The sequence below is a fragment of the Triturus cristatus genome, chromosome 7 (assembly GCF_964204655.1).
Source record: "Triturus cristatus chromosome 7, aTriCri1.1, whole genome shotgun sequence".
In the NCBI taxonomy this organism is placed as follows: domain Eukaryota; kingdom Metazoa; phylum Chordata; class Amphibia; order Caudata; family Salamandridae; genus Triturus; species Triturus cristatus.
This window is the reverse complement of record NC_140590.1, coordinates 252,613,062-252,757,240: the sequence shown is the minus strand read 5'-3', so window position 1 is coordinate 252,757,240 and position 144,179 is coordinate 252,613,062.

Sequence of the window (144,179 nt, the reverse complement as noted above, 5' to 3'; positions counted from 1 at the left end):
GTTTTAATAACTTTGGTAGGCGGAATTATTTTTGGTATTCAGTTGATCTTTACACCTGTTACATCTACAGTATCGCCCCATGTTCCTGTTTCTCCGACTGTTGTTTCTCTTCATTCTTTCCATCCTTTTCCTGCCCACGAGCAAGCTCGACGCTCTGAGTTTATAAATAACACTTTCATTCAGCTCTTGCACCAACATCAACTAGTAGTTAACACAACAAACTGCTGGGTGTGTGGTTTGATACCACATACCATGGACAAGGGCATCCCTTATCTGGTTCTGCCCTTTAGTTATAATGGATCATTCTGGGCATTTCAGACCATGTTCGCTTATGCCCTAGAGACCTATCCTCCACGACCTCCGCGTTCCACTCGGTATAACTCTGCTAATAGAGCCTTGGTAAAAGGAATCACGGACATGGTTAGAGATGTCAATAACACTCCGTTCATCCCCAAGGATGAATTGCGAGTTTACATGGGTTGGAATGTTACGGAATATGGCATTACTCTGGGTGAGAACAAACGTAAAAGCTCGACTCCGATCTGGGTCGTACCCCACCAAGGTCAGGTCTGTTTGCAAGGAAATGGGAGGAATCCGAAAGCTCGACTAGGAAAGAGTGACTGTATCGAAACATATGTTTTCCCGTCACAGTCTTCCCCTGCATTCTTAGCTGCTAAGGGTACCTATTTTGTTTGCCAAGACAGAGCTTACACATGGCTGCCTGCTGACTTCTCAGGCTCATGTTATATCGCTCAACTGCTACCTCCGACATATACTGCTGCACCGGACTATCACAAAACCAGAGTTGTGAGAGGTGTTTTCAGTAAAGAGGATACTGCTGGCCAAGCAGCAGGAGACTTCTTCAAAGGTTTCCTTCCGTTTTGGGGGCCTATGGTTAACAGTAGAAACTTACGTCAACTAACACGGGTAGTTGAATCCACTATCACTGAAACTGCGGGTGCCCTTAGTAACCTGACAGCTGAGCTTCAAGCGGATCGTCTCATGACGTTACAGAACCGTATGGTTCTTGATGTGTTACTTGCAGATCGAGGTGGAGTATGTAAAATGATCCAATCGAGTTTTTATCCCAGAAAATGCGCCAACGGTATACAAGGCCATCTCTAAGTTACACAAAATCTCTGACTCTATTCATGTAGAGAAAGGTGACTGGTCATTAATGGGATGGTTCTGGAGCCTGTTGTCTGCGTGGGGATGGAAGGTTCTGATAGTCACTGGTGTTGCGTTGGTATTTTTATTTTCGTGCTGTCTCATTGTCCAGTGTGGTCCTGCCTTATGTAATCTCTGCATTTCAACATGCGTAAGAAGACCACCTGTTTTTAGAGATACGCCACGGGATAGAGTAATGCTTCAGCAACATATCAGTGACCTGATGAACATAGAAAAGGACTCTGACATAGAGTAAGTTATTGCCTATGTAAGGGCAAAAGGACGGTCTGAGGTTCTGTAGCGATCCGAACCCGTGTATTCGGTATCGTAGTACTGACACGATTTTGGTACCAATGAACCGCAAATGATCCATTACATACATGACAGTGTTTTCGCTACGCAACTAGCATGAATTCACTGAGAAATAGGGCATTCTGTTGTAAAGTCATGGCATCCATTTTAGTTACGGCATCCATTTTGTTTCTTGCCCTCACATAGTCAATGAACGGGCAATGACCCCGACAGAGTCACCTTGTTAAGGACACGTAAGCTCAAGCCCCAAGAAAGGCTGACGCTGCATGACTAGGCAGAATCAAGCTGCCTCCCTTGCCTGAGGCCAGTCCTGCTATACTGGTTCTCGTGTCCATTGTCCTGACTGAAAGGCCGAAGACGGTAGCCATGCCCGTTTATGATCCATAAACACCTCTTATCCTACTTTTCAATCCTTGGCACCTGGCTCTGCTCCTCTCCTTCTGGGCTTTTACAATGGGGAGGTTACGATTTTTATGATGGGGAGGATCGGGTAAAGAATGGAAAACTGACGAGGGGACCTGATCGAATACCGAAAACCTACGACTAATTATTGTTTGATGTTTATTTACTGTTTATTTGGGATACCGGGTTGGGCATGAGAAATATTCGTGTAATGTTGCCTAAAGACATTTTCCGTGTATTTAAGGAACAACCCACTTAATGCAATTCGAACAGTCTCGTAGATTCTGCCTCTGTGTGGTTCCTATGACTTCTGTGTCCCTGCAGTAAATAAACCTTGGTCTTTGACGCCACCATCGAGAAGCCCGTGTCTCTGTTTATTTGTGCACCGAGACAGGAGGATCTCAGGGGTCTTTGGGTGTTGTTTCCCTGACACCTCTGGACTCTTAAAAGTCCAGAACCTCAGTGGGCAGAAGGAAGAGGCAGTGGTAGTACAACCATACATGCCAACAGACCCGATTCAGCCAGGAAATGTCCAATGTTTTTAAGCTCAAATGGGCTTTATTTGATCTGTCTCCTGTCTACAATCTCCTCTTTTTCAATGTAACTCAAAGAGGAAAATCAATACCCCAGTTTTTTTTCAAAATCTCCCTCTTACCAAGTTCAAAATGTTCGCAAGTATGGCACATTGGATCATGGAAGGCAGGAGGAATTGGGGTAGGGACATGGACTTCGATAACAGAGGACAGGAGGGACATGGAGAGGTGCACCAAACTGACCCTGCGGGGCAGGCATCAGGGTTTGTAGCAGCACAATATACCACACAGGGAGTGTGGGACGGGAGTGCAGCACAGCAATCCATAGAAAGCAATAGGGAGGGGACAGGACCATGCACATGGACAACAGAGAACAGAAGGGAAAGAGGCAATGGTAGCTAGCGGACCATAATGGACAGACAGGAGAGAAAGCTGTAGCATAACAGACCATAAAGGGCAGAAGGGACGGATCAGGGGCATTACAATGGAACAGACAAGCCAGGAGGGAGGGAATAGGGGTCTGCACATGGAAACAAAGGGCGGGGGCCAGGGGGCAGGGCAGAAGCAGCAAGATGACTATGGAGGTCAGGCAGGATGGGCACTAGAAGCAAGACACACAATGGAGAGCAACAGTGAGACTATGATGGCATACACACAGACCATGGAGGGAAGATGGGAGGGGGTCAGGGGCAGCTGGCTGACCACACACGGAAGGTGGGATGGGACGTGGCAGCACAGAAGACCATGCATGGCAAGCGGGAGGGTTAGTGGCAGCCCAATGGCTATGATGGGCAAGAAGGAGGGTGCAGGGGCATGCACAAAGGACCATGGAGGATAGAAGGGAGGGTCAGGACCTGGGCACAGACAAGAGAGTTCAGGGGAAGGGGCCTCACAACAGACTGCGCGGGGCAGGCAGGAGGAGCAGTTGCAGCACAACAGACCAGGGAGGGTAGAAGGGTGTGGCAGTAAAATTGACCATGGAGGACAGGAGGAAGGGGATAAGGGCATGGCATGTGGACAGGCAAGGTGGAGGTGGCAGGGACAGGTTACAGTCATCTGACAATGCTAGGCAGGTGGAAGGGGAGTGGCAGCTCAACAGAACACTCAGACTAGATAGGATTGGCAGAACCATGGAACATGGTGGGCAAAAAGGATGGAGCAGGGGCATGCACAAAGACATCGTAGGGCAGGGGGAAGGAGAATAGGGGCAGCAAGCTAAGCACAGAGGCTAAGCGGAGGTCAATGATTGGGCATCGAACTGGGCAATGGAGGGCAGGAGGAGTGGACTGGTACATCATGCTAAATGGAGGGCAGTGGCAGCACATCTGACCATGCATGGCAGGACGGAGGAGGCTAGTCCATGGATTCAGACAACAGAGGATAGGGAGGAGGGGGATGGGGCAGCAAGCTAACTGTTCAAAGAAGGTGGGTATTACAAACTTTATTGTTTTTAAAATGTGTGTCTGTGCGAACTACTTAAAATATGAACAAGTATGCAGCATAATCTCACTTTTATTCAGGAAGAAGAGGACGTTTGTGACTGTGACTCCGGGCTCACTTGGCAGAAACATCCATTGACCCTCCACCCCCATCGCAAAATGTAATGCCTGTGAAAAGGGTAGGTGAACGCAGTGTTATATAGAGCATAGTCCTGAGAGCACGATTGAAAATGAAAACTAGATATAGTGTAGGGTATTAACCATGCACCAAAAAGTTTGATATAAGATGAACCGGGCGTGAAATATAATATGCAATACATTGTGCGCAATGACAGATTCATTGGAGAGTGCGAGATAGCACAGGCACTAGCGCGTGCTATGCAATATGTGCCTTGGAGTGTAACATGCACAGGGCAGTGTTGTGTAACCTAACTAGTCTCTAAAGTTGAAATATAAAATATGTGCTGGGGAGTGTAACGTTGCATAAGCACTGTGACAAAGATATGGATCCCAGATTTGAATATGTATGGCATAGCACTGTGCGTTATAACATAGGCATCGAGGAAGGCACGTTAAATGGGGCAATATAACCCGTGCGAAGGCAAGTGTGGCATGACATATTCACGGGATGGTGTTACAGTGCACATGGGCTAGAGAGTGTCAAAGCATACGCAATAGCTGGTGGAATACAACACAGAGGTGTGTGGCACTCGGCGGGCACTGGTGGGTGTAACACAGCATTGGGCTCAGCCAGGAGCGTGCTGTAACTCCCAAGTGAGGTTCATCTCCTTTCCAGAGAGTAAAATAAAAAGTATTACACATCCAGCAGTGGATGTGTGTTTTATTAACCATGAGGGGGGTTTCTTGCATAGTTTTGGTCGAATTTTTGTCGAATCCCCTTTGAATGGCTTGGTGTGCGTGTGTATTAAATGTGCCCGTCAATAGCTACCCATGTTTGTATAAATAAACGACAAGGGTGTCTACTTGGAGAGTACCCACCGGCGGGGGCGCCGGGATTAGGCACGGTAGGACTTCAGACACGTCAGAGCTTCACTAGCGGTGTAAATACATTCCACGTGGATTCATTGTATGCATGGTCGCCTTTTAATGAATATCACACAAATCATCATGGTGATAGGTACGTACGGTTTGTCCAGCATGTCCTAGGTGTTTCTATAAATATAATTTTTTTAAAAATAATAAAAAACAATGGGGTCCCCGGGGCCATAAGTGGCCTGAGGAGGGGTGCAACGCAGCCCCCCTCCTAAAGAATGTTTTTTTAAAAAGGCCATGCCCCGAGGGTTGGGGTCTCTGGGGCCGATGAAGGCCTTGGGAGGTGGGCCACGCGGCCCTCTTCCAAAATTCTTAAAAAAATAAAATAAATAAAAGACCGGCATCGCGCCGGAGGCCACGCCCCCTCCTTCCAGCACTCTGCAAACGCACCCCTTGGCGAGTTGTAAGTTGGGAAATTAATTCCCCTTCAATACTGAGAGTCCCTGAGGGCCAACTAGCCCAACAGGTATCTCCAGTATGTGCCAGGGAGCTGTGTTGCAGACAGGTGTTCTGAGGCCACGCCCCTTTTTACACCACTCTGCAACACAGCTCTGTGGCACTTACTGGAAGTACCTAGTGGGCTAGTTTGACCCTAGGGACCCCTAGGATTCAAGAGGACTTAATCTCTCAACTTAGAATGGCCACAGGGCGCGTTTACACAGTGGGGAAGGGAGGGGACGGGGCCTGAGGTGACGTGTGCAAACACGCCCTGTGGCGCGTTTTAAGTTGGGGAAATAATTCCCTTTCAATCATGAGGGACCCTGGTGGCCAACTAGCCCACTAGGTGCTTCCAGTAAGCACCACTGCGCTGCGTTGCAGAGAGGTGGTGCAGGCCGTGTCCCTTTTTACACCTCTCTGCAATGGCGCTTACTGGACGTACCTAGTGGGCTATTTTGCCCCTTGGGACCCTCAGGATTCAAGGGGACTTAAGCGCCCAACTTAAAACGGCCACAGGGCGTGTTTACACAGTGGGGAAGGGAGGGGACGGGGCCTGAGGTGACGTGTGCAACCACGCCCTATGGCACGTTTTAAGTTGGGGATATAATTCCCCTTCAATCCTGAGGGCCCCTGGGGGCTAACTAGCCCACCAGGTGCTTCCAGTAAGCGCCACTGAGCTGCATTGCAGAGAGGTGGTCCAGGCCGTGCCACTTTTTACACCTCTCTGCAATGCAGCTCTGTGGCGCTTACTGGAGGTACCTAGTGGGCTAGTTAGACCCTAGGGACCCTCAGGATTCAAATGAACTTAATCTCCAAACTAAAAACGGCCACAGGGCGTGTTTACACAGTGGTGAAGGGAGGGGACGGGGCCTGAGTTAACGTGTGCAAACACGCCCTTTGGCATGGCGTTTTAAGTTGGGGAAATAATTCACCTTCAATCCTGAGGGACCCTGGGGGCGAACTAGCCCACCAGCTGCTTCCAGTAAGCGCCACTGCGCTGCGTTGCAGAGAGGTGGTCTAGGCCTTGCCCCTTTTTACATATCTCTGCAACGCAGCTCTGTGGTGCTTACTGGAGGTACCTAGTGGTCTAGTTGGACCCTAGCGACCCTGAGGATTCAAGGGGACTTAATCTCTCAACTTAAAATGGCCACAGGGCATGTTTACACAGTGGGGAAGGGAGGGGACGGGGCCTGAGGTGACGTGTGCAAACACACCCAGTGGCGCGTTTTAAGAGGTAGTTTTAATCCCCCTGCCCTATTATATACTAGGGGCTTACAGAGGAGCTCATGCTAATCACAGGGGGACCCCAACGCATAGGTGCCGATCACGATCCGGTAAAAAATTTCCCCGTGCGACTCGTATCCGGTCTTTTTACCGTACGAATCGTACAAGTGCCGTACGAACTGGCAATCACGATTCGCATGGTAAAAAGTCCATACGAACCGCATTGGGAATCATTCCCCACACGGCCTCGGGTCGGAAAATGTGTCCGACACGTCCTCGGACGATTTACCGTACAAACGTGAAAAGTCAAGTCCGACCGAGGAATCACGATCCATCCCGTGCGTCCGAGGGTACAACCGTATGGAAAAAACACCGTCCGCACCGAACTCCTATAGCAACCATGGAGACATGTGCCCGCATACGCGCCCAACACTCCCCCCAGCCCCCGTACGTCTGACACGTACCCCCGTGTATGTACACCCCCACCCGTCTAGGTACACCCCAGTACGTTCGAGTCGTACCCCCACCCCTGTACGTGTCGTACCACCGTGTACCTACACCCCAGTACGTTCGAGTCCTACCCCCACCCCTGTACGTGTCGTACCCCCGTGTACCTACACCCCAGTACGTTCGAGTCGTACCCCCACCCCTATACGTGTCGTACCACCGTGTACCCACACCCCAGTACGTTCGAGTCGTACCCCCACCCCTGTACGTGTCGTACCACCGTCTAAGTACACCCCAGTACGTTCGAGTCGTACCCCCACCCCTGTACGTGTCGTACCACCGTGTACCCACACCCCAGTACGTTCGAGTCGTACCCCCACCCCTGTACGTGTCGTACCACCGTGTACCTACACCCCAGTACGTTCGAGTCCTACCCCCACCCCTGTACGTGTCGTACCCCCGTGTACCTACACCCCAGTACGTTCGATTCGTACCCCCACCCCTGTACGTGTCGTACCACCGTCTAAGTACACCCCAGTACGTTCGAGTCGTACCCCCACCCCTGTACGTGTCGTACCACCGTGTACCCACACCCCAGTACGTTCGAGTCCTACCCCCACCCCTGTACGTGTCGTACCCCCGTGTACCTACACCCCAGTACGTTCGAGTCGTACCCCCACCCCTGTACGTGTCGTACCACCGTGTACCCACACCCCAGTACGTTCGAGTCGTACCCCCACCCCTGTACGTGTCGTACCACCGTGTACCTACACCCCAGTACGTTCGAGTCCTACCCCCACCCCTGTACGTGTCGTACCCCTGTGTACCTACACCCCAGTACGTTTGATTCGTACCCCCACCCCAGTACGTGTCGTACCACCGTCTAAGTACATCCCAGTACGTTCGAGTCGTACCCCCACCCCTGTACGTGTCGTACCACCGTGTACCCACACCCCAGTACGTTCGAGTCGTACCCCCACCCCTGTACGTGTCGTACCACCGTCTAAGTACACCCCAGTACGTTCGAGTCGTACCCCCACCCCTGTACGTGTCGTACCACCGTCTAAGTACACCCCAGTACGTTCGAGTCGTACCCCCACCCCTGTACGTGTCGTACCACCGTGTACCCACACCCCAGTACGTTCGAGTCGTACCCCCACCCCTGTACGTGTCGTACCCCCGTGTACCTACACCCCAGTACGTTCGAGTCCTACCCCCACCCCTGTACGTGTCGTACCCCCGTGTACCTACACCCAGTACGTTCGATTCGTACCCCCACCCCTGTACATGTCGTACCACCGTCTAAGTACACCCCAGTACGTTCGAGTCGTACCCCCACCCCTGTACGTGTCGTACCACAGTGTACCCACACCCCAGTACGTTCGAGTCGTACCCCCACCCCTGTACGTGTCGTACCCCCGTGTACCTACACCCCAGTACGTTCGAGTCCTACCCCCACCCCTGTACGTGTCTTACCCCTGTGTACCTACACCCCAGTACGTTTGATTCATACCCCCACCCCTGTACGTGTCGTACCCCCGTGTACCTACACCCCAGTACGTTCGAGTCGTACCCCCACCCCTGTACGTGTCGTACCACCGTGTACCCACACCCCAGTACGTTCGAGTCGTACCCCCACCCCTGTACGTGTCGTACCCCCGTGTACCTACACCCCAGTATGTTCGAGTCCTACCCCCACCCCTGTACGTGTCGTACCCCCGTGTACCTACACCCCAGTACGTTCGATTCGTACCCCCACCCCTGTACGTGTCGTACCACCGTCTAAGTACACTCCAGTACGTTCGAGTCGTACCCCCACCCCTGTACGTGTCGTACCACCGTGTACCCACACCCCAGTACGTTCGAGTCGTACCCCCACCCCTGTACGTGTCGTACCCCCGTGTACCTACACCCCAGTGCGTTCGAGTCGTACCCCCACCCCTGTACGTGTCGTACCACCGTGTACCCACACCCCAGTACGTTCGAGTCGTACCCCCACCCCTGTACGAGCCGTACCACCGTCTATGTACACCCCAGTACGTTTGAGTCGTACCCCCACCCCTGTACGTGTCACACCCCCGTGTACCTACACCCCAGTACGTTCGAGTCCTACCCCCACCCCTGTACGTGTCGTACCCCCGTGTACCTACACCCCAGTACTTTCGAGTCATACCCCCACCCCTGTACGTGTCGTACCATCGTGTACCTACACCCCAGTACGTTCCGGTCCTACCCCCAACACAACCTCCTAAGTACGGAGCGCACCCCAGGCCCCAACATCACACCCGCATGTACGAGTCGTACCAACCCACACACAAGGACAGCACCGTACAACCAAATGGCCCATGTACACACCATACACACGCTCAAAACGCACGTACGCAACCAGGCCAAAACTAAACAACACAAGAATACACCATACGAATGGCACAAAGCCACTAAACATGGCCAACAAACACTACAAAAACACCTTCACTGACCTGCAACTGCCAAAGACAAACAGAGGCCCAAAACACCACCACTACTTATAACACACCCACCCAAACTTCAAACACTGCCACACCCACCCATGGACCAATAAAAAGGGCCCACACACACAAACCATGAGCCTTTGCAACAGACTCACTGCTGCCAGACACCACAGAACCATACTACAAGCTACACCACACCTTACACTTGCACACCTTCACACAACCACCTTCACAAACACCCCCTCATCACATTCACACACACACACCCACGCCCATCCACACCCCCCCAACATCCACACCCCCCCCACCATCCCCACCCACACCCCTCACCATGCCCACTACCAAGAATCCAAAGTTCAGTAACCGAGAGTTGGAGGTCCTTGTTGATCAAATCCTCAGAGTCGAGCCACAGATCTTTGGAACATTGGTCAGAAACACCAGCCTGGCAGCAAAAACAGCCATGTGGCAGACCATCGTCGATGCTGTGAATGCTGTTGCGGACACCAGAAGGACCAGGCAGGAATGCCAGAACAGGTGGTACGATCTGCGGAGGAGGGTCCGAGCCAAGAGGCAGGAGGAACACGACCAGGCCAACGCCACCGGAGGAGGGCCCTCTCGCAGACCCGTACACTACCATCCCTGGGAGGAGAGGGTGATGGCCATACTGCCGGTGGAGGCAGTCGAAGGATTAGAAGGACTCCGAGACCCGGGTGAGTACACAAACAACGCACCTCACATGGGGGGAACGGCATCCACAACCAAAATCACTAACAGGCACGCAACCTCCACAAGCCATCGCATGACTCAACCACACTCCATGAGCACGCACATGCCACTGCTGCCACCATGCCCCATGCACCCAGCTGGACAATGTCAAGTCACAGGCCACAGAAGACAACAACACATGACACGGTAACCCGGATGGCGGGAGGCTGGGCACCAAAAATCACATAGTGCGACTCCGAAGCAGACAACAATGCACTATGCCCATATGGCCTAGGTCACAGCCAGACAAACAGTGTGTCCCAACACAGGAATGACTTGCCAGCAAATGGCGGACGCCTTGCATCAACACATGGGGGTGAAGGCACTGTTTTGCACATGACAGCAGCTAATGAACAGCCAACATTGTGAAAGAGTGGCAGCACACACCACCACAGCAGCAGCGCACAGACACACATCACACCCAATGGGTGCCTGGAGATCAGAAACAAACTCACATCAACAAGCCAAGGGCCACTCAAAGATCTGCTAACAGTGTGTGCCCAGGAAGCTGGGCTGAGGTGACAGAGGGTGACACACAGAGGGAGGGAGAGGGGGACAGAGAGGGAGGGAGAGGGGGACAGAGAGGGAGGGAGACACAGGGAGACGGACAGAGGGAGGAGGCTGACACACAGAGGGAGGGAGAGGGGGACAGAGAGGGAGGGAGAGGGGGACAGAGAGGGAGGGAGACACAGGGAGACGGACAGAGGGAGGAGGCTGACACACAGAGGGAGGGAGAGGGGGACACAGAGGGAGGGAGAGGGGGACAGAGAGGGAGGGAGACACAGGGAGACGGACAGAGGGAGGAGGCTGACACACAGAGGGAGGGAGAGGGGGACACAGAGGGAGGGAGAGGGGGACAGAGAGGGAGGGAGACACAGGGAGACGGACAGAGGGAGGAGGCTGACACACAGAGGGAGGGAGAGGGGGACACAGAGGGAGGGAGAGGGGGACAGAGAGGGAGGGAGAGGGGGACAGAGAGGGAGCGAGACACAGGGAGAGCAAATCAGCCGTGTGGCGTGTGCGAATGTCTGCTCGTCAGCAGGTAGACTGCGTGCATGTAGACAAGGGTGGCCAGTCCCAGAACCCCCCCTCTTCACCATGGGAAAACACAGGGCCATGTCACAACCTGTTCACGAGCACAACGACAGCTACCTGGATCATATAAGTGTGTGGATCCACTCCATGTGCACATGTACAGTGCTACACGGAAGGCGCCAATGCATGGCTCGCCACACCTGCCCACTCCACTGCTGCCTGCAGTCACACTTGACGCAGCAAGTAAGACTGTGCCACACATAGTTAAAGGGGCCAAAGTGGTGCCCAAGGGACACACCCATGCACAAGTGCACTCTGAGTGGAATGCAAGACAGATCCTAATTCCAAGAGGAAATGTGCCAACTTTGAAACTGATGAAACATGGATGTTGCATGGACCAAAATTAACATTGTCTCTCTCACTCACAGGTCAACGTCGTGGTGCACCCCCCAACACAGGGGGGGAAGACTCACAGGACCTGGATCTGCAGGAGCCCGATCCCACCGGCAGCGACCACTCTCACCACTCTGTGGACGACCCCGACCGACCTGGCCCCTCTGGTGTCCAACCACCTGCAGCACCTGCGTCAGGTACAACTGTGCCAACCACCACCCGCACTCCTGCCACATCCCAGGAGACACCCAGGATCCCTGCCCCAACACCACAATGCAGCCAGGCTGGCCAGGAGGGACACGGTGTCCTGGGCACCCAGGAGGAGGCAGGCGACAACGCCAATGCCACCCCTCAGGGCTCCCGGAGACCCGATGTGCCCACAAGGGCAGGCCAGGCGCAAGTGGGCAGGGGTGGTGGGAGTGGAGGACGGCGGAGGCGCGAGCCTGACCAGTTGGCTGAGGATCCGGTATTTTCCCATGTCCGTAACATCCTGGACTCATACCGGCAGGACACCACGGGCATGGCCCAGGTTGTGTCCACCCTCAATGAGATCAAGGGGAGCCTCGATGAGATAAAGACCCAGCAGGCCCAGCAACATGCGGAGCTACATGCCTGTCTACTGGTACACCAACGGAGGATGGAGGACAGACAGGCTGAGCAAGTGACGGCATTCCAGGGGATTCACGCTACACTCCGTCGGATGGCCGACAACATGGCCGACCCTCCCTGTGCCAGAAGGCGGAGAACATCACCACCCACAGGGAGGGATCAGGAGGAGGAGGAGGAAACATCCGTCAGAGCATCCCAGATGTCGTCACAGCCTGCTGCTGAGGTTCCCCGCAGGAGGGCGGGTCATCCACGGAAAGGACCGTGAGGGTCGGCGCTACATCACCATCTCCCAGGACACCTGGCCTGGCACCTGGCCCACTGGAGCAACAGCATCACAGCATCAAGAGACATTCTCTGCCACATGGCCCTGCTGGTCACTGGCTGACCAATGTTGACAAAGACTGTGGCATGGACTCTGAGGATTCCCAATGGCAAGGACACCAACTCCCCTACTGAACTTTGGATTCCAAAATCCCGGAAAGACCCTCACTTTGTCCCCCCCCCCCCAATAATAAATCACACTATGAAGAGTAGATGCCTGCTGGTAGCATTATTATCTAACATGTGTCTTGTAAAGTCAAAACATGCCTGAGTCATCTTTTGTCTTCAACCACCCACACCCTGGGGCCTGAGTCTGGCACAGGACACATGGGTCACAGTGTATTAGGCAAGACAGACATGGAGCACCATACACACCCGTGATGGGCCCAACCAGCTGAGGGGGTTACCGAACAACCGTGCTGACACACACATTGAGTACAGCAATAGTCATGCGCAGAGGTCAGGGATCCAGTCCAGTGTCCTGGGGGGCACCCAGGTATGTGTAGACAGGTGGCAGAACCATGTCCTGCAAGCTTGAGTCCGGTGGATGCAGAGAATGGGGGCCTGGCCAACGTTGGATGCATGGGGATGGCACATGTCACAATACCCACACAGTCATGGACATCATGCCCAATACACAGTCTCAGCCCACACACACAGCTTGCATCTTGCCACTCGACACATTGACACATAGCCACAATCAGGGAATACCATTCCAGACAAGCAGGATGCACCGTGGCAACACACCAGCATTGACTGAGAAGAGGCACCTTGGAGGCATAGGGACACCTTTATTAGTCATGTATTCGGGATTGCTGAGGCAACTCGAAGTACACATGAACACATCATGTGGAGTAACATGTGGGTCCAACACTGGCACCCCCCTTCAGCAGCACACATGCGTGTTCGCCATGGAACTGGCACACAAGCGTCGGCTAACAGCTAAATACCCACAGCTGCACACGGAGAGCCTGCCATACACCATAGATCCGCTGATGTCGAAGTCCCACACCATGTCAAGCCAAAGCTAACCGTATGTGTCCGAGGGCAGTGTCACACACATTGATGCCATCATCACAATCCCCTATCCCATCACTGATGACTGTCAACCAGGCAGACCATCTATTCAGGGGTACACAGCTGCATGTCGTGTCCCATGGGGATGCGACATGGCTGCAGAGGAACCAAACATCGACAGGGGCAGTGTGCATACATCGTGAACAACTGCCACACCCAATACACCCCTGATGCATCCCTTACCCTATGGAGACTTCCAAACGTGTCCGTGCCTGTAACGCTGAGTCAGCCCACGATGACGTGTCCCTGAGGAATAGCAGTGCCACAACAATGCAAGCAGCAGACGGCATGCGCAAGTACCTGGGGAAGAGAGACACACAAGAAGTCAGCCACAAAAAGCACAGCCACTTGCATGTGCATTTACTCGACACATGTATGGATGACAACATGCTAGGTCACAATTATGACTGGGGAATTACAACCATCACTGGCACCATCACTCCAGTGACACACCCACACACACCTCTGACTCACGTGCCATACATGCAGGTGGAGACACACATCACAACGCATGCCACACGGGGCCAAATGCGTGCACACTCAGACACTGGTACTCACCACTAAGCAAAGAAGTCGCGTATGAGTCGAGTCCGGATGTCCTCTTGCGGCTCCACATCCTCCACATCACTAGCCCCATTGCCAAGCCCTTCGTCCTCCACGGGTGGATGCTCCTCGTCATGTTGATCCAGGATAAGTGGCACAGCTCTTTCAACTGCCATGTTGTGCAGCATGCAGCAGACCATGAAGATCTTGCAGACCTTCGCCGGGGCATATGGGAGTGCGCCGCCGGTCTTGTGGAGGCACCTGAATCGGCTCTTCAGCATGCCAAACGTCCTCTCTATCACTCGCCTTGTCCGGCCATGGGCGGTGTTATAGCGGAGCTGGGCCGGCGTGATGGGGTTGCGGAGAGGTGTGAGCAGCCAAGGCATGTTGGGATAGCCAGCGTCCCCTACATGGGAAGCACATGCTCATCGTTAGAAGTGGTGAAGCAGTCGTGCTGGTAGGCTATACAGAATACAGGACAGACAGACTGTACCCACCAACAACACATGCCCGTTCGTTGCGCAACTGCATCATCATATCAGGCATCCCGCTACGTCTCATGATGTAGGCATCGTGTGCTGATCCTGGAAAACGAGCACAGACATGTGAAATCACCATGTTGGACTGACACACCACAAGGGCATTGATGGAGTGGTAGTGCTTCCGATTGCGGTACGCCACCTCCCGTGCGTGTGGTGGTACCAAAGCTACATGTGTACCATCTATGGACCCAATGACATGGGGCATCCCTCCCAGGGCATAGAATCCACGCTTGACCTCAGTCCTCTGTTCAGGGGTTGGGAACTTGATGAAGTCATCCAGGTGAATCAACATGGCCTCTAAGAAATCATGCAGCACACCGCTGAACGTGCTCTGGGACATGCCACCAACATGAGCTATGGTATTTTGAAAGGTACCCGTGGCAAGAAAATGTAGGGCAGCCATTACCTTCAGCTGGGGTGTCAGTGCCGTGGGATACCTGTGCTGCGGTTGCAGGTGTGGTGGCAGTCTCGCCGTCAACTCCAGAATCAACGGTTGGGTGAAGCGGTAGAGCCGGATGCTGTCATTCTCCTGCATGGCAGCCAAGTCTGGAATTCTTCGGGCAAGAGGCGGCGCTCTGCAGTAATTTTGAAGTGACAAGGAAGAGTGAGTGCACTACGACAACAACTCATGTGTACTGAGCACATGTTAATCTGTCAATACACACATGCTACATAGGGAGTCAGGTATGTGCTACATGGCCAGGACACGTATGGATGCAAGGTGACACTCCTTCCAAGACCCAGCTACACACGGAGATTGAGAACCTCCCCATGCCACGCCATGGGAATAGCTGTGTCCCAGTGCAAGTGAACAGCCAGACGCAACACAGGAGTGACATACGCCCACACATAGGCAGCAGTAGGATGCCGATTGCAGAGACTGGTAGCGGAACACTGGAGCCACAGGTCACATGACATTACACTAGGACAGCCCACACACCTTGCCATGAAGGTGCACGTCATGACTCACCACACATACCTTGTGAGGATGCTGACATGTCCTTGTCACGCTACTCCGTGTCCCATGCATACATGTGCACCTCACATCCGATAGCACATGTGGCATGGTGTGTGGAACAGTGTGCAATGACAAACTACACACAGACACATGTTGGTTGCTGCAACGGCTGCAGCTTTTGAGGGTGCTCCAACATCAACCTGATGGGAAGCCCCCACACATACATGCCATAGTCACATTGTGCACCGTGGGTAGTGACAAGTCAGGTGTCATAACCCCTGTACCGGGCATCAGGGGACACTTCCGTGTGTTGTTGTCTGTGCCATGCCAGTGACGCTCACCCCAAGTGCGCAGTACGACATGCACACATGTCAAAGGAGTCAAGGGCATGCCTGGCACACATCGCACCATCACACAGTACATCTGTACACATCTCATCATACATCTGGTGCCTTCTCGACTCAGGAGTAATGTTCCACATCACAGGCCGTCACACCTGTGCCCCACACATGTAGTGATGCACAGACGATGCCTCGATGTCAATTAATGGACAAGTATGTCCATCCATGTACAAGTATGTCCGCCCTATCCCTACCTGTGTGCCGCCTGTGACCACTGTGATGTGTGAAAACCGCTGTACTGCTGCCAAGAGGGCCTGTGTACGTTCCCATATCACTATGGGAGTGCTGCCGTATGTGTACCCATCGTGATGGCGAGCGTACAGGCATGTGTACGGCCCGTACCACTACGAGTACGCATACGCGAGGCCACCCATAGTGGTACGGGCCGTACACACGCCTGTACGCTCCCTATCAGTATGGGTGGCCTCGCGTATGCGTACTCGTAGTGGTACGGGCCGTACACACGCCTGTACGCTCCCTATCACTATGGGTGGCCTCGCGTATGCGTAGTCGTAGTGGTACGAGCCGTACACACGCCTGTACGCTCCCTATCACTATGGGTGGCCTCGCGTATGCGTACTCGTAGTGGTACGGGCCGTACACACGCCTGTACGCTCCCTATCACTATGGGTGTCCTCGCGTATGCGTACTCGTAGTGGTACGGGCCGTACACATGCCTGTACGCTCACTATCACAACGTGTACGCATACGCGAGGACACCCATAGTGATAGTGAGCGTACAGGCGTGTGTACGGCCCGTACCACTACGAGTACGCATACGCGAGGACACCCATAGTGATAGGGAGCGTACAGGCGTGTGTACGGCTCGTACCACTACGACTACGCATACGCGAGGACACCCATAGTGATAGGGAGCGTACAGGCGTGTGTACGGCCTGTACCACTACGAGTACGCATACGCGAGGACACCCATAGTGATAGGGAGCGTACAGGCGTGTGTACGGCCCGTACCACTACGAGTACGCATACGCGAGGCCACCCATAGTGATAGGGAGCGTACAGGCGTGTGTACGGCCCGTACCACTATGGGTGGCCTCGCGTATGCGTACTCGTAGTGGTACGGGCCGTACACATGCCTGTACGCTCCCTATCACTATGGGTGGCCTCGCGTATGCGTACTCGTAGTGGTACGGGCCGTACACACGCCTGTACGCTCCCTATCACTATGGGTGTCCTCGCGTATGCGTACACGTTGTGATAGTGAGTGTACAGGCATGTGTACGGCCCGTACCACTACGACTACGCATACCCAAGAACACCCATAGTGGTATGGGCCGTACACACGCCTGTACGCTCCCTATCACAACGTGTACGCATACGCGAGGACACCGATAGTGATAGTGAACGTAGGCACGCGTGTACGGCCCGTTGCAAGGCATTTGGGGTGCCCTAGGGCCCCGGAACGCACCGTACCTGTGTGTGTGAAGCTCCAAATTACATAGGGGACACATGAGGGACAAGTATTAAGGCCTACATGCATGCTGGTTGTCATGGAGACCAAGTTCAAAATTTGAATTTGTTCTGGAAGGTGCACAGCAGAAGTCAGTTGGAATTAATCTACTTTGTTGCAATGTGTTTGTGGGGCTGACATCATGCAGGAGAATGAAACCGATAGAGAACCTACAGACTGCTAGGTTTGAAGGGATTGGAGGACACATAGGATGCAAATGTGAGTGACCAATCACTCTGTACTCCTGTGCATGAGACAGGGCAGAAAGGCAGATATAAGGCAGCCAGGTCCCATGAGGGAGAACTTGCCTGCACATCTTTGAATTCGTCGACCCAGCTGCTGCTACTGATTCCCTGGAACCATGTCAAGGGCTGTGGAGAGGACACAGCCATTCACCCTGGAGGAGAACCTGGCATTGCTGGATGTGATCCTCCCACAGTACCCCCTTCTGTATGGGCGACCAGGGTACCAGGTGAGTGCATAGGCCACTGGCACAGACTGTCCCTTTGTTGTGACTGTGACTTCTGGCATTGTGTCCTGGTGTGACACACATGCTATGTACTGTAGGGGGGGTCCCAGGGGGGGGATGCCTGATGTCTCCCAGCCAGAGCATGCTGTGGTGCATGTCTGCTCTCCTCACTTGCATTGTGTTTACTGTGACATTCACTGCATGTGGCATTACACATTGTGCCTGTCTAATCCGCCAGGGTATGGAGCTACTACAGTCCTCCTGTGATTCTGTGGTTACCCCAGTGTGACAGGTGACTGTACCTACAGATGTGTGTTTGTCCACTGTACCTATGCTGAGAGTGTCCACATGATGTGTTCGTCCCCTGGACATCTGTGTGTGTAAGTCCAATGTCATTTGTGTGGGTGCATATGTGTAGTGGACCACCCCAGATGCATGAGGCCTGGATATGCCCTGCACATCTCATGTGAGCAGGGAGCAGTGCTGTGTGTCTGACGTGCAGAGCCAGCCCCACACCTGTGAGCCCCCCCGATCTAGTGGCACATGTGCAGTGAGGTTTGTATCTGCATTTGGCAATGGCAGGTGAATGTCCTGTGTCTGTGTACTCTGCTGAGGTGGCGTCAGTGGCCTGTGGCATGTGACTGCTTTGAGGTGCTGGCCAGACACAGGAGGTGTGTGTGCAGAGTCCTCCCAGCAGTGCCCTGAGACAGGAGGGGTGGGTGCAGAGTCCTCCCAGCAGTGCCCTGAGACAGGAGGGGTGGGTGCCTAACACTCCCAGCAGTGCCCTGAGACAGGAGGGGTGGGTGCAGAGTCCTCCCAGCAGTGCCCAGACACAGGAGGGGTGGGTGCCTAACACTACCAGCAGTGCCCTGAGACAGGAGGGGTGGGTGCAGAGTCCTCCCAGCAGTGCCCTGAGACAGGAGGGGTGGGTGCAGAGTCCTCCCAGCAGTGCCCTGAGGCAGGAGGTGTGTGTGCAGAGTCCTCCCAGCAGTGCCCAGACACAGGAGGGGTGGGTGCCTAACACTCCCAGCAGTGCCCTGAGACAGGAGGGGTGGGTGCAGAGTCCTCCCAGCAGTGCCCTGAGACAGGAGGGGTGGGTGCAGAGTCCTCCCAGCAGTGCCCTGAGACAGGAGGGGTGGGTGCCTAACACTCCCAGCAGTGCCCTGAGACAGGAGGGGTGGGTGTGATGCACAGTGTGAGCCTTGATCATTGATTGTGACATTGCCATCATTCCACCTGTGTACCTACAATGGCACGTACTGCTTCTTCCCTCCCCAGAGGATCATGTCCCCATGACAAAGGTGCAATGCGTTGGCTGCATGGCATGCCTTGTTGTAACCAGCTAATTTTTCCTCATATGTCTCTCTGTGACATGTGGCTGGTGTATTGATGTGGTGTCACTTGTTCTTCCTCACAGGTAGGCGCCACTGCCAAGGAGCAGATCTGGCTGACCGCCGTCAGTGCCGTGAGGGGTGTGGATGGTCGGAGGCGGAGCCTGTCCCAGGTGAGGAAACGCTGGCAGGATATCCGGTGCTGGACGCGGAGGATCGCACGGGTCCTGCTGGGGGACTCACCTGTGGGCCACAAGAACCGCGGGCGCCGCCGTCTGAGCCACCTCCACAGGCATGTGCTGCCGGTGGTCTTTCCAGACTTGGAGAGGCGCTTACAGGAGATGCAGCAGCCGGAAGGGGGTAGGTACATGTGTGTTTGTTGTGTGTCACCGGCATTTGTAAGGGCACAGTAGCATGAATTCACTGCCAGGGTTTAAAGGTGCTGTGCAGATCCAGTTTGCCCCAGTATAGCGCAGCGCTCCTGCCACCCTTCCCCTCCATGCAATGTGTTCCCTGGTCTGTGTGTGGTCACTCCTTCACAAGGTAATGTAGGCTGGCGCTTTGTCCACGAGAACTATGCCTGTAGCATCATGTGTGGGGGTGGTGTGTAACAGGTTTTGGGACCTTGCCTGTGCCCTGTCCAGTTCACTGCATGTGGGTTCCATGTCAGTTGGCACTGATGCTGAGTCCAGACATGGGAGTTAGTCTCTCAAGTGTCATGCCTTACAGCGCGCATGTCCTATGTAGTGGCTTGTGACATGATGTGCATGAGTGTGCGATACGCATAGTGCAGGGATGGTGGCGTGTGTTGCAGTCATTACCATTCAGGAGCATGGAGTTGTGTGGCCACTACTGTCCCCTGGGGCACCTTTTCCTCGGTGTTGTATGTGTCATCCAAAAACGTGGACACTCTCAGTGTCTACAGCGTAGGTTGTGCTCTGTGCCATTGTCCCCTGGCACCATGTATATAGACGTGAAATTTAGTACAGGTGTCCACTGTGCAGCCTGACCTGAATGTCCTTCTTCATACTCACAGTTGCCAGTGCCTGTGTGTCTTGTTATACTCATCTGAGGATGGGCACTGGTACCTCATTATTTGTACAGGCGCACCTTGGGTGTTTGGCGTCCAATCTTGCATTTTGCCTGCCCCTGTGTTTATCACCCAGACTATGAGATGTTGGTGCCACCTGTGTCTTAACAATTTGCCTCGTGTAGGGGGTGGTTGGGGCGGGCAAAGCCTATATGTCAAATCCTGATTTCTACTTGCTGGGTATGGGCAGTGTGTGATGTTTGTCTGAACATACACTCAAGGTGCAGTGACCCAGTCATGTTGGGCATGTTTTCAGCATTACCTATGCAGCATGTGTCTCAAGTTCATGGATATGGTCCCAGGTCATCCCTATTTTCGCCAACGCTGTGTGGTGCAGATGCAGTGCTGGATTGTCCCCAGGGCCTGGGTGCTATGTCAGACTCCGTTTCCTGTCATTTGCTATTGTCTCATGCTCTCCATGGTATTTCAGTGGCATGGTGGCTCAACCAACTGTGTGTGTAATGCCCTACATCGGTACCTTGTTTAGTAGATGTTAGGGATCTTCCTTTTCAGGCTATGCAATGTAACCTATGTAGATTGGACTCATGTGACAGATGTGTACAGGTGTCTGATTAATTTCTGTCTCTCCACCCTGCCCACAGCATCGTCGCGGGACACAGAGGGAGACATGGACACAGACCAGGCAGAGGGACCGAGCACCAGTGCCAGCCGTGACATCGTGGCTGGCACATCGAGTGGGACAGAGGCGGAGGAGAGTGTGGCCGAGGACCTGTCGACTGGCACGTCAGTATACGAAGCTGACAGGTCCGAGGAGGATGTCACCGAGTGGGCGGAGGCTGCACCAGCAGCTGACAGCGGAACAACACCTTGCACCGCCCCCTCCGTTCCCATCAGCCGCCTCCCACTTGCTCGTGTCCCTTCCCAGCGTGCCCGGTCACCGCATGTCTCCTTCCTGCCTGTGGTAAATAATTTAATTACCGGGACTTAATTTGATACAGAAACATAATAAAATAGCTCAGTAAATAAGAGGCAGAATCCGTGGTATTAGAGGTTCGGAGTGGGCTTTATTCCAATGAACGATTATAATCGGTTGCTCCAAGTTCCGTCACCACGAAGGTTCAGGAAGTGAAGTACATACTTTATTGACACGAAGTGATTTTTATAGAACATACATTAAAATGAAACGAATGCAGTAGGCGTAACAATTGATAAGGAAAATGACGATTCATATGCGTAACCGAAAATGGGTGTAATAAGGAGTAAAAAGGAACATGATTGGTTATGATGTCATATATAGGTGGATTTATAAGATAATACTTGGCATAGATGCGCGCGCAGCAGCATGACGTGTGATTGACGTGCAACTAGGGGGTGAAGGGGACTTGACGTTTAGCTCTACATGTGGAGACGAAAAGTCTGGGGGGTCAAGTCAACCTAATCCCAAATCATATCTAACATCCTATGTTTATCCACAAAAGAAGGACTCTCGGACAGAATCTATTCTATACTGACTGTGCGTGCGTGTACAAGCGTCTAAGTGTCTACACTAAATGCGAAGGGGTAGGAATATTCCATGGTAACAGGACTATGAATTACTTGCATAAAGACAGAGAAGCCGAGCCATTGCTCGGTAGCTGGAAGGAATGTTTACTTAAACTACTAGACAGGAATGCATCGGCTGAGGGGCGAAGCAGATAACTCGAAGGTGAAATACAGTTCTTGGCAGAGAATAGGCTGATGTCAGGCTTCGTGAGCCGCGCAGAGAATGAGACAAAGTTCATGGTCACGGTTGCAGGCTCAGACTGGAGCTTTCAGAGGCAGAAGGCAAGAAGAGTTCGATGACAGAATCAGGGCCTACTTGCCTGGACTGTAAAATGTCATAAGTGAACCATATAAAGCCGGTGGCCTTTCATACTTAAGAATGGAATATCCGGCCTATTCATGGCGGATCTGACAGAGGACATGTTGATGGTGGACGCACATGTGTTTGCGTCTTCATAACTGGAACTGGAGGGAACATACATGTACTTGTAACATGCACATGGAACCGTTGGGGTCCAAGATAGGGGACATAACTGACCAGAAAAATCCATATTTCCACATTCCCTCCTTGTCCCCTACTTGCCCGTTAAGAGATATCAATCTTCATCAATCCATTGATCTGTTCATATAACATCATTTGTTCTTCTTTCTTCTTCCGTGACGAATGAATTCTTGGTGGTGGAATACATGATGTGGCACACAGACCACAGATCGCTGGACACATTGTAGACATAGACAGCAACTGAATAGTATGAGAAGGCCAATACCTAGGAAAGATAGGACCTTCCATCCAAAGGTAGATAATATACTCCAAAACCAACCGGACCAAGTCCAGGTGCCTGGGTTCTGGTGTATCTGGCTTACAATCTTATGAAGGCGAGTTATGGCCTTATATACAGATGGCGAATTTTCTGGTATGAAAATGCAACAGCTTGATCCGATGACCCTACAAGCTCCGCCCCTATCAGCCAGGATGACGTCAAGGACAAGACGATTTTGAAGCACAACAATCCGCATAGCAGACTGCTCTTCTGTTAAATTGCCTAAAGCGGAAATAGTTTCATTTACTACTGCTTCAAGGGTTCTAGTTAATCTACGTATCAGCTTACTATTAGTAACAGTACCTATATAGGGAAAGAGACCTTTATTGAAATCTGTGTATTTTTCCCATGCTGTTTCAGTGTAATCGACTATTGGGAGATCTCTCCTTACTCTACTATTTACTAAATGAATATTTCTGTGATAATCAGGAGGAGCTAAAAAAACAGGTGGCAAAAGAAATGCAATGTAGCAGGTACCATCCCAATCTAGGGGTAGACGCATATATGCAGTCTGACCACATATAAAGTAGGAGTGGCGATAAGCTCTAAATGAGGATTTGCCTTGATCACTGAATTCTACTATAGTAGTGCATTTACTATGGCCCATATGTATGGAACCAACCTTTCTTACACACAATTCACCTCTTGCTGGGAATACTGACATTGTTGGTAAAACTAGTTCAACTTCGGATTCGACATTTAGAATCATGAGATTAGGTGTAAAATTACCTAATCCATATACTTCATTTTCTAGATCAGTTCCTGTTCCTTTGGGGCGACCCTCCTTGTCAGGGTAACAGACCTTGAATAAAACTAGGTTCAGATTTCCCCATACCCAATGGTCTTGATAAACTGCTGTGTCTGAGTCTATGGAATTGATTAAGCTGAACCATGCTCCACAGGAGCCATTATGTGTAAACGGATGTGGAAAGAAAGGCAGGACTCCTTCATAATTCTGATAGGGAGGGAGCCGGCCACACACCCAACAATTAGTAGCATTACTAGTCTGGTGGGAATGATGTAACATACTAATGAAAGTGTTATTGCGCAGCGCAAGTCTATAAGACAATTCATGCGGGGGTAAGTCACTAAAAGAATGTTCAGCAGTAACATTGTAAACATTTCTGGCAATAGGGTAATATATGTGCAACAATATACTTGCAGTAATTATTAAAAGACTTAAGAAAAACAAGATTAATAATGTCACTATGCAATGGCTACGCAGTGATTTACAATACGCCTGTCGTTTCATCACTTTTCGTGGTTTTCCATGATTCAGGTCTGGAGGATACATGTCGGAGACAGATTCAACCGCTTCACCTAGGAGAGGACTTAAACAATCAAATCGTCCGACGGTCTAGGCCTTAGTTTTAGTTTATAGAGTTCCTTGCTGTTGGTCTCAGCCAAAGGTAGTTTTGAGTCAATGGGTGAAGACACACGAGGTGGGCTATTTACATCTGCAGGAAGTCCATGAAATTTCTTGATATGACTCGAATGAATCCATCCTTTTCTGCCTTCAATCTTCACGGCTGTTCTTGTGGTCAGCAGGACCAACTTGGGTGACTTCCACCTGGGCTCCAGTTGTGTCTTTCGGTCGAAATTCCTCACAAGGACGAGGTCCCCCGGAATTACGTCAAGGGGTTTCACCTCAGTGTTGTCGGGAAAGGCTGCAGCTACCTGTGAACGACAAGATTGTAGTGCAGACATCAAGGAAGCCAAGTAATCTGTCAGCATATTACAGTCAATATCAGTTATTTTGCGTGGTATAGGCGTCCCCCACATATTTGGTGGTCTGCCGAAGATCACCTCATACGGGGATAGCCCTGTTCGAGAGTGTGCTACCATTCTCGTGAAAAAGAGTGCAACTGGTAGTGCTACTACCCAGTCGACACCTTTCTCCCTGCATATTTTGGACAATCTAATTTTCAGGGTCTGATTATGTCTTTCTACGAGACCTGCTGCCTCAGGGTGTCGGACACAGTGGAATTTCCACTGATAACCTAACAAAAGTGAAACATGTTTCATTAATTCGGATGAGAACGGCTGGCCGTTATCTGAGTGAACAACACGTGGTAAACCGTATCGTGGGAAGAATTCTCGAACCAACTGTTTGGCAGTAGTCGGGGCAGTGTAATCTGAAACCGGGTATGCCTCCGTCCAACGGGAAAGGGCACAAACAACTACGAGAACGTATTTGAATCCTCGACATCGTTCCATCTGGATATAATCCATCTGGAGGACTTCAAAAGGGTGATCAGGAGGATGAAATCCACCCTGTTCTACGGGAACGCTTTTTCCTGGGTTGAACTGGCAACAGATCATACAGGTACGGACCTTTTGTTTGGCTGCTGCTCGTAAATGTTTATTGAACCAAATGTGTTGAATGCTATCTAGCATAGCTTTTTCTCCTAGATGTGCTGGACTATGTATAGTGTTAATTATAACTTGGACCATTGAATCAGGAAGGAACCACACAGACTTTTCCTTCATAATCCATCCTTGATCCGTTTGGATCCCTCCTAATTCGGTCCATTTCTTTATTTCATCTGGTGTAGCATGTGTCTGGATGTCAATTACGTCAAAAGTAGGATCTTTAACTGTCATACAATGTGTCGGCATCGGGACTATTGTCTTTGTCATGTCGGAGGTTTGAGCTTGAGCAGTCTGTTTAGCTGTTCTATCGGCTAGATCATTGCCTTGAGAAATGACATCAGTAATCTTCGTATGAGCCTTACATTTCATAATTGATATTGCAGTGGGTAGATGTATTGCATCTAATAAGGCATGAATGAGGGGTCCGTGCTGAATGTGGGCACCGTGGGAAGTTAAATAACCTCTCTCTCGCCACAGCACGCCGAAGTCATGTACAACTCCGAATGCATAACGTGAATCAGTGTATATGTTGACTTTTTTATTTGTGGCTTGAATACAGGCTTGTGTCAGAGCGACGAGCTCTGCTGCTTGAGCGGACAAAGTATTTATATGATTTGTTTCAATGACCTCAGTATCTGTTGTGACTGCGTAAGCAGCCACTAACTCTCCTGTATTTGTTCTCATACATGAACCATCTACATACAATGTCAGGTCTGGATCTGACAACGGGACATCGGTTAAATCTTGTCTGGGTTTCGTCGTTATAGTAATAACTTCAATACAGTCATGGGCTAGTGGGTCTGTTCCGATTACTGGCAAAAGTGTGGCAGGATTCAATGTGTTACAGCGTCTGATTTCTATATGTGGCTGGAACAATGTAAGTTCGTACCCTGTAAGTCGCGCTATAGTCAAGTGTTGTGTTTGCGTTCTATTTACAAGAACCTCTACCGCATGTGGTACTTGAACTGTCAATGGATGTCCTAACACTATGGCATCGCTTTGTCGTATTGCTAAAGCTGTCGCTGCCACTGATTTCAGGCACGCAGGAAGAGCCTGAGCTACTGGATCTAATGTACTAGAAAAATAAGCACATGGTTTGTGTGCTCCTGCTTGTTCCTGTGTGAGTACTGACAAGGCAGTACCTTCGCGTTCTGTAACAAAAAGTGTAAACTGTTTTCTGTAACATGGCGTTGCTAAAACAGGTGCTTGACATAAAGCTTTCTTTAGGCTTTCAAAAGCTTGTGAATGTTCCTGAGTCCAAGGGAGAACAGTCGATGCGGCTGCCTCCTGTGTTGTCAACTGAATGAGCGATTTTGCTAGAAATGCATATTGAGGGATCCACTGTCTACAGTATGAAGTGAGGCCTATGAAAGCCCGTACTTCCTTTTGTGTCTTGGGTATTGGCATGTTAGCTATTAACTGAATGCGGTCGGGTGTAAGCTGCCTTCCCTCCTTGGACAGCGAGTGTCCAAGATAAACAACTCGCTGGACACAGAATTGCAGCTTAGAAGGGGACACCTTGTGTCCCTTTTCAGCTAGAAATTGTAAAACTGTCAGTGATGCTTTCTCACATTCGGGTTCGCTTCTAGCGGTGATCAACAGATCATCGACATATTGAAGCAAGGCAGTGTTAACTGGCATGTGGATGCTGTCGAGTTCTCGTTTCAGTGCTTGGCTATAGATGCTGGGGCTTTCTGTAAATCCTTGAGGTGCGCGTGAGAATTTAAAGCTACGCCCATTTAAACTAAATCCGAACAAATATTGGCTTTCCGGATCTATTGGGACGCTGAAAAAGGCATTCTTGAGATCAATTACAGTAAAGAATGTTGCTTCGGAATCAATAGCTGTCAATAATGACGAGATATCAGGGACCACAGGGAATTGTGGCACAATACACTTGTTTAATTCGCGCAGATCAATAACCAATCGATATACTGGCAGGGCCTTTGTATCTGTTCGTTTAAGAATCGGAATTATTGGTGAATTACATACATTGGAGTCTGTTTCCACAACCACTCCTTGGGCAATGAGCTCGTCAATGATTTGCAGCAAAGCCACTACAGCATCTGGTGGTAACTTGTATTGTCGCATTCGTGGTAGTACCACTCCTGCCTTTAATGTGACTCGATATGGTGTAATATTCATGCAACCAACATCAGTAGGGCCTTGTGCCCATAGATGTGTAGGTAAAGTCTGCAGTCGGGGATCCATGTCTCTAGATACATAGTGACCTTTAAAATCACGTAAAAACAATCTTACTCCTTCCGGAGAACAACATATTATGGCTCCTAGAGCTTTCAGTGTTTTTATTCCTAACAGATTTTCTGGACATGATTTAGTAAGCAATAAATCGGTAGTTCGGGTCAAAGGTCCTATCGTAAGTGGAAGAGGTTGTGACACTTCATTAACAATAGGTTTTCCTGAAAAACCAAGGGAGATATTCTGAGAGCCTGAGAGGGGTGCCCCTGGAACTTCACTACGTTTTATGGTCGTTCGACTTGCCCCTGTATCGAGTAAAAATTTTCTGTCTTGGCCTAACAATTCACTATGTACATAAGGTCCTTCTTGATCTACAGGGATCTCGATAAGGGGTAAATCAACTTCCCTCTCTAGGCTGGTTCATGCGTATCGTTGATAATCAGGATAGTCGTACTGTGCGGTCTGGTACAGTTGTCGTGTCGTGGTTTGTGTGGCAGCAACGGGCAGCGCTGGTGCAGCTGGCACAAACTGTACAGACTGTGGTGGAGCTGGCATGGACTGTGCGTGCTGCAAGGCTCCTTGTTCATTCTGATCCTGTCTAGGTGGCCGTGGTCTTTCTTTTGTATTACCTATGGCGATATTATGTTTCAAAACTGGACAATCGTGTACGTAATGACCTGGCTTTTTACAATAATTGCATGTCCCTTTTACAGGTCCTGCTGAATCACCGGAATGTGTCATACCCTTTTTATGTCCTTCAGCTGGAACTGTCTGAGAAACTAGCATTTTCATTTTTGTGTCTTTCATGCGTCTGTGTTCATGTTCTTGTTCCTCTCTAATTCTATTGTGATGGTACTGTAACATTTGTAACATTTGTGATGGAGTGTTACCTTGCCAGGTACTCTCGAATTTTAATACTCTATTCTTTACTTGGGGCAGGGCATTTTCTACTAATTTTGTTACAAACAGATGTGGGTATGATTCGCTACTCGCTTTTATGCCACTATTTATACCAAAACATTTTTCAAATCGGGCATAGTAATCACTAGTGTCTTCATCTTGCTTCTGTTTACAGGCTGAAATTGTACCCCAATCTTCCTTTTTCGTAGTTAATAAACGTGGCAGTACCTGTACTAATAAACCTGGTAGTGCTTTAGTTTTATCCCCAAGTCCTGCTCCTGCAGTTCGGGCCTTTTCTTCTGCTTCTAATACTGACCATTCTATCTTTTGGTCTCCTACCTCCCACTCTTTTTCCCTGAGTTTCTCATAAATGCCAGCAGGCATTAATACCTTTAATATTGTCATAATGTCGGGATAGGTATACTCTCCCATGAGTAACATGTCTTTAATTTCTCGGTGAAAACCCGCTGGATCTTTGTCATGACTGGGTACCACTTTCTTCATTTCTAACAATTCTATTTTTGATATGGGCGTGTATACAAATACGCGTTTAAACTCATTGTCCTCGCCCTTTATTGGGTGTACTTCTCGTAGAGGATTCTGTCTGTCCATGTAATACGTGGTTCTTTCCTTAATGGGTAGTGAAACATGTTCTGAACATACAAAAAGAATGTATTGCTTTCTTGATTCTAGTATTTCTTTAATTAATTTAGTACCTGAACCTCTCCATCTATTCATGAGTAATTCAGTCAATATATCAGGTAAGGGACCAGGGTCCGAATGCTGACTCTGATATAGTATAAGGAGTTGTTGAATCATATAAATCCCAGCTAAACGCTGTTCATCTGGGGTGAGATTCAAAAATGTGCGTGCTACTGTATCATCACTATATTTTCAGGGACTGTCAACCCAATGGACAGCTGACCTGGCTAATTCTTGTTCATCCATAGAATCGAGAAAATGATAACCCCTTCGTTCTCGAAGTAATTTGTCAGCTGCTTGGAACGAATGCTCGTTAGACCTTATATGGACTATGGGTGTTGGGAAACTCCTGTTATTGTCTGGACATATCGGACGTATCGGGTCAATAAGACATCTATTACTATTACAAGATCTTCCTCTACCTACATAGGCTATAGTGTCTGACTGTCCTGTGGGCAGTCCTGATCCTTCTTCCTCGCTTTGTTCGAACTGGTCTACCGCTAATCTTTCTTCGTGTAGGCGTTCTATTTCTTTTCGGATCTTTCGGCACATGGCTATTATACAATTCTGCTTATCATGTCTTCCTTCTGATATATTCTGACTCCATCTGGTAAGAATTTGCATTGCTTCCGGGTCTACCCCTGGTCGGTCTTGATTTCTGATCACACAATTTATGAGGAAACGTAACAGTTCCCCCTGTATCTCCACTTTCTGATATTCCATAGCTCTGTTAATACATTCAGAATCTCGCCCTGTTTGAACAAAATGATATATATTATCTAGATGCGCAGTCATTCCTGGTAACTTCCCTAGATACACCGCGGCTCGTCTGATACGTAATGATGCCAGGGTCATTTCGTCCTCTTTGCCGGGCACAGGGTCATATCTACAATCTACAAGAAGTTCCTTAAGCGTACGGGCATTTATGAGTTTGGGGGTACGTGAATGTGCTGACTCTTGAAACGTAAGTTTATTTATTCTGGGTGGCGTAGAAAAAATGTTGCTAGCACCTCCCGCAGCCCCATCTGGGGTGTCGGGTGTGAAAGGATTCGTTGAACGTGACACAGCAACTATAGGTGTGGACACAGCTATAGAAGCAGCTGTGGGAACAGATGTAGAAACAGATGTGCTTGCCGGAACTTGTGACACGATCTGTTGCTGTAGGGATACGGGTACTGGATCTTGGCGTTGAACCTCCCTGGTATGCGGTCTATGTGGGGCGGAATTAGCATATTCGGGAGCTGCGTCGTCTAAATATGAGGAGAGAAAGACATCTTCTGCGGTTCTAGGATGCCCCTTAGGATGTACCTTTATTGGGAATAATGGGGGCGGCAAGTCTTTCGGTATTTCTGGAGTAGCTTTAGGTAATCCTTCGGCTAGAAGGGGATACATACCATTCATAAGGGCATTTCTTTGTCTGTCTACTTGTTCTGATTTCACTCGGATACCTTCCTTAATTAGTAGATTTTCTCGAACTTTATTTGAACTCTCTTTATTCTTCTCTTCCTGTCGGAGTGCTTTTTCTGTACGTCTATGAGATTCTTTACGCCATAACTCAACGGCATCTTTCTGTGACTGTCTGACTTTCCTTTTCCATAACTCTTCCTCGACTTTCATGATGCACTCTGCATCCCAGGTCCCCGCTGCGGGCCACCTCTGACTTTCTGGTAATTCCTTGGTGTAGTCTACCCATAAATCAAGAAATAATATAGCGTCTAAGCCATGTTTATGATACATGAAGTACCCTGGAGTGTCCCTAGGAGGAATAGGAACGGCTTCTTCGAGTACCCCTTTTCTTGTTGTGATCTGTCTTAATTTTGAAAAGAGCGGCATATTTGAGAACTAACCTGATACTTGATTTAAAACAAAACTTAATACAGTAACCACGATAATGAACAGTCATTCATACCACAATATGCAGAACGTACTGAAAACATTTAACATTTAACATTTACCTGAACAATCAATAATGATGATGATCTAAGGAAAACTTAAATCACTAAACATAATACTCGACATTAACTGAATTATATACTTGATATACTGCTAAACAGTACAGATACACTGCTGAAACAGTGCAGACCGGATTTGTGTACCCAAACCCGTCTTGACCGGCACAAACTATGTGCACGTCAGAAAGCCTCCCCAGTAATGGTACTCACCGGGTAGCTCGGAAACGGAAGGCCTCGGAAACTGGACTGAACTTGAACCGGACTGGACTCGACTCAAACACTGCGGAGACTGGACTCGACTTGGGACTTCGGAAACTGGTGGGCCTCTGTATACCTCGGATCTTGCTCTCTCAGCTAGGCTCTGGTCGGGATACTTCGCACTTCTCACCGCCTCGTCTGGGTGTTGATCGCAGCCTCAGTCGCCCCCGCTTGACCGGAGGGAGATACAGGAAATCCTGCTGGTACGCGTTATTGTCCGTCCAGCTGTGGCAGGAGACCGGGCCTGCAACGCACCACCGGCGCGTGAGATGAGAAAGTGTCCCTGTTCGGGCGCCATTCATGTGGTAAATAATTTAATTACCGGGACTTAATTTGATACAGAAACATAATAAAATAGCTCAGTAAATAAGAGGCAGAATCCGTGGTATTAGAGGTTCGGAGTGGGCTTTATTCCAATGAACGATTATAATCGGTTGCTCCAAGTTCCGTCACCACGAAGGTTCAGGAAGTGAAGTACATACTTTATTGACACGAAGTGATTTTTATAGAACATACATTAAAATGAAACGAATGCAGTAGGCGTAACAATTGATAAGGAAAATGACGATTCATATGCGTAACCGAAAATGGGTGTAATAAGGAGTAAAAAGGAACATGATTGGTTATGATGTCATATATAGGTGGATTTATAAGATAATACTTGGCATAGATGCGCGCGCAGCAGCATGACGTGTGATTGACGTGCAACTAGGGGGTGAAGGGGACTTGACGTTTAGCTCTACATGTGGAGACGAAAAGTCTGGGGGGTCAAGTCAACCTAATCCCAAATCATATCTAACATCCTATGTTTATCCACAAAAGAAGGACTCTCGGACAGAATCTATTCTATACTGACTGTGCGTGCGTGTACAAGCGTCTAAGTGTCTACACTAAATGCGAAGGGGTAGGAATATTCCATGGTAACAGGACTATGAATTACTTGCATAAAGACAGAGAAGCCGAGCCATTGCTCGGTAGCTGGAAGGAATGTTTACTTAAACTACTAGACAGGAATGCATCGGCTGAGGGGCGAAGCAGATAACTCGAAGGTGAAATACAGTTCTTGGCAGAGAATAGGCTGATGTCAGGCTTCGTGAGCCGCGCAGAGAATGAGACAAAGTTCATGGTCACGGTTGCAGGCTCAGACTGGAGCTTTCAGAGGCAGAAGGCAAGAAGAGTTCGATGACAGAATCAGGGCCTACTTGCCTGGACTGTAAAATGTCATAAGTGAACCATATAAAGCCGGTGGCCTTTCATACTTAAGAATGGAATATCCGGCCTATTCATGGCGGATCTGACAGAGGACATGTTGATGGTGGACGCACATGTGTTTGCGTCTTCATAACTGGAACTGGAGGGAACATACATGTACTTGTAACATGCACATGGAACCGTTGGGGTCCAAGATAGGGGACATAACTGACCAGAAAAATCCATATTTCCACATTCCCTCCTTGTCCCCTACTTGCCCGTTAAGAGATATCAATCTTCATCAATCCATTGATCTGTTCATATAACATCATTTGTTCTTCTTTCTTCTTCCGTGACGAATGAATTCTTGGTGGTGGAATACATGATGTGGCACACAGACCACAGATCGCTGGACACATTGTAGACATAGACAGCAACTGAATAGTATGAGAAGGCCAATACCTAGGAAAGATAGGACCTTCCATCCAAAGGTAGATAATATACTCCAAAACCAACCGGACCAAGTCCAGGTGCCTGGGTTCTGGTGTATCTGGCTTACAATCTTATGAAGGCGAGTTATGGCCTTATATACAGATGGCGAATTTTCTGGTATGAAAATGCAACAGCTTGATCCGATGACCCTACAAGCTCCGCCCCTATCAGCCAGGATGACGTCAAGGACAAGACGATTTTGAAGCACAACAATCCGCATAGCAGACTGCTCTTCTGTTAAATTGCCTAAAGCGGAAATAGTTTCATTTACTACTGCTTCAAGGGTTCTAGTTAATCTACGTATCAGCTTACTATTAGTAACAGTACCTATATAGGGAAAGAGACCTTTATTGAAATCTGTGTATTTTTCCCATGCTGTTTCAGTGTAATCGACTATTGGGAGATCTCTCCTTACTCTACTATTTACTAAATGAATATTTCTGTGATAATCAGGAGGAGCTAAAAAAACAGGTGGCAAAAGAAATGCAATGTAGCAGGTACCATCCCAATCTAGGGGTAGACGCATATATGCAGTCTGACCACATATAAAGTAGGAGTGGCGATAAGCTCTAAATGAGGATTTGCCTTGATCACTGAATTCTACTATAGTAGTGCATTTACTATGGCCCATATGTATGGAACCAACCTTTCTTACACACAATTCACCTCTTGCTGGGAATACTGACATTGTTGGTAAAACTAGTTCAACTTCGGATTCGACATTTAGAATCATGAGATTAGGTGTAAAATTACCTAATCCATATACTTCATTTTCTAGATCAGTTCCTGTTCCTTTGGGGCGACCCTCCTTGTCAGGGTAACAGACCTTGAATAAAACTAGGTTCAGATTTCCCCATACCCAATGGTCTTGATAAACTGCTGTGTCTGAGTCTATGGAATTGATTAAGCTGAACCATGCTCCACAGGAGCCATTATGTGTAAACGGATGTGGAAAGAAAGGCAGGACTCCTTCATAATTCTGATAGGGAGGGAGCCGGCCACACACCCAACAATTAGTAGCATTACTAGTCTGGTGGGAATGATGTAACATACTAATGAAAGTGTTATTGCGCAGCGCAAGTCTATAAGACAATTCATGCGGGGGTAAGTCACTAAAAGAATGTTCAGCAGTAACATTGTAAACATTTCTGGCAATAGGGTAATATATGTGCAACAATATACTTGCAGTAATTATTAAAAGACTTAAGAAAAACAAGATTAATAATGTCACTATGCAATGGCTACGCAGTGATTTACAATACGCCTGTCGTTTCATCACTTTTCGTGGTTTTCCATGATTCAGGTCTGGAGGATACATGTCGGAGACAGATTCAACCGCTTCACCTAGGAGAGGACTTAAACAATCAAATCGTCCGACGGTCTAGGCCTTAGTTTTAGTTTATAGAGTTCCTTGCTGTTGGTCTCAGCCAAAGGTAGTTTTGAGTCAATGGGTGAAGACACACGAGGTGGGCTATTTACATCTGCAGGAAGTCCATGAAATTTCTTGATATGACTCGAATGAATCCATCCTTTTCTGCCTTCAATCTTCACGGCTGTTCTTGTGGTCAGCAGGACCAACTTGGGTGACTTCCACCTGGGCTCCAGTTGTGTCTTTCGGTCGAAATTCCTCACAAGGACGAGGTCCCCCGGAATTACGTCAAGGGGTTTCACCTCAGTGTTGTCGGGAAAGGCTGCAGCTACCTGTGAACGACAAGATTGTAGTGCAGACATCAAGGAAGCCAAGTAATCTGTCAGCATATTACAGTCAATATCAGTTATTTTGCGTGGTATAGGCGTCCCCCACATATTTGGTGGTCTGCCGAAGATCACCTCATACGGGGATAGCCCTGTTCGAGAGTGTGCTACCATTCTCGTGAAAAAGAGTGCAACTGGTAGTGCTACTACCCAGTCGACACCTTTCTCCCTGCATATTTTGGACAATCTAATTTTCAGGGTCTGATTATGTCTTTCTACGAGACCTGCTGCCTCAGGGTGTCGGACACAGTGGAATTTCCACTGATAACCTAACAAAAGTGAAACATGTTTCATTAATTCGGATGAGAACGGCTGGCCGTTATCTGAGTGAACAACACGTGGTAAACCGTATCGTGGGAAGAATTCTCGAACCAACTGTTTGGCAGTAGTCGGGGCAGTGTAATCTGAAACCGGGTATGCCTCCGTCCAACGGGAAAGGGCACAAACAACTACGAGAACGTATTTGAATCCTCGACATCGTTCCATCTGGATATAATCCATCTGGAGGACTTCAAAAGGGTGATCAGGAGGATGAAATCCACCCTGTTCTACGGGAACGCTTTTTCCTGGGTTGAACTGGCAACAGATCATACAGGTACGGACCTTTTGTTTGGCTGCTGCTCGTAAATGTTTATTGAACCAAATGTGTTGAATGCTATCTAGCATAGCTTTTTCTCCTAGATGTGCTGGACTATGTATAGTGTTAATTATAACTTGGACCATTGAATCAGGAAGGAACCACACAGACTTTTCCTTCATAATCCATCCTTGATCCGTTTGGATCCCTCCTAATTCGGTCCATTTCTTTATTTCATCTGGTGTAGCATGTGTCTGGATGTCAATTACGTCAAAAGTAGGATCTTTAACTGTCATACAATGTGTCGGCATCGGGACTATTGTCTTTGTCATGTCGGAGGTTTGAGCTTGAGCAGTCTGTTTAGCTGTTCTATCGGCTAGATCATTGCCTTGAGAAATGACATCAGTAATCTTCGTATGAGCCTTACATTTCATAATTGATATTGCAGTGGGTAGATGTATTGCATCTAATAAGGCATGAATGAGGGGTCCGTGCTGAATGTGGGCACCGTGGGAAGTTAAATAACCTCTCTCTCGCCACAGCACGCCGAAGTCATGTACAACTCCGAATGCATAACGTGAATCAGTGTATATGTTGACTTTTTTATTTGTGGCTTGAATACAGGCTTGTGTCAGAGCGACGAGCTCTGCTGCTTGAGCGGACAAAGTATTTATATGATTTGTTTCAATGACCTCAGTATCTGTTGTGACTGCGTAAGCAGCCACTAACTCTCCTGTATTTGTTCTCATACATGAACCATCTACATACAATGTCAGGTCTGGATCTGACAACGGGACATCGGTTAAATCTTGTCTGGGTTTCGTCGTTATAGTAATAACTTCAATACAGTCATGGGCTAGTGGGTCTGTTCCGATTACTGGCAAAAGTGTGGCAGGATTCAATGTGTTACAGCGTCTGATTTCTATATGTGGCTGGAACAATGTAAGTTCGTACCCTGTAAGTCGCGCTATAGTCAAGTGTTGTGTTTGCGTTCTATTTACAAGAACCTCTACCGCATGTGGTACTTGAACTGTCAATGGATGTCCTAACACTATGGCATCGCTTTGTCGTATTGCTAAAGCTGTCGCTGCCACTGATTTCAGGCACGCAGGAAGAGCCTGAGCTACTGGATCTAATGTACTAGAAAAATAAGCACATGGTTTGTGTGCTCCTGCTTGTTCCTGTGTGAGTACTGACAAGGCAGTACCTTCGCGTTCTGTAACAAAAAGTGTAAACTGTTTTCTGTAACATGGCGTTGCTAAAACAGGTGCTTGACATAAAGCTTTCTTTAGGCTTTCAAAAGCTTGTGTATGTTCCTGAGTCCAAGGGAGAACAGTCGATGCGGCTGCCTCCTGTGTTGTCAACTGAATGAGCGATTTTGCTAGAAATGCATATTGAGGGATCCACTGTCTACAGTATGAAGTGAGGCCTATGAAAGCCCGTACTTCCTTTTGTGTCTTGGGTATTGGCATGTTAGCTATTAACTGAATGCGGTCGGGTGTAAGCTGCCTTCCCTCCTTGGACAGCGAGTGTCCAAGATAAACAACTCGCTGGACACAGAATTGCAGCTTAGAAGGGGACACCTTGTGTCCCTTTTCAGCTAGAAATTGTAAAACTGTCAGTGATGCTTTCTCACATTCGGGTTCGCTTCTAGCGGTGATCAACAGATCATCGACATATTGAAGCAAGGCAGTGTTAACTGGCATGTGGATGCTGTCGAGTTCTCGTTTCAGTGCTTGGCTATAGATGCTGGGGCTTTCTGTAAATCCTTGAGGTGCGCGTGAGAATTTAAAGCTACGCCCATTTAAACTAAATCCGAACAAATATTGGCTTTCCGGATCTATTGGGACGCTGAAAAAGGCATTCTTGAGATCAATTACAGTAAAGAATGTTGCTTCGGAATCAATAGCTGTCAATAATGACGAGATATCAGGGACCACAGGGAATTGTGGCACAATACACTTGTTTAATTCGCGCAGATCAATAACCAATCGATATACTGGCAGGGCCTTTGTATCTGTTCGTTTAAGAATCGGAATTATTGGTGAATTACATACATTGGAGTCTGTTTCCACAACCACTCCTTGGGCAATGAGCTCGTCAATGATTTGCAGCAAAGCCACTACAGCATCTGGTGGTAACTTGTATTGTCGCATTCGTGGTAGTACCACTCCTGCCTTTAATGTGACTCGATATGGTGTAATATTCATGCAACCAACATCAGTAGGGCCTTGTGCCCATAGATGTGTAGGTAAAGTCTGCAGTCGGGGATCCATGTCTCTAGATACATAGTGACCTTTAAAATCACGTAAAAACAATCTTACTCCTTTCGGAGAACAACATATTATGGCTCCTAGAGCTTTCAGTGTTTTTATTCCTAACAGATTTTCTGGACATGATTTAGTAAGCAATAAATCGGTAGTTCGGGTCAAAGGTCCTATCGTAAGTGGAAGAGGTTGTGACACTTCATTAACAATAGGTTTTCCTGAAAAACCAAGGGAGATATTCTGAGAGCCTGAGAGGGGTGCCCCTGGAACTTCACTACGTTTTATGGTCGTTCGACTTGCCCCTGTATCGAGTAAAAATTTTCTGTCTTGGCCTAACAATTCACTATGTACATAAGGTCCTTCTTGATCTACAGGGATCTCGATAAGGGGTAAATCAACTTCCCTCTCTAGGCTGGTTCATGCGTATCGTTGATAATCAGGATAGTCGTACTGTGCGGTCTGGTACAGTTGTCGTGTCGTGGTTTGTGTGGCAGCAACGGGCAGCGCTGGTGCAGCTGGCACAAACTGTACAGACTGTGGTGGAGCTGGCATGGACTGTGCGTGCTGCAAGGCTCCTTGTTCATTCTCATCCTGTCTAGGTGGCCGTGGTCTTTCTTTTGTATTACCTATGGCGATATTATGTTTCAAAACTGGACAATCGTGTACGTAATGACCTGGCTTTTTACAATAATTGCATGTCCCTTTTACAGGTCCTGCTGAATCACCGGAATGTGTCATACCCTTTTTATGTCCTTCAGCTGGAACTGTCTGAGAAACTAGCATTTTCATTTTTGTGTCTTTCATGCGTCTGTGTTCATGTTCTTGTTCCTCTCTAATTCTATTGTGATGGTACTGTAACATTTGTAACATTTGTGATGGAGTGTTACCTTGCCAGGTACTCTCGAATTTTAATACTCTATTCTTTACTTGGGGCAGGGCATTTTCTACTAATTTTGTTACAAACAGATGTGGGTATGATTCGCTACTCGCTTTTATGCCACTATTTATACCAAAACATTTTTCAAATCGGGCATAGTAATCACTAGTGTCTTCATCTTGCTTCTGTTTACAGGCTGAAATTGTACCCCAATCTTCCTTTTTCGTAGTTAATAAACGTGGCAGTACCTGTACTAATAAACCTGGTAGTGCTTTAGTTTTATCCCCAAGTCCTGCTCCTGCAGTTCGGGCCTTTTCTTCTGCTTCTAATACTGACCATTCTATCTTTTGGTCTCCTACCTCCCACTCTTTTTCCCTGAGTTTCTCATAAATGCCAGCAGGCATTAATACCTTTAATATTGTCATAATGTCGGGATAGGTATACTCTCCCATGAGTAACATGTCTTTAATTTCTCGGTGAAAACCCGCTGGATCTTTGTCATGACTGGGTACCACTTTCTTCATTTCTAACAATTCTATTTTTGATATGGGCGTGTATACAAATACGCGTTTAAACTCATTGTCCTCGCCCTTTATTGGGTGTACTTCTCGTAGAGGATTCTGTCTGTCCATGTAATACGTGGTTCTTTCCTTAATGGGTAGTGAAACATGTTCTGAACATACAAAAAGAATGTATTGCTTTCTTGATTCTAGTATTTCTTTAATTAATTTAGTACCTGAACCTCTCCATCTATTCATGAGTAATTCAGTCAATATATCAGGTAAGGGACCAGGGTCCGAATGCTGACTCTGATATAGTATAAGGAGTTGTTGAATCATATAAATCCCAGCTAAACGCTGTTCATCTGGGGTGAGATTCAAAAATGTGCGTGCTACTGTATCATCACTATATTTTCAGGGACTGTCAACCCAATGGACAGCTGACCTGGCTAATTCTTGTTCATCCATAGAATCGAGAAAATGATAACCCCTTCGTTCTCGAAGTAATTTGTCAGCTGCTTGGAACGAATGCTCGTTAGACCTTATATGGACTATGGGTGTTGGGAAACTCCTGTTATTGTCTGGACATATCGGACGTATCGGGTCAATAAGACATCTATTACTATTACAAGATCTTCCTCTACCTACATAGGCTATAGTGTCTGACTGTCCTGTGGGCAGTCCTGATCCTTCTTCCTCGCTTTGTTCGAACTGGTCTACCGCTAATCTTTCTTCGTGTAGGCGTTCTATTTCTTTTCGGATCTTTCGGCACATGGCTATTATACAATTCTGCTTATCATGTCTTCCTTCTGATATATTCTGACTCCATCTGGTAAGAATTTGCATTGCTTCCGGGTCTACCCCTGGTCGGTCTTGATTTCTGATCACACAATTTATGAGGAAACGTAACAGTTCCCCCTGTATCTCCACTTTCTGATATTCCATAGCTCTGTTAATACATTCAGAATCTCGCCCTGTTTGAACAAAATGATATATATTATCTAGATGCGCAGTCATTCCTGGTAACTTCCCTAGATACACCGCGGCTCGTCTGATACGTAATGATGCCAGGGTCATTTCGTCCTCTTTGCCGGGCACAGGGTCATATCTACAATCTACAAGAAGTTCCTTAAGCGTACGGGCATTTATGAGTTTGGGGGTACGTGAATGTGCTGACTCTTGAAACGTAAGTTTATTTATTCTGGGTGGCGTAGAAAAAATGTTGCTAGCACCTCCCGCAGCCCCATCTGGGGTGTCGGGTGTGAAAGGATTCGTTGAACGTGACACAGCAACTATAGGTGTGGACACAGCTATAGAAGCAGCTGTGGGAACAGATGTAGAAACAGATGTGCTTGCCGGAACTTGTGACACGATCTGTTGCTGTAGGGATACGGGTACTGGATCTTGGCGTTGAACCTCCCTGGTATGCGGTCTATGTGGGGCGGAATTAGCATATTCGGGAGCTGCGTCGTCTAAATATGAGGAGAGAAAGACATCTTCTGCGGTTCTAGGATGCCCCTTAGGATGTACCTTTATTGGGAATAATGGGGGCGGCAAGTCTTTCGGTATTTCTGGAGTAGCTTTAGGTAATCCTTCGGCTAGAAGGGGATACATACCATTCATAAGGGCATTTCTTTGTCTGTCTACTTGTTCTGATTTCACTCGTATACCTTCCTTAATTAGTAGATTTTCTCGAACTTTATTTGAACTCTCTTTATTCTTCTCTTCCTGTCGGAGTGCTTTTTCTGTACGTCTATGAGATTCTTTACGCCATAACTCAACGGCATCTTTCTGTGACTGTCTGACTTTCCTTTTCCATAACTCTTCCTCGACTTTCATGATGCACTCTGCATCCCAGGTCCCCGCTGCGGGCCACCTCTGACTTTCTGGTAATTCCTTGGTGTAGTCTACCCATAAATCAAGAAATAATATAGCGTCTAAGCCATGTTTATGATACATGAAGTACCCTGGAGTGTCCCTAGGAGGAATAGGAACGGCTTCTTCGAGTACCCCTTTTCTTGTTGTGATCTGTCTTAATTTTGAAAAGAGCGGCATATTTGAGAACTAACCTGATACTTGATTTAAAACAAAACTTAATACAGTAACCACGATAATGAACAGTCATTCATACCACAATATGCAGAACGTACTGAAAACATTTAACATTTAACATTTACCTGAACAATCAATAATGATGATGATCTAAGGAAAACTTAAATCACTAAACATAATACTCGACATTAACTGAATTATATACTTGATATACTGCTAAACAGTACAGATACACTGCTGAAACAGTGCAGACCGGATTTGTGTACCCAAACCCGTCTTGACCGGCACAAACTATGTGCACGTCAGAAAGCCTCCCCAGTAATGGTACTCACCGGGTAGCTCGGAAACGGAAGGCCTTGGAAACTGGACTGAACTTGAACCGGACTGGACTCGACTCAAACACTGCGGAGACTGGACTCGACTTGGGACTTCGGAAACTGGTGGGCCTCTGTATACCTCGGATCTTGCTCTCTCAGCTAGGCTCTGGTCGGGATACTTCGCACTTCTCACCGCCTCGTCTGGGTGTTGATCGCAGCCTCAGTCGCCCCCGCTTGACCGGAGGGAGATACAGGAAATCCTGCTGGTACGCGTTATTGTCCGTCCAGCTGTGGCAGGAGACCGGGCCTGCAACGCACCACCGGCGCGTGAGATGAGAAAGTGTCCCTGTTCGGGCGCCATTCATGTGGTAAATAATTTAATTACCGGGACTTAATTTGATACAGAAACATAATAAAATAGCTCAGTAAATAAGAGGCAGAATCCGTGGTATTAGAGGTTCGGAGTGGGCTTTATTCCAATGAACGATTATAATCGGTTGCTCCAAGTTCCGTCACCACGAAGGTTCAGGAAGTGAAGTACATACTTTATTGACACGAAGTGATTTTTATAGAACATACATTAAAATGAAACGAATGCAGTAGGCGTAACAATTGATAAGGAAAATGACGATTCATATGCGTAACCGAAAATGGGTGTAATAAGGAGTAAAAAGGAACATGATTGGTTATGATGTCATATATAGGTGGATTTATAAGATAATACTTGGCATAGATGCGCGCGCAGCAGCATGACGTGTGATTGACGTGCAACTAGGGGGTGAAGGGGACTTGACGTTTAGCTCTACATGTGGAGACGAAAAGTCTGGGGGGTCAAGTCAACCTAATCCCAAATCATATCTAACATCCTATGTTTATCCACAAAAGAAGGACTCTCGGACAGAATCTATTCTATACTGACTGTGCGTGCGTGTACAAGCGTCTAAGTGTCTACACTAAATGCGAAGGGGTAGGAATATTCCATGGTAACAGGACTATGAATTACTTGCATAAAGACAGAGAAGCCGAGCCATTGCTCGGTAGCTGGAAGGAATGTTTACTTCAACTACTAGACAGGAATGCATCGGCTGAGGGGCGAAGCAGATAACTCGAAGGTGAAATACAGTTCTTGGCAGAGAATAGGCTGATGTCAGGCTTCGTGAGCCGCGCAGAGAATGAGACAAAGTTCATGGTCACGGTTGCAGGCTCAGACTGGAGCTTTCAGAGGCAGAAGGCAAGAAGAGTTCGATGACAGAATCAGGGCCTACTTGCCTGGACTGTAAAATGTCATAAGTGAACCATATAAAGCCGGTGGCCTTTCATACTTAAGAATGGAATATCCGGCCTATTCATGGCGGATCTGACAGAGGACATGTTGATGGTGGACGCACATGTGTTTGCGTCTTCATAACTGGAACTGGAGGGAACATACATGTACTTGTAACATGCACATGGAACCGTTGGGGTCCAAGATAGGGGACATAACTGACCAGAAAAATCCATATTTCCACATGCCAGGCACCGCACCCCCTGCCCCTGTCTCCACTGCTGCCGCCTATGCCGAGTCTGTGGACATCCAGCGGCAGCTGCAGGTTGGTCAGGCTGCGATCCTTAATGTCCTCCATGCCCACGGCCAGACCCTCAACAACATTGAGGCATACTTGGAGGGCATTCATTCATCGCAGGCTGACCAACGCAGCTTGCTGAGGTCGATAGACTCGACACTGACTGCAGCAGTGGGTCTCCTGCAGCGCGACCTCCCACCACCTACCCCTGCCCCATCCACACTTCCCACTCCCATGCCTGTCCCACGTACACCCAGACGTCGGCATGCACCCACATCAACAGACACAGGCACCACACCAGCAGGGAAGGTCCACCGCACTCCTCCTGACACGCACACACAGGGTGAGGTAGGCACACCCACTGGGTCGGGGGCCAAACGTGTGACACGCAGCCAGAGTGGGAGTCCGCATTCCACACAATCCACTCCCTCCAAATCCCCTCCCCTCAGCTCTCCAGGCCACCTCTCCCCCAAAGACTCCTTCATGGCCGCTCTGTCCCTGAGCCCCACAGTGACACCACCCCGCAAGCGGTCAAGGAGGTCCCCGGTCAGGGTGCTTGATTCCCCCCCCCTGTCTACACCCTCCCACAGTGGCGCTGCGACCCATCCCTCTGACTCCCCCCCTCCTTGGGGCCTGTGGATCCTTCGGGTGCAGGGGAATCCCTGGCGAACCTTGCAAAGGTGTGTAGTGCCATCCTGGCCTCCGCCTTTGGCCCTGCCCCACCCCCTGTGGTGGAGTCCTCCATCCCTGCACCCACAACGCCTCCCCTTTGCCCTGATGTCCCTGCGGTGCCTGGTGCTTCCCCCCCCCCCCCTGATGGCCTCACCCCTGTGGAAGACGACGGCATGTAACTGTGCAGGCAAGCTAGGGGACACGCATCCCACTGTGTCCCCCATCCAGCTGAGACTTATTGACTGCCCTATGGGCTTTGTGAATATCTAACTGCCTGCGATCCACGGACACTGTGATCATGCTGAATAAAGCTTTACTTTGTTTTTCATTCTGACACTACTGCTATGCTGGTATTGGTGTTGGTGGGGCTGCTACATGGTTTTGGGTGGTGTTTATGTGTTGGGTGTGTGGGAAATGTAGTAGTGGGCTGCTCATTGGGGGGACCCTGGGATCTGTGTGCCATCACAAGGTGTTAGCTAACTTTCTTTGTTCATGTAAGCAGTTACTGCATGGTGCAATTGTCCCAGGGTGTATTCCTCCCTCCGTGTACCCTGATATCATCCCTGCAGGGTGTTCCCATTATTTAGCGCAGATCTGTGTCTACATGAGCTGTGTGTGTCTTGGAGCCCTTCTACTTTGGCCATGCATGCAGGGCCATGTCTCCACCTGCAACATTCGTGGCATCCTTGGTGATCACTGTACATGTGTTGGAGTCTGTTGACATGAGTTCATGGGGACATGTTCCCTTGTAGGCAGTATGCATGTGTGTACTTCCAGCCTCACACACATGTGTTACACCCCTCCTGTCTCAGGGCACTGCTGGGAGGACTCTGCACCCACACCTCCTGTGTCAGGGCACTGCTGGGAGGACTCTGCACCCACCCCTCCTGTCTCAGGGCACTGCTGGGAGGACTCTGCACACACCCCTCCTGACTCTGGTCACTGCTGGGAGTGTTAGGCACCCACCCCTCCTGTCTCAGGGCACTGCTGGGAGGACTCTGCACCCACCCCTCCTGTCTCAGGGCACTGCTGGGAGGACTCTGCACACACCCCTCCTGACTCTGGGCACTGCTGGGAGTGTTAGGCACCCACCCCTCCTGTCTCAGGGCACTGCTGGGAGTGTTAGGCACCCACCCCTCCTGTGTCTGGGCACTGCTGGGAGGACTCTGCACACACACCTCCTATTTCTGGATATGTACGCTTGGAACATACACGGTGGGGGTACGCTCCATGCATTCGAGGTGAGGGTACGAGTCGTACTTACACTGGTGGGGTGGGGGTACGCTCCATGCATAAGGGGTGAGGGTACGAGTCGTACTTACACTGGTGGGGTGGGGGTGGGCTCCATGCCTACGGGGGTGGGGGTACGTGTCGTACTTACACTGGTGGGGTTGGGGGTACGGTCCGTACGTCCGCGGGTGAGGGTACGAGTCGTACTTACACTGGTGGGGTGGGGGTACGCTCCATGCATACGGGGTGAGGGTACGAGTCGTACTTACACTGGTGGGGTGGGGGTACGCTCCATGCATACGGGGGGTGAGGGTACGAGTCGTACTTACACTGGTGGGGTGGGGGTACGCTCCATGCATACGGGGTGAGGGTACGAGTCGTACTTACACTGGTGGGGTGGGGGTGGGCTCCATGCCTACGGGGGTGGGGGTACGTGTCGTACTTACACTGGTGGGGGTGGGGGTACGGTCCGTCCGTCCGCGGGTGAGGGTACGAGTCGTACTTACACTGTTGGGGTGGGGGTACGCTCCGTGCATACGGGGTGAGGGTACGAGTCGTACTTACACTGGTGGGGTGGGGGTACGCTCCATGCATACGGGGTGAGGGTATGAGTCGTACTTACACTGGTGGGGTGGGGGTAGGCTCCATGCATACGGGGGTGAGGGTACGAGTCGTACTTACACTGGTGGGGTGGGGGTATGGTCCGTACGTCCGCGGGTGAGGGTACGAGTCGTACTTACACTGTTGGGGTGGGTGTACGCTCCATACGTACGCGGGTGGGGGTAGGGTCCATACATATCCGTCCCCACGCTATGTGATGCTTGTGCGGGCCGTACCCAGGCCTTTGCCACGTGGGTACGATCCGTCCCGCCATTGTTGGGGTGACGTGGGTGTGGGCGTGGTACGTCTCGTACCCACGCTCTTCAGGCGTGGGTACGGGGCGTACCGGTCGGTTCGCGTGGTGACGGACTTCCGTTGTGGCGGTCGCTGGCTTAGCTGGACACGCCCCCACCCCCTCGTAGTGACCAGGGCATGGGTGTCAGGTATGTCCTGGGCATGTGTGGTGTGTGACTTTGGTGGGGGTTTTGTGGCCTGCCCTGGTCCTGCCACCCCCACCCCACCCCACTTTCCCCCCTCCCTTAGTTATTCTGACCTTCTGCGGCGTCTGCGTCGTAACCTGTAGAGGAGGTGGACTGCTATGAGGGCCGGGATGACACGTAGGTTCGGGTCCATGTCTGTCCGTCGCGTACGGGTCCTCCTTGTTTGCGTCGTCCTGTGTGTCCGTCGCGTACTGGTCCTCCTTGATCGCGTCGTCCTGTGTGTCCGTCGCGTACTGGTACTCCTTGATCGCGTCGTCCTGTCGCGTACTGGTCCTCCTTGTTCGCGTCGTCCTGTCTGTCCATCGCGTACTGGTGGTCCTTGTTCGCGTCGTCCTGATTTCCCGGCAGTTTTTGGCAGCCGGAAAATATTCACCGTGCGGGATGACGTCGGTGCGAATCGTGATTCCTGGTTCGTGAATGGCAGGCTGCGAGCGTCCCGACGTCAGGTCGGCGCTTTCCCGGATCGCATTGGTAGGTTTATTTTGTTCGGTTGGGCTTTTTTACGAATCTTACGGAAATGGTGTTCCGTGCGAATCGTAATTCCTTGTTTGTAAATTTTGACGACCGGGTACGCGTCGGACGGAGAATATGCTAGTGTATGTAGGTGTTTTCACTGTATTCTAAGTGTCTTTTAACATAGCACTGGCTCTAGGACTGGTTAGTCAGACTCAGTTACCACCAGTATCCGTCTGAAAAAGTTGAGGGTACAGGATGAATTTGCAACAAGGCTTCTTTCTGCTCTTCTGTTTGTTCTTTCTGCACGTTATCCTTCTTCCTGCACTTTTCTCCGTCTTTGAGGACTTCTGTTGCTTCTTTCTACATTACTTTTTTTTCCTTTCTGTGTATTCTTGCTTCTTTCTTCACATGTCCTATCTCTGTAGGCATAGTTAGAAATTAGCATTTAAAAAACCTTTGAAATTCACTGAAAAAAACATAGGTTTCAGGCACGTTATAGTTAGGAATTAGCATTTAAAAAACCTTAGAAATTCACTGGAAAAACCATATGTTTCAGGGGCGTTATAGTTAGCTGGACTTTTCACTCATACAAAGCCATTGAAATTCCCCCTTTATAGTTAGTTCAGCTAACTATAACTCGCGCGCACGCAATGCACTGCTGATGACGTCACATATTACATCACTCATGACATGGTCAGTGACATCACTCATGACATCACTGATGACATCTCAAATGACATCACTGATGACATCACTGATGACATCATCCTTGTGATAGAGTGGCAGACCTCCTCTCACCCTTATATATATAACCTTTGATACACACATTCAAAAATAGAAACTAAAATGTTCGAAACAATGGACATACCAATACCAGTTACAACAACCTATTCAATAATTCTAAGATCCACATACACATCCACTCATTCACCAACAGTCCTATACAGTCACTCATAAATGGACTCACTCATCATATGTACTCATACACCTATACATCCTGTTACACAATGACACTCATCCATAGAGTTACTCACACACATAGTCACTCATGCTAATAAAGAATCAAACATCCATTTACTTGCATATACAGTTATACACACACCACCACACTTACTTCTACAGAAACTTACACATACTTAGTCTTTTAAACAATCACTTATAGAAACACATACTTATTCATACAGGAACTCTTCCAATCTCTCACTCTCACATATACTCACTTATATACACCAATAGTCACATATACTAGTTTAAAACATATGTAGTTACTCATAAAGACACTATTGAGACAGTCATTCACTCACTAACACACCCATACACACACTCATTCACCCATACAGTCCGGCACACATGCTGTCTTCAACACATACAAACAGTGATTCACTCATTCATGCACCTATGCACTACGTAATACCCCATACCGAACCATACAGATACTCAGACACTCATACTGATACTCAAAAAACCAACTAATAACCTATATAGACACTCATGTAGCTACTCACCAACCCATGCAGCCACTTATACACAAAGTGAGAGACTGATACAGATATTTACATATTTAAACATTACTCACTAAGCCATGTATTCACTAAAATACACTTAATCAGTCAGTTATACAATACATTTTTCAAAAACAAATCATCCATTTAGACACTTATATACCCATTTATTCTTCCATTGACCTTGAGATATACATATATAAAACATATTTAATTTTCAGGAAAACACACATTCACTGGACGATGTCATCAGTGATGTCATTTGAGATGTCATCAGTGATGTCATGAGTGATGTCACTGACCATGTCATGAGTGATGTAATATGTGACGTCATCAGCAGTGCATTGCGGGCGCGCAAGTTATAGTTAGCTGAACTAACTATAACGGGGGAATTTCAATGGTTTTGTACGAGTGAAAAGTCCAGCTAACTATAACGCCCCTGAAACCTATGGTTTTTTCAGTGAATATATATATATACATATATATTCCTCACTCCTTTCTCCAATCGGTTCCCCGTTTGTTTCTTTTTGAAAAAGGCACAAACTCATCTTAATCAGTGCTAATTCCTTTATTCTTTTCTCAGTGCATAGCCGCCATGACGCGTTTCAGACCTCTCTGGTCCTTGATCACATGACATACCATGGTTTTTCTCCCAATATTTAAAGTGCTAGGTGCTCATTATTTTACATAATAAAACTGGAAAACAGACTACCCGACAGTTTTCCCCATTTGCACATTCAAGGGATCTCTGTAATAGGAGCAGTCCTATTGAATATTCATATATCAAAACATCAATACCTGCTATATGAGTTTTGCACTATATAAAATCAATATTTGTTACAATACATTTTAATGTTGCTTTACACATGTTAGTATTTCGATCACAGTTCATGTTGTAATATATATCACCAACAATCATGATTAGTCAATTCTGAATAAAATATCTCCAACCCTGTGCAAAATACGCATATAGGTTTTAAAAACTGTATAAATACATTGTTTTTATTTAAATGACATATCCTTAAAATATGATAAAATCCTGATCTCATATGGATTTCTGTGCAAAATACGCATTCATGTGTAAACACTGTAAAGTTTATTTTCTTTTGACCTGTTCCCAATAATCCTTATGTGCAAATGCTGGCTTAAAAGTGCTTTTTTTATATATAGAAAAAGTGCTAATGTCTACTGACATTCACCTATACAAAGTGCTGTGTGTGAAAACGATTTGTGTTGCTACATGAGCCCATGTTTTGCAACTACAAAGAAGAAAAAATATGTTATTTGCTAGGGGGAGGAGAGTTTTATTCTGGGGAAAGTTTTTAATAACCTTCCTTTTCCTAAAAGAAATTAAAATTTAAAAATGGAGTTCTGTTCTCATCATTTCAAATTGTAAATCTACTGACTTCAAATTCTGCTACTCTCAGCTTACATAACTACGATTATAGCCAGGTGTGTAGATCCTCTGTTGTGTTCAGTCCATGCGGGGTCTTGCTATCCAACTCAAGGATATATTTAGTTTCTAGCCACCTGAGCATAGCTTCCCTATTTCCTCCTCTCCTTGGTGGGGGAATGCTATCAATTGAATAGTCCAGGCTGCTAGCATGGACCTTTTCAAAGTGACGGGCCACCGGATAATTCATATCTTTGTTGGTGATGGTCCGTATGTGCTGGAGTATCCTCTTGTGGACCTGCTGTTTTGTGCTTCCCACATACCGCAGTCCACAAGAGCACTCCAGCACATACACGGTGAACTCTGATTTACATGTCAGCAATTTGTTGATGACTGTAGCTCTATCCTTGAATGTTGTAGAAAATGAGGTCCTACTTTCACCCCATTTGCAAGCCCTGCATGTTGAACAACGAACAAATCCTTTGTGATTGGACAGCCAATTAGTGCTCTTGGATAATTCGGGGCTGCTGTTGACTATATGGTCCCCTGTGCCCTCGCGCTTTCCTGTATGTTATTAAAGGATTTGCCGGCATTTTCTTGCCAATTTTTGGATCATTCTGCACTAAATGCCAGGTGTTTTTGACAATTCTCCTCAAGCTGTCTCTTTGTTTATTATATGTAAGGATTAGTCGTGGGCTACTTTCGGTGGTCAGGTCGCTTGCTTTTTTGTTTTTACTGGCGGAAGGTTTAAAGAGTAAGTCTTCCTGTTGTTTAGATCGGGTTCGACTTATTGCCTCCTCTATTGTTTTTTCTTTCTATCCCCTAGCTAAAAAACGAGACTTACATTCACTCTGTGCTCTTATTAAATCTGACTCATTGCTACAAATTCTTCGAATTCTTAGCATCTCCCCGTAGGGTATGCTAAGAATTGTCTGCTTAGGGTGGAAACTGCTTGAGTGCAGAATTGTGTTTCCAAATGTAGGTTTGCGATGTAAACGTGTTTCTAGCCTGTTGTTTGAAACATAAACTTCTACATCTAGGAAACTTATTGTGCTTTCGCTGATGGTATATGTGAGTTGAATGTTGACATCATTTACATTCAACTCATTGATAAATTCTTCTGCACTTATTTTGTCCCCCTGGCAGATTAAAAAAAGATCATCAATAAACCGTACCCACTTGATTATTTTGTTGGTCCATATTGCCGCATATTTGTTTTTTACAACTACCTCCTCCCACCATCCCATATGGAGGCAGGCGTAGCTGGGCGAAAAGCTCGCGCCCATTGCCACGCCCCTCACTTGATGATATACTTGCTGTTGAAATAAAAAGTAAATATTATGCAAACAAAACCTAGTTAAGTCAATTAGCATTTTGTTGTGGGTATGGAATTCTATAGGTCTCTTTCCTAAAAAATGTGTTCCAGTGCTTTTATTCCATCAAGGTGATGTATTGATGTATATAGATTGCACACACCCATGGAAATCAATAGGTAATCTTCTTGCCATTTGAATCCGTGTAATTGCCTCAGGAAGTCTGTAGTGTCATGTATGTATGATGGTAATACTTACACTAGTTCTTGTAAAAATGAATCTATATACACTAAAACATTTTCTGTGAGGCTTTGTATCGCGAAAATTATTGGTCGACCAGGGGGGTTAGAGCTATCCTTGTGAATTTTGGGGATGAAATATAATACCGGTAATACTGGGTGGTCATTTTTTAGAAATCTTAGTTCATCATGGTTGATTAGGCCACCACTTTTCCCGGCCAATAACTTCCCATACAGTTCATTTTGCTCTGTCTTGATTATAGTTCTATTGCTTATTTTATAACAAGCGCGATCACCTAGTTGTTTTAAGGCTTCCTCTAAATATTGGGTTTTTGGCCAGATGACCACATTTCCGCCTTTGTCTGAATTACGTACCACCACTGTGTCATTATCTTGTAGTTTTTTGATTAATTGCTGATATTTTAGTTGATCTACATTTTGCTTTTTTCTCTGAGCTTGAGTTTTGTAGTGCAAAGTTCTCACTTCTTTTATTAGGATTTCATTGAATGTGTCAATGGAGTCCCTTATTAACACTGGAGTGAACTTGGATTTTGGTTTACATTTTGTATTTGGCGCTATATTGACATTGATCCCTTGTTGTAACATTGTTTGTTGTGTTGACTCATTGTATGGTGATTCTGCATCTTCCTTTTGCAGTTGCTGGAGTTCACATATCAAGCTAACATCTAAGGTTGTTAGTGCGCTCACAGTGCTATCTGCTGCTTCCTGTGATATATCCTCCTTGTTCTTATCCTGCCTTAGAAGTAAGCCTGGGCAAAGCACTGCGCTACGCTCGCGTAGTTTGCGAAGTTCGCGCTACTTCGCACTACGCGAATTGCACGTAGCACAGTGCGAACACGCGTAGCGTAGTGTTGCGTAGTGCTGCGGTCATTTTTTGCTTGCTCGCGGTCCTCAACGTCAAGTTGGCGACCGCGAGCAAGCAAAATGACATCCCGGCGAGACTTTTTCCTTATTCGCGATCAGCAACATCAAATAAACCTCCCGGCGAGATTCCCAACGCGAGGAGGTCAGGTTTCTCATTGCGAGTGGTCGCGTATGCTCGCGACCGCTTGCGATGAGAAACTACCAGTTCACGTTGAGAAAGCTGCCGCTCGAGTAAAAATCTACTCGAGCAGCAGAAAACTACAGCTCACACTGTGCAAGATGCAATTTTCAATGATTGCACAGTGACGGTTGCTTGTCCGCACTGTGCAATCATTGAAAACGACATCTGGCACAGTGCGAACAAGGTACTACGCAGTTCGCGAAGTGCTACGCTTAGCTCGCGTAGTGCGAAGTGCACTTTGCGTAGCTTCGCGAAGTGCTACTTCGCGAACTACGCCCAGGGTTACTTAGAAGGTGATATTTCCGTAACTTTAGTTTTCGAATAAATTTATATATATATATCCACATGTGTTTGGGGATAATTGAAGTTACTTTCTGTACAATATGTGAGTCCCAATGTCAATAGTTGTTGCTCTGACACGTCCAAATTAATACTTGACAGATTGATGACTGAGTTGGTGTTTTCCAATGCTGGGATTACTATCGGCGCCAACCCCTGTTGTCCTTTTTGTTTACATTCGTTTTGGCGTCTTCTTGTCCTTCTCTCTCGTCATTTTTTATTTTTCCTTTGTCGGGTTTGGATCTTTCTTTCCTGGGGCGTAGGGTTTGTCTCCTTGCTTCTTGTAAAAAATCCAATTCCTTCCCTATCGAGCGTCTTCTCATCTGTTGGCTTGCCCCATCCCTAAATCCTGTATTAAGCTCTATTTTCGACTCCGTGTCCACGGAGGAGCTTAGGTCTGACACTGAAGGTGTGGTTGGTAATTCTCTGCTTGTACCTGCCACGTGTACTTGGATATTTCTTCTAGTGTCTCCCTTTTGTGCTGCCTTGACTGCGTCATATTTCCTTGAGAAGGTAAATATTTGACCTTGGTCATAATCATTTTTATCCCTTTGGAATTTGAATGTTTTTAGTTTTTTAATTATTTCTTCTTCTTTTTTTAATCTTATCACCATGTCTTCTCTCATTTTAGATGTTGTTTCATTTATTTCTACCTGATTTATTTGTTGATTGAGTTCATCAATCTGCTCTAATAAACTCTTTCTGTCAATATCGGCGTATTTTACCAAGATTTCAACCAGCCTTCGTGAGGATTCTAAATTGCACTCGCCCCACTCACGTAACATTTTTGGGTTAGGGCTTTCGTAGCTTGGGGCTAGCATTATGCGTAAGCCTCGTGGGATTCTGGCAACTTCCAAATTCCTAGAAAGGAACTTATGTTCCCACCACTTTGCTTGTTCTGTGCGCATTAGCTTTTCTAGTTTCTTGTATTGTTCTTTTAAAGTTACATTGCCCCCGCTGCTGATATTGCCATTCTATTACAGGACCGGAGGCTTCGTATTATGCTTCTCTTTCTATTTATTGCTACCCACAGCAGCCAATGAAAACTTTTGTTACATGAAAAAACAACAACTTTTCTCATGATGCATATGTCACATCACTTCCTGCAGGGCCCCATAAGAGCCAGCCATACCGGAACTAGTCCTCTTTCTTTGCTGCTCACGCAGACAGTTAAGTGGAGAGCTACGATTGAATTAATTTTGATGCTCATGTGTTTTTTGCTAGCGATGGCTATTGTAAGCTTATGCTGTGATAATGCTTATGTTCCGGCGCGCGCGCCCTGACTTGTGTGCAGCCTGTGGTTTGCCGGGGATTTGAATCGCGCTGTGGCGCTTTGTGAACACCGCGGTAGAGCGCGGTTCGATCGACGGCATATTTTGCCGATTAGCGGGCCGAGGCGCGAAAAGCGCATGGTTTCAAGTTTAGGTGATTTACACGCGACGCTCGGCCGCGCCGCATGCCCTGCTAGCGCGTTGCGCTTACCGTTCAGCACCTGGTACCGCCCCGCCTCCGGTGGGTTCAGCATTGATGTTTCATGGGCGCTGGGCTTCCCTTGTACGCCGCTGACGCCAGGAGCCGGATAGTTGTAGTTTCGTTTGTGTTTCCACGTGCGTAGCCCAATCTAGTAGGATTTAGTAGGATTTGGGCTACGCACATCAAAACGATCCGATTAGTTTCGTTTTTAAGCATTTGAGCTGTAGTTTTTACGGAAAGAGCACTGCTGACGCCTGGCTGGCTGTAATAACGACCTGGGCCTGGAGGGAGCACACCTCCTTATATTTAATATTTGCTCTTGGCTCCACTACGCCCTGTGGGCTGGAATAATTGTTCTACAGCTGCTGCTGAGGAGCTAGGTACCGGTGCTGCTGTGCTGTGGGTTGGCTCCCCCCTTGGATTTCCTCCTTGATATTACCTTATGAGTAATTACCGTTACAAGTGTGGTTCCACTATGGATACGTGGGTGCACTATGAGGAGGACGACACCTTGTACGAAGAGGAGGTAGGAGGACCTGCCATTGAGGACAATATTGTTGAGGCCCTGGATGCTTCTGTCCAGGAGTCAGTCAGCAAGGCCCTAGAAAAAGCAGTTCCTGGAACTGTACAACAAGCTCTGGCGACGGCTTTGAAGCCCATCACTAAGCAGCTGGAGAGGTTTGCAAAGAAGCATGGCTTCCCTAAACAAACTGAGGGGACGTCAGGGGACTCCCGGGGTCAGCCTTGGCCGCACTCAGAGTCCTACGAGGCGCTTCCGCGCCCGAATCGAGAGCGCGAGAGGGTTCAGGACAATGACACAGAGTCTACGTCCACTTCCTCGGACACCCCGGATGATTCTCCTCCTAAAAAGAGGTCCAAGAAGACTAAGCATGCGGAGCCTTCCCCGCCGGCTCCTACACCCTTTACTTTCAATCCCGCAGATATTGTGCACCCCCGCTCATCGGACTGGTTACCGGCTCCGGAGGTGGCTGCGTACCTGCACGAGAACTTACGCAAGGGGTTTGACAAGGAGGTACGCAGTAGGCTAAAATCAGAGTGCCCAAGTCCTGACCTCTCAGACAAAGTGGCGGAGACGCCGGACATTGATCCCAGCATGCTAACGTTTCTAAAAAAGTTCGCCAAGGATCCCAAGAAGGGGATTGATCGCGCTTGGCGGGGTTGCCAAGACAAGCTCCTAGACGTGGTCGGGCCCCTGGCAAAAATTTTGGAAATGGCCCTGGAGGCGCAGGAGTCGGGGAGTACGATCGACCCCCACGTGCTGGCAGGCTGGACCCAACGAGCTATCTGCTTGTTAGGGAATGCCAACTGCGCAATATCTACAGAGCGCAGGAAATCGATATTAATGCGGATGGACGCAAACCTTACTGAGCTGGCCGCGTCGGAACCTGGACCGCTGGCGGATGGGAACCTCTTTGGTGACCGGTTTGTTAAGGACGTAGCGAAGTATGTGGGCACGATCACTACCCTGGACAAGGCTCAAGCAGGGATCAAGCGCGTGTTTCACGCCGGTGTTTTCAATAGGGCCGGACGAGGGCGGGGACGCTCGTTTGGCCGTCAGAACTCTCAAGGTCCCCAGCGAGGAGATTTCGGACGCGGCAGGGGGGACTGGGACTCCACCCGTGGTGGCACTTTCTACCCCACCAGACAGCGCTTCAACAAGCGGCGCTTTAACAAAGGCTCCTACCGGGGAGGATTCCAAGCCGCCGATCCCTCAGGTGAGCGCTCCAGATTTACTTCCTCTTCCCTTGGGGGGGGCGTACTCGGTATTTCTTTCACAATTGGGCTCAGATATCACAAGACGCTTGGGTACTACAGACTGTTCAAGGGTTCCAACTAGAGTTTTTTCAGACGCCCAGTCAGGTTCAGCGCCCCAGGCAGCTTTCTTTTTCCCAACTCGAGTGCGATTTTATAGATTCAGAAATAGACGCATTGCTGCAGAAACGCGCGATAGCTCCTTGCAAAGAGGGCCCTCGCGGTTTCTGCAGCAATATTTTTCTGGTACAGAAGAAAGGAGGCGGTTACAGGTTGGTACTCAATTTGAAGGATTTCAACCACTTTCTTACTTACAAACACTTCAAGATGGAGGGCATCCATCTGTTGGCGGATTTACTGAAACAAGGGGACTGGTTGGTCCGTCTGGACCTCAAGGACGCTTATCTGTCCGTTCCCATATATCGTCCCCACCGCAGATTTCTCCAATTTCAATGGCGGAACCGGTGGTACGAGTATTTGGTCCTTCCTTTTGGACTTTCCTCAGCACCGTGGTGCTTCACCAAGGGCTGAAGCCGGTCGTGGCCTACCTCAGAGAACAAGGGGTTCGCATGATTGTCTATTTGGACGACATGCTCATTATGGCGCAATCTCCGGAGCTAGTGGCTCGGCATCTGCGCATGACCATTCATATTTTGCAGAACCTGGGGTTCGTGATCAACGAACCGAAATCCGTCCTCTCTCCCACGCAGACGATAGACTTTCTGGGGTTCGTCATAAATTCTCAGACGGCCCAACTCTGTCTCCCGAGCTCCAAGCTACGGGACATCAAGAAGGAGCTACGCTCGTTCCTATCCAAACAGATGGTCTCGCTCAGGGGGATTGCCCGCATAGTGGGCCTCCTTGCGTCATCCATTCAAGCGATATTCCCGGGCCCCCTGCACTACAGGGCCCTTCAACGCCTAAAGATCCAGCACTTACAGAAGGGCCTTTCTTACACAGACGTAGTCCCCCTCACCCAGGAGGTGAGAGAGGAGATGCAATGGTGGTTGGCACACGTCGAGGCGTGGAACGGCAGAGCAATCTTCGGCTCAATCAATCAATCAATCAAAGACATTTCTAAAGCGCACTACATACCCGTAGGGTCTCAAGGCTCGTTGCCAGAGGTGGTCATAGAGTCCGACGCCAGCCGTTGGGGTTGGGGAGCGCGCTGCGGAAATATTTCCACAGGGGGATGGTGGTCCCTGGAGGAGTTAAATCTTCACATAAATTGCCTGGAGCTCCTCGCGGGATCCTTTGCGATCCGGACGCTGGCCCCCCGGCAGATCTCGTGTTGCATCCTTCTTCGGATGGACAACGTGTCGGCAGTCTGATACATCAACAAATTGGGGGGCACGAGGTCTTCGATGCTGGTAGAGATAGCGAAAGCCTTTTGGCATTACTGCCTAACCAACCAGATATCGGTGGTAGCGGAGTACATTCCGGGTCAGTCCAACGTGGTGGCGGATTGGAACTCTCGCCACCTCAGGGACTACAGCGACTGGCAACTTTGCCCGCGAGTGGTGCACTGGTTACAGGAGATTTGGGGACGCTGCGAGATCGACCTATTTGCTTCCAGGCTGAACCGTCAAATGACGCGGTTTTTCAGCTGGAGGCCGGACCCTCTGGCGCTGGCGACAGATGCCTTGGCACAAGAGTGGACTCACCAGTTGAACTACGCGTTTCCACCGTTCATCCTCATTCCCCGAGTGTTCACTCAAGTGATGCGTCAGAGGGCGGAGGTGATACTGGTGACTCCCCTGTGGAAGTCGCAGCCTTGGTTCCCGTTGCTGATGGAGGCGAGTTGCGACTTCCCCAGGCGGATCCCTTGGTCCTCGACCATGCTCCAGGGCCCTCAGGGGGAGACACACCCGATGGTACTATCGGGGCACCTGACCCTGATGGCCTGGAGACTTTCAGGCAGCGTTGGCAAATGCCAGGATTTTCGGAACAGGCTGCAAGCTTTATCAATCAGGCATGGGCCCCCTCTACCAAGAAACGATATTCTTCAGCCTGGGGGGGCTGGGTTCGTTGGTGCGTGGGACAACATGTGGATCCCGTGGGGGCAGGATTACCCTATGTTGTAAATTTTCTTTCGGAGAAGGCGTCACAGGGTTTAGCCTACCGCTCGGTTAATAACTTCCGCTCCGCCATCTCGGCAGGCCACTCTCAGATCGAGGGCAAGCCTGTCGGGATGCATCCTCTCATCTGTAAGCTCCTAAAGGACATTAGAGTAGCCAATCCTCCCAAACCAAAGTATTCCTCTTTGTGGGACGTCTCGCTGGTTCTGTCCCTCTTCAATAGGTGGCCGGACAACAATAGGTTGTCCAGGAAGCAGTTGTCGGCCAAACTGGCCATGTTACTTTGCCTAGCGGCCTGCAGACGTTCCTCGGATGTCAAAGCGCTTGATATTACAGGTAGAGTATTTACTCCAGAGGGCGTTTCGTTTAATATTACGTCTAGAACAAAAACCTTGTCACGTAGTGTGGATTATCATGCTTTTCCTGATAATGCTAAACTTTGTGTGGTTCAATGTCTCAAGGTTTACGAAGAATGTACCAGGCCTCTCAGGCCTGATGGTGTGGTACAACTGTTAATTGCTCTGCAAAAACCGTATAAACCTGTTACTGCGGCTACCATAGCCAGATGGCTGAAAGGTGTTATGCAAGAGGCAGGGGTAGATACCCAAGTATTTGGTGCACATTCTGTTCGAGGCGCCATGGCCTCCAAGACTTTCATGCTGGGTTCTACGGTGCAAGATATTATGCGTTCTGCAGACTGGTCGTCTGAATCCACGTTTAAACAATTTTATTATAAACCGGTGGGTGATATATCCTCTGTTGTTTTTAATCAGCGTTAAACTAGCATAATACGAAGCCTCCGGTCCTGTAATAGAATCAAAAATTAGCTAGCATTCGCGCCAAGAATTTTCAATTCTATTAAGGACACGGAGGCGAGGATTATCCCACCCGGTTAAATTACTGTAATGTAATTTTTGCCCACCCGTGTTGTATATACTCTGTTTTGACAGAAGTTACGGGTTGTTTATTTCTATTCTTTCAGGATCTGACAAGAAGATGGATTGATCCGCTGTACGGAGTGGCGTGTTTCCCAGCTGGTCTGGTGTTCTTCCACGTTGGAAGCTGTTGTTGTTGAACTTTAATACTTTTGGACTTTAATACTTATTGGACTTCTGTTCGGAGCAAAGAAAGAGGACTAGTTCCGGTATGGCTGGCTCTTATGGGGCCCTGCAGTAAGTGATGTGACATATGCATCATGAGAAAAGTTGTTGTTTTTTCATGTAACAAAAGTTTTCATTGGCTGCTGTGGGTAGCAATAAATAGAAAGAGAAGCATAATCCTCGCCTCCGTGTCCTTAATAGAATTGAAAATTCTTGGCGCGAATGCTAGCTAATTTTTGATTCCCGCTGGTCTGAGGCTGTAATGGGGCACAAGCCATATCAGAGAACATTCCTTCCGCTGCCTCCTCCCTTCCTCGTACTATGTCTGCGGCCATTGTTCTGCACTATTGTCAATTCCTTAGTTATACTGCGATATGCCTGCTGTGATAATAGTGCATAATTATCAAGCACACCTCTCACCGGATAATCCTGGGTTCTACTTCCTACGAGGCTTCCGCTAGTCTTCCCGGCGTCACCCGACACCAGACCTCCGCTCTGCCTCGATCGGTGGATTGCGTTCCTCTATCCGGGCGCTGATTCAGTGTTCTCCTCCAGGAGAGTTTTTCTTCCGGTTCACACCAGACTTGGCTTCCTGCTGATTCGCCCTATGCGAGAGGTGGTTTGTGTACTCTAATGAAGCCGTCTTGGACCAATATTCCTCACTCCTTTCTCCAATCGGTTTCCTTCATTCTTTTCTCAGTGCATAGCCGCCATGACGCGTTTCAGACCTCTCGGGTCTTTGATCACATGACATACCATGGTTTTTCTCCCAATATTTAAAGTGCTAGGTGCTCGTTATTTTACATAATAAAACTGGAAAACAGACTACCCAGCAGTTTTCCCCATTTGCTCATTCAAGGGATCTCTATATTAGGAGCAGTCCTATTGAATATTCATATATCAAAACATCAATACCTGCTATATGAGTTTTGCATTATATAAAATCAATATTTGTTTTAATAACTGTATAAATACATTGCAACAATACATTTTAATGTTGTTTTACACATGTTAGTATTTCGATCACAGTTCATGTTGTATTATATATCACCAACAATCATGATTAGTCAATTCTGAATAAAACATCTCCAACCCTGTGCAAAATACGCATATAGGTTCTAAAAACTGTATAAATACATTGTTTTTATTTAAATGAGATATCCTTAAAATATGATGAAATCCTGATCTCTATATATATGTAGATATAGGTATATATATATATATATATATATATATATATATATATATATATATATATATATATATATATATGTATGTATGTAATATATATGTGTATGTATATATATATATATATATATGTATATGTATATCCAAACATCACCACATCACAAAGACAATGCCTTAGCCCATATCTGCTTCAAACGTGAGTTTAATGTCACGGAATAAGAATCACCCAACGTTTTTCGAAGCGTCCGCTTCTTGTTCACGGGTAGTGGGCAAATCAAAACAATAAAGTTGAATACAAATCATGTGACACTCTAAATCATAGAAAGTGAAAACAGATTGCATACGCGATGTGCCAGAGATCATTTGTAAATAAGGGTAATAATAATTTTTAGCATTTATAGCATCTTAGTTCATTCTGGACAGAAAAATCCTATACATAGCGGTATGTTTGGCAAGTGTGCTTACAAACGAAAATTGTCGCTGCTATATGCGGTAGATATAACATAATACCACGCATGCGTCTCCTGCTGAGTCGTGAGGCACCTGCGAAAAAAAGGGCCATACTCACTATCTCATATGGCCATGAATTCTCCAATGGACAAAGTTATTCTTATACGAATAACATAAAACAACCCAAGTGTGAAATCATTGCCCCATAAGGGGAACACTGCTCAAGTCCATCAAAAAACCCACTTTCCAACCCATGCGGGCAAACATAACCTATGTGCGCTAGTAACCTAATTACAGGTATCAAGCCCCACAGAGCTGTGATAATTATACTCCTGTGCATAAATAAAGCCCTAGTGGGCATTGTCGCCAAACAAAGTCCAACAATATAGACAACCATTGACCAACCAGGTCACTTGTTATAACCAGGAACTGAAATTTCAGATATTTGTGCTTCTTTCGCCTTCCACTTGCATCTGAGACATTTCAACAATCTGAAATTTAAAAAAACACAAATGAATGTTCAAATATATATATATATATATATATAAAATTGCACCATTACAACTGCACACATCATTACATTGACTCAAGGACAGTGGGAATAAAAACAACAGTTAAAATTCCAGATAGCATATTAAAAAAGAGGTCTACCGCTAAGGACAGTTTTAACCTAAATGTATTGCCAGTGCTTCATCAATATTATGACCACCAGGCTGTGTAGTGTGATATTTAATAATCATCCTGGATTCGAGACATCTACGTTCTTTAGTTCTGTCTCCTCCCCTTTCTCTCTTCAGGACACAATCCAGGACAATAAATGACAATAAACTGGTATTCTGATTGTGCATGGAATGAAAATGACGCGCAATGGGGTATTGTCTGTCGTTATGTGTTATGGCCCTCAGATGCTCCAAGACCCGTTTTTTGGCCTTGTGGATGGTACTCCCAATGTACAATTTGTTGCATGGGCATCTGAGGGCGTAGACAGCATACTCAGTATTACATGACACATGTTTGAGAATGTTAAATATTTTTGAGTCAACGGATAAGCTGACTTTTTTACAATTAGTGCTGTACCGACAGGCCTTGCATCTGCCACATACAAAGAACCCTTGGACAGCACTCCTTTGTGTCGTACTCAATTTAGGTAACAGGGCAGGACACATCATATCGTTAAAAGACTGAGCTCTCCTATATATTACCTGGTGGTAATCGCCTAAACAGTTTTCCAGGTCTGGATCCATCTTAAGGATGTTCCAGAATTTACCGAGACATTTCTGTACCTCTTTGGACTGATTGTTATATGTGGTGATAAATCTTATCTTATCAGAACCATCAGTGTCATCAACATTACATTCTTTAATTTTTAGCAAATCATCCCTGTTTCTAGCTTCTACTTTCTTGCATGCTGTGGCAATGCATTCATGGCTATATCCTCTCTCACTGAAGCGTTTGATCATGACATCTCTCTCCTTGTTATAATTCTCAAGAGTACTGCAATTTCTTTTTGCTCTTAACAGTTCCCCAAGGGGAATACTTTTAATCAAATTTGACGGATGATAACTTTCAGCATGTAATAAGCTATTGCCCGCTGTTCTCTTTCTATACAGCATAGTTTCTAACTTAGCATTTTTGACTTGTAGCTGTATATTTAGGAATTCAATAGTCTGGTCACCGAAATGGCTAGTAAAAGTCAGATTGAGAGTATTATCATTTAATAAACTTACAAAAGCCTCTGCTTCATCTTGACTCCCTTCCCAGATACAAAAGATATCGTCAATGCATCTGATCCAGACTCTTACATGTTTGTTATATGCATCATGGGCCCGGACCACCTGCTCCTCCCACCAGCCAAGGTAGAGACACCCAAAGCTGGGGACGAAGCAGGTGCCCATCGCGGTCCCGAGAGTTTGTCGGTAAACTTGATCATCAAATATAAAAAAGTTTTTAGTGAAACATGTTAACATCATGTCAATAAGCATTTCAGTGTGAAACAGGTATGAAATAGATCTTTCTCTAAGAAAATGCCTGTATGCTCTGATACCTAGGTCATGCGGTATACTTGTATAAAGACAGTTGACATCTAATGTCATAAGTAAACAATTGTCGTTCCATCGTATTTTGTCTCCAAGTCTCAAAAAATCCCCAGTGTTTTTTACAAAAGAGGGCAAGTTTTTAACTAGTGGTTGTAAGTAGTGATCAACGTATCTTGAGTGTTCTCCAAACTGCTACCTCTGGAGGACACAATCGGCCTTCTCGGAGGATTCAGTTGGTCCTTGTGTTTTTTCACAATCTCTTGAGGCATATTTAACAAGCAATTTCAGCATCACAGTTGAGCAGCTGTGGTTATTCGCTGCCCATTCCTCAATTAAATCTGGGTCAGGATCGTTAAAAGTAGGAGTAATAAAGATGCGAAGGCCACGTGCTAAGTTAGAAGCTATGCTGTATAGAAAGAGAACAGGGGGCAATAGCTTATTACATGCTCAAAGTTGTCATCCGTCAAATTTGATTAAAAGTATTCCCCTTGGGGAACTTTTAAGAGCAAAAAGTAATTGTAGTACCCTTGAGAATTATAACAAGGAGAGAGATGTCATGATCAAATGCTTCAGTGAGAGAGGATATACCCATGAATACATTGCCAAAGCATGCAAGAAAGTAGAAGCTAGAAACAGGGACGATTTGCTAAAAATTAAAGAATGTAATGTTGACACTGATGGTTCTGATAAGATAAGATTTATCACCACATGTAACAATCAGTTCAAAGAGGTACAGAAATGTCTCAGTAAATTCTAGAACATCCTTAAGATGGATCCAGACCTGGAAAACTGTTTAGGCGATTACCCCCAGGTAACATATAGGAGAGCTCAGTCTTTTAACGATATGATGTGCCCTGCCCTGTTACCTAAATTGATTACGACACAAAGGAGTGCTGTCCAAGGGTTCTTTGTATGTGGCAGATGCAAGGCCTGTCGGTACAGCACTAATTGTAAAAAAGTCAGCTTATCCGTTGACTCAAAAATATTTAACATTCTCAAACATGTGTCATGTAATACTGAGTATGCTGTCTACGCCCTCAGATGCCCATGCAACAAATTTTACATTGGGAGTACCATCCACAAGGCCAAAAAACGGGTCTTGGAGCATCTGAGGGCCATAACACATAACGACAGACAATACCCCATTGCGCATCATTTTCATTCCATGCACAAGCAGAATACCAGTTTATTGTCATTTATTGTCCTGGATTGTGTCCCGAAGAGAGAAAGGGGAGGAGACAAAACTAAAGAACTTAGACGTCTCGAATCCAGGATGAATATTAAATATCACACTACACAGCCTGGGGTCATAATATTGATGAAGCACTGGCTATACATTTAGGTTAAAACTGTCCTTAGCGGTAGACCTCTTTTTTAATATGCTATCTGGAATTTAAACTGTTGTTTTTATTCCCACTGTCCTTGTGTCAATGTAATGATGTGTGCAGTTGTAATGGTGCAATTTTATATATTAATATTTGAACATTCATTTGTGTTTTTTTTTATTCAGATTGTTGAAGTGTCTCAGATGCAAGTGGAAGGCGAAAGAAGCACAAATATCTGAAATTTCAGTTCCTGGTTATAACAAGTGACCTGGTTGGTCAATGGTTGTCTATATTTTTGGACTTTGTTTGGCGACAGTGCCCACTAGGGCTTTATTTATGCACAGGAGTATAATTACCGCGGCTCTGTAGGGCTTGATACCTGTAATTAGGTTACTAGCGCATATAGGGTATATTTGCCCACATGGGTTGGAAAGTGGTTATTTTGATGGACTTGAGCAGTGTTCCCCTTATGGGACAATGATTTCCCACTTGGGTTGTTTTATGTTATTCGTACAAGAATAACTTTGTCCATTGGAGAATTCATGGCCATATCAGATTGTGAGTATGGCCCTTTTTTGGGCAGGTGCCTCACGAATCAGCAGGAGACGCATGCGCGGTTTTATGTTATATCTACCGCGTATAGCAGCGACAATTTTCGTTTGTCAACACACTTGCCAAACATACCGCTATGTATATATGCTATGTGCCGAAGGCGCGCCTAAGGCAAGCCCGTCTGTGCCCATCCGCGCCAGCTCAGCGCCCAGCGCCAGAAACCCTGTCAATTTTTTTCTGGGTGCTCAGTCAATCCTTAGATATGACGCTCGCACCTTGTTGAATCTGAGAAAAGAGGTCAGCCCTACCTGCCACTGCTTGGTGCTGAAAGAGCCCCCCTCACCTCCTCCCAATTACTGTTCGGGTTGCGACACCCGCATCCCGAAAATTCTCTACTCCCCCATCCACATTAAACAAGGAAAGATGGGAGAGACTAAAACTAAGACTGATAATTCTTTAGTATGCATTTTGTTAAATGCTAGGTCACTAGTCAAGCACAGTCTTGAGTGTGCTAGAATTTTGGAGGAATTGGAGATAAAAGTAGCCTTCATTACGGAATCATGGACTGACCCATCCGCAGGACCTGACATGGTGAAGGCTACCCCCCCGGACTTCCTCTCCTATAATATGGATGGGCCTTTAAGAAGAGGTGGAGGTTTGGCGGTGATATATCACCATTCCATTAAAGGATACTTCCAACCCATCCTCTTAGATTCGTGCGAAGCACTATTTTTTAATTTTACGCTTACCCATCACCAATCTTTTAATGGCTGTCTGGTGTACAGACCACCTGGGAGCCGGAATTCTTTCCTGGCCTCCGCTGGTACGTTATTGGAGGAGGGATTGCTCTCCCGAGCCTTCACAGTCCTGGGAGATTTTAATTTTCACCTTGAAGCAGGAGAAGATGGGGACACCATTGCCCTGCACGATCTTATGTTGTCAGCAGATCTCAGGCAACTTGTGGTAGGACCCACGCAAAGGGGAGGGCATACCCTGGATGGGATATTTTCCAACTTTAGTAATCTACTTTTTCAGGGCCTTCTCCCACTGGCCTGGTCCGATCATGCTGCAGTTAAGTTTGAGATACGGCTAGACATTCTTGGCAAGGAAATCGCCAATCGAAAAAACTATATAAAAATCCGAGCCTAGAATAAGGTGGAGGAAGTCTCCTTTAACAAAATGCTATCGTCTCCAACAGATTGCATGGTGGATGACGTGGATAGCGCTTGACAACATTATACGGGCTGGCTGCAGCGGGCTTGTGATAGTCTAGCGCCAACCAAAGTACTACGGCCGAAGAGCGCACGGCCATCCGCCCCATGGTATTCGGAGGAACTTAGAACTCAAAAAGCCATCTGTAAGAAAGTTGAACGTGCCTGGAGGAGTAATTACAAGGAGACTGAGCGCAAAGCGTATAGAATCAGCTTACAAACCTATAAACATGTAATTACATTTGCAAAACAATCATATTTTGCAGCCCAGATTTTAGAATCCAAAAATACAGCAAAAGAATTGTTCAAGACAGTCACGCTGTTGACTTCTCCAAAGCCAAGCCCAGTCCAACCTAGCCAACAACTTTTTGAAGATCTGGCCAAGATCTTTTTGACCAAGGTAGAACGCATTTTTGACGTCTTCAGCAAGGGATGTACTGGCACTTTGGAACTGTGGAAGGAAGGCCCAGGGCCTGAGGATGGCCTAACTTTTGATAAATTCCGGAATATTTCTATTTTAGATGCACAAAGAGGCCTGAGGGAAATCAACTCAGGCTCCCCTTTTGATCCCTGTCCCAGCAGGGTGGCTAAACTGGCGTCGGGCCCGAGAGGAACAAGGCTTACGAGCATATTTAATCTTATGTTCAAAACTGGCATCTTTCCAAAGCTGTGGAAACTTGCCTCGATCTTACCACTCCTAAAAAAAACCAACCTGCCTTCAAATGATCCTAATAGCGTTCCCCCGATTGCTAGACTTCCCCTCCCGGCCAAATTGGTCGAAAAACTTATGAATAAGCAACTTAGTCTCTCCCTGGCCGAAACTCAAGCATTTGACCCCACGCAATATGGTTTTAGGCCAGGTCATAGTACAGAATCTGCTTTGATTAAAGCCACGGAAGAAATTAGAGAGGCAGTGGATCAGGGAGGGAAAGCGGCGCTGATCCTGCTCGACCTGTCGGCAGCATTCGACACTGTCCACCACTCCATACTTCTGAATCGTCTAAAAAAGTGTGGTATTGGCGGAAAAGCCTGGGACCTTATTAGATCCTTTCTTACAGACAGGAAACAAGTGGTCACCTTGGGGGAATTCCAGTCTAAACCTTTCTCCACACCTTGCGGCGTCCCTCAGGGGTCATCAGTTAGCCCCACGCTGTTCAATATCTATGTGAGCGCACTGGCACCTGTAATTAGCGCCTATGGATTTGGGATCACTTCTTACGCAGACGATACTCAAATCGTGGTCTCTCTGACCCCAGGAGGGGAGATTGACACGGAAAAACGCCTGCGGGAGTGTATGCTAGCAGTGGGGAGCTGGATGGCGAAGAACTGCCTTAAATTGAATTCAGACAAAACAGAGGTTATTCTGTTCGGAAATATCACCAATTTCTGGACCCCAGCATGCTGGCCGGATTCTCTGGGCACGCTTCCAGTTCCAGTTGTAAAAGCAAAAAACCTCGGCATAATCCTGGATGACAGATTGATTTTAGATTATCACATCAAGGAGGTGACATCAAAAACCAGGTATACCATTAGGATGCTGAGGAAAGTGCTACCCCTGTTACCCCAGGACTGCAGACACACGGTGGTCAGGGGGTTGGTACTTGCTAGATTGGATTATTGCAACGGTCTGTGTTTAAATGCGCAATGCAGGGCATTGAGCAAACTTCAGATTCTGCAGAATGCTGCAGTCCGTCTTCTTACGGGCGCTTCGAGATTTGCCTCAGCGTCCGTAGGAAGAAAAACCTTGCACTGGCTACCGGTCAATAGTCGTATTCGGTTCAAGGCTCTGACCATGACCTTTAAGGCACTGCACGGCCTAGGTCCAGATTTTTTAAAGAACAGATTACACTGGTACGTGCCAGGTAGAAGCCTACGATCTAAAGGAGCCAATCTGGCTCAGGTCCCATGCATTAGGAAAGCTCGCTGGGGAGGCAGGAGCTTTATCTACGGGGCTGCTAAAGCTTGGAATGAACTTTCTCCGTATCTCAGGACTGTGACGGATCTGCTGTCATTCAGAAGGGAACTTAAGACCTGGCTGTTCCGTATGGAATTATCCCGGCCTTCCTTCCATTCATTGTTTTTGACTGAGGATCCTCAGGAACTTGCTAGACAGCGCCAGGACACCTTCCGGGTAATTGTCGCACTCTACAAAATTGAATAACATAACATAACATAACATATATGATTTTTCTGTCCAGAATGAACTAAGATGTTATAAATGCTAAAAATTATTATTAGCCTTATTTACAAATGATCTCTGAGACATTGCGCATGCAATCTGTTTTCACTTTCTATGATTTTGAGTGTCACATGATTTGTATTTAACTTTATTGTTTTCATTTGCCCACTACCCGTGAACAAGAACCGGATGCTTCGAAAGGCGTTGGGTGATTCTTTTTCCGCGACCCTCTGTCACATCTCGGACCAAGCATTTTATCCCCTGGATCGATCCCTGGAGGTCTATTTAGACCTTATAGAACTCCAAAGGGACAGAAATGTATGTATCCAGTTTCGATTTGGCACCCTCCCACTATATGACTTCACTGGAAAATGGAATAGCGGCATAGCACCCACATGAAGCTGCCCTGGAAGTAAATTTATATTTGCCTGCCTGCTGTATGCGATGCCTAGGAAAAACTTGCTGAGCCCAATCTGTAACAGTTGGGAATCAATAAGCATAGGGATGCGCTGAGGATTTTGAAGTCTAATGCCAGGTCCCCGTTTGCATGTGCAGTGGCTACGTTTTTGGGCCAAATGTGGGGTATTAGGAGCAGGGCACAGAGGTTGATTGATATTTGATTTTAAATTATTGATTTTAATAGGGTATGTGACCCCTAACATTTGAGGAGTGGTGGCCTATATGGACAAATTAAATGTATTATTTTGCAAGTGTTTTAATAATCTTCTGTATATTTTATTTATAGCCACTGTTAGAGTTGGCTTTATTAGCTGGTTTACACCACAACTTTTTGCTTTTTGGCATCCTGATTTTGACCCTGTTTATGTTGGTTTTAGGACTCTGGATACTTTACCACTGCTATTCAGTGCTAAAGTGCAGATGCACTCCATGTAAATTGCGTTTATGGATTGATGATTCCATGATTGATATATTTGATTTGCTGGTGAGTCCGTAGTACAGTGCACTGGGTGTGCCCAGGGCCTGTAAATCAAATGCTGCTAGTGGGCCTGTAGCATTGATTGTACCACCCACATGAGCAGCCTAAAAATGCTAACTTAGACCTGCCACTGCAGTGTCTGTGCGCAGTTTTGTACTGCCATGTTGACCTGGCAAGTGAACCAACTTGCCAGGCCCTAACCCTCCCTTTCCTTACATGTACAAAACCCCTGGTAGAGCATGTACTGAGGTGTGTGACATGTCCTGATAGTGAAATACTGTGTTTTTCGTTTTTCACTATTGAAAGGCTATCTGTCACATAGGATAGAATGGGAGTTTATTTATAACATCTTATAAATACAACTTCCCTTTCGGACAAGATAGAAAGTTGGGGTTTAGTATGCCTCAACTCAGAATATAAAAAAATCATCTTTTAGTAAAGATGATTTTTATATTGCGTGTTTGAAAATGGCACTTTCAGAAAGTGGGTATTTTCAGGTTGTAGAATGGCTCACATTTATTTCATATGCACACACCTCACAATCAGGAGGTGACACCCACAGGCACCCAAAAACTGAACAATTACTACCTAAAGGAAAACTATTATTTGAATCAGGAGTATGTATGTAACACATACTTTTTTCGACTGGCTACTGACTGACCAAATACATAGCGCACCAATTGTAAACATGTCTTACGACCAAATATCGATCTTAACAGAGAAGAGAGCAGATACGTTCTGCTTCACATCAGTAGAAACACAACACATTTACTCTCTTATCCAAGAGACTGATAACACCACCTCAAGCACAGGATCAACCCAATCTAATATTAAACAACTGTCATACATCGCCAAAAAAGAAATAAATCAAAGACTTCATGCTAGCACACTCATAAAATAGCACAAAGTTCAACGAATCCTAAGAGGACTACCTATACCACCTAAGTCTACTTTATGTAAAAACAACACAAGGTTCACAGAACGTTGGGACGCTATCCTAAATAAATGTTTCCTTCATTTAATACTATTGATTATTGAAGAATTGTCTAAATTATTGGAAGAGTTGAATAAGGAGGTTGTCCAGCTCAAACAAGAACTTACTCAGAAAATGACTACAGAAGAATGGGATAAAGCATTGCAAGACATTAACACCCAATAGGATCAATATACCAAAGAAATAAATGGGAGGAAAATTCAAAAATTTAAGAGGGACACTATTGACTACAAGTTGGGAGAGGTTTATAGCTGGGCTGAAATGTATGCTTGTAGGTGGCAACAAAAATCTTTTACAGCTAAATCTATTCCTGGAGATATATCATGATCTGATGAGTCACAAAATAGGATCCAACAGTCTAAAACTAAGATCCTCAATGAGAAAAGGAAAGTAGTCCATCCACCTCTTACATTTCCAATGTAGAAACCTCTTTTTTAGGAAGGGGCCAGAACATACTCGCCGAACGTGGAGGGGAAGGCACAGCAGGAAAGGATCTGTGAATCTTGAAATCGACCAGGAGTCAGAGAGTTTAGTGATCAACATTTCTAAATGTGACTTATGTGCCTTTCAAATCAAAACCCTACAAAAAGGAATGTCCTTTCTTCCCACATACCATTCTAACGAATTGGAGGTTCAGATCAGTTTCTTCAAGTTCACGAGGAACCTGAGATTAAAACAGTTTTTAGCAATATTGTGGGCACCAAACCCAGCTGTGAGGAAGGAACTTGACTAGGACTAAGACAACAAAGCTCATACATGGCACCTATCAGTCATAAGGTGTTAGACTCATTTGAAACCGTGGTACAACAAGAACTACACGCGGTATTCAAGGAAAAAGATCAGAAAAGGTCTATTTTTTCACAGAAAGAACGGAGCAATAGCACAAATAGCCTCCAACAAAAAGATTACTTGTTGTAAAGCAGATAAAGGTGGTGCACTAGTAGTTTGGACACAGATTTCTATCACCAAAATGTTGTGGCACATGTTAAAGATACTACTGTCTACATGAAATTAAATTCCAATCCGACAAGAGAATTCAGTCGAATTCTGTCTCTTATAATTGAAAACGCTCTAACAATGGGAACTATCAAAGAACAAGATAAAAGATTCCTTATAAAGGAGAATCCAAGCATTCCATATTTGTATATGATATCGAAGATTCATAAATGTAAAAAGAAACACCATTTAGACCCATCATTTCAACATGTAATTCAATTCACAAACCAATTGGAAAGTATATAGATCGCCATTTGCAACCCTTAGTTCAAGAGATGTCTACGTGCCTAAAGGATACCACTGATTTTTTGATTAAACTAAGCAACATTGTGATAGAAGAACATATTCAACCTACGTTGTGTACAAGTGATGTAAAATCCTTATTTACTTCCATTCCACATGATTTGGGGTTACAAGCCACTGAATCTTTTCTAATCCAAGCAGAAAAAGATGACTGTCTGAAGGTTTTTCTACTAGAGCTACTACTACATTTGGCACTTTATCATAGTTATTTTAAAAATGAATGAAGAATATTACATTAAATTATCTGGCACTTCCATGGGAAATTGTGCCGCACAATCGTACGCTAAACTTTTCATGCACAGATTCGAACTTGATCACATTTTATCTGTAAACAGATTGCTTGAAAACTTGATTGGTTTTTTCAGATACATCAATGACATTTTCCTAATTTGGAAGGGAAAACAGTCCAGCCTAACCCAGGCTACTACCCAGGTAAATTCCATTGATGAAAGAATGGAATTTACTCATCACCTGAGCACCGAAAGAATCACATTTCTGGATGTAGAGATTAGTATACAGAACAAACGACTGATAACCACTGTGTATACCAAACCCACAGATTGTAACAATTTATTACATTTTACAAGCTTCCACCAAATGGCATTAAAGAAACACCTACCGTTCTCTCAACTTTTGAGATTGAAAGAAATTTCTTCCAATGAAGATTTATACAAAAAAGGTCGAGACAAGATGGTGAGCAAGTTCAGACAAAGGGACTATCCCCCAACAATCATACAAGATGCGGTTGACAGAGTACAGACTAAAGATAGCCTTCAGTTATTGGAACCAAGAGAAAATAAAAATGCAGAAGAAGAGAGATCAGTGTTTGTATCTACATTTTCAACAAAAAGTAAAAAAATAAGAAACATCATTTGTAAATGTTGTCCAAAAACAAATTCAGAGGTATATTTCAATATCAACCCATTTTTGCATATCAAAGGACTCATAATCTCAAACAATTACTCAATAGAACAACTGATCAGAAGTGATTATATATACAGAGGAACACTACCATGCCTGAATAGTGGGAATTGTAACAATATAATAAAAGGTACCACCATCATGCACCCTACTCAAGGCACACCAATTAAGTTAAAAATTACAGTGATCTGTGACACAAGCACTGTTATCTACTTACTAAAGTGCCCTTGTGGATTGCCATATCTGGGGAAGACTGAGCGTAGAGTTAAAATGTGATTGACAGAACACTAAAGTAGCATAAGAACAAAGAACCAGAAATCGACTATTTCTGTTCATTATGATAATTCTAACCACAACATAAGTCAACTTAGATTTTTGGTACTGGAACATATACCCTTAAAATAGGAAGAGACAACAACAAATATTTTCTTCAACAAAAAATTTACTTGATGAAATGATTAAATTCTATTAGCCATAAGGGACTGAATGAACGCATGGATCTTAGTAGCTTTCTATAGTATTTATGATACTAGCATGTATGCAGTTGTTGTATTTTGTTTCATTTATGTATCTCCACTTATATGATCTAACCATTTGTATCCCGTTCATGTGTATATAGTTCTTTACACTAGTTTTATAGTGAAGAGGTTTACATTAAGTCATTTTTTGCACTTTGAGTTTTTTCTTTACACTTGGAATGTTGTTTTCACTTTCGGAGTTCACCACTTTTTTCCACTTGAGGATGCGTCAACTTTCACATTAAGTTATTTTTTGCACTCTGAGTCTTTTATCTTTACAATTGGAATGTTGCTTTCACTTCCGGGGCTTACCATTTTTTTCTACTTGAGGACGCATCGACTTCACCCTCTAAACTTATTTCTATTTCTCTACCCGGAATGTTTATTTACTTCTGGAATTCACCGATCATTCATCTTCACCATTCAGAATGACACACTTCACAACGCAGCACCACTTTTGTGCTCATGTATGCGGACAGGCAGGTACGCACCTTTAAACATGCATTGAGTCTTATGAATCGATCTTGACTTTGCATATGATTTCCTTTTGACCTCTGTCACTTGTTACCTGTTCCATATGCAGACAGGCAGACACACACCTTTAAATGTGGTTGATCCTACCAACTCCAAAGAACTGCATTTTCAGTGTTATTCTTGCGAAGTGCATATTTTTAAGCACTGTATGGTGGATTGTAATCATTTTGGGCTTGTTTTCGATATATAAAGTACTGGATATTTTTCTAAACTGTTGTGGTGTCCGTTTGTACTGTTTTCACTGAGTTACTGTTGGTTATGTGCAAACGCTTTACACACTGCCTCTGAGTTAAGCCTGACTGCTCGTGCCAAGCTACCAAGGGGGTGAGCAGAGGTCCTTTTGGGAGTGTAACTCCCTTACCCTGACTAGGAAGAAGGGTTCCTACTTGGACAAAGGTACTAGAAATCCCAATTTCTAAAAGCCACTTTAAGTAACATTGTTGGTCAGCTGTTAAGGAGTGGTGATTTGTGTAGATAAAATCTAATGTGTTACTTTGCAACTATTTTACCGTTCCACTGTACATTTTACTTATAGCCAATTTTGTACAACATCGCTGGCCAGTTTTATTGGTTCTATTAGAGCTGAGATCAATATATGTTTTATTGTATTCAAGAGAAACACATTCTAATGTGTATGCTTGTAGTGGAACTTTTATGACAAACCGTCGAAATAAAGTAAAGTAAATGTTTGTGAATACCAATGCTCTAGGCGAACAACTACGACTATTTTGTTCTAGCAAAATCCTGCGAGAAGAAGGAAGCTCCTTTGTTAGGATAATGAAACAACTGTGAATGCAAGCAGCAAGCTAGCACCGAAAATATGATGGAAATTCTCAGCAGGTTGAAAGAACAAACCGTTACCACCTGCTGATAATTGCTTTGTGTAGGCATTACCATACTTTGAAGAAGAGGTATCACAGAGCTCTTCTGAGCTGGTGCATTTCTATTCAGCCAGGTGTTTTTCATTGGGCGTAGAAAGCATATTAGTGGCCGGTGGAGGGTGACCAAAGCTGCCTGAAAAGGCGGAAGTAATCAAACACTGACATAGCGATGAAGGCCACTGCTGAGACTGCAGTTCAGTTTCAAAGTTCGGCTGCTGATAAGTTGCAAGGCATTTAGGTCATCTGTGTCTGTGAACATCTTTTTATTCAGCGATGCGTCATCCCTTTTGCACCCAGCAGCATTTTCACTTTCAAGATCAGCACATCAATGACACGAACCTCCTTACCCTTGTAAAGAATTTGAAACCTTTTACTATAGAGTAAAGTGTCATGGACTGAAGCTAGAAAGGCCAAATGAGACCGCGTTAAATGCAATGGCCTTGATTCTATTTTGTTTGGAATTTGTGGGGTAATGTTCATGAATGCATACATCTGATCAAAGTCTCCTTCAAATAAATCAACATTGTAAAATGTGTTGAGCTCTGCACAGAATTTGACTGTAGCCTGAGCTTCACTCATATTTCTTTGAGACAAAGAAGCCAAAAGCTGTTATTAGTGCATGTGTTACTCTACTGGCCCCATTTCCAACAACTGAACATCCCAAGACCACATTCAGATATTCATTTTTTCTGCCACAAGAGTATTTTTCTGCACCTTCTCTTCCTCTGCCAGTTCTACAGCATGTCAACGACTCCTCCATTAGAGACCATATCTAAAGAGCCGCGCAGGCCCAGACCCCTGTGTCCAGTATCTACAGCCCTGGAAGATGCAGGCCTTTTCTGCACGGATGGCACCAGTGCTACTCCCAAGGTACGCTCACCAACAGCACTAAAGTGGGTGAGGTGAGGCAGAAGGTGGCTGGGTTAGTGGAGGAAGAGAGGCCAACAGCAACACAGCAGAGGCACTGTTGACTGTAATTTGGCATGTGTCACCTTCAGAGTAGATGTGTTGCATGGTTGTGGTTGGAACTACCTTGATTTATGCTGGCATTTTGCTGTTCGTTTCATTTCAAAAGGGGTGATATTGCAGAGATAAGGGAGTGATAAAGGGAGATCTAGTTGTGTCATTGTAAGAAAATGATAGAAGCTTTTAGGGCCGTCAAGTTATCAAACAATGCCATTAAGATAAGGAGACGGACAGCTGCTGATTACTTCATGACCTTCCTATTTTCATACGCTGCAATGTGTAGCTCACATGTCTAGTTATGATAACCTGAAATCGTATGTTTTTTGCATACAAGGAAGTTTTGGGTCAGAGCTTGAAAATTGTTGTATTTGAATAGTTTTGCATTGACCAGTGAGTAATAAGGTGTTGTTACATGCATGTTGGCGTATGATAAGATATCAATTTGTCTTTGTTTTAGGTTTGGTGGTTGTGAAGAAATTAGGTTATTGATTGAAGTGGGTGTAAACCTTTCTCAATTAACAACCACAATTCTTGTCAGGATACACCACAAGAGTCACTAAATTAACTTGTGCATGACCCTCTGGTAGTTTGGCACAAAAGCAGTCACACTTAGCTTGTAGGCACTGTGTTAAGTCTTTCTGCAGCACATAAACAGTAATAAAGTAAGAACACAACATGAGAAAAATCCCAAACTAATTTAGTTAAATAGAATAAGATTTTATAAATAAAATTAGCCTAAAATGAAAAAATAAATCTAATCAGTAATACCCGAGACATAGGGCCTGATTCACAAAGGTTAACTTAGACCTGAAGTCTAAGCTTAGACCTGAAGTCTAAGTTTAGAGGTAAAGTCCATCTTTAGACCTTAAGTCTAAGTTTAGAACTTAATTCTACGTTTGGATCCAAAGTCTAACTTTAGCGCTGAAGTCTAACTTGGGACCAGATGTCTAACTTAGCACCTGAAGTCTAAATTTAGGGCTTGATTCACAAAGGTAAAGGTAGACCAAAAGTCTAAGTTTAGAGTAGACCTGAAGTCTATCTTTATGTCTGCACTCGGGGCAGATCTCCGCCTGGGTGTGGACATAAAGATACTACTCATAAATGTCCTTTGTGAATTCCGAAAGTCATAAACTTAGACGTTTGGTCTAAGTTTAGATCAAATGTCTAAGTTTACCTTTGTGAATTGGGCAAATAGACTTCAAGTTACAAAGTTAGACTTGAGGTCTAAAGTTAGTCTTTAGGTCTAAACTAAGACTTTAGGTGTAAAGTTAACATTTAGATCTAAAGTTAGATTTCAGGTCAAAAATTAGGCTTCAGGTCTAAAGTTAACGTTCAGGTCTAAACTTAGACTTCAGGCCTAAGTTTACCTTTGTGAATCAGGCCCGAAGATTGCAGGTCTAAAGTTAGACTTCAGGTCTAAAGTTAGACTGTAGGTGTAAAGTTAGATTTTAGGTCTAAACTTAGACATTTGGTCTAAAGTTAGACTTTAGGGCTAAAGTTAGACTTAAGGGCTAAAATTAGACTTCATGTCTAAGTTTACCTTTGGCAATTGGGTCCATGCAGTTTAAAGGTGTATTTTAAAATAACACCAAGAATCAGAAAGAGCTAACTGTGTGTATCTGGTTGTGCTAGACAGGGACAAAGTCTCAAGTTCAGGCTAACCACAATCGAGTGCATGTCCAGGTTAGCTCCACTGAAAAAGTTACTGTTGGAAATGGCCCTTCCTGCAGGATCAACCCAAACATACGTAGGACATGTACTTTAAAGTTTTACATGTTCTGAAAGTGAAAAACTCTCAAATTAGTTTTTCACTACTGTGAGGCCTACCCCTCTTATAAGTTAACATTGCGGATTCCTTGTTACAATTAATAAGTGTAATTCCCAATTTGAAGGGGGTAGAGCTGTCATGTTTAGTACCTATGGAATTATAATGATGAATCCTCTTTAATTGTAAAGTTGAATTTGTCATTACAGTTTTAAAAATGTCACTTCTAGAAAGACTGTATTTTTCTGCTCTTAGCACTGTGTGCCTGATGCCTATCTCTAATACACGGCTGGGGTGAGTGACAGCTGGGCCTTGTGCATTCCTTCTAGACAGCTACACACAAAGGAAGCTTAGATGTGACTAAGGGGCCGTTCACTTCCTGATGGGAGGGAGGAGCTGGGCACAGCCTCACACTTACAGCTGATTAGGCTGTGTCCTTTCCCCACACAAAGGACTACTTAACTCCCTAAAGTAAGTCTGGAGCCAGGGCAGGAAGGGAGGATCTCTGTGAACTTAAAAGCCCCTTTGTCAAGTCTCCTGCACTTCACAGGTATCTCTGACCCTACCAACTCTGTACTCTTCAGGACCTGTAGATACTCTGCCAGGGAGAAGGACTGCTGTGCTGCTGAAGGACTGCCACTCTGTCGGACTGCTGCTCTGCAAGAACAGCTTTTCTACTGTGCTGACCTTGCTGCTGCTTGCTGTCCTCCTTATGTGGATGAGAAGGACTGGACTTTTCTCCTGTTCCAGAGTCTCGGGGACATCAAAGACTTCCAACAGGCCTATTACTGCACCTGGACTCTGCCATCTGTGAGTCTTGCCCTGTCAAGTGGAGCTAATCCTGTCTTTGACCCTTGGAAGTGGGTATACATTTCTGGTCCAGCAGAAATCCATGCATCAACGTCTTTGCGCTGCTCGGAACCAGTTCATCTCCACTGACGCCAACGCATTGTCGTTGCTACAAGGATTGAGGTCATTGCATCGCCAACAGCGCTGCGCATCACCTCCATTCCCGATGCATCATTGACTAAGCGTGGCTCGGTGCTGCCGTGTAGCCTCCATCCCAAGGATCGACAACGCATCGCCTCTTTTGCTCCTCGCATTCAATCCTCGATGTCTACGCAACCCCAAACCAAGGTACTGTTTTCAGCAGGCCAAGGCTGGTCCCAATTTCCGACCTTTGCTCCATCGCAGTCGGCCTTAACTTTTAGATTTGACTCAGTCTAGTGTGACCATAGTGCACCGGATGGCGCTTTATGTTTTTAAGCACTACATTTCAAGATATTCTTTTAAAATTCATAACTCTTGTTCTACTTATTGGATTTTTGTGTGGTAGCTTGTTGTGGTGTTTTCACATTTATACTGTTTGAAGTGTTGCACACATACTTCCATCGCCAAAATTGTTGGGGGGCTTGATCTAGGTAGTACTAGCAGCCAGGCTGTACTACCTCAGATATTAGCTGAGGAATCTTGGGCAGAAACGTCTATTGAGTGCTTTCAACCTCTCACCAAGGAGCTTTTTAATAGTCTCGCTCAAGGTGTATCCTCTAGGTCCCCCCTAGACCCCCTCCCTCATAAGATCTGGAAGGAGTATGGACCAGAAGTATTCACATGGATGCGACAGATTTGCTGTCGATCCTTAGAAGAAGGCGTGGTCCCAGAGGCATGGAAGCAGGCAGTGGTAACCCCTCTGCTCAAGAAACCTTCCTTGGATCCAACAAACCCAGCCAACTTTAAGCCAATATCCCTTTTGCCTTATCCTATAAAAATTCTGGAAAAGGCCGTCAGCACATCCCTATCATGCTATCTTGAAGACAATCACCTACTGGATAGGGATCAGTTTGGTTTCTGCCCAGGCCATGGGACGGAAACAGCCCTGGCAACTGTACTGGACAATCTGCGAATGCGAGACGACAATGGTAACTCATCTGTGTTAGTGTTGCTGGATATGTCGGTCGCATTTGACACGGTGAGCCACGCAGTGCTGATGGGAAGGCTGGAGAGACTGGGTGTGAAAGGTCGAGCCCTGAAATGGTTGCAATCGTACTTGTCAGGAAGACAATTGGTTGTAACCATGACAACGTATGCCTCCTCCAAGTCTCCGGTACGTCATGGAGTGCCACAGGGTTCGGCAATAAGCCCCATTCTCTTCAATATATATCTACGCCCCCTGATTCCCAATATCAAATCTTATGGGATTGATTTGGTTAACTATGCCGACGACACTCAATTGGTGTTCTCTCTGGAGGGGAAGCATGCGAATAATCCAAGGTGCGATGTGCCATCAGACATGGGGTGGGGGGGGGTTGTTAAAACACATCAGGAATAAATGGTTCAGGCAAGATACATCAGAAATAAACTGTTCTGGCAAAGAGTGTTAGCAGGCTTGTCTTTCAGAGTGCAAGATGCCAGGTTGTCAAGCCATGACCAATAACTCAGGGCATTAGGCCCATGTGCAATATTCAGACCTTTGGGCCAACGTGGCTTGTAAACAGTTACTAACTTGGCAAACTATGACCCACTTCTGGGCTAGCAGCTCTGTGCTGCAGATTGAGCAAGTTCGTACTTGATGCTATACCGGAGGATGTGCCCGCGAGAGTCGTCTCCATGTAGACTTCCAGCTATAGAAAAAAACTTGCCTTTCCATGCTAGTTCCATTGGGACCTCAGAAGAAAAGATGTGTGATGCTACCATTGCATGTTCTTATGCCATAGTGCAGGAAAATTGGCCTTTGATAAACCCACCTTGGAAGGAGCAATTCTGGACAGCAACATACTATGTGCACAACATATTATGAGGAATATGAGCACAGCCTGCACTGCCTATGACCTGGTGGGTTAGATTTCCAGAGATCCCTGTATTCCCATATAGGCAGTGTCAGGAGCATGGTCAGCAGTATGTTCTTTAGAGCTTGTCTTCCCATGGCTGTTCTCAGATATGGCTAGCAAGAGGTGGCTTCCTTTGTCGGGTCCGACTGCTCCCGATCTTTTTCTGATTTCATTAATATCATGTTCCCTTGATATGAGCTTACCCTGTCCCACTCTATTTTTCCCGGAATATCACACACAAAGCGCCTTTCATTGAGTCAGAGTCTGCTCTGGCCCCTTAAATGTAATATTTAATTAAATCCTTTTCAGATCCCCTCAGCCCTAGAACTCTGTAGTCTATGGTGGAGTTTAGTTAAGGCAAAGACAGTTTTGGCTGCTTTTTTCCCTCCAAAGCCTTTACTTGCAAGAAGGATTTGCCAGTGTCTGACAGCCAGATGCTGTTATAGTTGTATTTGCACATCGCCCTCATATTTAAGGGGCCTAATTGCCACTCTAATTGATGTTTTTTGGCTCTTTCGCCAAAGACCAGAACTTTAGTTTTTTAAGCATTGCGAGCAGGAAGTTCCTCATATTATAGGATTGTAGAATACTCAAGGCCCTCTTCATACCAATTTGAGTATGGTCCACTAGCCGCACGTCATCCACGTACTGAATGATAGGTAATTTGGTGAGGCCTAGCTTCGGTGAAAAGATATTTCCTGCCAGGAGTTCCACACCTAAATCAGCTGTGTATAGATCGAACAAGGTCGGTGCAATGATGCATCCCTGCTTCAGGCCCTTGTTTGTGTATATTTTTGCAATGCCCTGGGCTTGGTTTATCTTGATCCGCACCCAGGTGTCTGTTTATAATGCTGTGATAGCATCCAAGAGTTGCCTTAGTATTCCCCAATCAGCGGATTTGGCCCAAAGTATGTTCCGGTCAATTCAGTTGAACGCAGCACTATAGTCAAAGAAACAGGCATAAAACCAGCTCGTAGATCATTCGGTAGCCTTGACCCCCAAATAGGAGAGCGCTATCCCTTTGTGCATTTTTTAGATGTTAGGCCTAAACCCCACTTGGTAGCATAGTATGATGTTGTTATCATTAATCCAGTTCTCCAGCTCATGCAGGAGCAACCTTGCCAAGGCCTTTCCATCTACATCTAGTAGGGCTATTAGCCTGTAGTTTTCAGGTGAAGCTATTAGCCTGTTGTTTTCAGGTGACGTGTTGACCCCTTTTTTATGAGTTTGTTAAAAAGGTTGTACATATAAGGTCCTAGGTCTTCCTTAAAAATACTCCCAGGTAGGCCGATTGGGCCCGGAGCTCCATCCTTCCGGACTGACTGCATGGTGCTTACTGTCTCCTTTTCTGTGACTACAATTGGGTTGCATTCAAGACCCTCTAGGGCATTGACAAGTGAGTTTTTGATGGTGGCCCTTGCTGTTGTGAAGTCTGCATAAAGGTTTGACACATGGTCAACCCATTTTTCGGCTGAGACAGCCTTCGCCTTGCCTCTGGTTTTGCTTGCCAAGCTGTTAACGTAGCCCCAGACTTTCCTTGACTTGCTTGGTGCTAGCAGGGAGAACATGTCTTTCCAATCCTTCTCTATGTGTTTTCGCTTAAATGCCCAAACTAACTTTTTGTACTTTTTCCTTGCATCTTTTATCATACTGACCGTGTTTAGGCCCTCACCTTTTCTTTGCTGTAGCACTGTGAGGCGACATGCCCTTTTGCTCTCCTTAAACTCTTTGGGGCACATGCTTCAAGGTATTTGGCAATTGCAAACAGTGCGATTCACAAAAATCGTCCATTTGTGTTCGCAAAATGGCCTTTTTCAATACATGAAAGTCTTTGAGATTTGCAATTTAGGAAATCACAATTTCTTGTTGTTAGAAATGGGATTTCTGGCTGGCTAAGGCTTGCGCCAAAGCCAGGCAGAAACCACCACTCTAGTCAGGGCAAGGAAGTTACACGCCAAAGATAACCCCTGCTCACCCCCTTGGTAGCTTGGCACGAGCAGACAGGCTTATCCCTGAGGCGATGTGTAAAGCGTTTGCGCACGCACCCAGCAACAACACCCAAGGCCCACCACAAAGGAAACTCCACACAAGGTATTATATAAAAATAACCTTTGTATTATACACAACACATTAGATAAAAACACACACTTTACAATGTGCCAACAGGCACGGGCAGAATTTACAAGGGATTATATATACAGGGGACAGGGCCACATAGAACGTAGGAATAATATTTTAGAACATAGCACATACAATCACTGTAGCACTAAAAATAGAACATATAGCACACAACCAGTAACTACTGGTAACCAGAAAGTACCACCTACGCAACCCTAACCACCTTTAGGAATATCACGCAGGGAACTAGGACCTTACTAGTACCACCTGTACTAAGGAGAAAACAACCACCTAAGTATCACTCTACCTGTAGGGGTCTAAGCACCTAAACACAGGATGCATAAAGTACATTTAGAGGTGTAAAACAAAGCACATGACGCATAAACACATTCAGAGGCGCAGGAAAGGAACAATGGCGCAAAAACTCACAATAGCCACTATCTGTGGCAGTCCCTGGGCCAACTGGCCTGGTAGGGGCTAGGACGCCCTGCGTTCAGAAAAGCTGCGCCAGCTGCGCCAGCCAGAATGTAAATTATCCCCACCTAAACGTTGCAGCTGCCCACTAAGTGCTGGGCAGCTGTGGAAAAGGTTACTGGGGGCAACGTAGGAGCCACGTGGGCTCAAGTCCACAAGATATGCCCCCTAGAACCTCTCCGGGCTCTGTAACTAATGTGGGGCAAGGTGGGAGTGGCCCGCTGCCATCTGGGGCCACTCGGGCACGTAAGCAATGCCCCGGTAACGTTGGAGCCCTCTAGGCTCTGAACAATATCTGCCGCTCGTTGGAGCCTTCACGGCTCTGAACAAATTGCCCCTGTTCGTGGGAGCGACCCGCTGCCTTCCGGGGCCGCTCTGGGTGCGACAGAAATGCCCCCGACGTTGGAGTCACACCGGACTCTGAAGGAATACCAGGCGCCTCGTTGGAGCCTTACTCGGGGGAACCTAGTTGGAGCGCACCAGCGCTCAGCAACCCCCTCGGCTGCCTTGTGCACCCTCCCGGCCAGAGCCCCACTCACCCGGCTGGAGGCGCTGGTCTCGGTCACCGGCAGTGCTGGGGGTGGAGTCCCACTCAGGAAGCCTCCGGACGCCGGCACCACTCTCCTAGGCACCGAGGGACTTGTTCCACCGCTCGTCCCAGCGCGGGGTAGGCTCCCGCCTGGGTCCGTGAACCAGAGCGTCGCTTCCTTCCTCGCTACGGCCCCGGTCACATGGGTGATGCTCCCTGCCGCTGGACCAATCCCAGCGCGGCAGGGAGGTGACGTCAGCGAACCCTCGGGCTGCCGGCGGTGAATTCAACACGGCTCTCTCCGAAGCACGGGGTGGGCTCCCGTCTTCGGATTTCAAGTATCCAAGGGCAGAAACAAGCGGCAAGTTCCTGGCGGGGTGGGCACCCGCTAGGGCACAGGAATAATCAACTAAGCGGGGTGGGCACCCGCCATCAGAAACAAAGCGCTCCTGGCGCCAAGAGCACAGAAATAGGCGCTCTCTGCGCCGAAGGCAATTCCAGCACTTTCAGGCACTGGAGGCTTCAGCGAGGCACACCGGAAGGCGCTCCCCTATGCTGGTGTCCTAAACAAAGCGCTCCCAGTCAAATAAAAGCGCTCCCAGGCGCTTAGGGCTGCAAATAAAGCGCTCCCAGCGCTTTAAGAAGGGTAATAAAGTCCAGCAAAAAAAGTCTCCCCTGCACACAGCAAGGCAGGGGTGGGGGCAAGGCTGGACCCAGAGCCAGCTCACTGGGCCTCCAGGCAGGGAGGTAGTCCAAGTGGCGGTCCTCCGGTCCAGCAGCAGCAGCAGCCCCCCTCCGGTAGGATCCTGGCAGAGAACAGTTTCTGTGGGGACACAGCCCCATTTTTATACATGCAAACCCTTTGTTCTGGGGTCAGGGTGAGGGGGAAAACCAGTCGCAGCTGGTTGGGGAGCACCCTTGATGTGCTCAGCCCCTCACTCTATTCACTGGAAGGGCTAGGGTCGTCAGTCGCACCACAGGGGGCGGGGCCAGCATTGTGTTTGGAAAACCCTGTCCTATTCAGGACCCAGGTGGACTCCTCCCACCCATCTAGCTGCTGATCTCCCCATTCACCACTGGGTGACTCATCCTGACACTGGGGAATCCCTAGCCCGTCACATGACATGACCAGCCAATCACGCGACAGACACACTGCACACAGAAGTGCCCACTTCTAGAAGTGGCACTTCCACACTAGGTACATGCACGCCGCACACATCATCGCGCAGCATTCACTCCCACGAGTCCGCACATACCAAACTCGGGCCTGCACACCCCACGCATCAGGAACTACTAGGGACACATACATTCCCCATGCATTCCTATGGGAGGGCAGGCCTATCTCACCACATGCACTCAGAGCAGGCACGCACTTTACCCTGGGACACAGGGAAAGTGCGCAGAGACCAAACAATCACCATACCCAGTCACCAATAAAAATCAAAAAAAGTTCAGGGGTGAACCTGCCAGAAGGGCCAAGTCCAACACAACCCCCTTCCAGCCAAAACGCAGGGCAGCCCAATCACCACCGTGATGGACTTCCCTGCTTGGGGCGATAGAACACGGACGCGGGCCCGCAACTGCAGGGACACCCTCCGGTTCTACGCCACGGTGAACCCATGGAATTCTTTCTAACACTACTGTCTGGACCAACTGGGCTACCCCACTGGTACTCCCAAGCTGTCCGCGGCCAAGACCAGGCCCTAGGCCACCCAGGTGCCACCGGTCTTTGCCTAATCACAGAGTGGGGGGTAGTAACCCCTGGCACATAGCGGCCATTCTCCACTCTTCCTCTCTGAAAGACAGGACTAGACTGCCACTGGTTCTCCAGCCTAGGGTCTACACCCTCAGGCGGACCAGGAGTCTCAGGGAAGGCTCTCCTCCCCCTACTTCTTCTCCTAGGGTTCCTCCTCCTCTGGCGAGGGGTACACCTAGAACGCCATTCCAACCCAGGGTTTAACCCCTCAGGTTGTACCGGGGGCAGAGGTGGGCTCTCCCACCCTCTGCACCCCCTTCCAGAGCCCTGCTCCCTACCAACTGGGGCGGTACCTCTGGAAGAAGAACCGGTCGGGACGCTGATTACAGACGTCCCACCCTTCAGGTCAGGCTGATCCCGAACCTGGCCTTCCAACCTCCGGCCTAGAACCTTTGGTGGAATAATTGCCTGGCACTCCAGGACTTCTGGGGATCTCCACTCCATCCCCCTGAGGCTATCAAATGACACGTATGTCGAGCGACTGTCTGTCTGGCGCTGATCTCCCATCCCCTGTCCACCTGACAGTGCGCGGAGATCCCCCAGAACAGAAGTGGTGTCACCCTGGTCACTACACGGGAACCTAGCCCAACTGGGAAGTCCCTGACCCACCGGCTCTTCCACTGGGGAACTCATCCCCCAATCACTCACGCTGGACTCCTGTACCCTCCCTACCGGAGCGGTACCGCCAGACTCCAGAACCACAGGAGCCCTGGTTACAGGTGCCCCAGGTCCTCCACTCACTAAGAGATCTTCCTCAAGTGGACTAACAGGACAGCCTAGGTCCCCAACTTGGTGTTCCCTCATGAAACCATCCAAGTCCTGAGGCAGGGTTTCGGGCGTCTGGGGACCCTCGGTCACCCCCTCACTCCTGCTCCACTGAGCCAGGCAGTGAGCCCCTACACCCTCCTCGCTATCCTGGGACCTAGCTGGGCTACACTGAGCCTCCTCCACCACGCTGGGCTGGAGGATCTCTGACCCACTATTGTTGGAATCACTCACTAATGACACTAGAGAACCTCTGGCCCTTTCCCAGCGGTCTGCTTCCTCTGCAAGTTCAAATGGACAAAAAGAGTTATACCTCAACAGGTGTTGGCGCAACCCTGGAGAACAACTACTGAGCATCTGCTCCTTGATAATCATATTTAGTACTCCATCCAAATCCTGCTCCGGGTTAAACACCAACCAGTCCACCAGTGCATCATGACATTCCTCCACAGCCTCCTCCCAAGACTGGTGAGACAGCTTCTTACTGCCCCTGAACTTCAACCTACATTCCTCCTCTCGGGAACAAGGTACCACACTCGGGGGACTGGGACTCTCTGTACTGCACTTTATATCGCTGCCCCCCCTGGACTCCACCCTCACTGGGGAATCCAGAAAACTACCACTATACTCAGGGGACAAGGAAAGGGATGAGGCGCTATCTCCTACGCTGGACCCAGCAAGGGACTCCCTACCTACGGGGTCCTCACTCTCTACTGGAGTCCAGGTACTGTCATCTTCTAAATCTTCAGGGCTCCCCACGGACCCACCACCCTCCAGGTGTGAGGCCCGGGCCCTTTCTTCCTCACTGCGCTCACGTTCCCATTCATCTGCTTGCCATCCAATCATGTAGTTCCTCAATTCGTACACCGTGTCTGACTCGCTCACCCCTATGTTTCTCTCTCTACAGAACCTTTCCAACTCCTGCATACTGTAATAAACTAGATCACTGAGATCAAAAGCAGGCTCCATTCTGGCAGACGTTCTAGAGAAAAGATCACACAGGGAACCTCGGGGTCTGAGCTTAACAGGAGTACACACTTCACAAAAAGATTCAGCAAGCTCTCTAACCCAGAGAACTCACACTCACTTGCCTAGTGCCACTCACCACTCATCCACACACAACCCTCCCCTCGGACTGGTAAGGCAGTTTCTACCACCCCTGATTCCTCAACCTGACCACCACGTGACACAGGTACCAACTCTGGGCGCAGGGCGGGGGACAAATGTACAGGACACTATTACGCTGCCACCACTGGATCCCACCCTCTGGTGAATCCAGAAAACACAATGCACTAAGGGGGATGATCTACCCTCCCGAGCTAGGGACACCTAACTCACAGTGCACAAAAACACATTTCCAAGGAAATGACAATTAAAAACAATTTTAAAACAATAATCCCTATACCATGTGATTTATCTAATGCAGAGTTTTGTAGTGCGGCCAGTTGCCGCTGCGGTACAGCGCAAACGCAAGTCCAAATCCCACCGCTGATCACCAATGTTAGAAATGGGATTTCTGGCTGGCTAAGGCTTGCGCCAAAGCCAGGCAGAAACCACCACTCTAGTCAGGGCAAGGAAGTTACACGCCAAAGATAACCCCTGCTCACCCCCTTGGTAGCTTGGCACGAGCAGACAGGCTTATCCCTGAGGCGATGTGTAAAGCGTTTGCGCACGCACCCAGCAACAACACCCAAGGCCCACCACAAAGGAAACTCCACACAAGGTATTATATAAAAATAACCTTTGTATTATACACAACACATTAGATAAAAACACACACTTTACAATGTGCCAACAGGCACGGGCAGAATTTACAAGGGATTATATATACAGGGGACAGGGCCACATAGAACGTAGGAATAATATTTTAGAACATAGCACATACAATCACTGTAGCACTAAAAATAGAACATATAGCACACAACCAGTAACTACTGGTAACCAGAAAGTACCACCTACGCAACCCTAACCACCTTTAGGAATATCACGCAGGGAACTAGGACCTTACTAGTACCACCTGTACTAAGGAGAAAACAACCACCTAAGTATCACTCTACCTGTAGGGGTCTAAGCACCTAAACACAGGATGCATAAAGTACATTTAGAGGTGTAAAACAAAGCACATGACGCATAAACACATTCAGAGGCGCAGGAAAGGAACAATGGCGCAAAAACTCACAATAGCCACTATCTGTGGCAGTCCCTGGGCCAACTGGCCTGGTAGGGGCTAGGACGCCCTGCGTTCAGAAAAGCTGCGCCAGCTGCGCCAGCCAGAATGTAAATTATCCCCACCTAAACGTTGCAGCTGCCCACTAAGTGCTGGGCAGCTGTGGAAAAGGTTACTGGGGGCAACGTAGGAGCCACGTGGGCTCAAGTCCACAAGATATGCCCCCTAGAACCTCTCCGGGCTCTGTAACTAATGTGGGGCAAGGTGGGAGTGGCCCGCTGCCATCTGGGGCCACTCGGGCACGTAAGCAATGCCCCGGTAACGTTGGAGCCCTCTAGGCTCTGAACAATATCTGCCGCTCGTTGGAGCCTTCACGGCTCTGAACAAATTGCCCCTGTTCGTGGGAGCGACCCGCTGCCTTCCGGGGCCGCTCTGGGTGCGACAGAAATGCCCCCGACGTTGGAGTCACACCGGACTCTGAAGGAATACCAGGCGCCTCGTTGGAGCCTTACTCGGGGGAACCTAGTTGGAGCGCACCAGCGCTCAGCAACCCCCTCGGCTGCCTTGTGCACCCTCCCGGCCAGAGCCCCACTCACCCGGCTGGAGGCGCTGGTCTCGGTCACCGGCAGTGCTGGGGGTGGAGTCCCACTCAGGAAGCCTCCGGACGCCGGCACCACTCTCCTAGGCACCGAGGGACTTGTTCCACCGCTCGTCCCAGCGCGGGGTAGGCTCCCGCCTGGGTCCGTGAACCAGAGCGTCGCTTCCTTCCTCGCTACGGCCCCGGTCACATGGGTGATGCTCCCTGCCGCTGGACCAATCCCAGCGCGGCAGGGAGGTGACGTCAGCGAACCCTCGGGCTGCCGGCGGTGAATTCAACACGGCTCTCTCCGAAGCACGGGGTGGGCTCCCGTCTTCGGATTTCAAGTATCCAAGGGCAGAAACAAGCGGCAAGTTCCTGGCGGGGTGGGCACCCGCTAGGGCACAGGAATAATCAACTAAGCGGGGTGGGCACCCGCCATCAGAAACAAAGCGCTCCTGGCGCCAAGAGCACAGAAATAGGCGCTCTCTGCGCCGAAGGCAATTCCAGCACTTTCAGGCACTGGAGGCTTCAGCGAGGCACACCGGAAGGCGCTCCCCTATGCTGGTGTCCTAAACAAAGCGCTCCCAGTCAAATAAAAGCGCTCCCAGGCGCTTAGGGCTGCAAATAAAGCGCTCCCAGCGCTTTAAGAAGGGTAATAAAGTCCAGCAAAAAAAGTCTCCCCTGCACACAGCAAGGCAGGGGTGGGGGCAAGGCTGGACCCAGAGCCAGCTCACTGGGCCTCCAGGCAGGGAGGTAGTCCAAGTGGCGGTCCTCCGGTCCAGCAGCAGCAGCAGCCCCCCTCCGGTAGGATCCTGGCAGAGAACAGTTTCTGTGGGGACACAGCCCCATTTTTATACATGCAAACCCTTTGTTCTGGGGTCAGGGTGAGGGGGAAAACCAGTCGCAGCTGGTTGGGGAGCACCCTTGATGTGCTCAGCCCCTCACTCTATTCACTGGAAGGGCTAGGGTCGTCAGTCGCACCACAGGGGGCGGGGCCAGCATTGTGTTTGGAAAACCCTGTCCTATTCAGGACCCAGGTGGACTCCTCCCACCCATCTAGCTGCTGATCTCCCCATTCACCACTGGGTGACTCATCCTGACACTGGGGAATCCCTAGCCCGTCACATGACATGACCAGCCAATCACGCGACAGACACACTGCACACAGAAGTGCCCACTTCTAGAAGTGGCACTTCCACACTAGGTACATGCACGCCGCACACATCATCGCGCAGCATTCACTCCCACGAGTCCGCACATACCAAACTCGGGCCTGCACACCCCACGCATCAGGAACTACTAGGGACACATACATTCCCCATGCATTCCTATGGGAGGGCAGGCCTATCTCACCACATGCACTCAGAGCAGGCACGCACTTTACCCTGGGACACAGGGAAAGTGCGCAGAGACCAAACAATCACCATACCCAGTCACCAATAAAAATCAAAAAAAGTTCAGGGGTGAACCTGCCAGAAGGGCCAAGTCCAACACTTGTGATTACCTAAATTGAGAATGCTAATAGGGAATCGCAATTTGCAATTTCCTAATGCATATGCAAGAAGCCTTTCCTAAATGCGTACTGTACATTTGGGAAATATTAATTAGCATCAACTTCAAGTTGCTGCTAATATGTAGTTACTTTGAAAAATGCACAAAACTGCATTTTGCATAGTACCATGTGGCACACACATGCCCGTAGGCACCTGTTTTTTGTTAGGGGCGCCTCGGGGTGGGGGGGGGGTGGGGGTGGGGTTGCATTAGGCCCCTGGGCTTCCTTGCCTTTTCAGTTCCTAATTTGCGATTACCAATTAGGTAATCGTAATTTAGGCAATGCATGACCATTCCCACCTATGGGCCTTAAGGCCTATAGGAAAGAATGGAGTCGCAATGGCAAATAGAGATTCCCTAATTGCGTTTGCGATTCTTAAGGAATTGCAATTAGAGAATCGCTATTTGAAGCCTGTTTTGATACATTGAATTTTGCGATTACCAAAGACCGATTTCTTAAAAATTGCTATTTGGTAATTGCAAAATGTAACTTTCATGCATGTGCCCCTTTTTCGCTAGATATGGAGAGTGCCTTCCTCTCACGGGCACGCAAGATTGGGTTTGGGCTTACTGGATGTTATGGCTGTGTGTAGCTTTGCTATTTTTGCCTCCCAATGCTTCTCTAATAGATTCGATTTTTCCCCTAGCGCTGGAGAAGTGAAAGTGAGTTTCCATCTTAAGTATGGGGTTTTGCAGACTGTGCCCCATTTAATACTTTTTACTAATGGGCAGATGTTGGTTGGAAGTGGTAGCCCAGCCGGTTCATAGATCCTGTGAATCTTTGAGCTTATGTCCACCACAATTGATAGTGGGTGGTGGTCACTTTCAGTTCTAACTTGAACTTCTTAACCCTAACATTTATTTAACAAGGTTTTACTTAAGAAGATCAAAACCAATGTGGAAGTGTTTTTAAAAAGTGAGCTTTGATCTATCCTCCAGGGAGTCCTCTGGTCAGCCGAGGCCAGCTCGAAATCTCTTATGCATGACCCATAGTGTATTGCCACATACATCCCTGTGGTTTTTCCAGGTTGGCACACATTTCATGGATTAAAGTCACCAGCCGCTATACACTCATGTCCTGAGTAATCATAGAGTAAAGTTTTTATCTGGTCTGTGATATTCTTAGCAATCTCACTTGTCATGCCCCTACGTGGGTTGACATACAGATTTATCACCATTATTGGAGTGATTTTTCCAGGTCTGCACATCACAGGAAGAGTTCCTCATTCCCTTTATTTTTACCGATTGGTCTCCCGACAGATTTTTTTTTGGGCTGCTATGTGGGTTGCATGGTACTGAAATGGAGGTGGGTGCCGTGGACCACATTTGTTGCAGCAAAGGACGACACCTGTGTTCATATATTCCACATCATTTTTATTGACCATCAAAGAGTTTAAACCTTCCTCATTCCAGCTTGTTATTTTAATGGTGGTTCTCATTGCTTTTTCAGTGTTCCCCCTAATACTAGAAATTCGTTGGGCCCTTGGTTATGAGAGCAGCCGGTAGCCAGTCCCAATCAGACTGCTCGTAGAGGCGGATTTTGGTATGTGCTATTGGTGCACCAGTGGGAGAGGTGCCCCCTATCACACTTGCAAGATGTTCTGTGATCTTTTCTTCCTCATATCTGGGGCATGGTTTTCTTTATTCCTCTCAGTATACTTGCAACCGTACGCTGCACCGGAGGGTTTTGCCTCTCACCTCTCAGATAAGATATGGAGGTCTTTTTCTGTCTCAGGCTCATTGATGAGAATGCCCCACTCCTTGAATTGCTTGCTTTCTACTATGATGTTTGTGGCATTTACAGTGTTGGTCCACTCAGTCAATGAGGATTCTCTACGACTAATCCAGGGATAGGTTTTAAACCTTACTGATTTAAGGTGCACCGATGTAAGTTATAATAGCGAGGGTATATTAGTTAGAAGATGTAGGATATTATCCTGTATAGAGAGTTCCAAGGACTTCTCAAATTAAACTCTGGAGTAAAAATTAATGCTGCTAATGTAGATGCACGCAGGTGTTTATCTTTAACCTTGTCAGCATTTTAGGCGTGAGTGTGAAAGGCAGTCATCTTTTTCTCTATTAGCATTGGGCTGAGTGTGGTGTGATTTAGATTCCTGTTGATTCTCCGCTGTTATAGTTGGGTCACTCCCTTAGGAGTCAGTTTGATATTCAAGTTCTGCCTCCCTGTTTGTTGCTATTTTTGTGTCATTTTCCTGGGATTTCTTATGATGCTATTAAAAACTTCCATGTGAGGTAGTCTAGATCCTTTATCCTCCACCATCCTAGTTAGAGTGCCACATTGCTTACCAATTGTATGTTTTCTGGTTCCACCACCCAAGTCATCACTACATGTGCGTCATCTATCCGGGATTTCACATGCTGTTCGTTAAGGGCTTCTGTGGGGGAGGGGGAGGGGCACGTGGTTGTACCAAGGTGCTGCCTTTGTTGTTACGGTCCACATCCTGAGAGTAAGTATTTGGATGAGAGTAATTCACCATGTGATGCAAGGTCTGGGTGTGATTCCCCATTTTAGGTCGAGCCTACCGCAACGCGCATGCGCTGCTCTAGGAGATGACCTTTTGGAATCGGTCTGCACTTTTCAAACACACGGCGTGTGGCGGCATCCACAATGCGGGAGCCAGCAGCGGCGCCCAGGGGGCATCTGTTTCTAATTAGCGTGGCCGCACTTGTTTACATTTGCCTATCTTGCGGTCGCTTTCGCTTTCGTGCCGTTATAGTCGCTTATTTTGATTCAACAAGAGCATTTACGTGGGTTCCTCCTGCTCGCCCTGGGGGCTGAAGCGAGACACTCTGCTCAGAATGTGCCTCTGTGACGGGTGATCGCACAAGCTGTGTGAGACTACAAACCATTAAACATGTCATTAAGTAAACGTAAGGATGCATATCTCAAACCCTGGCACAGTGGACTTACAAAGAGGCAAGATAAAAGGCCTGCACTGTCCCTCAAATCAGACAGAAGGACTGAGGTCTGGCTGGTGCCTGCTCAGGCACGCCACACTGCTCACTGACGGACGCCGTCACCTCTTCTCCCGCAGCCATGGAGTTCAAGATAGCCGCAGCGGAAACAAGTGAGTGCACTGCGTTTCACCAATTTGTGACATTTTCTCGTCAGCCCTACGCGGAGGTGACAGAAAAACTGTATGGTCGCTCATTTTGTAACCAAAAGTCGTAACTAACCCCTGATATCTATGCCCTTAACAGTTTATTCTTTGCTGAAAAGCAGTGACGTTGTACAGCAGGTTTTGACATGAATACAGAAAGGTTGTGCAGGTTTTACAACGGTAGAGGAAGGTGTCTTTTATTTACAGCCCACTCACCCATTCAGAATACAACAGGTATGTTTTCAGGCTGTTTCCACTGCCTTTCAGCTGCCCAGTGACGGGCCTGCTCCCTTTGTGGCTCTGTTTGCTCGGAGAACAATCTTCAGTGTTGTTGTGTGCGTTTCCTTTTGTACAGTCCCCGAGGCTCACGTAACCAAACCAAAGCCCAGAACACCCAGTGTGACTAGGAAGATCCGTCGTTGTTCCCCATGTAGCAAGTCAATGAAAACGCTGCTGTTTGTGAACAAGAAACACACGTATATCACACTAGAGACAGCATTTGTGCTGCGCATTAGTCCAGCAAGTCATGTTGCCTTTGCGATTAATTCTGCAGTATTATTGAGTGTATTTTTTGAAAGTCCTGATTAGAATTGCTGCTGTTTCGGGTTTAGTCCTTCTAATCCAGTGGTGGCTGTGTTTTTTTCTCACATTTACCCACACACTATCTATTCCCCCTCTTTCATTTTCACTAATTCTCGCTGTTTCTTACTTCAGTGACCTCAACTTCCATCTTGATATCAACAACACACACACACAATTTGTTTGACTCTTTTTGGTTTCAAAACAAGCTGACATAATTTCCAGCAGCCACACTGCTCTACAACATAGTTTAATCACGTTGGCTAAGCAAATAACTCTAGCTAAACACTTATAAGGACCCAAAGGCAAGACATATTGGCTATGCCAATGCTTGTTTTGTTGAGCTTCAGGGAGCATGGTCAGGCCAGTACTTGATGGTGCAGGAATGCTTTCCGAAGTGTGTATGCTTTTATTGTCTTGCACAGGTTGTTTAGGTGGCTTATTTATCACTGTCTTAGGATGCAAAATTGAATACGTTTCCAATACCTCCACCCTGCTATAGTTACCCCGCCTCTTCCCGTTCACTGCGATGTTTAGGACTTGTGGTTGATTGTGCGTTCCATATTGTGCATTGTGAATAAGCCTATTTTTTCTTTTGCCGTTTCTCAGGGATTTTTATCCTCTTTTCTTTGTTGTTGTGAGAGGGTATGTGGGTACTTTTCATCAGTTGTGGGCAAGCTGCATTTGTGTCATCTGGTGTAATCTCCAATGTGAAGTTATTTGTTGGTGGCATCTCGGCTGTGTTCTTTGCAGGACCTGCATTGTTGTGTGAATCCTCCTCGTATTGCGGCCGCTTGATGCCCTCAGTGCTCGAGTGTATGGAAGGCGCTGTCTAGGCCTGTTTTGCCTTCTCACTTGAGCCACTTTGTACTCCGTTGATTGAGGGCCCTTGGTCTGTGGTGTCAAATTGTAGGTACATATCTATGGCGACCAGGCTCACACCAGAGCCTCTCATCATGACCTTACCAAGATTTCCCGCTTCCTCCTTCTGCGCATGATCAGTTCGGAAAGGAAGTGTTCCGCCTTGTACAGTGCCTATCTTGGTCATTTTTAACTGTTTTACTAGTGTGAATAATAGTGTACCTAACTAGTCAATTATGGCATTGCTGGCCACTCCATCTTCACTCTTGTGCTCATTTACCCAGAGATCTACCTTCTGATTGAGCATCTCAATTTCTTACCAAGCATCCATATGCTGTAGGCAAGAATTTATAAAAGCTTTGTAACTTATGTGACTGCCAAGTAAGAGCCTTGACCCCAGGAGCTGATGGTGTTTATAATGGTATCAGGGACGTCCTCGCTATCTGGAATGGGACATGGGGTGTAGTTCCCTGGGGCTTCGGACCCCTGGGTTCCCCTGGGTTCTGCCCCCATTCTGCCAACATAATGCTCTATTCCAGTTTAGTACAATGTGAAGTACCTTACAATAAATTATCGTCATTTTGGTGTAATTTAAAGATGATAATATTCTCTATTTTAGTGAATTGGTTTTGGATTTTTGTTGTGTTGTGTCTTTTACCTATTTACTGTTTTGATGGTATTAAATGGTTTACACATATCTGTCTCTTAAGTTAAGCCTGACTGCTCCTTTGCTAAGCTACCAAGGGTTGAGCAAGGATTAATTTACTGATACTTGACTGGACCTATTAGTGATTGTGGTATTATTACTAGCTGAGAATGTATACCCTTACCTACTGATAACCCACTTTCCTACAGGTGCACATAAGTATGTACTTATATTTTGTTAATAGCACATTGGGGTGCAAAATCATGTGTGATGTAAGATCAACAAGAGTGTGGAAATATTTTTTAAGGATCACAAACTACATTTATGTGGAAAATCACATTTAGGTGCAATAAAATCACTTTTAGATGCAAAATCATTTGTAGACATAAAATACCTTTACACACATAATCAACCTTGGTGCAAAGTCAGCAATGATGTGCTTTTCCATTCAGGAGCAACATCACTATAAAATAACCCTTGGTGAAAAATCAAGAGTAGGAAAACACTTAAAAGAGCAAAAATCACTCTTAGGCTCAAAAACATTTAGGCACAATCTTACTTTTAGGTGCAAACTCACATTTAGGTGTGACATTCCTATTAGCGCAACATGTGTAGATCAAAAACAGGTTAAGATTCAAACTCCCACATATGAGCAAAAGTCACAACTATTTGCACAGAGAAATGTGCAAAATCACCTTTAGCGCAAAGTCAACAGAAGTCTTTTAGCACATTTAGATGTGAAATCACTTAGTAGAGGGAGAAAATGTGATGTAATGTTATGTATAAATGGTGTGCAGTAGTATCACCATTGGTGCAACATTGGCATGAATGTGGAAATATCTTAAGAGCACGTATCACTTTTATGTGCAAAATCACATTTCAGTTTAAAATCAATTTTGAATGCTAAATCGTTTTTAAGTGTGAATTCACTTTTCAGTACAAAATCAACCCTGATGAATATTCAGCAAAATTGTGGTATCACATTTAGGGATAAGATCACATTTCAGTACTAACAATCCTTGGTGCAACAACAGGAGTGTGAAAACACTTGCAGGAGTAAAGCAACATCCCATATGGGTGCTAAAATCCATGTAGGTGCTGAATTTCTTTTAAAAGCAAAATCATATTTAGATGCAAAATCCCCTTTGGTGCAACATCACCCAGAGTTTGAAAATATTTCCTGGTTCAACCGCACACTGAGGCCAAAAAATAACATTTTAGTGCACACATTTAGGTACAAGATCATCAGTGCCGCAAAGTTCACAGATTTTGGTGCAAAAGCATTCAGTACAGGGAGAAAATACAGCAGTACATTGTCATATCAGTTGCATCTGTATGACAACACATTTGATCAACATCATGCTGAGGTGCAAAATCAACCTTGATTATTAAACATCAGTTTGAATGAGGAAATCTTTTAAGAGTGCATATCACGTTTCTGTACAAAATCAAGTTTGGGGCAAATATCACTCAGGTTCAAAACCATTATTAGCTGTAACCTCACTTTTAATAATAATAATAATAATAATAATAATAATAATAATAATAATAATAATAATAATAATAATAATGATAATGATAATAATAATACTGAAGCTTATAAAGCGCGACAGCTACCCAAAAACAGGGGTGTCCCGGCGCTGAGACATCAGGTAAAAACTTCAGAGAGGGTAGAGAACTTAACCGCCCTATATTAATCTGCCTTAAAGAGCCACGTCTTCAAAGCCTTGTGAAAACAAGTTTCTGAATTTGCCTGCCGCAGGGGACCTGGTAGGGCATTCCACAGTAAGGCCGTTCTGACCGTGAATACTCTACCGCCCAGGCGTGATTTCACAAAGCGTGGGGTGCGCAGCAATTTATGGGAATTAGATCGCAGCGCACGATTTTGCTTGTAGAGACACAGTCTTTCCTTCAGATATCTCGGGCATTTTCCGTTAAGAGCCCGATAGGCCAATATCATGGCCTTAAATATAATTATTTTCTCCACTGACAACCAGTGGAGCTTCTGTAGATGCGGAGAGACATGGTGTTGAAATGGTATGCGACAAACCAGTCTCGCAGCCGCATTCTGTATCATCTGAAGGCGGTGAATGGCGTATTTGGGGAGGCAAGGATCTTAGCCATTGGCGTAGTCTAGCCTAGATGTAACTGTGGCATGTACTACGGATTTGCGGCAGTCTTCCGGTAAAAAGTGCAAAACTTTCCGGAGATTTTTTAATTTACTAAAACAGATTGCAGCTACCTGCTGTATTTGGGATAAGAAGGAAAGGTCAGACTCCCATCTCACCCCCAAATTTTGAGTGCATTTGGCAGGGGAAGGTGGTGGGCCCATTTCTGACGGCCACCATAAATCTGCATCTGGCACTGGGCCCTGACCAAAAAACAGAACTTCTGTCTTCCCAGCATTGAGCTTTAATTTATTAGAGTTCATCCATAGAGCTATGTCACACAAGCAACTTTTAAAATTCTTAAAAACATCTACCGTCTTCTCCTTAAACAAAAAAGTACATATTCAACCTTGGTGCAGAGTAAGTGTGATTATGATAACATATTTAGAAGCAAATTGTAAGGTAGGTGCAAAATCTAGAAGTGTTAAAGTACTCCCAGTGGCAAAAATCATTTTTATATGTAAAAAGATGTCCTGTGCAAAATTACTAAAAGGGCAAAATCAAAGCAAAAGTCACATATAGGTACAAAATCTGCCTTTGTGCGAAGTCACTAGGAGAGCTTTATCACATTGAAGTACAAAATCACCCTTAATACTACATCAGTGTTAATGTAGACATGTTTAAGGAGAATAACACATTCAAATGCAAAATTACTTTTAGGTGTACAATTACTTTTAGGTACAGGATCAATGCTGGTGCACACTAGGCAACATAGTGGTATCACTTTCAGGTTCAAATCACATTAAGGTACAATAATAATTTTTTTTTACATTAGTAAGAATACAGGATCACTTTTAGGAGCACAAATCACATTTAGGTAAAAAAATCACACATGTGCAGAATAAAAATGAGTGTGGAAACACTTGTAGAATCACAAATCACATTTAGTAGCAAAAATAAATTTTGATGCACAATCCCCTTTGGTGCAACATCAACAGGCGTGTGAAAATGCTGGCAGTAGTAAAAATCACATTTAGGTGCAAAATCAAATTTAGGTGCAAAATCGATTTAAGGTGAAAAATGACATTTAGGCGCTGTTGGACTTGGCTGTTTCTGCAGGGTCATCCCCAAATCTTTTGCCTTCACCCTCCTGTTTTCTGAACCTGTTTTTGTTGACTTTTAGGGCTCTGCTCACTTTACCACTGCTAACTAGTGTGAATGTGCTTCTGCTCTCTCCTTTAAACATGGTGAAACTGTCTTAAACACAATTTGCATATTTAATTTACTTGAAAGCCCCTAGTAAAGTGTAACTACATGTATCCAAGGCCTAGATATTAAGTGCTACTAGTGGGCCTGCAACACTCATTGTGCCACCCACTTAAGCAGCTCTTTAAACATGTCTCAGGTCTGCCATTGTAGCCTGTGTGTGCCGTTTCAAACTTGGCATTTGACTGTGGTGAAATAAACCTTTTGCAGACTTAAACCTACCTTTTTAACACATATGAGTCGCCCCTCGGTTAGTCCCCAAACAGCCTGTAGGGCAAAATGCAGTGTATTTAAAAGGTTAGACATGTATTTTTTAATTTTACATGTCCTGGTAGTGAAAAACTAAATTGGCTTTTCACTACTGCAAGGACTACCTCTCCCATAAGATGACATTGGTCTACCTTATAACATTTAATAAGTGCTAACTTTCAATTGGGAGCAAATGGGAATGGCGAGTTTAGTGTCTAAATAATTGTAATTTAAAAACACTCTTTAATTGTTAAGTCGTATCTTAAGTCACAATTCTGAAAATACTTCAAGACGGGCGACAGTGGCGCCCGCTGCTGTTGCACTGCTATAATGAGGATGCTCTCCTCTTGAAAAAAAACTAATTCACTTCTTTTGACCAAGTAATCCAGAGTAATCAAAGGTAATCCACTACATTTATCAATATTTAATCCATCCTTCTTTAAATCCCTAGTATATGGTATACTATGTACCCAGGGCATATGTACCCAGGGCAGAGGTACCCCATAGGCCTCTCAGGAGCTGCAGCATGTTTTATTCCACCTTTGGGAGACCATTCAAAATGACACAACAGGTCTGCTACAGCAGCCTGTGTAAGGCGGTGCGTGCACCCCTTACTTAGATATAGGTTCACTATATCTACTCCATTTCACTGCACATATAATCCTATCAGTCACCCCTATGGCAGGCCTTATCAATCCTGAAGGCAGGGTGCTGGGTTTTATGTGAGAGGGTGCACCTGCATGAGCAGAGCCCCTCTGCAGCCTTCTGAACCTCTATTCCGGGGTTGTTTGTGATGCATTAATACAACAAGTGAGAGGAGGGTCTAAGGGAAAATAATTTAAAGACCTGCCCAAGTCCAAATCCCCTATTCCAAACTGAAGCAACTACATAAAAGGGACTGGGGGTCTACAGAGAAACACAGTAAGTGATGTATATGCTGATGTAAGGTCTTCTTTTACCCCTGGCAATCCGAGCTGAGCATGATTGCCATCAAATTGTATCATGTGATAGAGCTAAATTGTCAAGCCCTGTAGGTCATTATTATCACGTGGTAATCTGCCACATCCATGAGGGTGACCTTTAGATCATAAGGGTCCCCTCCGTGGCGAGCTCAAATGCTCTTCGTGGATGCCATTCCCCACCGAGGCAAACAATTAATGCCACAATGTGTGCAAAAAAACATAGAAAAAACTATGAAAAAAACTATGTAATGCAGTGCAGTGCAGTGAAATATAAAAAGGTCATGTGAAAAGATGTTTTGACAATATCTCTTTCCTCACACCTAGTAAAACCAAAAGGAGTAAAACTCAAGCTCCCGCTATTAATTCATAGTAGAGCACTATAACTCCTTATATATGGTCAACATGTTTCAGCCTAAACGGAAGTGATCCAGGCTTTCTTCAGGACCAAATCGCAGCTACTGCATATTAACCAAGCAACTTCTAAACACTATAAAAAGAAGAACCATACAACCTCGCTTGATGCGAAGCCTTCAAGTGCAGGATGCAATCATCACCTACAAGAAGATAAATCAATTATCATACTTTGTGCTAATAAAGAAACTAGAGACCAGCAGGCATAATATTATGTCCCAGATGGCTCTTATGTATCCGCTTACCCTGAGTGGTCAAGGCCCAAACCTCACCTCCCTGGAACCTTCCTCGGGTGTAGATGAGGCCCCGCTCTGTAATGAAACAGGGGAAAATAAAAGAAGATGGGCTCTTCAGCCAGCACCAGACTTAAACAACCAAGAAAAACCCTATCAGAAGTATAGGGTCCAGCCAGATTATGTATCAATCATACTTCCCTCCCTTACACTCTTTAAAACTGAAAACACCTGCCAGATGTCAAAGACCTGTTTAGATCATAGAGACTGCTATTGTGAGAAGAAAGCACAGTCGCAGGCTCTACTAGCTGTGTGCTTCCTGTATGTCTCCAAATCATCATGGCTAACCTGTTAGTATTTAGTGGCTTAATGTGCTCAAAAGCACACTTAAAAATCAAAATCAGCATGGTGTTTGTTAAGCCTACGCCTGAATAATTCCCTTATGCCGGACAGGAAAGAGAAAAACGTCTTCATTCTAACATAGGGAATTATCAATTAGAAGCCCGGCGTCAATGAGCAAATGTATGTTCTCACTTTGCTTATGCTCCGACACCGCTACATAAAGGAACCATCACTAAAGGATTCGTTTCCGTTGCGCTACGTGATTATGTTACTTCCACTCATTCAGGCATACACTGACCTGTCCGTCGGTACCTCTGGACTCCCGCCGAGTTCAGGGAAGGAGGCACCAGAGTCGTGAACATCTTTGATATAAATACCCTTTGTTGTAGTGGGTCTACATCCGGTTTAGAAAAGCGCGCGCTCCTGCTAGCGGCGGAGTGGCAGCGTCGAACTACATAATGACGTCACACGCGTCTCTTCTGTAGTTTAAAGAGGCGCACGCTCAGTATCACCCAACGTGGCGCCGCTAGACTACAGAATGACGTTACGCGTAGTTGCCCTGTGGTTCAGTTTATCGTCTAACACCCAAGTCAAGCACGGATAAATTAAGTTAGGTGTTCAAGTACACTATCATCTCAAAGATTTATTTTGGAAAGGTGATAGTGCTATGTTCACTTCCAAATATCGCTAGAGATAGAGGGAAAGGCTATTTTCTTTGGGCAGTCATTAGTGTCAAAGCGCCCCTGGTAATCTTATTGTGTTAAACATGGTAGAACAAGTACATCTATAATGGTGGAGGAAGCATACCCTGCATTGTGTTGCCCTTTCAGTAGAGATCCCCCCAAACTCCAAATCTTGTCTAAGGGAACAAGCAGAATAACATTACGTATTCGTCTCCACGTGTCACTAGATGTGAAGAAAAAAGTTTTGTATGTAGTTGTCAACGGGTAATGGTGATAGTTCTCACATCCCTATTACTCATATTGAATTAGTCAACACTGCAATAGAAGGGAAATGAAGGGAAATGAACATCCTACGCCTGGTGTGAGCCTTCACGCAAATGATGTCACCATATGTATCTTATAAAAGGCATGCCACTGGTAGGTTCTGTAGTACCGAGATATACATTGTTGCGTTATAGCTATATGCTCCATCTCGTGTTGTGTAATCTTGATGGTCATCTAATGGCCATCAAGTACTCGTGGTAGCCATGGTGTTTACAAAAGTTACATAGTGACCAATCCAAACCATGGCCAACTCATCAGGTATGTAGTGTTCTAAGACTCAGTTGGGCCTGCCTACAAATTAAAGGCTAACCCAGGGAATGTCATCATTCAGACCTAGAGTATCACTGTGTAGTCTGTACACCCATTTTTGCTCTTTGACAAATAGATATCTGGATATGTCACTAATTCAATATGAGTAATAGGGATGTGAGAACTATCACCATTACCCGTTGACAACTACATACAAAACTTTTTTCTTCACATCTAGTGACACGTGGAGACGAATACGTAATGTTATTCTGCTTGTTCCCTTAGACAAGATTTGGAGTTTGGGGGGATCTCTACTGAAAGGGCAACACAATGCAGGGTATGCTTCCTCCACCATTATAGATGTACTTGTTCTACCATGTTTAACACAATAAGATTACCAGGGGCGCTTTGACACTAATGACTGCCCAAAGAAAATAGCCTTTCCCTCTATCTCTAGCGATATTTGGAAGTGAACATAGCACTATCACCTTTCCAAAATAAATCTTTGAGATGATAGTGTACTTGAACACCTAACTTAATTTATCCGTGCTTGACTTGGGTGTTAGACGATAAACTGAACCACAGGGCAACTACGCGTAACGTCATTCTGTAGTCTAGCGGCGCCACGTTGGGTGATACTGAGCGCGCGCCTCTTTAAACTACAGAAGAGACGCGTGTGACGTCATTATGTAGTTCGACGCTGCCACTCCGCCGCTAGCAGGAGCGCGCGCTTTTCTAAACCGGATGTAGACCCACTACAACAAAGGGTATTTATATCAAAGATGTTCACGACTCTGGTGCCTCCTTCCCTGAACTTGGCGGGAGTCCAGAGGTACCGACGGACAGGTCAGTGTATGCCTGAATGAGTGGAAGTAACATAATCACGTAGCGCAACGGAAACAAATCCTTTAGTGATGGTTCCTTTATGTAGCGGTGTTGGAGCATAAGCAAAGTGAGAACATACATTTGCTCATTGACGCCGGGCTTCTAATTGATAATTCCCTATGTTAGAATGAAGACGTTTTTCTCTTTCCTGTCTGGCATAAGGGAATTATTCAGGCGTAGGCTTAACAAACACCATGCTGATTTTGATTTTTAAGTGTGCTTTTGAGCACATTAAGCCACTAAATACTAACAGGTTAGCCATGATGATTTGGAGACATACAGGAAGCACACAGCTAGTAGAGCCTGCGACTGTGCTTTCTTCTCACAATAGCAGTCTCTATGACCTAAACAGGTCTTTGACATCTGGCAGGTGTTTTCAGTTTTAAAGAGTGTAAGGGAGGGAAGTATGATTGATACATAATCTGGCTGGACCCTATACTTCTGATAGGGTTTTTCTTGGTTGTTTAAGTCTGGTGCTGGCTGAAGAGCCCATCTTCTTTTATTTTCCCCTGTTTCATTACAGAGCGGGGCCTCATCTACACCTGAGGAAGGTTCCAGGGAGGTGAGGTTTGGGCCTTGACCACTCAGGGTAAGCGGATACATAAGAGCCATCTGGGACATAATATTATGCCTGCTGGTCTCTAGTTTCTTTATTAGCACAAAGTATGATAATTGATTTATCTTCTTGTAGGTGATGATTGCATCCTGCACTTGAAGGCTTCGCATCAAGCGAGGTTGTATGGTTCTTCTTTTTATAGTGTTTAGAAGTTGCTTGGTTAATATGCAGTAGCTGCGATTTGGTCCTGAAGAAAGCCTGGATCACTTCCGTTTAGGCTGAAACATGTTGACCATATATAAGGAGTTATAGTGCTCTACTATGAATTAATAGCGGGAGCTTGAGTTTTACTCCTTTTGGTTTTACTAGGTGTGAGGAAAGAGATATTGTCAAAACATCTTTTCACATAACCTTTTTATATTTCACTGCACTGCATTACATAGTTTTTTTCATAGTTTTTTCTATGTTTTTTTGCACACATTGTGGCATTAATTGTTTGCCTCGGTGGGGAATGGCATCCACGAAGAGCATTTGAGCTCGCCACGGAGGGGACCCTTATGATCTAAAGGTCACCCTCATGGATGTGGCAGATTACCACGTGATAATAATGACCTACAGGGCTTGACAATTTAGCTCTATCACATGATACAATTTGATGGCAATCATGCTCAGCTCGGATTGCCAGGGGTAAAAGAAGACCTTCCATCAGCATATACATCACTTACTGTGTTTCTCTGTAGACCCCCAGTCCCTTTTATGTAGTTGCTTCAGTTTGGAATAGGGGATTTGGACTTGGGCAGGTCTTTAAATTATTTTCCCTTAGACCCTCCTCTCACTTGTTGTATTAATGTTCTTGAGCAGCTACTTAGCTGCGGGTCTGCGTTCAAAACTACACTAGTTGGTAGTTACATTCCACAACAGGTTAGTGGGATTTTCTATTATTTTCTCTCAACACCTTACTTTCTCTTTGGACCCTCTCCTGCTCGGGTGTCTTAGGACTTGTTTAGGACAGATTGGTTCACACACGCCCCAAGACACCATTACCGAGACAATTGGGAACGCTCTGGGGTTTACCGGCGGCCACTGGCCACCATCCCTGTGGCGAATGCTCTATCTGTCCACAGACTTCCCATTCAACAACTATTGATATAGGAACCAGTAAACCTTGGATTCAATATCATTTCACTAATTGTAACAGCAGCAATCTGATTTATTTGATCACTTGCCCGTGTAGAACTAACTATGTCGGGATGACCACTCGAAAAGTTAAGGCACGTATGTTGGAGCACAAAAGTACATTTAGATGCAAGAAGCTCACTGCAAAACTCATGAGACATTTCAATGAACATCATGGACCAGAAGAGTTTAAATGGACTGTTCTTGAAAAACCCAATATACCCTTATCTGTCAGTGACATATCCAGATATCTATTTGTCAAAGAGCAAAAATGGGTGTACAGACTACACAGTGATACTCTAGGTCTGAATGATGACATTCCCTGGGTTAGCCTTTAATTTGTAGGCAGGCCCAACTGAGTCTTAGAACACTACATACCTGATGAGTTGGCCATGGTTTGGATTGGTCACTATGTAACTTTTGTAAACACCATGGCTACCACGAGTACTTGATGGCCATTAGATGACCATCAAGATTACACAACACGAGATGGAGCATATAGCTATAACGCAACAATGTATATCTCGGTACTACAGAACCTACCAGTGGCATGCCTTTTATAAGATACATATGGTGACATCATTTGCGTGAAGGCTCACACCAGGCGTAGGATGTTCATTTCCCTTCTATTGCAGTGTTGACTAATTCAATATGAGTAATAGGGATGTGAGAACTATCACCATTACCCGTTGACAACTACATACAAAACTTTTTTCTTCACATCTAGTGACACGTGGAGACGAATACGTAATGTTATTCTGCTTGTTCCCTTAGACAAGATTTGGAGTTTGGGGGGATCTCTACTGAAAGGGCAACACAATGCAGGGTATGCTTCCTCCACCATTATAGATGTACTTGTTCTACCATGTTTAACACAATAAGATTACCAGGGGCGCTTTGACACTAATGACTGCCCAAAGAAAATAGCCTTTCCCTCTATCTCTAGTGATATTTGGAAGTGAACATAGCACTATCACCTTTCCAAAATAAATCTTTGAGATGATAGTGTACTTGAACACCTAACTTAATTTATCCGTGCTTGACTTGGGTGTTAGACGATAAACTGAACCACAGGGCAACTACGCGTAACGTCATTCTGTAGTCTAGCGGCGCCACGTTGGGTGATACTGAGCGCGCGCCTCTTTAAACTACAGAAGAGACGCGTGTGACGTCATTATGTAGTTCGACGCTGCCACTCCGCCGCTAGCAGGAGCGCGCGCTTTTCTAAACCGGATGTAGACCCACTACAACAAAGGGTATTTATATCAAAGATGTTCACGACTCTGGTGCCTCCTTCCCTGAACTCGGCGGGAGTCCAGAGGTACCGACGGACAGGTCAGTGTATGCCTGAATGAGTGGAAGTAACATAATCACGTAGCGCAACGGAAACGAATCCTTTAGTGATGGTTCCTTTATGTAGCGGTGTCGGAGCATAAGCAAAGTGAGAACATACATTTGCTCATTGACGCCGGGCTTCTAATTGATAATTCCCTATGTTAGAATGAAGACGTTTTTCTCTTTCCTGTCCGGCATAAGGGAATTATTCAGGCGTAGGCTTAACAAACACCATGCTGATTTTGATTTTTAAGTGTGCTTTTGAGCACATTAAGCCACTAAATACTAACAGGTTAGCCATGATGATTTGGAGACATACAGGAAGCACACAGCTAGTAGAGCCTGCGACTGTGCTTTCTTCTCACAATAGCAGTCTCTATGATCTAAACAGGTCTTTGACATCTGGCAGGTGTTTTCAGTTTTAAAGAGTGTAAGGGAGGGAAGTATGATTGATACATAATCTGGCTGGACCCTATACTTCTGATAGGGTTTTTCTTGGTTGTTTAAGTCTGGTGCTGGCTGAAGAGCCCATCTTCTTTTATTTTCCCCTGTTTCATTACAGAGCGGGGCCTCATCTACACCCGAGGAAGGTTCCAGGGAGGTGAGGTTTGGGCCTTGACCACTCAGGGTAAGCGGATACATAAGAGCCATCTGGGACATAATATTATGCCTGCTGGTCTCTAGTTTCTTTATTAGCACAAAGTATGATAATTGATTTATCTTCTTGTAGGTGATGATTGCATCCTGCACTTGAAGGCTTCGCATCAAGCGAGGTTGTATGGTTCTTCTTTTTATAGTGTTTAGAAGTTGCTTGGTTAATATGCAGTAGCTGCGATTTGGTCCTGAAGAAAGCCTGGATCACTTCCGTTTCGGCTGAAACATGTTGACCATATATAAGGAGTTATAGTACTCTACTATGAATTAATAGCGGGAGCTTGAGTTTTACTCCTTTTGGTTTTACTAGGTGTGAGGAAAGAGATATTGTCAAAACATCTTTTCACATAACCTTTTTATATTTCACTGCACTGCATTACATAGTTTTTTTCATAGTTTTTTCTATGTTTTTTTGCACACATTGTGGCATTAATTGTTTGCCTCGGTGGGGAATGGCATCCACGAAGAGCATTTGAGCTCGCCACGGAGGGGACCCTTATGATCTAAAGGTCACCCTCATGGATGTGGCAGATTACCACGTGATAATAATGACCTACAGGGCTTGACAATTTAGCTCTATCACATGATACAATTTGATGGCAATCATGCTCAGCTCGGATTGCCAGGGGTAAAAGAAGACCTTCCATCAGCATATACATCACTTACTGTGTTTCTCTGTAGACCCCCAGTCCCTTTTATGTAGTTACTTTTGTTTGTGATGCAGCCAACCATATACTCTTAAGTGCATTATAACCTCGCGGTAAATCCTAACTTTAAAACGGGTGCATGGAAACATGTTGTGTTTAGTGTCAAACACCTTGGAATCATACCTCCACACCAGTAACTGGTGTTGTATTATTCCACCCTCCTAGAGGCAGAAATATGACAACATCGGTACACCCGGTACCAGCTTTCTCGACCCGGGCATCATGAGATAGATGCTGCCAGCCACAGACACGAGTCTACCCTCCTGCTGCTGGACGAAACTCTGGCAGGGTAAAGTTGGACACTAGGTTTCCTGTCACAGGGAGGTGTGACCACCTCCCAGAAAGGCTTTAATGTATTGGGGTTTGGTGGGTGCACTCCAAGAGTGCTTTGATGTCTGCACTGGGGGCACATTTAGTGTTCCTTTGCATAGTCCAGCACAAACCGGTTGTAGGAGCCATTTGCTCCTGCTCTGGTGTGCAACTAGACAAAGGACATGGGTGTAGTCACCCCTCTTTCATGACCCTCCCATAGGTGGGTCCCCAGAGTTTGTCCCACCCCTTCCTTCGGAATAAAGTAGGAACCCCTGCCAACAGGACTTTAGATTTACCTGGATGAAACTCTGCTACAGAAACCAAGTACTTTGACTATCTACACTATGCTGGATGACTGAAGAATCTCCCTTGGAGTAAAGGAGTTATTTCCCTGCAAGGCAGGCACCTGAAACACATCTGACCGGTTTGCATCTATACCACTCCTGAAGGACTCCGAAGTTTTATGCAACACAGGAGGTGGGTTCCCGTGATCTCTGAGGTTGATCCGTGCTCTCAGCAATTCTGAGACCCACATCCCTCATGGAGATTGAGCAACCTAGGCACCATGTACATTTGCAGCAGTATATGCTTTTTGGCAATCCCCAAGGCTGTGTTTGGGCTACTTGTAGTTCTGACCCCGAGCAGAATTTCCACTGAAGATTTCCAGCCTACACTCCACGATTGTTCCGTGGGCTGGTATTTTGTGATTCAGCTCGAGGTCCCTTCGCGATCCCTGGTCCGTCAACCTGTGGATCCCTGTGAAGGTAACTTTGACTTTCAGTGGGCTTTCCTGGTTGCTTCAGACATGCCCTGACTCTCCATAGCTTGGATAGTCCCAAGGACCTTGGTGGTCCTCACCAAAGCATTTTTCTTTCGACCACGTGGGTTGCAGTTGCCAAGGCTTGTTGGTGTTCAATCCGGACACTGACCCCCCCAGCACTCGACATCCTTCGTGGGACAACTCGCCTGCCATCTTTGGTCTTCGTTGATGTCTCCTGGTCCCGGTGGCTGCAGAGTCAAGTTTCACCTCTTCTCACCTGAAACACCCGACATCGGTTGGCATTTGCCTATCTTGCCCCTGGGTCACTGAAGGACTCCGAAGATTTCTGCAACACAGGAGGTGGGTTCCCATGATCTCTGAGACCCACATCCCTCGTGGAGACCATGCAACCCAAACCCCTGGTCACCGTGTACATTTGCAGCAGTGTGGAAATCTGAAATAATTTTCGCTAGCATAAGCTGAAGCCATCTTGGTTGTGGCATCCAATTTGTTGGCTTTGTAATTCTCCCATCCTCTGCTGCTCGTCTTTTTCCCTACCTGTGCTGTCTATTTTAGTTGACTTCCTGACTCAGCTGAAAGCAATGTGCATGCTAAGAGTTAGTAGCTGCCAGAACACCTGGTCTCAGACTCAACTGTCAATCATTTTCTGCTGTTGTAAACAGTTCTGTTCCCCCTCCCACTTTGCTGACTAAGTGATCTCCCATCTGCCCATGTTTGTCGGTAACTATTCCTGTGTAGGCCTGTACCTTCTATTTGTATCCACATGCTTACCAGTGCAGAAAAAGCTGTATATAAGGCCTGTGTTCTGTGACTTCAATGTACTACCTCAGGCAGCACTTGAGAGTGCTGTGTGGACGTAGTCCCACTCATGAGTGATTAATAAACTTGTTATTTGAATTCCAGCTTCAGTGCCAATCTCTATTTTGTTGGTCTATGGACCAGTGGACAGAGAAGGGTTACCCCTGCACCGCTGTGCACACTAAAAGGCACATTTCCACAGTTGGCGGCCAACGTTGGGCCTCATCGAGGACGCAGCCGTCCAAAGGAGTGGTCTTGACGGAATAGTGGAATATTGCTGAGGAGACGTGCTGAATGAGGAGGCCCTTGTCTTTGCAGCCAACGTGATTTTTCCGGTTTTCTCGATTTGACCCTCCAGTTGTTGGCCGGTCCCGCCTGAGGAATCCTTTGGCGTTATTTTTGCAGTGACCATTAGGTCGACCAAGAGATTGGCAGTCCGAGGTTGGAGACTCTTGTTTGGTAAGGTCACTGAAGTGGCACTCTTGCGTGCTTGGCCAAGATTCTGGTTTTGTTTGTTTGATTTATTTTTTGCTAAAGATAAAGGCAGGTAATGTGGAGATTTTTTCTACTTTTGAATATTTTGGAAAAGTAATATTTTACAAAAACTTGGTAGCATGCCTGTTTCCAGCACATTCTGAAGGTTGTGTTGCTGTCTTGGTTGTACCAATATGGATTTAGAAAGAAGTCAGCCGGCTCTTCCAGAGGGGACATCTAAACGACATATGTTTATTAAATACGGTATTTCTTCCATAATGTATAGTACACTGTGGAACAAATATACGAAAAAGGATCCTGATTTTCGATGGCCTGTGAATGGGTCATTTGACTTTAAAAAGATTCAATATGTAGAGCAGTGTTTATTCAACAGAAAAGTTGACAAGATATGTTTGATTGTGTACGAATGTGGGTGAAAGAAGTGCAAGAGTGAGGAAAGAAGAACCTATAGCAGAAAAAGAATAGCGAAAAACGATATATAAAAAAGCATTGGAATTAAAAAATAAAGAGATGAAGGTAATAAAGAAAAAGAGGAAAAGGAGCGTTGTTTAGAGGTAACTGGCCAGTACTCTATTAGGCGCCCCATTTATCCCATACTTAATAAACCTCAGGATGAATCCATTTTGTTAGATCCATCTCCGCCCCCGTATAAATTTCCCCCTGCCCCTGATAATGATCTTTCTGAAGAAGAACATTTTTCCTCAGACGATAAAGACTTAGATAAGCAAGATGGCCGGCAGACTCGCTCTACTTTGACTGTTGACGAAGAAAACACAATCTGATCCACTGCTCGCAAAGAAGCTCGTGGGACTACTTCTGCTTCAGTCCTTGTAGCGCTGGTTCAGCAGTGGAAGGGTTTAGAGCAGTTATATTTTGTAGAGAAGTTCACTTGGGTGGTAATACTTGGTTTTAGAAACATTTCTAAAAACTTAGAGCTCACTGGAGCGCATAGTTACTAGAAGTGGTTCGCCATTGGATTGAGACCCTGCTCTGGATTTGTGGTTGCCGGCGGCCGTGCAAATGTAATGCAGACGCCTGACGCCTTTCACGTTTACCCACTTCCGGGTTGGAGAGGATCAGCGAGCAGCGTCATCGGCGAGTCGCGCTGGAGCAGGGTAATCGGAGCGCGAAGAAGAATCAGTCAGGGGGCAGCAACGTTGTGCTTCTCATCACCTCAAAACACTGCCTCACATCAGGGAAACAGTGCGAAAGAGCGCGAAAAATGCCACAGTGGGGGCCTAGTGTTTAAAAGGTAAAGAGTAGCAAAAAGGCTGAGAGCGCGCCCCGTGGAAACCCCCGGAGGGGGGAGGAAGACCCTCGCATTAGGAGGTTACAGAAAAGGAAAAAAAACTTTGTGCAGGGGCTAAATAAGCCAGTAGAAACACGGCATGCCGAATATACCACTCTACAGAAGAGGTAAGTGCTTTTTAGTTCTGGGGAGAGTCCCCTTTTGAAAAGTAAGGATTTATGCCATCAGCAAGCTAAGAACTGTTTGGGCCTGCGCAAGTGGGCTGTATTACACATTCTCAGTCTCTGGAGGTTAAAAAATAACCAGGTGTGACAAGTAGATGGAGTATTTTAAATTGGGACACACTGACATCAAAGCTTGTTGGTATTATTTTACAAAACACGCATCGTAGCAGGAGCTCTTTTAAGATGGCACCTAAAATGCTAAATATATGTAAAGCAAGAAAAGTCCCCCTAACTTTGAATACTGAGTCAAGCGACCTTATTAGTCCCCCAGGGGAGAGTATGGAAGGCCTGGAGGAGAATATCAAGTGTGTACAAAAAAAAAACTCAAAGAAGAAACTGACACTTGAGATTTCACAAGTCAGTATAAAGGGGGGGAGCACTGTGTCTAAATCCATAAAAGACTTTGTGGGGAAACATTTTATCAAGAATGAGTCAAAGCATCTTAAGTCAAATAAACATCAACCTGGAACCAAGACTCTCCTCATCGCCAAGTATATTTTCTACGACTGGTATTGTTGATGAAGAATTTGAGTAGAATGCCCCAGAGTAGTTGGAAGGCCAGAGAGATGCTATGGTTTCAGACATTAGATTAAATACAGATAAAAGCTTGAGCCTAGGGGAAAATCAGTGCTCCAAGTTGATACTAGAACTGGGCCGTAGTAGCTCGCTGGGCTTGGATATATCAGCAACACCCTCGGCATCAATGCTGGACATAATGTTAATGCTACAAAAAATGCTGCAAGGCCTGCTAGAGGTCACATTATCAAACAATAAAACACTAAGGGCCAATGAAACCTGCCTAAAACAAACAGTGGGTGAATTACAGGGTATTAGGAGCCTAATGCCATCGATTGTTAGACCAGTGCCTGATACCCTTGCTCAAGATGATGTGGTTGATGCGGGGGGATTAGAGTCAATGAATATTTGCCAGGATGTGTATATTTTCAGATGTCCAATGATAATTAGGAGAAGGAGCGAGCATCCATGGTATAGGCGGACAAAGACAAGATACCCTCCCAGAAAACAAAGGCAGCAAAAAGGGAAACAAAAGGGATATAAAAGAGGAAGGGATAATAGAGTTAAGTCCAAAGTAACATTAAAAGAAAGAAGAATCATCCCAGATAATATGAGGCTAAGGAGGATCCCGGAGAATCACTCGTCCATAAGACAAGAGAAAACAGGGGGGAAAAGGGTTCAACAAAAAAACACCCGGGTAGTAGAAAGAGAGGAGAAGAGGTTGGGAAAATGGGTGAATTTGCAGGAAAAGAAGGATCACCCTAGGAACTCTGGGAGGAGGGGAATAGTTTAAAATTGAACACTAAAGTTATGAGGGAAAAGAAAATGGAGACCTAAAAGTAATAAACTTGAGTGATAAAAAGTGGATATATCTTGAACCCTTGGAAGCGGAAAAGGGGAGGAAAAAGTTGCGAAAAATTGTACCCCTGAACCGCTCCCAACTTTTGTTTTCTTTTTCAGAATGCCCAAGCCTGAGAGAAATTGCTTCAAATGATTTGAGACGGATAGGATGCATCCCCATTAACAAAGACAAAGAAGTTACAAAAATTGAAGTCTACTCAGGGCTGGTAAAAACTGCAATTTTAAATGCCGAAAAAGAAATGTTAAAGGAAGGAATAAGGTAAATGCCCGATCTTGAATTAGAAAGGGTAATACAGCCAGAGAGTGCCTTTCTAAATTGCCACACAGGCCTCGGGAAAAGGCAGGCTAGATTGATAGCAGGGGCATGCGGGAAAAGAGCAAACATTAACATAGTTGTAGAGAATTTAGAGCCCTGTAAAAATTGGGGGACTGGAGCCTAGGAGAGAGCATCTTAAGTACATCTTTGTGGGCGCTGAACGAATCGGGTCGCCTCAGCGAGATTGTTTAGGGAAGTGGGTTGTCGCATAGCCTAAAAATAATTTCGTGGAACATCAATGGTTTTATAGGGCAAACAAAGATTGACGGTATAAAATACTCCTCTAGGCAGATTGATATAGTTTGCCTGCAGGAAACCTGGCTGTGCGACAATACCCCAGTGGTCGATGGGTGATCTCAGATTCATAAACCCGCCAGTAAATCATGATTTGGACGTCCTTCTGGGGGAATTATGACACTTATTTCTACAAGAACGGCAAGTAAAGTAAATACGATAACTACTTCATGCAAATGAGTGCTGGTTGTTGAGGTAATTTTACAGGGGCCTGAAAGGCAAAATGACTGCGTCATTGTAGTAAACACCTACATATGGGGTTCTAAAGAAGAATATGAAAGAGAAATGGTACTATTCAGAGATGATATAAATTGCTTGACTGATAAGTATGGAAAAGATCTGATGATTATTACGGGCGATTTTAACCATAAATTAAACCCCCAAAAAATAGACCCCTGGTTAAAAGAAATGTTAAAAGCTTATGAGATAATGCCTGCATACTTTCCCACTTGTGACATGAGTAGACAAGATGAAGACTTAGGGGAATTCCTTGGTTTAAAAGGGCTAATTTTCTTAAATGGTAGGGCAGGTGCCGACCGTCCAGCGAAACAAACGTACAGACGAGGTAACCAACATTGTCCCATAGATTATGTGTTTGTACATGCCTGGAACTATGCTAAGGTAAAAACGTTTAAGTAATTCAGGGTAAAGAAAGTGACCATTACCAATTGTTCTGTGAAGTGGAGAGAGGGCTCCCAAGACTCTGTGAAAGAGTCCTCCCCAAAACTTTGGCATATCCAAAATGTCTAACTACAAAATTAACAGATGAATATTTAGGGAAATTAACTAAGTTAAAACAAAATTTAACCTTGGAGGTGGGGAATGCTCAGACAATTTCATAGTTTGAGTAAAAAATCTATCAGGTTGTACAATGCCTCAGAGCGGACCTAAAGATGAATGGAAAGGGAATTAAAGACCCACAAGCCCGTTATAGAAAGCAAATAAGCTGGTTTGACTTAGAATGTGGGGAAAAAAAGGTCAATAAGAAGAGATGAAAGACGCCTGAGGCTAAGGTTTGATCAGGAGGGCTTTACCAACTTAACTAATTTAAAGAAAGATTATAAAATGTTGGTGAGGTCTAAGAAGAGGAGATTCAAAGAAAAATGATGGGATAACCTATTACAAACAATAGAAACAAAAAATATCAAAGGCTTCTGGCAGTTGATTCAAGATGCCTTGGGGCGGTCACCAGAAACCCTGAGCTGTGTAGTTGATGAGGCATCCTGGGAAGAGTACCTAGGCCAATTATATATGGCTAGCAATGCGTCATCAGTAAGTGAGGGAAGAGCTCCTAAGATATAGGAGGCAAAAGTGTTAATACCTGCATTCATGATGGAAAAAGTGAAGGACACCATCAGGCAGTTAAGTCTAACTCGAGCCACTGGGCCAGATAACTTACCTGCGGTTATAATTCAAACAGAGTTAAACTGGTGGGCACAATTTTTCTCAAATATGTTCTCCTTGGTGCTAGAACTAGGTATTAACCCAAAATCATGGAGGGGTGCGGTGATTAGGCCCCTGCATAAAAAAGGGGACAGGAAGGACCCAAAAAACTACAGATTAATTAATCTGTTAGACATCGGGGTAAAGGTATTTTCTAAAATAATCCTAGGCAGACTGAAGGACTGGGTAGAATTATACTCGATTGTGCCAGTGGAACAAGGAGGGTTTAAGGAAGGGCACTCAACCATTGATCACTGTTTTGCCTTATGGGCATTAGCTCGGAAGTCGTTCGATCAGCAAGGTAGATTTTATTGCTGTTTTGTTGACTTTCGGGTGGCGTTTGATCTAGTGGACAGGGAGTGTCTCTGGGAATCACTAAAAAGGTATAATATTCCGGAAAAGCTCCTAGTAATAATTCAGGAATTGCATAGCCAGAACTGGGCTCAGGTCATCAAAGATACTAGGGGGGGTTTGACAACGGAGATTGCTATTAATAATGGTCTACTGCAGGGCTGCGTATTGGCCCCACTTCTTTTTGCAATCTTCATTAATGACGGAGAAAAGTGCAAGCCCAAAGGTAAATGGGAAGCATGTGTCCTGTCTACTGTACGCAGACGATTTAGTAATTCTCGATCAAACAGAAGAGGGTCTGCAGAGGAAGCTAAATGCGTTTGATGCATATTGTGCTTCAAAACACCTTACAGTTAAAATGGACAAAACAAAAATATTGTGCTTTGGGAAGAGAGATCAAAATTGGAACTGGTTTTTGGGGCAAACAAAACTAGAAGTGGTCAACGAATATAAATATTTGGGAAAATGGTTTGACATGTCACTGAAATGGAGTGCGCACTTAGAGGCCAGAAAGCCAAAGCTTTAGCCTCGATCTGTGGGCTGAAAAAATTCAATCGTAATTATGGTGTTATGTCCCATAGACCCCTGTTGAAGGCATTCAATGCAATGATCCCTCCACAATTGCAGTATGGGGCAGAAGTTTTATGTTTAGGAGGGAAAAGTACCTGGGACAGCCAGGAAGGTAAATGCTTAAAAGCATTGATGTCACTGCCTAGCTCATCAATGATCCAGGCCATTAGGCTAGAGCTAGAGTTGATATCATGGAATGTCCAGGTCCAAGAGAGTTTACTTAGATTTTGGAAACGACTGGGGGCAGGGGAAGATGGTAAAGTCTCGGTTTGGTGTATGAAGGAGATACAGTTGAGCGAACTAAAGTGGGCGAAAGAAATAAGAATGAAACTGTACTCCATCTGTGAAAGTTTGAAGGTGAAAATTGACCCCCCAGTCCTTACATATTGAAGAAACAAAAAGTGTACTCAAATCCCTAGCAAAGGAAAAGTCCAGACTAACTGATATGGAGTATTTGAGACAAAAAGAGTCTGTGCAATTTTTGATAAGTAATCGGAGGAATGAAAAATGGTATCCTTACCTAGATACCCTACCAAATCAATGGCTCAGAATGGAGCTTTTAAGAATGAGAGTAGGCATTAACCGCGCTTGAGCCAATGACAAAATAAAAGGAATACTGATGGACCATGAGGGCAGGTGTAAATGTGGGATGGGTATGAAATGTAATTGCCTTCACATTCTGTTTGATTGCAAAAAATTGCTAGGCAAACGAAAATTGTTCCTACGTCCAGTATTTTTAAAGTATGGGATTGGGTCACGGATGCAAGCAATTGAGCTCCTCATGGACATGCAGTTCCTCGATATAGCAATAGCAGTGGCGAAGTATATCCAGGCTGTTAAAAGGGTACTCATGGAATAGGGAATGGAGGAGTTGTCTGTGCATTGACAAAGAGAATTTGTAAATATGATAATTTTAAGTGGTTTAAACAGAAAATTAAAAAGTCTAGATTATATAGGTGTTTTAGATTGTGTCCATAAATTGAGAATGTATTTGTTTTAACAAAGCTAAGTGAAATTTTAGGATAATGAAGTTATCTGTTGTAAGGAGATAATGAATTTCTAATAATCCCTTTGTATTTTAATAATGGCTCTTTTACAATTTTAATCAAAGATTGTGTTTTAATGTTATGCTGTTTAATGACCGATAGTCAAAATAAACTTATCTTTTTGAACTTGAACTAGAGCCCACTGATATCAATTCTGATTATAAACAATTAAATGATGGAACTTTCCTTTTGTCAAATATACCTGATCTAATTAGGCGAGTGGTTAAATTAGGGCATGATACACAGTTTAAAAGCGGAGCAAAAATCAGCTAGTAAAGTTAAAACTGAACAAACAGTTCAGACCCCAGGGCATAAAGATGAAGTTTTGGGGATAGACAATAACCCTAGTGATACCGTGGTTACTGTGAAACCAATGCGTGAAGCTGTGCCTTTGTATGTTTCTCCGAAGGATGCGGGAACATGTGCCGATAAAGATTCAGATGATGCAAAGGGACATTTTGTCTATAATTGGGTCTATACTCCTTGGAGTAGAGCAGATGTTATGGCTCTTAAAGCTGCTTTGCCCGAGCAGCGGAAAAATCCGGCCGCTTTCTATGAGGAAGTGGAAGGAGCCATTAGCTCCTGTACTATGACCTTGCCAGATATCGATATGCTTTTTGGACTTATTTTGCCCCCTGATATGTGGTGAACAATTCGGAAAATAGATGATAATTTAGCATATGGTGATACTTGGTGCATTTAGAAGAAATAGATGCGTCTAGAGAACCTGCACAGAAACCACAACAGGAGACGTTAGCGTCTTGTAAACAGAAAGCGGATGAGTCCGTTTCTGATTTCTTTACAGGATTTGAAGAGACATTCCATGACTTTAGTGGACAGTCATTGACAGATGACAAGGGTAAGCATCTGTTTGTAGACAAATTTGTCGCAAACATGTTGCCAGAAATAGCTATTCGCCTTAAGGCCAGTAAGAGTTTGTAGAATACATCTCAGTCAGTCTCCCTTTTGACTATGGCCCAGTATTATGAGTGTCAGGAATTGGAAGGAAAAGGCAAAGAGGATACGAAGGTAAAGGATTTAAAGACGAAAGTTATGTTGGCTCAAGTATATGGTCCACCATTCAGAGGTGGTGGTAGAGGCGGACGTGTAGTATATACCCCTGGTGTACCCCCTTTCTCTCAATCAACTTTGTCTTCTGATTAGTGTGCTTATTGTAAAGATATTGGACATTAGCGTTCTGAGTGCCCCCTTTTGCAAGGTCAGCAGTATCAACGGGGTAGAGGTAGTATGAGAGGACGCCCAGGGAATTCAGGACAAAGGGGAGGAATAGGAATTTGTCCTAAGTTTGAGGCAGTTGAACACGGACCAAATTATTCTAATACCTTTGATAGACTAAATCAATATCAAATGTCAGATTAATCGGCTGATGGTTTTGGGGATTCTGATTATGCATAGGAATGCCTAGGATGGGGTAAGGAACCGGTTGAGGTCCCAGTAGATCAGAAAGGTCCTTATGTTGATGCAAATGTTTTGGGCTCTACTGATCGGTTTCTGGTTGATACAGGAGCTACTCATAGTGCTCTGTCTAAAATATTGGTTCCTAGGGCTCCCCTGTCTGGCGCAATGATAACTTCGATAGGATTCGATGGGACACCTACATCTAGCCCACTGTCACAGCCACTTGCATTTAGTCTTGATAAATTCACTGCAGCATGTCCATTTTTGCTCTCCCCTACCACGCCAGATAATATTGTGGGTATCGATATGCTTAAATATTTTCATGCTACAATACGTTGTTCCCCAGAAGCTGTGCGTGTTATTTTAAATGATAACTATCCAATGGTTGACAGGTCTTGTCTCATTAAAGAAGATATTGCACTGGCATCATTACCTAGTACTTTATGGGCAACGTCAGATACTGATGTGGGACAAATGGTTATTCCACCAGTGCATATTCAAGTGAAGGAAGGTGCTTCATTACCTCGACTGCCCCAATATAAAATATCTCAGGAAGGCAAAGAAGCATTGACGCACATTGTTCAGGATTTGATCAAGGTGGGAGTTGTGGAAGAAGTCCATTATAACATTTGTAATAGCCCTATCCTTCCTATTTTGAAATAGGAAATTTTGAACTAAGATTTACAGATTCATTCTTGATTTACGAGAGGTTAACAAAATTGTAGTGCCCCAATACCCGGTAGTCTCTGACTTTACGACACTTCTTACTATGGTTCCTCCTACTGCCACTACATTTAGTGTCATAGATTTGAAAAATGCATTTTTCTCAATACCCATTCATCCTGACAGCTGTTATTTGTTCGGCTTCACTTTAAATAATAGATCACAGATTCTGTAGAGCTCCACAAGGGTATACAGAGAGTCCTAGCATTTATAGTCAAGCATTGAAAAGGCAGCTTGATTCCTTTCCTGTGCCAAAAGGGGTGGCTCTTATTCAAAATGTTGATGACATCTTGCTGGCTGCCGATACCCCTGAACAGTGTAAAGAAGGGACACAGTCATTGTTATCACTTCTTGCCTTCATCATCACAAAGTCTCGCCGAAGAAATTGCAATTTTGTAGTCAGCAGGTTACCTATTTAGGTCACCTCCTTTCTAAGGAGGGACGTGCACTCACACCAGATCGCATTCAGACCATTTTAGATACTCCTGTGCCCCGTACTCAGAAGGACGTCCGTGCATTGATTGGCCTTACTTCCTTCTGTAGGCAGTGGATCCCTAGCTTTTCGTACATTATTAAGCCCTTGTTGGCCCATTTGACTAAAGACACTCCGATGCCTCTCCCATGGACTACTGAATGCCAGAATGCCTTCCAACAGCTACATCAAGCTCTTTGTTCTGCACCAGTATTAGGAACTCCAGACTACGCTAAGACTTTCCCACTCTATGTACACGAGAGGGAAGGTTGTGCCCTCTTGGTTTTAACACAGTCACACGGTGATAAACAACGTCCTTGTGCATATTTTACGGCTGTCCTTGATCCAGTTGCCCGCGCGCTGCCTGGTTGTTTCCGAGCGGTGGCGGCAGTGGCTGTGTCTATACGTCAGAGTGAGGGGATAGTCTTGTCACATAGATTGTTTGTGTTAGTACCTCATTCAGTCGATGCCTTGCTAAATCAAACAAAGACACAGCATCTGACTAGTGTTCGCTTGACAGGATATGAGTTGAAACTTTTGGCCCCTCATATCACGTTGAAAAGATGTTTGACTTTGAATCCTGCTACATTATTGCCACTTCCAGCTACATGACTGTATATCTCTTACTGAAGAACACACAAAGGGTTGTGTTGACCTACAAGATACACCTCTTTCTAGTGTTGATGGGGAATTGTGGATTGATGGGTCCTGCTTTAAGTTGTCTGATGGCACAACATCTGCTGCTTATGCAATTACAACACTTCAGACAGTAGTTGAGACAGCTCGCATCCCACAGAAGTCAACTCAAACAGCTGAGTTGATAGCACTGACAAGAGCACGTGAGCTTAGTACAGATTTGCTTGTTAACATTTACACTGAAAGCCAATACGCCTTCGGCATGGCTCATATCTTCGGGCAGCTTTGGAAAGAAAGAGACTTTCTCACTTCACATGGGACACAAATAGTGCATGGGGAATTATTATATAATCTCCTTACTGCCTTGACCTATCCTAAGAAAGTGGCAATTGTTAAATGTAGCGCACACAAGAAAGTGACCGATAAAATAGGAGCAGACAATGCCTTTGCGGATTACACAGCTCGAGAGACTGCAATGCAGCGAAGTACCACATCTATGTATGTAGTTAAATCACAGGCTGAACGTTGGCATGATGCCAGGCAAGAGGTGCTGGACATGCAACAATCTGCCTCTGTTGATGAATTAGACCAATGGTCCAAGGAGGGAGGATTGGATGATGAGGGCTGTTGGAGGAATAAAGAAATGACAAAATGGAAGTTACCCACAGCCGATTTACATCCTATGATTCACATGGCACATGGGCCGGCACATGTTGGAGCATCCTCAAGCAAAGCAACTTATGCAAGTTTGGGATCATCCAGATATTGCCGGTACGGCTAAGAAAATAGTCCAGTCTTATCTGATCTGTCTCCAGTATAATCCTGGAAAGGAAACACGAAATCCAACAGGAGGGTTTGCAATACCCACCGCACCTTTTGAGGTCCTGCAAATGGATTACATCCAGTTTGAGCGTTATAACAACCTAAAGTATGTCTTGGTAGTGGTTTGTGCCTGTAGTAAATGGGGGAGGCATACGCTACGAAAAATAATACAGTTCTTACTGCAGCAAAGGTGCTCCTAAAGGAGTTTTTTCCCTGATTCGGTATTTGCCGAGTTTTGTGGAGTGACAACGGACCCCATTTTATTGGGTAAGTTGATGAATATCTCATGAAAGGATTGGGAACTAAGCAGAAGTTTCATGCTGCTTTTCACCCACAATCAGCAGGACTAGTGGAACGTTACAACTCTACTCTGAAATTAAAATTGGCTAAGATACAGGCTTCCACATCTTTGAAATGGCCTGATGCACTGTGCTTAGCATTGCTATCCATTAGATCGATACCACATACACGATCTGGCCTCACACCATATGAGGTGGTTTTGGAAGGCCAATGAATATTTGGGGGATTTCTAAGCCATGCCCTATACATGATGTACCCTATGTATTGATGAATGACTATTTGTCTCAGTTGACTGACAGTTTGTCTTCAATTTATCAACAGGTTTGGTAGACTCTACCAGACAGGTCGCAAGGTGAGGGCCACTGCTTGTGCCCTGGGGATTATGTGGTAATAAAGTCCTTCCAGAGAAACAGCTCCCTTGCACCGAGGTGGCGAGGACCGGAGCAGGTACTATTGGCTACTAGGACTGCAGTTCGAGTGACGAACTGGAAAAACTGGTTCCATGCGACACACTGCAGAATAGTGTTGCAAGACCTAGTGAGCCCAGCTGCGTTGTCAGATCAGCGCGATATCCTGGTCACCGAGAAAGGACAAGCCACGTCACCTGAAGGATCTGAGGAAGTCTTCACGGACCACACGATTCCTGGTATATCTCAATAGCAGCTGCGACCCAGGAAGAAAGACACTTTGTTGCTGAAAAAGACTGTTAGAGCCACTGTCCTGGGTGGTTAAAGACTAACTTCAAAGGGGGGTAGCCTTTTAGTGACTATTCGTCTCAATGTTAGTGACGAAATCAATGCCTGTCCAGGACCTTAGGGCACCATCTGTTTTGTTGTTTTTCGATGAAATGAATATGCCTAAGGAGAAGAAACCAACTGCTGCAAGAGTTTGTAGCAAAGGAACAATAATTGCTACTGGACTTACCTTGACTGTTGTTATTGTTGCCATAACAACATGGATTGTGGAGGAAGTAGCTCCTGTCCGAAATCTACTGACTGCTACTACTCCTGTTCCCATTGAACATCATTACTTTACTCTTCCTTATCATGATCAGAAGCACAGAGTGTCCTACCTTAATAACACTTTGATCCATATGTTGCACCATACACACAATGCTACAAACATTACCAACTGCTGGGTATGTGGAATGATGCCAGCTCATCAGAAAATGGGAGGAATGCCTTTTATTCAATCAATCAATCAATCAATCAATCAATCAAGGCATTTATATAGCGCGCTACTCACCCGGAGGGTCTCAAGGCGCTGGTGGGAGGGGGGGGGGGGGGCCTGCTACTGCTCGAACAGCCAGGTCTTGAGTTGCTTCCTGAAGGAGAGGTGATCTTGGGTCAGGCGGAGGTGTATGGGGAGGGAGTTCCAAGTCTTGGCTGCCAGGTAGGAGAAGGATCTTCCTCCCATGGTGGCTCTTCGGACGCGTGGAACGGCAGCGAGGGCATGGCTGGTTGAACGCAGCTGGCGGGTGGGAGTGTAGAAGGTCAGGCGGTTGTTGAGGTACCTGGGGCCCAGGTCATGGAGGGACTTGTGCGCGTGGGTGAGGAGTCGGAATGTGATGCTCCTACTGACGGGGAGCCAGTGCAGGTCTCTCAGATGTCTGGAGATGTGGTTGTGTCGGGGGATGTCCAGGATGAGGCGTTCGGAGGCGTTCTGTATGCGTTGGAGTCTTTTCTGTAGTTTGGCTGTGGTTCCGGTGTAGAGGGTGTTCCCGTAGTCCAGACGGCTGGTGACGAGAGCCTGGGTCACCGTCTTCCTGGTTTCGGTGGGGATCCATCGGAAGATCTTTCGGAGCATGCGTAGGATGTTGAAACATGAAGATGAGACGGCGTTGACTTGTCTGGTCATCGAGAGGGAGGAGTCCAGGATGAAGCCCAGGTTGCGTGCGTGGTCCGTTGGTTTGGGTGCGCTGCCCAGGGCAGGGGGCCACCAGGAGTGGGTCCAGGCGGAGGGTGAAGATCTGAGGATGAGGACTTCCGTCTTGTCCGAATTCAATTTCAGGCGGCTGTTCATCATCCACTCTGCTACGTCTTTCATCCCGTCGTGTAGGTTTGTTCTGGCGGTGGCTGGGTCGTTGGTGAGGGAGAGGATCAGTTGGGTGTCGTCGGCGTAGGAGATGATGTTGAGGTTGTGTTGGCGTGCGATGGCTGCGAGGGGGCTCATGTAGACGTTGAAGAGGGTGGGGCTGAGTGAAGATCCTTGTGGTACGCCGCAGATGACTTCGGTGGCCTCGGATCTGAACGGGGGGAGGCGGACTCTCTGGGTTCTTCCGGCGAGGAACGAGATGATCCACTCTAGTACCTTCTCTTGGATACCGATGTTGCTGAGGCGCTGTACAAGGGTGCGGTGGCAGACAGTATCGAATGCTGCGGAGAAGTCCAGGAGGATGAGGGCCGCTGTTTCCCCATTGTCGAGTAGGGCTCGGATGTCGTCAGTGGCTGCGATGAGGGCGGTCTCGGTACTGTGGTTGGCTCGGAAGCCGGACTGCGAGTGGTCGAGGGATCCGTTCGTCTCGAGGAAGGCGGCGAGCTGCTTGTTGACGGTCTTCTCGATGACCTTGGCAGGGAAGGGGAGGAGCGAGATGGGGCGGTAGTTCTTGAGGTCGGTGGGGTCTGCTGATGGTTTCTTCAGGCGGGCGCTGAGTTCGGCATGCTTCCAGCTCTCCGGGAAGGTGGCGGTGTTGAAGGAGCAGTTGATGATATCCCGGAGTTGGGGTGCGATGACGGAGTCGGCCTTGTTGAAGACGTGGTGGGGGCATGGGTCGGCTGGTGATCTGGAGTGAATGGTGTTCATCGTGTGGATGGTGTCTTTGGTGCTGACCGGGGTCCAGGCGTGGACGGTGCTGGTGGGGGGTGTCGGCTCGGTGGTAGGGTGCGTGGTCTGTGGTCCGAAGCTGTTGTGAATGTTGGCGATCTTGCTGTGGAAGAATGAGGCGAGAGAGTCGCAGAGGTCTTGTGAGGGCGTGATGTCATTGTTTTCTGCGCTGGGGTTGGCGAGCTCTCTGACGATGCTGAAGAGTTCCTTGCTGTTGTGTGCGTTGTGGTCTAGTCATTCCTTGAATGCAGTCTTCTTGGTGGTGTGGATCAGCTGGTGGTGTTTACGGGAGGCGTGCTTGAGGGCGGTCATATTGTCTGTAGTCGGGTCTTTGCGCCAGGCTTTCTCGAGGGTACGGCAGTTCTTCTTGGATTTCTTGAGGTCGTCGTTGAACCAGGAGGCTTTCTTGCTGCCGGGCCTGCTGGGACGGTTTTTCAGGGGTGCGAGGTCATCAGCGCAGTCGGTGATCCACTGTGTGAGGTTGTTGGCTGCTTGGTTGGGGTCTGCTGTGCTGGCGGGAGGATTCTGGTTCAGGGATGTGGTGAGCTGGTCGGTGGTGATCTTGCTCCAGTTCCTGCGGGGAACCTGTTGCTGGTGGTGGTGAGTCGTGGTTCTTCCGAAGCTGAAATGGACGCAGCTGTGGTCTGTCCAGTGGAGTCCGGAGGAGTGGCTGAAGGAGATGTACTTGCTAGAGGAGAAGATAGGGTCCAGCGTGTGTCCGGCGTAGTGGGTGGGGGTGTTCACTAGTTGCTTGAGTCCGAGGTTGGTGAGGTTGTCCAGCAGGGTGTTGGTGTTGTTGTCGTTGTTGTTCTCCAGGTGGAAGTTAAGGTCCCCTAGGAGGATGTAGTCGGGGGAGGCGAGGGCGTGCAGGCTGATGAAGTCTGCGATGTCTTCGCTGAATTGTGCGCGGGGTCCTGGGGGTCTGTAGATGAGAGTGCCTCTGAGTGTGGTCTTGGGGTTGGTGTGTATCTGGAAGTGAAGATGTTTGGCTGCTCAGAGGGTGTCGTCGGAGTTGGTCGTGATGCGGATGGTGTTCTTGTGGATGATGGCGATGCCTCCTCCTGTCTGGTTGGCGCGGTCCTTCCGGGTGATCTTGTATCCGTCCGGGATGGCGATGTCGGGCGCTGAGGAGGCGTTCATCCATGTTTCCGTGAGGAAGGCGACATCTGGAGATGTGGTGTCGAGCAGGTTCCAGAGTTCCACGGCGTGTCTGTGGACGGAGCGGGTGTTGAGTAGGATGCACTTCAGGTGGTTGCTGCTGGTGCTCGGCTTGGCGGGTGCGGTGCAGGTCCGGGTGCAGGAGAATTTGCAGGATTGGCAGGCAAAGGGTCCGTGGGTGCGTCCGGGGGTGGCTCGGTGGCAGCCGGGGGTCAGGCCGGTGTTGAGTGCGTTGAGTGTGGCGGCATCGTAGGTGCGGCGGGTGGGCTGGCGTCTGCGGGGGCCATGGGTCCTGGCGCTGGGCGCGATTCAGGCGCGGACGGGTGCAGACGGGCTTGCCTTTGGCGCGCCTTCAGCGCGCATAGGGCGCACCCACTGCGCGTGAACGCTGCGCGTGTGTGCGGACTCCGCCATAAATGGCGTAGTTGGAGGGGCGGAGTGGGAGGGAGGAGCAGCTGGGAGGCGGGAGCGGGGTATCGCGTGGAGGGGATCGGGTACACGGCGAAAGGGGGGGCGGGGGCCGCAGGGGAGCAGCGGCAGGGAGCAGGGAGGGCGAGAAGACGGCGAGAAAAAGTAAAAAACTCAGGGAAAGAGCCAAGCACTGGAGCGAGCAGGGACAGGCAGGTAGGGAGACCGGGCATACTCACGGGGAGGCGCGCGGCGGGTGGAGCGCCCGTCAATGACCAGAGTCAGGTCAGGTCACAGCTCCCGTCGCGCTACCACCACTTAAGTATCCGGAGGGAGGGAGGAGCAGCTGGGAGGCGGGGGCGGGAGCGGGGTGTCGCGTGGAGGGGATCGGGTACACGGCGAAAGGGGGGGCGGGGGCCGCAGGGGAGCAGCGGCAGGGAGCGGGGAGGGCGAGAAGACGGCGAGAAAAAGTAAAAAACTCAGGGAAGAGCCAAGCACTGGAGCGAGCAGGTACAGGCAGGTAGGGAGACCGGGCACACTCACGGGGAGGCGCGCGGCGGGTGGAGCGCCCGTCAATGACCAGAGTCAGGTCAGGTCACAGCTCCCCGTCGCGCTACCACCACTTAAGTATCCGGAGGGAGGGAGGAGCAGCTGGGAGGCGGGGGCGGGAGCGGGGTGTCGCGTGGAGGGGATCGGGTACACGGCGAAAGGGGGGGCGGGGGCCGCAGGGGAGCAGCGGCAGGGAGCGGGGAGGGCGAGAAGACGGCGAGAAAAAGTAAAAAACTCAGGGAAAGAGCCAAGCACTGGAGCGAGCAGGGACAGGCAGGTAGGGAGACCGGGCACACTCACGGGGAGGCGCGCGGCGGGTGGAGCGACCGTCAACGACCAGAGTCAGGTCAGGTCCTTTACCTTTTTCACATAATGGCTCCTGCAGAGCCTGGTTTGCACTATTGTGGGCTTCTCATATCACTAATATCACTAACTTTGATGTAGGAAGACTTAACGCTCAGTTGAACAAAGTCTGCTATTCTGATAAGGAAGAGGACCCACAAGCCAAAGGAACTGTATGGGAAATGGGGGGTTAACGCCAAGGAAATTCCTCCACACACTATGTTTTCCCCAACACTCTAACCATGAAGGGTAATGGACCTCCTGTTATTGCTGTTACTAGAGCTCGAGTGGATCTTTGTGTGAGCAGTATTGGCCGTATCCCTGTGGGAAAAAGTGACTGTACTTTAGTGTTAAATATTACTGGAATGAACAATAGCAGTTTTTTGTCTTCACACAATTCTTATTTCATTTGCGGAAGTAAAGGTTATTATCATCTACCTATTTGTTGGTCCGGCATCCGCTATGTGTCCTTTTTGCTTCCACCTGTGTTTTTGGCACCTGCATCCAACCATAAAGACTATAAACTGTATAATGAAATTTCTAAGAGCCGATTCAAGATGACAATAAATAATGATGAGGTGGATCAAACTGATACTGCACTACAGCAGTATATTGACATTAATTTGGGACTATTCTTCTTTGTTGGTGTGGTCTTAAACAGCAGAAAGATCAGGCGCTTGAAACGTGTTGTAGAGGCTGTAACCGATAAGACAGCAATGGCGCTTGGAAATATCACAGAAGAACTTCAAATTGCGAGAATTGTGACGCTCCAAAATAGGATGATCTTTAATGTCATCCTCGCAGACCGTGGTGGTGCATGTCGCATCATCGGGAGTAGCTGCTGCGTTTATATCCTTGACCACGCCCCTTCTGTTTTTGATGCAATTTCCAAGATACACAAAATATCCACTGAAATCCACCAGGATTCAGGGACGTGGACTTTGACTGGATGGCTATGGAATATGTTTACTGTATGGGGCTGGAAACCTTTATCAGCCCTATGTATAATTTTTGCGATTCTTTTCACTTGTTGCCTATGTATTCAATGTGGCCCAATGCTTTGTTCCCTAAGTGTTTCTACTTGCACCTCTTGTATATCGACTAAACAAAAAGTCAAAAATGTAAATGCCCGCCGAGCAATCGATCAAGAAATTAGTGAAATGATGCAGAGTGAGGTTAATGATATTTTTCGTATTCCTTCAAAAACATAGGAAGATGTCTTCAGTATCTGTAAAAAGCGTTGTCTGTGGAAATCTGAAATAATTTCCGTTAGCATAAGCTGAAGCCATCTTGGTTGTGGCATCCATTTTGTTGACTTTGTATTTCTCCTAGCCTCTGCTGCTCGTCTTTTTACCTGCCTGTGCTGTCTATTTTGTTTGACTTCCTGACTCAGCTAAAAGCAATGTGCATGCTAAGAGTTTGTAGCTGCCAGAACACCTGGTCTCAGACTCAACTGTCAATCATTTTCTGCTGTTGTAAACAGTTCTGTTTCCCCTCCCACTTTGCTGACTAAGTGATCTCCCATCTTCCCATGTTTGTCGGTAACTATTCCTGTGTAGGCCTTTACCTTCTATTTGTATCCACATGCTTACCAGTGCAGGAAAAGCTGTATATAAGGCCTGTGTTCTGTGACTTCAATGTACTACCTCAGGCAGCACTTGAGAGTGCTGTGTGGACGTAGTCCCACTCATGAGTGATTAATAAACTTGTTATTTGAATTCCAGCTTCAGTGCCAATCTCTATTTTGTTTGTCTATGGACCCGTGGATAGAGAAGGGTGACCCCTGCACCGGTGTGCACACTAAAAGGCACATTTCCACAGTAGCATATGCTTTTTGGCGATCCCTGAGGCTGTGCTTTGGGCTACTTGCAGTTTTGACCCTGAGCAGTATTGTCACTGAAGATTTCCGGCCTACACTCCAAGAGTGTTCTGTGGGCTGGTATTTTGTGATTCAGCTCGAGGTCCCTTCGCAATCCCTGTTCCGTCAACCTGTGGGTCCCTGTGAAGGTAACTTTGACTTTCAGTGGGCTTTCCTGGTTGCTCCAGACGTGCCCTGACTCTCCATAGCTTGGAGAGTCCCAAGGACCTTGCTGGTCCTCACTGAAACATCTTTCCTCTGACCGTGTGGGTTGAAGTTGCCAAGGCTTGTTGGTGTTCAATCCGGACACTGACCCCTCACCACTCGACATCCTTCGTGGGACAGCTGGCCTGCGGACTTTGGTTGTCGTCAACATCTCCTGGTCCCCGAGGCTGCAGAGTCTAGCTTCACCTCTTCTCACCTGCAACACCCGCCATCTGTGGGCATTCGCCTATCGTGCCCCTGGTCACTGTGAAGTGACCCAGACTCTGTCCCTCTGCTTTCAGGTTCTTCTTAGCTCTGATCCAGGCTTGGATCACACCGGACACTTCTCATCTTCCCGGCAGCAGCACTTCTTCGCATCACGCCATCGAAATCAATGAGCGTTTCTGACACCACTTGACCCCTATGCACCCGGCTCTCCTGGGATAGGTAACACAGGTACCTCAGTACTCTCAAGGGTGCTGGCCTTAGAACCTTCTATGTTCCAAAGGGTTTGCTTGAAGTCCTCTCCTAAGTGTCCTTAATCTTTAAAATTTCAACCGCAACTTTCCCATAGAGTTGTACCTAGCTCGCAGCTGTGTTCTCACACTGCACCCGGCCTCCGTGGGTCCCCTGTGTCACTACCTTGGGTGGTTCCTTGGGGTCCCAGCGATTCTACGTGCTCTAGGCACTGTGTCTAGTTAAGTCGTGGTTGTCATACCACTTTCTTAGTATATGGTTTGGTCTCTCCCTGGGGCCCACTGTGAATTGTGCTATTTACTGTCGTTCTAGTGCTTTAATATTGTGTGCCTTGTTCTCTAATCTCATGAAGAGGTTAGTAGAGAGTGTTTAGTAATAAATACATATATTTTATATATACCGTGTGTGGTTCTGCTTTCATTTGGTCATTCAGGAGGTTATAATCTAGTAAACCAAGCTGCTCTCCATCACTACCACTAGGATAGCTTTCAATAAAGGTTGTCTTTAACCTAATCATCAATAAGGGTCGTTTGGACTGGTGCAAGGTGCACACTATAACTAGTGGACAGCATATGCCAGGCCAACTTCTCACAGTGTTCAATCTTTTTTAGAAGAAATATGCCTCCGCTGGAGAGCATGGACTCTTTGCTTTACCATTTAAGCATTGCACTGGGAAGGGTTTTTGTGGCAGCCCTCAATCTTCACAAAGGCTGCTGATGGTACAGTAGCACTAGGCACTACCGCTTGAGGTACTCGTGGGGTGTTTCCCATGCCAATAAGAGTGTGCCACCCTCCTGGGGATCAACTCAATCATTGTGGAGTTTATGTCAGCCGTGTCAAGAACTGAGGTTGCTGCCCAGAAAAAATATACAAGCAGCAAGCCAGAAGCCATAAAATGGAATGAAGGTGTTGAGTGTGCGATTCTTTGTGAGAGACTCATATGTGTGAGCGGAATTGTGTGACTGTGTTAGTGTGATAGGCTGTTTATGTTAAAGTGTGTGTGCGTCTGTATTTTTCTGATTTTGTGTTCCATGCAATTCCATGTGTACACATGTGATTGTGTGTTTCTGTGTGTTTATTTCAATGAGTTACTGTATGCATATCTGGGTATATTTTTTTTGTATGATGTGATTGGGCGGTTCTTATTGCACACATGTCTGCACTTCTGGGGCCCTGGACGCACTTTTCCTGTTTGTGCCACAGTGCACCTTAAAACAGGTGTGCCGGGCGCAAACAGAGAAAATGTGCCCTATAACATAGAATGCTCTGCCTCCAGGGTAGCCTCGAAGTTGTGCTGCCCTGGGGGCAGCTGATTCAAGTGAAAAATTGAGCGGTTTTGAAGCAGGCGGCAACCCTCCTCAACTTTTAAGAGGGTCGAGAGATACCCTTGTAGGTGGGTGCAGTGAGTGACTGCACCTGCCTGCAAGAGGATGTCTTGGGGGGGTCTATAGGACCCCCTTTCTCCCTCTCGGGGGCTGCCATGAGGTGCCGCACTGTCAGTGCACCTCCTGACAGCTTCTTTGCCCCTGCACCCGTGTCTATAATGCGGCTGATTCCCTATATGCGCCCCAGCGCTATCTGTATTACAGAAAGGGCCGCGCAAGCGTCTGATGTCCTTTCTGTAATACCAAAGTGCCCCGGGGCGCACAAAGCATGCACACATGCCCATTGAGACTCTGGTGCACTTTCCATAATACGGCCCTGTGTGTATTCTGAATATATGTGTGGATTTGTGTATGTTTGTGAGGGGGTATTGTGTGTTGTAGACAGTACCTGTGTTTTTGTGCATATGTGATGAGACAAAGTATATATGCATATACTTTGTGTGCTGTGTGATTATGTGTCTATATGAAAATATACTTGCAATCACTGTGTGTGCTAATATGTGATTATCTGTCTATATGAATATATACTTGCAATCCTGAATGCATAAGTGTGAAAAATTGGGTGTTGTGATTTTAAATGGATACATACTTGCTGGTGACGCGTCTGTACGTGATTGTGTTCGTGCGTGCGCGCGCTAAGACAAGAGCGTGGTGCAGGCACGGCCCTGTCTTGGGCCGTAAATCGGCTAACGCACAATTGTAAAAACCATTCTGTTCAGGAATCTGGATCGCTATTGTAATAAACTATAATCAATTCTGATCCAATAGAGCGCGCTGGCGGAGAGCAGGGAATAATATGTGTCGGTGTGCGTACTGCAGCAGTGTACTAAGCAGGCTTCTGGGAAGAGGCCTGTCTGAGGCGGAGAGGCGGAGATGGTAACAGGGGGAGGAGGGGAGGAGGGCGAAGGCTGGGACGCGGCGAGGGGAGCAGAGGCCGCGTGCCAAGGAGGGAAAGGGTGGTGGGAGCAGGGCTGGAATCCAGAACGCACAGAGGTGGAATGGAGGGTGGTGAGGGCTGGGTAGCAAGGTTTGGACTGGGGGTCTCTTAGCAGCGGGGTGACGGCTGAGCAGGACAGGGGCAGAGCAAAGGCAGTGGTCCGAACAATAGTGGGTTAAAAGATGGACTTAAAAGATGGACGAGGGCAGGCCTGGGGACCAAAAACAGCTCCACGTTGCACCAAACGGGTAGGGGGAGAAAGGAACGGAGACAGGTCCGCTTTAGTGGGGTCAAGGGTGGGTGGAGGAAGGAGGTTCTTCCTCAAGGCACAGATGGAAAAAATGTGCCCATGGACTCCATATTGCAGACCTATTTTCTATTATATATATATATTTTTTTAAATATGCTTAGTGTCTGAATTTACAACCCACTCATAAAGGGCATTAAACAAATATTGTAATACTTTATGTTCTGTGGCAGAAGAGTGAGATGTTCCCAGTGGGGGCATCCCTACACGAAATTGTGTGCCAAATGCACAACAAAATGCAGATGCAAAGCAGGCAAAGATGTATGACACAAAAGACGAGCAGTTTTAAGTAACTGACGGATATCATGGTTCGTGTTGCATTTAACAGAGCGTCAAAAATGTTGCACTGCTTGGTGCTGAATGTGTCACCCTACTACTACATACTCGAGTGCGGCGCGACATCCCAAGCGGTCACATATGATCAGTGAGTCTCAAAAAGGCCATTGCTGCTGATTGTGACAGAATGCAGCTCACTGTGCCAGTGAGCTGCTCTGAGTGCCAGGGCTGCTGTTCATGCTGCTAGGACTAGTTCATATATATAGTTCTTTCTGTGGCAGCCACCAGGCGTTGTAATTGTTTTCCGCTGTGCCTGTGGTCCCAATCCCCTTGTGCAATTTTCAGAAAAAAGCTGAAGATCTGACTCCTAAACCAATAATCCACAGTTCCTTTGGAGTTTACTTGTTTTCTTTAAGGTTTTTAATGACAGGAAGCTCTGTGTCAGTGCATGCTACAAATATACCATATCATATTTAGTATTTATTTAACAAGTTTTGTATAGCGCTTGCTAGACCTAAGAGTATCAGGGCACTTTACAACATTGTCAAGGCATTATCAGTCAATAACAAAACAGTATAATTGAAGTGTCGAGTGTCGACCCATTGTAGAGTCCTTGGGAGGAGCATGCATAGAACGAGGTAGTGTTTCTAGAGTGTTATTTCCCAGAGGGTTGAGGTGCTGATTGAGGAGGAATTGTTTAAATTGTCGCTTGAAGCTCATGAAGGAGGGGTTAGTTCTGTTATATAATTTGAGAGAGTTCTAGATTTTGGGGGCATTGCCTGAGAAAGAGCGAGAGAGGACTTTTTGTATTTTGGGGGGTGTGGAGGGGTGTGATGAGAAGAAGTGTGCTAGAGCTTCTTAGATTTCTCGTTTGGCCTCCCATTGTGAGTTTGGACGTGAGGTAGGCTGGTTTACCAGTGTGTAGAATTTTGCGGGTGAGACAGGCACTTTTGAAGCAGCAGTGTGCTTCAACTGGTAGCCACTCTATATTTTTTTTGTTAAATAAACTTTTTATTGTATATATAATTTGGCACAAGTTTAGCATATAGTACACAGAAACATTATATCCAGACATCTGTGGTTTTGCAGTAAATGGCACAGTGACATTACATGTATCGTAGCTGTGGACAACTTCCCATCCATTAAGTTTCCGCCTCCCCATCATTTCCATCTTCAGATTCCCCCTCCGCCCGCATCTCAGAAGGCTCGCAGATATATCCCCTGAATTTATTCCACGCCCCCCATACTCTGCTCCACTTCCTAGGACATCCTCGATGGATGAAAACTGCCCTTTCGGCCATCATAGCAGTATCTAGATCTCCACACCATGCAGTGAGCATTGGTGATTCTACTGCACCCCACTTCTGTGCGATGTTGCGCTTCGCTATCATTATCCCCAGTGTGGCCCATTCCTGCGTTGGGCGCGTGAGATCGTTTGGCTCCCACATGTCCTGGGTTCCGGCGTTAATGACACCCCCACTGCCTGTGATATGGTCCTCATTACCTTTACCCAGTATTCCCTGATCTTAGCACACTCCCACACCATATGGAAGAATGTGCTTTCCTCCCCACAATGTCTCAAGCCGTATGGGTGTGGTGCCGACCTTATTTTGTGAAGAGTGTGTCTCGTGTAGTAGGTTCTGTGTAAGATTTTAAGCTGTACTAATTTAAGTTTAGAGGGTATACCCACCTCCTGCGGTGAGGCCAGCGCCTCCCGCCATTCAGAATCATCGAAGTCGCCCAAATCCCGGGACCACCACTCCCTGAGCGCCACATGTGGGTCGGGTAAATTGTTTACTAATTTTCAGTAGGTAAAGGAGGTCGCCCACTTCGGCATGTAGTCTGTCAGCAGCCTATCTTCCAGGGGGGTGGCCTCCGGAACCTCAGTGCCTGACGGCAAGACCACCTGCAATGCCGGTGTACGCCTTCTGTTATATAGTGCAGACATCATGCCCTCATTCCCCAGCCCATGCCTATCTGCCTTGAAAGCTGGATCTGCCTGCAGGGCGTGTAGCCATTGATTGATTACTTTCAGTTGGGCCGCCCAATAATATAGTTTTATGTCGGGGAGTGCAATGCCGCCGTCATACCAACCTTTAGTCAATTTGCGCTGCGCTATGCGTGCCGGTTTGTTCCCCCATAACAGTCCGGAGACCTGGGTCGCTATCTTTTTGAAAAAGTCAGCTGGCACGGGGTATGGTGTATTTTCCAAAGCGCACAGGAACCGAGGCAGCGCCATCATTTTAAATAGTGCCGCCTTCCCTAGCAGCGTCAAAGTCAATGTCCCCCAATGAGTTGCAGCCACTCTATATTTTGATGATGGGGAGATGTGCTTGTATCTCTTTGCTCCAGTGACCATCCTTGCTGATGCATATATAGTGGATCTAGGTACGGGTGGGCTTAATTTTGTTAAGGAGTTGTAGGTTGTAGAAGGCGCCCTTACTTGTAGTCTTTATGTGTGTGCTCATGTTCAGACTTCAGTGCAGGGTAATCCCCATAGATTTGGTCGAGTCCACCAGACTCATCTTCCAGTTTAGAGCATCCAGGTTATTTAGCCAATCTTGGATCTGGGGTGACTGGCTGTGGTTGGACAGAAGAAGAATTTCCATTTGTCTTGGTTGAGTTTGGGGTGGTTGTGTGCAGCCAATTATGGACTTTTATGAGAGGGGTTGTTAGACTTGGCATCCTTAGTGTGGTTTCCCATGGCCTTTTGCCTCTAACTCATGTATTTTTGATGCTGTGCTGGATTTCGTTTTTGCTGTCAAGGATGCTTTGGGCACTTTGCCACTGCTGATCAGTGTCAAAGTGCAAGTGCTCCCTGTGTAAATTGTTGTAAAAATTGGTTCTCCCTGATTGGCATATTTGATTTACTGGTAAGTCCCTAGTAAAGTGCACTGAAGTGTGCCAGGGCCATAAATCAAATGCTACTAGTGGGCCTGCAGCACTGATTGTGCCACCCACACGAGTAGACTTAAAAAGGTATCTCAGACCTGACACTGCAGTGTCTGCTCGCAGTTTTAAACTGCCATTTCAACTTGGCAAGTGCACCTAATTGCCAGGCCCCAACTTTCACTTTCCTTACATGTAAGGCACCCCTGTCATAGGTCCAAGGTACCCCCATGGGCAGGCCACACTGTATGTGAAAGGCAGGATATGTACTGGTGTGTGTGACATTTCCTGATAGTGACATACTGCCATTTTCGTTTTTCAGTATTGAAAGGTTATCTTGCCCCATAGCATAGAATGGGAAATGCTTTGTAATATCTTACTAGTATAATTTCCCATTGTGACAAGATAGAGAAATAAAGTTTATGCTCTCTGAACTCAGAATTTAATAACACATCTTTTAGTAAAGATGTTTTTTAAATTGTGTGATTGAAAATGCAACTTTTAGAAAGTAGGCATTTTCGTGTTTAACCATTCTGTGCGCTTCTGCCTTTTTGTGTATTGACTGTCTGGTTTTATAGTGACAGGGGCTGGGGAGGTGCATTCACTGTAGACAGCCACTGGGGGGTTGAGGTGTGCCTGGCCCTTACTGGATGACTCAGAGCTGAGCTGAATAGACCTTGGCTGAATTTAGAGTAGTGGGAGGAGATTTCATTGCACCTGAATAGGGCCTGTCTCCCTTGCACAATGCTGTCTCCCCTCCCTTTGGTCATCCTGCACCAGTGAGGACAGAACTGGTTTGGACTGGGCTCAGAGACTCTTGCTCAAATAGACATTTTGTGGTATAAGTATTACACCTGAAACCCCAGAACTTTAGACTACTTCCGGAATCAAGAGAACCTTTGCCAAGGAGAAGAGCTGGAGAAACCGTAGGAGGAGTACTGCCCCTTTGCTGTGTGCTGTCTGAGGTTGCCCTGCAGTAGCTCTTTCTGCCAAGGAAAGGACAAAGACTTTGCCGTGTGCTGTGTCCCCCTGCTTGAGGAAGATCTCCAAGGGCTTGAGTAGAGCTTGCCTCCTGTTTTGAAGTCTCAGGAACACAAAAACTTCACCCTCAGCTCCCCTGAACTTCCTTGCTGAGAGTTCTGACCTGCCAAGAGGTGCTTGTGACTGTGTTGGGCCTCTGGAGGCTGTTCCTGCTGTTGGGAGCTGGAAAAGCAACGCAACTACAACAAAATCGGCGCTTCGCTCTTCTTGCGTCTGTTTTTCCGACACAGCACTGCTGTGAGAGAAGAATCTCCACGCATCGCTGCTGCCGAAATTGACGCACCCCCTGTCGCCGCTGCAAGAACCGATGCATCAAGGAATCGCGGCTGAGGAAACTGATGCAGCACCGCTTGACGCTGCCGCATCGATCGCCAATGCATCCCTGATTTCCACGCATCGTACCTGTGCGGCAAGTTTTCCCGCCGCATCATCTGTGGACAAGAACCGTCTCAGAATCGAAGCATCACTTCGCCCTACAGACCGGATTCAATGCATCACTTCTCCTGCATGCAGCAGAACTGTCGCATTGTCCCCCTCACATGGTCTCACAAACTGACGCATCTCTTTGTTTTTCGATGCTTCCCATCTCTGCCGCTGTTTGACCTTGTGAATTATGTCGTAACTACAGGTACTTTGAGAGAAATCAACCATCTATAGTTTTCTTTGGACCAAGTTGTTTGAACCCTTTTAAAAGTCATATTCTTAATCCTTGTATGTTGGATTTTTGTCCTTTTGGTCTTGTTGAGTTTAGATAAAATTACTTTATTATTTTTCTGAACTGGTATGGTCTGCATGAAGGTGGAAGGCGATGTTTGCTTGTTTTAGTATTGCAGTGAGGCGTTTCATGTTGATGTTGAGTGTAGGTGAGAGGACTGAGCATTGGGGGACACCTCGGATGATGGCAGAAGTATTGAAAGTCATGTTGTTTATTTTTATCTGTTGAGAGCAGTTATGCAAAATTGAAGTGAACCACTGTTGAACCTTGACGTCTGCTCTGATCTGTTGCTGCAGGGAGTCCAAAAGCAGCTTATGGTTGACCAGGTCAAGGGCCGCTGATTGGTCTAGCATCCAGAGATTTATGTATACGGTCATCTATATTCAGTATAGCTGTTTCCATTCTGCATCCCTGCCTGAAACCTGATTGATGTGAATCAAGTAGGTTGTGTGTGTCAATGTGATGACTGAGTTGGGAGAGAACACATTTGTCAGGAATCTATGATAGGAAGGGAAGGTTGGAAACACACCTTAAAATTGTAGAGGTCATACAGGTTTGCACCTGTTTTATTAGCATGGGGGTGATTTGACCCTATTTGAAGCAGTCAGGCATAATCCTATTGATCAGGTAGCTGTCCATTATCTTGGTCTGGAGAGTGTATAAGGCATAGTTGAGACGTTTTCCAAGGGAGGCTGGAAGTGGGTCTGCATAGGGGGAGGAGTGTCTTGATTTTGCAATCACCTTGGAGATGTAATTTTCTGTGAATGGGTTGAATATCTTCCAACTCCTGGGTGCTTTTGAGGCTCTAGTTGCGTTTGGTGGTCATTGGGAGAGAAAACTCTGCTTGGCAACCGAGGAGTGATTTAGGGTGCTGTTAACCTCTGTTGTGGGGGGTAGGTTGCCAGTGGAAGTACGTGTGTTGTAGTCTAGGGAGAACTTGATCTTTCTGATTTTATCATTGAAGAATTTGGCAAATATGTTGCAGTGTTCTTTGGTGAAAGGGGAGGTGCTACTTTGGTTGGTTTGGTGTTGGATGATGTTGAAAGGGGCATTTTTTTGCTTTATCAAGTGCACTGCGGAGAAAGGTGGCTTTTTCCTTTAGTATATGAGTTCCTACGTTCCCCTCTGAGATTGTACAGATGGGTTAAGGATGGGTTAGCTCTCCAGGGTCTTTCTCCAGCTCTTAATGATCTTCTTTCCCTTTGAAGTCTTTGTTGAACTAGCAGCTCAAGAGAGTGTCTCTGACCATTTCTAATTTCAAGGGGCTACTTGGTCCTGGACGGCTTCCTACGTCAAATTGTAGTGAGTTCTAAGCTCATTCGTTGTGAGGTTGTCTGTGGGGGGAGGGAGTAGAGACACCATTCTTTCTTCCAGATCAGTTACAGGGATCTGATTGATGTTTCTCGGCCATTGGCAAGTTTTCCGAGATCAGTTAGGAGGTGCTTCCTCTTTGTTCAAGTGGAACAGGATGGTGTGGTGATCTGACCAGTTGACTGAAAGGATGTTATCTGTTCACCGCTTTCTTTTGAGCTATAATGGCATCTAAGGTTGTGGGTTTGCCCCTTGCAGTGTCAAGTAGGATCTTTGCTGAGTAAGATTTTTTTCAAGAATTGGATTAGTCTGCCCTTCTCGTCATTCCAATGGAGATTGAAGTCACCTAGGATTGTATTGTTGGCATTATAGAGAGAGCAGTGTGTAATCAGATCCCACAGGTATTCACCGAAGGAGAGCGTGTTTCCTGGTGGATGGTAGAGAAGGTGACATTTCATCACATTTTGTCAGTTGACTCTTAGAGTTATGGTAGTGCTGATGTATTTAAATGTGGAGTAGGAGAAGGGGTCTGTTTCTGTCATAGTAATGCTGTTCTTGTAGATGATGGCTATGCCATCGCCGTGGTGGCTCTTCCTGTCCTTCTTAATGATGAAAAACCCTGGAGGGATTAGAAGGTCAAGGATCAGATAAGAGGATTAATTCCTGTGATGAACACAATGTCAATATCGTAGTTCAGGATGGCTTCAGCCAGCTCTGTCGCATGCTTGGTTGCTGACGTACAGTTTATTAGCCTGCAGTTCGTACTTATGCTGCTAATGTGCTTCTGGGAGGGGAGTGCCATAGGAATTTCAATGTATTGAGATGAAGGCCAGGCAGTCCTAAGAGGGTTTAGGTCTCTTCCAATTCCAGTGATCACCTGTATCTTGGAGGTGAAGATGTTCAAGGTTATCGTAGGGTCGCATGTTTTTGCTAGATCGTCGCCTTATCAGGGACATCATATCATATCGTATTGTATCGTATCATATCTGAATGGTATTGGATAAGTTGCATGTACTCCCATGATGCCAGCATCTACAGTGCACTGGTACTAAAAGCTAACATTTCCATGGCAGATTCTGAATTGTCCATGCATGTTTAACCCCTTGTATGCCCATGACGAGCTGGACTCGTCATGGAGCACAGTCGCGCTGTGCCCATGACGAGTCCAGCTCGTCATGAGGCATTCCCGAGGCCCCACCCCCCCCCCTTTCACTGTAATGACGATCGGTGCACACGTCGCGCCGACGTCATTACAGTGAAAGTGAAACTGAAATGAGCCAAGAGGCTCATTTCAGTTTCACTTTCTGCGTGCTCAGGGGGCTATCTCAGCCCCCTGAGCACGTAGAAAGACGGTGGATCCCTGCTTGGGGATCGCCACAGGAGGGCGATCCCCAAGCAGGGATCCACCCACTAGACACCAGGGAGGGGGGAGCGGCCCCTTGGGCAAGGGCCTTTGCTCCCCCATGTAAATTTGGCACAATTTAGTCTTTTTGCCCCCCCTGGGGGGCAGATGGGGGCATTAGCCCCCAATCTGCCCCCCCGGGGCAAAAAGCCCACTAGACCCCAGGGAATTTTTTTATCAATAAAAATAGGGGTAGGGGCTGCCCAAAACGGGCAGGCCCATGCCCCCACCTCACCCCCCAATTACTACAGTCTTTCTGCCCCCCCCCCGGGGGGCAGATGGGGCATTGGCCCCTAATCTGCCCCTTCGGGGGGGCAGAAAGCCCACTAACTACCAGGGATTCGTTTTAACTTTTTTTTTAGGGTGGGGGCTGCCTGCAACGGGCACGCCAATGCCCCCACCCACCCGCCACCATTACAGCCTTTCTGCCCCCCTGGGGGGCAGATGGGAAGCCCCCGGGTGTCTAGTTTTCAGAAATGTATGGGTTTGGTAGGTTTCCCTAGATGGCCGCCGAGCACCGGGCCAAAAACCCAAGTGACCCCCCTTGCAAAACCAGGTGGTTTTGAGATAGGCAATTTTGATGTCGCCTCACTGCGTTTTGGGCCCTTGCCTGTTGCGGGTACTTGGGCCTCCCACACAAGTGAGGCACCATTTTTACTGGGAGACCCGTGGGGACGCTGGGTGGTGGGAAATTTGAGTGAGCCCGGTGATGCCACAACTTTCCCACACAAAAATGTGTGAAAAATGTGATTTTTTTCAGCTAAAATTGAGGTTTGCAGGGGATTCTGGGTAAGGAAACATTAGGGGATCCACGCAAGCCATACCTCCCTGGAAGCACACGGGTGTCTAGTTTTCAAAAATGTATAGGTTTGCTAGGTTTCCCAAGGTGCCCGCAGAGCTAGGGTTCAAAAACTACAGCTAGACATTTTGCCAAAAAAGGGTCATTTTTCACTACGAAATTGAGGTGTGACCACGTTGCGTTTTGCGCCGTTTCCTGTTGCGGGCACTAGGCCGACCCACACAAGTGAGGTACCGTTTTTCTTGTAAGACTTTGAGGAACGCTGGGTGGGTGGAAATTTGTGGATCCACGCAGATTCCGGAACTTTCCACCACAGAAATGTGGGAAAAATGTGTTTTTTTTGTCAATTTTTTAGGTTTGCAAGGGATTCTGGGTAACAGACCCTGGTGGGAGGCAGTCAAGTCACCCCATCCTGGATTCCCCTGGGTGTCTAGTTTTCAAAAATGTATAGGTTTGCTAGGTTTCCCAAGGTGCCCGCATAGCTAGTGTTAAAAAACTACAGCTAGACATTTTGCCAAAAAAGGGTCATTTTTCACTGCGAAATTGAGGTGTGACCACATTGCGTTTTGCGCCATTTCCTGTCGCGGGCACTAGGCCGACCCACACAAGTGAGGTACTGTTTTTCTCGTAAGACTTTGGGGAACGCGGGGTGGGTGTAAATGTGTGGATCCACGCAGATTACGGAACTTTCCACCACAGAAATGTGGGGAAAATGTGTTTTTTTTTACAATTCTTTAGGTTTGCAAGGGATTCTGGGTAACAAACCCTGGTGGGAGGCAGTCAAGTCACCCCATCCTGGGTTCCCCTGGGTGTCTAGTTTTCAAAAATATATAGGTTTGCTAGGTTTCCCAAGGTGCCCACAGAGCTAGGGTTCAAAAACTAGAGCTTGGCACTTTGCCAAAAAAGGGTACATTTTCACTGAGATATTGAGTTGTGACCACGTTGCGTTTTGCGCCGTTTCCTGTCGCGGGCACTCTGCCTACCCACACAAGTGAGGTACCATTTTTATCGGGAGACTTAGGGTAATTCAGATTTGTAAAGGAACTGTTATTATCTATTGACTTTCGATGCATTTCTGCCTTCCAAATGAAAGATATTGTGTAAAAAAGAAGTCATTCTAAAAAATGACTGATAATTCTCATGCTAGTATGAGTATTCCCAATTTCAGAAATGTGCAAATATCTACTGTTTCTAAACTCTATATTTTGTTCCCATTTCAGAAATACATAGGTGTCTTTCATACCGATTTTTCCATGTACACATTTTTACAGAATAATTACTATATACCCGGTACATAATAAAAAACCATTGCAATTTGCTGCTCAGTTTTTGGCTCTGGGTTCGTCGGGTTCTTGGTGAACCTGCAAGTCCTATATATCCCCACAACCAGTAATGTCCAGCAAATGTAATGGTATATTGCTTTCAAAGAGCTGTCATAATTAGAAGAAGTTACAGGTGAAAACGTTGACACAAAAGGCTGTTTTTCCCAACTAATTTTCAATTTATCCTATATTTAACTGTTAGTCTCTATAAAAAAACCTTGATGGATCTACACAAATGACCCCTTGCTGAATTCAGAATTTTGTCTACTTCTCGAAAATGTATAGCTTTCCAGGATCCATTATTGCTTTTGTACCCATTTCTGCCATTAACTGGAAGGAGGTCAAAAGCACAAAAAATAGCAAAATTAGGCTATGTCCCAGAAAAATGCCAAAACTGTGTAAAAAATGTTGGGTTTCCGACAAAAGTCTGGTATCCCCGAAAAGCTGGGAAAATGGTGATTTCAACCCCACAAACCCTTTTTTGATAACATTTGCAGGGAAAATCCCAGATGCTTTCATTTGCAGCCCGTTTTTCCAATTTTTCCAAAAAAAAAACAAAATTTTGCTGTATTTTGGCTCATTTCTGTGACCCCTCTAGGAGAATCCACAAACCCTGAGTACCTTTAGAATCCCCATGATGTTGGAAGAAAAGGACGCAAATTTGGCGTGGATACCTTATGTGGTCAAAAAGTTACAGGGGCCTCAGCGCGCACTACCCCAAATAGCCAAAAAAGGGTGTGGCACAGGAGGGGAAAAGGCCTGGCAGCGAAGGGGTAAACACTGCTTTATGCAAGAAAACAGATTGAGGATGCATGTAAGACATAACTGTCATGCTAAAATCAACAGTAGGGAGTGTTGGGTAGGGGAGGGGTAAAAATTACTATTCCCACTCCAGTCAGTCCAACATTAAAAACAAAATATCTTCAACAAAATAAAGTTATTTTTAATATAGAGTAAATAACAACATTGAAAAAAAAATGCTAATATATTTAATATTAAAAATGAAAAAATAAAAACACATTGCAATGTCAAATACATATCACAAATACCTACACATATTATTATAAATAAAATACAAAAATAATTTCCATACAAATAAATATTTTTATTTAGAAATTATCTATTAAAAACATTGTTTATTACATACATTTAATTTAGTTAACTTGTTAAAAATTATTGACACTATTAATATAAATGTTTATCAACAAACTGATTGCCATTCTTTAAATATGAATTAATTATAATTAATAAAATATATATTACGAGACAAATAACTATTAATTAATTAAAAATAAATTACTTTCCACCCTTTACCCCTATAACTTACGGCCTGCAACTAAACTAAAAATTACACAATTAACATAATGAATTTTCAATTAATTAATAATAATTAACAACAAATAATTAACTAATTAAAAATAAATCACTTCCCACCCTATACCCCTGTTAACCCATAACCCACTGAGGATAAAAAAAACACAAAATATAATTACATTTAATTTAATAACTGCAAAAAATGTAACACGTTATTAAAAGACTTAAAGTATAATTAAGGCTCCCTGTTTTCCGTTTTTACTGATTTTTACAGATAAAAACAGGCAGAAAACCATTAATTTTCTTGTCTTTATTTTTTTTAAATGTGGATAAAAACGAAAATTGGTTGCTTTTTGAGTGATTCTAAATACTCTTTGCCTTGATTGCCAGGCCAATAACTGTGTGGATTGATAAGTAAGGGGGATGAAAAAAAAGGAATTTTAGTCAAGAGGCTTAAAGAGCAGTAGGTATGCACAAGGCTGGAACTGAAATGTGCATATTTTCATATAAGTGCATTGATTCATCTTCTGCAGTGTTCATATCACTGAAACCTGGCAGGCACTCAAGCATGACTGCATATTTATTGGTTAAATAAATGTGGAAATATACCAGTTTCAGCTTTATTTTTTTCTCAAAACCCTTAATAAATTTGGATAAATACAGATAAAGTTGACAAAAATAAATATTGTTAAAGACAGGCAGAAATGTCAATAAAATAAATACCATAAAACCGGGAGCCCTAAGTATAATTATACGAAAAAATTACATTATATACACTTAAAATATATACTCAAATACATAACAATTTAAAAATGATATTTTAAACAACTGTATTTTTACAAATGATATTCATGACTTCTATATTTTAAAAATCGATATTACTTACCTTAAAATCGATTTTCTTGCTGACGATATTTATTTTAGACTCAATATTTTGATATGGGGAATTTTATTTCGATATTTTGTCTGAATACCATCTAGAGCTATGCTGTTTTGTAGAGTTAAAACTTGTTGGGTCTCTAGCTGATAAGAGGTGAGTCCCAAGGCAATAGTCGTCACATTTGCTACCTCCATGAATGTTCTAGCCACAGTCTTGACTTTACAGATTGTGTCTCTCATCTCATAAATGGGAAAGAGAATGGCTGGATTATAGGAGCCAGACCAGTCCATAAGCAACAAGGGATAAGCTCCAGTTCTATACTCATATGTTCCAGTTTGTCCTTCTAATTTACTTTGATCATAAAGAAGACCTGGGGACAGCTGAAAATAAGCAAACCCTGGAGCATTAAAAATGGTAAGGGTTGAATTTGGGAGAAACACTTACTTTGACCCACATACAACTTTGATGTTGTTCACAGAACAGCCCTTGGACAGAGTAAGTGAGGTAACAGTTATGAAACTCTGGGTGGGAGACAAAAACCGCAACAGTGAAAGGAGGTAGGTGAATTTCATTATCACACTCCTCAGGAAAGATTACTTGACCAGCAGTTCAGACGTTGATCCTCTATATCATCAGTACAACAATCAAGAGCACATCCTTTTGTGCATTAGTTGGCAGGAATATGCAAATCCAACAAGACTAGAGGTTAAAGTCTTGGTGGTACTGGTCCAATTAGTGCAGGAACGGGTCCTCACAGTAAATAGACGTTGGTTCCATTGACGGGCAGTGGGCACAGTGTGATTCATTTTTGGACACCCATCACATTTATCTTTGAGATAGTATTACATTATTCCTAGAACAACAAGGCTGATTTCAAACATAGCTGGTCACACCCATTGCGAGATGGTGTAATGACAGGTTTACCAGGTGACGTAGTTGGAGATGGTACTGGTGAGGAGGAGAGGCTGCATTCTGAGTTGGATGAGACCAAAGCGGCACAGCACCTGGAGTCTGTCCCTGCAGCCACGGTGTGCATTGATTTAGGGAAGAAGAGCCCGAAGCAGAAGTGCAACGATATGTACAGCAGGTGCAGAAAGCTGGAGCGTGGAGGGTTGATTGTCCTTGTACCGTGTGGGCAGTAAATGCGGCAGGGATCGCACAGCACTTCATAGCTGTCTTCCTAGTGAGCAAAATCTGGAACTGACACTTCCACCTGGACTGCCGCACAGACTTTCACTGATGGACTCAAACTAGGGGCCTATTTGGATGGCGGGCGGACCTGAGTCCGCCCGCCATCCTCGCGGTGTTGGGACCAGCCGCCAGACATGTGGCAGTCCCACACTGCGAATTAGGATGCAACCGCCACCCTGGCAGTCGCATTCCGCATTTTGACATTGCGGCAGGTGCTGCTTACAGCAGCAACCGCCGAAATGTCAAAATCGCATGCTGGCATGTCATTGCGGCACATGGCAGGCACCACACAGTGCCTGCCAGTTGGTGCAGCGACATGTAGGGGGGTACTATAGGTACCCCCAAAATGCACCCTTCCACCCCCCCTGTGGCCCGCAACGGGCATCCAAGGCCAATCTCCCCCAGCCTTTCCATGGCGGCATCACCGCCATGGAAAGGCCTTCAATAATCCACATCTTAATATGGCTGGCGGTGCCTACTAGGCACTGCCACCATATTGAAGCCCCTTCTCCACCCGGCAGGCAATCATAATGATTGCCTGCCAGCGGAAAAGCGATGGACGGACTTT